This window comes from Hylobates moloch, unplaced genomic scaffold (genome assembly GCF_009828535.3).
Source record: "Hylobates moloch isolate HMO894 unplaced genomic scaffold, HMol_V3 SCAFFOLD_15, whole genome shotgun sequence".
Classification (NCBI taxonomy): Eukaryota; Metazoa; Chordata; class Mammalia; order Primates; family Hylobatidae; genus Hylobates; species Hylobates moloch.
In genome coordinates, this window is record NW_026652290.1 from 87206012 (window position 1) to 87350190 (window position 144179).

Genomic DNA, 144179 nt, shown 5'->3' on the forward strand with positions numbered 1-144179 from the left:
CTTACAGAAATGCTTGGGGTATCCTAATTTTGGGGGGATTGAGATCCTGTATTAGCAACTGAAGATAAGAAACCATCAAATAAGTACATTAACACAATGTTATTGCTACCCACAATTTAGGGAGTCTTGGTAAAATGTGGGTTACATATAAGCTAATATTTTGAGTCAACAGACCTTCTCCATTTCCCATATGGACTTTCTAGTTCTGCCAGAGTCTTAAAATTCAGATAGTAATGTGATGTGTTTTCCCTAGCCTATGGAGCTTGCTGCTTTCTAAGTTCAATAGTTAGAATACTTCTTATTCCACCTCTGAATTCTATATATGCAGAACATTTTATTGGTGAAAGTTACATGCTCACCTTTAGCAGTTGTAGATCTCTAGGCAAAGGATGATGATACTAGGATGAAGCATTTATGTAAGAGGAATTATATATCTAAGGTTGATGGTAGAGAACGTATTTGATAATTTTATGGGTTTATCTGGCCGTGTGCTCTAAATGTAAAGAGGCTTACAATTTTTGCCTGAAGGAGAAGTTACAAAAATATTGATGAATCAGTTAAGAACTCTTCCAACTACAAGTAACAACAGCAAGATAGTCTAACAGTAGTTTTTAAAAAGAGGCAAGTAGTTGCTGGCATTGATTCATCAATCAATGATGCCATCAAAAGCCAGACTCTGTCTTTCAGTTGTATTAGTCTCAGCTTTGGCTTTTTGTCCTAGTGCTTTTCTTGCTTAAGGCAGAAAGAAGGGAGAGAAAGACATGGTGCCAATTGTCAGGAAAGAAAAGCTAACTCAGAAACCCCCCATGAAACTTATCCTTTCAACTCATTGGCCAGAAATAGAACATATGGCCTTTCCCAGCTGCAAGAGAAGCTGGAAACCAGGTACCTGGCTTCTCACCTCAAGAGTAGGAGAATGAAAGAGAGAAGGAGGTTGGGAATGGTTTTGGGTTAATTTGCTAACAGAGTCTGCCACACAAACCAAGGGAGAGTTGGAGGGAATGTGTAGCCAAGACAAGATGTAGAACCCTGAAATACACAACAGTGGATGTAAAGCACATGGGGTATATATATGGGACAATATCTTCTTCAGTCTCTCTGTAATCTTTCTACATACTGTCTTTAGTGCTTCCTGCTATATATACTATAACACATTAACATAATTATATTAAGAGATACCTTGCGCTGAAGAATTTTAAAGCAATATTATTGTCTATTCAATCACAGTATCCTAATTTTTAGGTTCAAGTTAATACTCAATTTTCATATATTATGGAGTCTAAGAATATCTTAACAGTAACTGTCAATTGCTGGCATATTCAGGCAAGATTTTTTTAAAAATATAAATTCTCATGTATTCTGTGGTTTGTATAAAAGCCTGTGGTTTGAGGTGCCTTCAGCAGGGTTGGAGGAGTGGAAAGAGAAAGAGAACAGGAGAAAACAGCAACCAGGTGGGGAAGCTCTTTTGAAAGGAGAGAGCTCTCTAGAATATTGTCTTGAGGGTGTTAGAGAAGGTAGACACAATAAAACCGTAAGGAAAGAAAGTGGGCCTGGGAGAGTATGATTTAAAAAAAAAGGGAGGAAAAAATTTTAAATCTAGAGAGTCAAAGCATTGAGAGTGTAGTGCTTGTATATCCCCTATTTAACTTCATTTGTTGAAATCCTAACTCCCAATGTGATGGGGTTAGGAGGTGAGGCCTTTGGTAATTGATTAGATCATGAGGGTGGAGCCCTCATGAATGGTATTAGTGCCCTTATAAAAGAGAGCTGGAGAGCTCACCTCCCCTTCTGCCATATAAGGTTACAGCAAAAAGACAGCAGTCTGTGAACCAGGAAGTAGGCCCTTACCAGACATCAAATCTGCTGGTGATACAGAATGGCTGAGCTCCCAGCTAAACCCCACCGTCAAGCCTGGAACCTCAGCCCTAACTAAAAACAGCTGACCCCATTTTTCTGCCCAAATGTTGTTGTTTTGGCCTGCCATGACCCTATCATCTGCCCATAAAAAGACTTCAGCTGGCAGAGCAACACAAGCCTGCTGATGCAAACTGTTGGGGATGCAAGCAGCTGAGCGCTGGGGATACCAGCTGCTGAATGTCAGGGATACAAGTGGCTGAGTGTTGGAGACTATGTATAGATGCAGCTAATTTCAGACGGTGTGGATTCAGGGAAAGATCACCTTCTTCCCGCACCATCCCCTTTCTAACTCCCATCCCACTGAGAGCCATCACCCAATAAAATCCTCCACATACGCTACCCTTCAATCTGTTCATGTGACCTGATACGTCCTGGATGCCGAACAAGAACCCAGGTGCCCAGAGGGCAGGGTCTTGGATGCTGTTGTGGGGCCCACACGGAGCCTGCTCCCACCAGAGGAGTGACTGGCCAGTTCTAGTGTTCGTTCCCTCCTGTTACTGCACTCGCTTGCTCGCAGGCTCCCACGCTCCCTCTCTCATGAGGAGCGGCCAGTGATGGGCTGAGTGAAACAAGCCACTCCAGTTCCTGCCCACAAAGGGGGTCAAGGAAACTATCCCATCTCGCTGGCACCTTGATTTTGGACTTCCCAGCCTTCAGAACTGTGAGAGATAACTGTTTGTTGTTTAAGGCACCCAGCCATGATATTTTTGTTATGGCAGCCTGTATTAGTCCATTTTCACACTGCCAGTAAAGACATACCCAAGACTGAGCAATTTACTAAAGAAAGAGGTTTAATGGACTTACAGTTTCACATGGCTGGGGAGGCCTCACAATCATGGCAGAAGGCAAGGAGGAACAAGTCACATCTTACATGGATGACAGCAGGCAAAGAGAGAGCTTGTGCACGGACACTCTGCCTTATAAAGCCATCAGATCTCATGAGGCATATTCAGTATCACGAGAACAGTACAGGAAAGACCTGACCCCATGATTCAATTACCTCCCACCAGGCCCCTCTCACAACATGATGAGATTTGGGTGAGGACACAGCCAAACCATATCACAGCCTCAACAGATTAAGGCAGAGATTATTACAAGTAAACTAAAATTTGTTGAATAATTGTGATGAATGTCTAATCATACTATCTGAATTCTCATTTGCCAGATTCCTCCTGTCCAATATTTCTAAATCCAGTGGAAACACAGAAGGAAGATAAGAACCCAAATTAAAACATTTTTCTTCCAGCTGAGCGTAGTAGCTAGCATCTGTAATCCCAGCACTTTGGGAGGCTAAGGCAGGTGGATCACTTGAGGTCAGGCATTTGAGACCAGCTTAGCCAACATAGTGAAACCCTATCTCTACTAAAAATGCAAAAATTATCCAGGCGTACTGGTGCACACCTGTAACCCCAGCTACTTAGGAGGCTGAGGCAGGGGAATTGCTTGAACCCAGGAGGCAGAGGCTGCAGTAAGCCAAGACCATGCCAATGTACCCCAGCCTAGGCGATACAGCGAGACTCTGTCTCAAAAAAACAAACAACAACAACAACAAAATTTTCTTCCATTTTAACAAGTTTGGGGAATTAGTGATCCTTTACTGTGAGTTGTTAATGTATTGTTTAGATGCTTCTGTCTCCAAGTAACAGAAAATCAATTGGAAGTGGCTTAAACACTTATAGTGTTTATTATCTCAAATCACAAAAAGTCTAAAGGCTGGATTGATCCAGCATCACAACATTGTCATTAGGAACTCAGACTCTTTCTATATTCCATGTTCCTACCCACAGCTGGTTGGCTTTCGTCCTAGGCCTGTATCCTCATGTTTGCAAAGTGGCTACCAAAGCATCAGGAATCATGCCCTCACACTTTCTTCTAAAGGCAAAAGGGAAGAAGGAAACTCTTCTCATACATCTCTTTCTTTTTATTAATGAGGAAAGTTTGCTCCACACTTTCCTTATGTCTCAGTGGCTGTAACTGGTTATACCTGTGCTGTAGCTGAAAGGGAACAGTTTCAGGAAAGAAATAACTGTCATTTTCAACTCTGTTGTGGGAGACAACTTTTGTCAAACAGCCATAAAGGGAGAGAAATGACTATTGTGCAGGGAAACTTGTGGGCGAGAAAACAAAATTGCTCCATTAAGACTTGGTAGCTTGCCTTAGATATTTCAATAAAAGTGAGTCAGATTTCTAAACCCAATTTCATATCGGAATGGTGTAGGCCCAGATATTTCCTGTCTATCTCCTGAGAGTAATTCTAGCCTCATAAAGGATTCCAAGGCATAGGATACCGATCATGAGCCTGAGCTAGCTCTCCTGCTATCATGCTTTTCCACTTTAAGGAGGAATGTCTGTATTAAAAAGAAGAATGTGTTTCAGTAACATATTACGTCACTGGAAACTTCATTAACAGGGGCTTAAGTAATATAGGAGATTAAGAAAGGCAGTTGATGTATGCTGGCTCCAAGAATTTGTTGAATTAGCCAAAAAACACTCCTGAGATTCTTGTGATAGAGGAGAGGGTTTATGTGGTACATTGAGGAGGTGACTCCATCAGTACTTTGGCAGGAAAGAAATCAGTGGGTAGAAAGTTGGGATTGACAGAACGTATAGACTCACTGAATCGCCCTCTGCCTGGAGGACATGGCTGACTCCAGGTGTCAGGTGTCTTTGATGGGTTCCTCTCAGTCTCTAAATACTTCTGGGAATAAACCTCCAATACCCAACTAGACCAGCTCCATCTCTCATGAGATAGATTTGAAATGAATGCTTCTGGATTTAAACATGCCATAAGGACTATGCCAGATCTACTTTTATGGCTATTTTGGGTTATAGTTTAAGTTTTCTCCTTTTCAATCCACCCTTTCCCCCCAACCATCAGGAAATATTACTGGTACTTAAAATATCTTGACACAAGGTATTTCAATCCGTACCTATAAATAAATGGGTTAAACTGAATTTCCAAGAGAAATAATAAGTTAACATATTTATTCACACTAGGTTTTCTTTTACTAAATTATATAAACATAGCTCCAAAGCTGAGTTGCACCAAGCACACATTTTTATTCATTTTCCATTGAAAAATCTGTGACTGACCTCAGCAAGGGTGGGGTAGGTCTGATGATGGGATGAGACACAGCACAAATTTCCTTATATGGCAAAAGGGTAGGACCTTGAGTGGTGATGGGGCCCTCCTCCAGTTTAATAATAAAAAGCTAGTGACTCTGAACTTCTGACTCCTTGAACCTAGAGGGAAGTGTCCCTTAATTCATGCAGATTAAGCTACAGTGACCTTTGGACTTTGTATTTACTTTTTGTGCCTTAGGAAAATAAAGAAACACAGCACAGAAGCGTTGGGTGTTCGTTCCCAGGGCATGTAGTAGGATAAACATACTGAACAGACAAGAAACTGCACTGAAGTGTCAGTCATCCTTGGAATTGCAATTTACCTTCAGCAAAACAGCATCAAGTATCATTCAATTAATGCTGTTAACTTGAATTATATTGGCAGTGTTTATATTTAATTTATATTTTTGCATGTATAATTATAAAGGGACATTAAACATAAGAATTTTGTACCAAGTTTATGTTTGAGAAATATAATAGAAATAAGTCAACATAATGATTCTGTTTATTTTTCTTTAAAACGTCCTTTTCAGACTTAAATGTGAGAATCTCTGACCTCTAACTAGAGCATTACGTATTAGGAATATTGGTCCATTCTACTCTATGCTCTACTGTAGAGCAGGGCTCCCCAACCCTCGGGCCACAGACCCAGTAGTGGTCCATGGCCTATTAGGAATGGGGCCACAGCAAATGATCTATTACCACCTAAGCTCCGCCTTCTTTCAGATCAGCAGTGGCATTCAATTCTCTTAGAAGCACGAACCCTATTGTGAACTGTGCTTTTGAGGGATCTAGGTTGCCTGCTCCTTACCATAATCTAATCCTTGATGATCTGAGGTGGAACAATTTCATCCCGAAACCATTCCCCCCATCCCTGGTAGTAGAAAAATTGCCTTCCATGAAACTGATCCCTGGTGCCGAAAAGGTTGGGGACTGCTACTGTAGACGAAGAAAAATAATTTTTTCCTCAATTTTTGTAAGTTCTTAGAACAAACTCCTATAACAAAAGACAGATAAATAAGAGAAAAACAGAAGTTTATTAACGTGTGTTTCATATGTATATGGGAGATGCCTAGGGAATGAGTAATTCTCAAAGAGATGGCTCTGAATTTCAGCTTACATGGTAACTTCCACAAACAAAAATAAAATTTTAAAGTGACAAGACAAGAAAAAAAAAGGACTGTGAATCTCTAGAGGCAGCAAATTGGGAGAAAGCGAATAAATGGCAGAGAAAGGCGACTTAGTAAGGCTTGTTAATGCAGCTTCCTCTGGTGCCATCTCCAGGCCAGTAAGGGTCCAAAGTTGTCTTCAGTGGTTAACTCTTGTCCTCCCTGGTAGAAAGGGTGGGGCAGGCTACATCTATCTTTGTAAATCTATGTCCTGCTTTTAGGCAAATAGACGGAGGGCAGAGAGCTTTCTTGCATCTGCTTCTTTGTAATTGCCTTCAGCTCAAAACAATCTAGAGGCCAAAGAGGCATGTTTCTGGGTGGCGATTTCTGGTCTCTCGCAATACTAAGAAAAAAAATCCCTTGTTTTGTCAAAGCTAAATTATTCTAGTATGCTTCTGGATTAGATTTGCTGTAAGAGATGCTGACAACTGCCTTAGCTTTGTTGGTGGGGGGCAATAAATATTTTATAGACATTTACTAACATCCCTCAATAAAACAAAACATGGCTAGTATAGCAGGTAAGCCTTTCACAGTCACAAAATTAAAATACGCACAAATGTCACTTTTTCTTTATTCGTCCATAACTGTATTTAGTGGTAGAACCCTTAATTCTGGCCAGCAATACAGAGGAGGAAGTTAAAATGGCCAATTCAAAGTAACTCAGTTACTTGCAGTTTTTTTTTTTTTTTTTTTTTTTGAGACAGAGTCTTGCTCTGTCACCCAGGCTGGAGTGCAGTGGCGCCATTTTGGCTCACTGCAGCCTCCGCCTCATGGGTTCCAGGGATTCTTGTGCCTTAGCCTCCCTAGTAGCTGGGACTACAGGCACACACTACCACGCCCAGCTGATTTTTTGTAATTTTAGTAGAGATGGGGTTTCATGATGTTGGCCAGGCTGGTCTTGAACTCTTGGCCTCAAATGATCCATCTGCCTCTGCCTCCCAAAGTGCTGGGATTACAGGCATGAGCCACCACACCCGGCCTCCTTGCAGATTTTAAAATCTCTGTTGGGTAAGGGCTCAGTCAAATCTGGGACTCTTCCCCTGCCTGCTCACTTTCTCTGCTGTTCCTGGGGGTGTGCTAAGCTCTTAAGCTCTTGGGGAGGCTCATTCACCATGTGGCCATGCTCTATTCCCATTTACTTCCCATGATAGGAGTTTGTTTCTGCTTCCAGCCCTCACCTTCACCTCTGTCTTTGGGTTCATGCTCTGGCTTTTGCTACAGATGTCTGTGGTCATTTCCATGGCCTTTAGTTTCAAGGTCTAGCATTTTGTTCCTTTTTTGGCCCAACCACAAGCTTTCTCTGGTCTCTGGCCGTCTTAGCACTTCTGCTTCCCTAGCTCCCAACTCCATCCCGGAGGGTTTCAGGAGCTCTCGCTTGCTTTTCTACCTGGGTGAGTACTCAGAACCGTCTGAGACCAACAAGCCTATTTGTAAAAATAATGGTGACACAGTTAAGCATAAATATCTAACAAGAAACTACCTGCCCACAGGCTCTTGCAAAATCCCTAATTTACTTTGACAAAGTTGCGTGAAAGTTGTGATCTTGAGAGAAGAAAATAAGAAACAAGTATTGCTTCTAACAGTTCAAATACTGCACTGGGAAAGCAGGAAGAATTGGATTCTCTTTTCTTAGATAAGGGAACAGAACGTCAAAGATAAGATAGTGTTGCCTTGGGAAAAAGTGTTGGTTTTCAGGGTTTTTTCCTTCTGGGAGTCTGAGTGGCCTTTGAGGATTTGATACTACGGGCTGAGCCAGTGTTGATTCCTGTACCAGCGAGCTTTGTGTATAACACATGCAGCTTCTAAAATGAAGAGCTGCCAATTACTAACCACCCCACACTGAATCAGTGCCATCAGGGCCTGCTCCGTGTGTGGGCTGTGTATCTAAACTGCAGTTTCTAGTTTTTTTTTTTGTCTTGTTTTTCATTTTTTAAATGGGAATAAAAAGCTGACAGATACAGTTTCGTTACAATTTTCAAATGCTCTTTCGTACCAGTTAAAGGAGAGTTTTGAATGGTGATGGGCTACGTGTTTACATACACACAATTTTGAAAGTTAAAATGTCAGTTAAAAGGAGTTTTGCATGGATACAAACTTATCCAGTATGGGGGTGGCATTGAGGGTTGTTTTCTCCTTGGGCTGTCTTGATGGAAGAAAGCTGATTGGAAAAGCTGAGTTGCTGTTTTGGCCTCTGACATTGATTTACTTTGTGACCTCAAGTAAGTCATCCTCTGGTATCTGAGTTTTAGATAAGTCAAGAACCTACACTTGAAGTGGTACTGAGGGATAAAGCAGACTGTCTGAATGACTGGTCTGGAGCTTCTCAGAAGGGCAGTACAAATCTGAGTCTCTAGTGTGTGGGCGAACCTGATGATGAAACATCGGAGCTGGAAGGGTGCTCTTACCTCATCCAGCCCAGCTTTCGCATTTGGCAGATGAGGAACCCAGGGAGGGGAAAATGACTTACAAAGATCACATAGCCAATGAGTGTGGAGCTGGGGCCATAACCCAGGCCTTATGTGATTACTGCGAAGTTATCCTTTTCCCCCAACATCTACTTATGAATAAAGAGTTTATGAAGTGGTTAACTGCAAGACAAGATTGCTCACAGTACTCTCAATGACACTCCGGGCTCAATGGCCTAGAGGACACAGAACAGAAGGAGGATTTAAGGAAACTTCTCCAATAAATCAGGCAAAATTTGCTTTCAGTGTGAATTCTAATCAATGCTGTCATCTGTGGGAATGGGCCATGTCAGCAGCCCAGGGGTTGCTACCTTCAAGTAGGAGGTAGCCTTACACAGATACTTGACTTGGGAGGACAGGAGGAAGAAAGCATTGAATAAAAAAAAGCAGGATTGAGGGTAGGAGTAGAGGCCTTCTAGGGACGCTGAACTTGTGCATAGAGAACTTCCTAACAGAGCACCATCTGCCTCTTCCTCCTACCCACCCCTGGGTTGCTTTTATAGGGGAGGACAGCAAATCTTGTCCCTCTAGCCATATTAGGTTCTCCCACTGAGGCCCTGTATATTAGACTAACAAAAGCACCTTCACCAGAGAAACACAAACAGAAGTTTATTAGCATGTGTCACACATACACATGGAGGTACCCAGAGATGAGTAACTCAAAGGGATGGTTAGAACTTAGGCTTATATAACATCTTAACAAAAAACCCAATACTTTTGCAGAGAAGTGACAAGAGAAAAGCACTCTGGACTTCATGGGGTAGCAAGTTGTGGGAAGATAAATGGGAAACTCATGGATGATAAGGGCTGGTTGGTCAAGTTTGTTCCTCTGGTCTAGTGTGTGGGATCTAGGATCTACGGTTGTCTCAGGTGACTAAGAACTGTCCTGCCCTTCCTGGTAGAAAAAAGGAGAGCAGAGTTTTTCTTCTGTCCACTTCTTAATTATCATCGGCTCAGAATAATCCTTATGTCTGTTAAAGCAAACTAAATATGGCCTGAGAAGGACTCTGTACTTCTATATTTGAGTCCTTGTGGATGAACTGCAACCTAGCTTAATTGGTAGACGAGACTGAAAACCTAACTAGGAGTATGCACCTGTAACAGTCACTGAGTCTTGGCCAATCCCAGCAGCCATACTTCAACCACTCATACACTGCTGAGTGTTCAAATTGTGTTCAAATAAGGCAAATGCCAAGCTGTAACTAGTCAGGCTGTTTCTCACTTCCTATTTCTATATGTCACTTTACTTTTTTTTTGTCTATAAATTTGTTCTGACCACAAGGCACTCCTGGAGTCTCTCTGAATTGGCTGCCCAATTTGCGAATTGTTCATTGCTCAATTAAACTCCCTTAAATTTAATTCTGCTGAAGTTTTTTTTTTTTTTAACATGTCAAAGTGGCATATTTTGGGGTGGCACAATCTGCCACACCCTTCCTTCCTCCTGAAGAGTTTCTTTGAGGAATTCAACCACTACATTTGAAGCATGCAACTATGGGAAACCTAATTAGAAAAAGTTGTGCTGATTCAGGAAGCCCCAGTTCCCGACTGAGTGACAGTAGATAAATGTGGGTAAAACAGTATCTTATTCTTGGCAGCTGAAAGTAAGTGAGAGGAAAGGGGTGGTGGAGGAGAGGAAGCCAGCAAGAGAATAGAAGAGAAAGTGGGGTGCACGCTCCTGACTGAGCAGCTCCTCTAGCCGACTTGATTGACAGGGTGAGACTGAGGAGAAGCAGTGTGATCTCTGGGCGGGAGGTCAGAGCCTCTAGGCCAGAATCATGGTGGAGTTCGAAGAAGAATGAAGTTTGAATGAAGTCCAACTTCATTCCCTAGAGAATTCCCAGGAACCTGGCTGTTCAGAAAGGAGCCTTGGGCAACTGGTGCTGCCAGGGCTCCAGATGATTCCACCCCTGAGGTAGAGTCATTTGAGTCCTACAAAGTCTGGACGTCATAACGAATAATGACAGTGTCTGTTAAATGCTTCCTAGTTCTGAAATGTGATAAGCATTTTAAAAATGCAATGTCTCATTTGATAATCACAACAATCTGTGAGTTAAATATCATTAGCCCATTTTACAGATGAGGGAGTTGAGGTTTAGAGATGTAAAAATAAGTGGCCCAAGCCCACCCAAATATAAGCAGAGATTCCAATGAAATTATCATTCCAAATTCATATTTTTAATCATTATACTGCACCGCCTTCCCTTGGGTGGGTTATGACTTTCTGGGGAGGAGCCTTTCTGGAGGTCAGTAGCCACATGTTATAGCAGGGTCTAAATTTAGGATTCACACAGCGTCTGAGCTGGGGACAGAGGTAAGGCAAGTGAGTGGGGACTCTATATACTTGGAATCTGCCCCTGAGACCTGGTCTAGGCTCTTCTTTGAGTGATACCAATTTCCGTTTTTGTTTTTTTTTTCTGAGTAAACCTGACATTTCAAGCTCATTGTCAGGATTAGAAACCCTGACAGATGGAGGAAGAGAAAGCAAAATGGAATAGAAAGGAGAATGGGGGTAAGAAAGCAGTAGGTACTGAATGTGTCCAACTGGGTCCTGGTCTCAAGCGTTCATCTGTCTCACAACAGCCCTGGTCTTGTGGAATCGAAGGACAGAATAGGATAGTCCAGCAGAGACCAGGACCAGAGGTCTGGTTAGACCACAGATATTTGTTCAGGCAGAAATGAAGACCAGATAATGTAGGGAAGGTGTGTGTGCATGACAGGTGTGGGTGGGGAGGCGAACCCAGAGAAAGGGGATCCGTGTGGGTGGGGGGGACCAAGCACCATGAGGGTTTGGAGCAGCCAGGAGGGGTCTATGGATCCACAGGACTTCAACAAAAATAAGACAAGCTAGTGGGTTCTAGGTGTCATGTTTTGGCATCTAGCTCAACTATGCGAGTCCTCGGAGCCACCACAAAATCCAGACAGACCCCTGAGCCCAGAACACATTCTGTCTACTCCCTGGCGCTTTGCTGTCAAGACTCTGCCCAGTTTGGGTAGAAAAGCCGGCCACAAGAGGGCAGTAGGAAGCCACTGACGCTGGCGGATCTGCAGAGGGCTGGGTGCTGTGGGATGGACCAATAGGTTTACATAGAAAATGACCTGGGAAAAAATGACCACAGCACCCCTGAGTGCCCCTGGACTCTGCTGCCTCAGCCCCACCCTGGACGTTCTGATTCTGTAGCCGGGTAGGGGCTGGCAGTCTGAATTTTTAACACACAGCCCATGTGATATGGGAACTGCTCCCCCAAAGTATGCAGAATCTTCCATTCCACTTCCTTAAACCAAGATGACAAATAGGATTGTTAGGAGAATAATATCTGTTAAAATGTTTTATTGGGAAATAGATAATATGACAATGCATATATAAAATATATGCACATTTCAAAGAAGAATAAACACTGTGAATAGCTGTGCAAACACCTCTTAGGTTAAAAAATAGAATGGTGCCAGCACCCCTGTGCGCCCCTCCCATCTCATATCCCTTCCTCTCCCCATAGGTAACCTTGAGACTCTCCTGTGTGGATTCACGTGTGTGGAGGTTAGTGCCTTGTATGAACAACTTACATACTCTTATCTCTTATGTTGATGGACATTTAGTTTTTTGGGTTTTTTTGTTTGTTTTTTCTTGTTAGGGACAATGCTGCTATGGACAGTCTTGCAGCTGCAGAATTTTTCAAGAGATTTTCTAGGGTATATACCTAGGAGTAGAATTGCTGTGGTTTTGTGTATGCATGGTAAGCATTTGATCACACCAATATTAGGGAGATTTTGTTTATTTGTTTGTTTGTTTGTTTTTGAGACAAGGTCTCACTTTGTTGCCCAGGCTGGAGTGCAGTGGCATGATCATGGCTCACTGCAGCCTCCACCTCCCAGGCTCAATCAATCCTGTCACCTCAGCTTCCCGAATAGCTGGGACTACAGACATGTGCCACCACACCCGGCTAACTTTTGCATTTTTTTTTTTTTTTTTTTTTGTAGAGATGGGGTTTCCCTATGTTGCCTAGGCTGGTCTTGAACTCCTGGACTCAAGTGATCCTCCAGTCTCAGCCTCCCAAAATGCTGAAATTATAGGCATGAGCCACTGCACCTGGCTGGGACTTTTTAAAGAGAGTGAAAAGGCAAGCCACACACTGGGATAAGATCTTTGCAATATGTATAATTGATAAAGGACTAATATCCAGAGTATATAAAGAACTATAAACCAATTTTTTAAAAGACAGATAGCCCAGAAGGAAAATGGGCCAAAGTTGCAAGCGCTTCACAAACAAGAAAGTCCAGAAGGTCACTAAAAGTATTAAAAGATGCCCAACTTCACTGGTTATCAGGGAAATGCAAATTAAAGCCACAAGGAGATATCAACACATAACTTAGAGATTGGTCAAAATTAAGAATTAGTCAATATCAAGTATTGTTGAGGCTATGGAATAATAGAAACTCTCAGTCATTGCAAAATAAATTGATATAATCACTTTGAGAAACACTGATATCATCTAGCTAATCCTCTGTGGGAGCACAGGTTGGAGAATGCAATCGAATCTGGGAAGTCAAATGTTAAGCGCTGATGTGGCTCTGTGAAGGGAGTTTGCCCAGAGGTCTAAGGAAAGCTGTTCCCTTGGTGCGGACATGGCCTCTGTGGGTTCAGAGCGGAGCACCTGCAGGGAGGCCTGGGGTGCTGTGGGTCAGGAGGACCAGCAGCCTGGAAGCAGAGCTAGGCACAGAGGCAGACAGTGAAGTCAGTCTGGACCCTGTGGGGCATCTTCTCTCATCGGGAAGCGCTCCAGAGAGTAATGGCTCCTGCTTCACTCTCACTTCCCCAATCTCATCTAAATTCTTCTTCTGGCCAACTCTAACAGAACATACAAAAAAGAGGGTTCTGGGCGATATAGTTTCCATCTGTATAAGTTTTCTATTATTGCTGTAACAAAACACAGACTTAGTGGCTTAAAAATGCAAATGCATCACTTTGGGAGGCTGAGGCGGGCGGATCAAGAGGTCAGAAATTCGAGACCAGTCTGGCCAACATAGTGAAACCCTATCTCTACTAAAAATACGAAAATACAGAAAAAAAATAAAATTAGCCAGGCGTCGTGGTGTGCGCCTATAATCCCAGCTACTTGGGAGGCTGAGGCAGGAGAATCACGTGAACCCAGGAGGCGGAGGTTGCAGTGAGCCGAGATCACGCCATGGCACTCCAGCCCAGGAGAGACAGTGTGAGACTCTGTTTCAAAAAAAAAAAAAAAAAAAACCAAAAACCAAAACAGCAACAACAAAACAAACAAACAAAAAAAACCCTTTCTGAGGATTTCCTAGCCAGTCTCTTTCAAAACCATCCCCTAAAATATGACTCAGCATTAAACCTCAAAGCTGAGTAGTTGTTTATATTACTAGAAATAAAATTGGATATGAGGGTGATGTGACCAAGACATCCATCCATTATGGTCAGAAACAAAATTGCAAAGGTTTAGGGGCAAGATGTTTTCTCAGTTGAAGTATCAGTTATAAATACCTGTTTTAAAGATTCTCAAATAAAGTGGTTTGATTTCTTTTTGTTGTTGTTGTTTGTTTTTGAGATGGAGAGTCTCGTTCTGTCACCCAGGCTGGTGTGCAGTGGTACAATCTTGGCTCACTGTATCCTCTGCCTCCTGGGTTCCAGCAATTCTCCTGCCTCAGCCTCCTGAGCAGCTGGGATTACAGGCACATGCCACCACACCCTGCTAATTTTTGTATTTTTAGTAGAGATGGGGTTTCACCATGTTGACTAGGCTGATCTCGAACTCCTGACCGCAAGTGATCCACCTGCCTTGGCCTCCCACAGTGCTGGGATTACAGGTGTGAGCCACTGGGCCCGGCCTGCTTTAATTTCTTAATGGCCTTGTGAGAGTTTGGCTTAACTTTATCCTAAATGAGACTTCAGACTGTGAACCACGCTGAAGGAATCTCCTGGACCACCTACCTCAAAGCTTCTGCTTGCAATCACTGAACACACACACTCCACACCATTTGAAGTGTTTGTGTAGCATGTGACCATCTTTGTGGTTATAATTGTCAAATATCTATTTCTGTCCCCTTTTATGAGAGTTCAAATCTCTAGTAGAAAATCCTCTTCTAACAAAACCTTCCCATTGCATTTGAGCAACCCACAGACCACTTGGAGAGCTTTCAAAGACCAGAATTTGAGAACCTGTAATTTAGAGCATCAAAGGAATTATGATGTCTTGAGTTGAGGAGGACCAAAAAGGTACTTGGTACAATCTCCTCCAGAAATTTAAAAATGAGTAAAGCAAGCAAGTTATATTTATTTAGATAGGAAAACTAACTTAAAGTGATTAACTGTGGAACCTAGATGCCAGCTGAGACCTCCCCTGCCATTTGGGGATTTGGAAAACTTTCTATTGGGACTCTACTGGACTCCTGCATTCAGGAATATTGTTTCATGTCCCTTCAATCTGGAAACTTGGACTCCTCAGAAATTTCTGTAACTGGTCTTTCTCTTAATCATCTCACAAAGCTATTGATGTCGCAGAGAAGTCCCAGGGAGTTATATGACATCACATTCCACATTCTGCCACCTCCTGTGCTCTCCTTTCTCCTCTCTTCCCTCCCCCACTTCCTAACCTCACCTCCACTCCTTCACAAGGGAGCAAATGATTTTGTCTCCTTGCACTGTGTGCCCTTTCCAGAAGGTCTTAGCACCAGCTAAGATCCACCACCACCCTTCTCGCCCCCTCAGAGACTCACCTACTCTAGTGGCCCTATTGAGAATTTTTCCAACAAGTATGAGACTCCTATGAAGAGGGCATTATCTGCCAGCCACTGAAATAATAAAAATATCTTCATCTCTTTATGTATATGGCAGACAAAAAGATAATAAAATAATGAAACCACAGGAAAAGCTATTTAGTTTCTTCCTCCACAGAGGAAGATCCATGTAGAAAAGCCCAGAGCATGCCTAGGTGATGTCAAAAGGTTCCCCTCCATAATTCCTTCCCTTAGAGGGTTCAGCAAATGTTAATTACCTTAATCGTATGCCTCTCTCAATGCTATTTAAGCGGGAGTGACTTGCAAGGCAGCAGGGCTAGGAAGGGCCTGAAGTCCCCTGCCGGGGCAGGCATTAACCCTTCAGTTGTTGTATCATGGGATGATCCAGGGAGAATGGAGAAGGACAGAGAGAGTCTGAGCAGTGAAGGTAGGAAGGAGGAGGTTGGAGGGACCCTTTAGGGGAGTTGGAGGCTATTCAGTTGGTGCAAAAGTAATTATGGTGTTTGCCACTGAAAGTAACTGTGTATTTCTATGTAGAAAGAGCTGTGCTGGAGTCTACAGAAGGCGCACACAATGGAGAGCTCTGGCTTTAAAGATGCCACAGGCCGAAACTGACAAAGATGTTGCCAGAGGGATTCCAGGAATTCTGAGATGCCAAGGGGAGGGGAGGTTGCGGGTCAGGGAGCACCTAAGGCTGATGTGAAGGTAGACAAATAAAGGCTGGTAAAGACACACGCCCATCTGAGAAAAGACGTGTCTTTGTAGGTTTGCGAGTAATATTAGATGAAACCAGAGAGCTCAGCATTGAGAGCAGATGCAAATGGTGGCAGCAAAGCAAGGCACTAGTTTCCAACTGTTCTTAGAAGGAAATCTTATGCCAAAACCAAAAATGTAAAATGGACTAAAGCAGAACTATGCAGTGGGGATGGGATGGGATAAAAATACAGTCTGAGAACTGCTGGTTCAAAAGAAGACCGTCAGTGGCAGGTGCTTTGCTGAGGGGTTCCTGACCAAGATCCCCACAGGTAAGGCTTCAGACTCATCAGAGTCTGAGAGACCAACTCAGGCTAGAGACCAAGTGCAGGAGACGGAGGTCAACACCAAATGTCAACTACTCTTCTTAGTGAGAAAAAATGGACTGGACTCTTTACAATTTTCTGTACTTACCTATATGGCAAAGTAAGTCGTAATCAGAAACCTCTTTATTAATTTATCATGAGAAAGCATGATCATCAGTCTGGAACTGTGATCCAAAGTCTGTATCTTTAACATTCTCTTTTCATACAGACATACGGAAGAACATAATCAGAAGGACTCAATTCAGGGGAAATTAAAGAATGAAATCGAATTTTTAATCACATCAGCTAAAATATTCTGATATTTCTATCTTTTAAATCAACAGACTCCAAATTTTGATGATAACACACCCCAATCAGCAAAAACTACTGGGGCCCACATTACCAGTATATGCATATTTATTTATGAATTATGTGTACCTTCTACTGACATTTTGGATATTAAACATTAATCAAAATTAATTTAAAAATGGGCTGGGTGTGGTGGCTCACACCTGTAATCCCAGCACTTTGGGAGGCCAAGGCAGGTGGATCACCTGAGGTTAGGAGTTTGAGACCAGCCTGACCAACATAGTGAAACCCCGTCTCTACTAAAAAAAACAAAAAAATTAGCTGGGCGTGGTGGTGGGTGCCTGTAATCCCAGCTACTCGGGAGCCTGAGGCAGGAGAATCGCTTGACTGGGAGGCAGAGGTTGCAGTGAGCTGAGATAATGCCATTGCACTCCAGCCTAGGTGACAGACCCCATCTCAAAAAAAAAAAAAATAGTTCTAGTATTTTCTTTACTGTTACAGTGGAATATTTCAACTATCATTTAATAAAATAAATAGATTTTACATACATGAATTTCCTGTGTATGACTCTTTTGGATGGATATATTGAAAACATTCTATAAAATGCGTAAGATGTGTGACAATTACTTTCCTCAGGTGTGCTATAATGAGATTATTATAGTAACTGTATGGTAACTATTGTCATCCCAATATGTAGAAACTCTGATTCCAAGCTCCTAACTTTTGTGTTTGCCCTTTGATCTTGTCTACCCTTGAAGAGCATGCTGCTTCCCTTCCTTGCATGGAAATACCATGATCATTAAAAATATTGAAGACATCAAACAAGTAAGCGAGTCTGACTGTCCGTTTCATATCTGCAAAGGTTAGGACTAAACTGGTTTCTTATCTTGCAGAAACATAACTATGACTTCATTTCATAGTTCAAACATCCTTGACTTGATAGAACGTTCCCCTTCAATGACCATCCCCCCTCATCAAGAGACGATTGTTACTGTTTGGATCAGTATCCATATTAACACATAATAAAGAAAATGATTTGAATTGAACATATTGGCTGTGAGGTCATTCAGTTTTTACTATATCACTAAGCGTACTGTGTAGTTCAGCTGACTTGTAAAAAGTTTTTAACAGGCTTTTCTCAATGAAGAAAACTAGAAATTAATTAACAGTCACTGGCACAAGCTCCTTAAGCTGGGTAACCATTCCATAATGTTTTCCTGTCTTTGGAATTATACCACCAGACCATATTCATACAGGAAATTTAAACTCTTCATCATAGTTATTTATAATATAGTCCTTCCCAGTTGTATATGGTTCAGAGCTAGTTGTTTCCTAGTGATTAAATTGCTAAACACAATTTTTCCTTTACACCAAGTTGGCAATATGTGTGTATTCATCAAGTTGAAACAGACAGCACTTTGTTAGCATTATAGACCAGCTAGAAAGGTGGGAGCCTGTACCAGAGCAGTGAGAGTAGGATATAGAGAAACAAATACATCCAAGAAATATTCATGAGGCCAAGTTGAAGGAGTAGGATGAGGATATGGGGATGAAGGGGTAGAAAGAACATGTCAGAGACTGCTTTCAGGTTTCTGGCTTGGATACCTAGATGGATGGTGATATTAGTAAATACTATAGAGAATATAGGAGAAAGATGAGGTTTGAAACGAAGTTGATGAGTTTACTTCTGTGCCACATACTGAGATTGAGGTTCTTGAATAGATTGATCATTCATCATGGTTTGCCTGAACTGTGCAGATTTATGCCTGTTGTCCTAGTTTAATTAGTAATTGCACCCTGTTTCCTCTCAAAAAGAAAACCACTTGACTGGCTTCATTTGTTCTTGAGTTGGTCTCCTAGATCATTAGCCATTTCCTGAACATGTCAGCTTATGGAGTCATTAGACAGTGGTACTAGAGGCTAGGTGCGGTGACTCACACCTGTAATCCCAGCACTTTGGGAAGCCGAGGCGGGCAGATCACAAGGTCAGGAGTTTGAGACAAGCTTGACTCAAATGGTGAAACCCCATCTCTACTAAAAATACAAAAATTAGCTGGGCATGGTGGCGTGCACCTGTAATCCCAGCCACTCAGGAGGCTTAGACAGGAGGATCACTTGAACCCAGGGGTCAGAGGTTGCAGTGAGCTGAGATCATGCCACTGCACTCCAGCCTGGGTGACAGAGAAAGACTCTGTCTTAAAAAAAAAAAGAAAAAAAGAGAAGAAAGTGGTACTAGAGTTACCTTCTTGGCTACAGATTCATCTGAAATTTCCAAGCAAACATTTTTCATGCAAGTTTTCACTGCCTTCTTAGCAATTACGTATAGAGTTGTAGTGTGACTAACCTGATGTATTCGTTTATATGTAGCAGCAAAGCACTGATGTTTAAATGCGAAATTCTGAGCATTTGCTTCTGTTAGCTTGCTGACTCAATATTCTTTTTTCAAATAATTGCTTTGACTTTAAACTTCTAAAAAATTTCTCACCTGTAAATGCCGCTTGTTCAGATGGTTTTATTGCATTATCAGCCAGTACTTCTCTGCAACTAACACTATAGTTTTAGCACTTCATCTTCAATATGGTTACAAAATCTATAGAGATTATACTTCAGACTAAAACTATATGAGGACCTTTGATTTTTGTTTCTTTGGAATCACTTCCATTGTCATCATCTAGTTTATCACTACTGCCACATTCAGTAAAGTGTGCCTTTACAGGACATATATATCTATGTATAGAAAATAGCATTTGGCAAGTATATGGTTAGATTCTAGGAAATTGGCATTTTTTATATTTTCCAAATTTTCTGCCATAATCACGTATTTCTTGAATCAGAAATTATGATTGATTTCTTAAAAAAATAAAGCCCAGAAAAGCTTATTTCACTGCTTATCCATTAGGGTCAAAAATAGTACAAATTTAACTTCTTTAATTTAGTTAACAAGATTAGCTATAAATTAAATAATAGGCTTGATTAAAAAGTAAAACGATCATGAAAATAGCAAGTTAAGATGCCCAAATGCTGATTTTCTGAAAACTTTATGCATTTTTGGCTTCTTTTTGGCCTCTCGTTCTCCCTCCCACATCTAGCACACAGCTCGCGCCTGTTGTGACTCAGCGTGTGAGTGTGACAGCAGGTGAAGAGGCCTCCCCCCTGTTTCACGGGATGGCTCCGTAGACCACATGCTCGGATGTTGCAACGTCAAATTGCCGTATAAGTGTCTGACCAGTTACTCTCAGTTTCCAACTTATCAGACAGTGCAGGGGAAAAGGGTTCTGCAGGACATCCGTTGACAGCGCTGACCTGTATGGATTTACGCTCCCTCATCCCGGGACAAGCACACCATTACTAAATGATCTTTTACCCGGCTGAATGTTTCCGAAACACCCAGCCTCCTCCCGCTCCCATCATGCCCCAAGGTTGCAGGAGTCGGGGGTATGAAGGAGAAGCCTGTGGTCTCACCTGCTCCATCGGCTTCTTTCTCTTTCTTACACCTTCCTGGGACTAAATAGACTTTCCTCTCACCTCTTTTTATTTCCTATATAGACTTTTATGGTCCTGTCTGGATTTTCATACGTTAAAGCGGGAGATCAAAGCATTTGGAAGAACTTTTTCTCTCTGAATAATGCCTAGTTTTCAAGTTTAGTGTTTTGCGACATCTTATCCTGAATAAAGCTGTCATCCAAAATACAATTTTTTTCCACTTTGCATTTCTACTGTAACAATACAAGAGACAGACGATGAGGGGGAAGGACATGTACCCCCAAGAATGTAAAAAGAAAAGTACATTGGCATTTTTTCGGGTCCTTTCCTTAGAGAGCTCTATCAGTTGACTTCTGCAGAAGGTTGTGCAGGGCACTCCATGACTCGCAGTGTGCCTGCATGCTGTACCGGCACTGGCCGTGCAATGCGGTGGCTGGCGGCTCTCCCAGGACTCTGTCTGGGTTGTCCATCATGATCAGTGTTTCCCTCATTAAGGCTCCAGCTACAGTAGTTCTGGGCTTTGCTCTTTAATCTCTTCCTGCCCGTTGCCACCAGGGACACTCTCACCTACCACAGGAAGTCTCCAATTCATAAATGGTCTATGTTCTGAACGTCTGTAAGTGTAGCACTTGAAACCCAGAACTCATTTTTCTGCAAAGAGAATGTTGTAAGTGTGTGTTGGGTCTCCAGGTCAACCCACAAAGGCCCATTCAACTTCTATTGCAGGTAATGAATTTTCCCTTTGCTCCTTTTATAGATCATAGAATTGTGGAATGTCAGAGCTGGAATAGAATTTAGAACATCATGCTACACAGTGGTAACAGGGTTGTCTTCCACTGTATTCTATTACAAGTGCCCCATTTTCCATCTACGCGAGACATTAGGTAGGGTCCTGTGGTCTAGCCTGGAAACCCAGTCACCCTTTACAACATTGTAAATCAAATAGTCATGAACAGAAGTAGTCTTCCACAGAGAACTTCATCTTAGCTACTTTTCTTTATGCCTTTGAGGCACACTGCAAGGAGCAGGTTTCTGTCAATGAGGTCTCTCCATCTATTTGCAGGCATGGTCAATACTTACACACCTAAAATCAATATCATCACGGGAGCCACCATTAAGAAAACCAAAGGACTCAGGTGTGGGAGCAGAGGTGAGAAGGGACCCCTCTTGGCTTATATTGAGTCAAGCATACTTCCATCCCAGGGGATCTGTTTCCTGTCCTTTCTGTCTGAGATGCTTTTGTCCGGGCATCCCCACAGTACACTCTCAGCTCATCTGCTCTGTGCTCAAGAATAACTGCTCAGTGAGGCCCTTAATGACTGCTCTATCTAAACCAGCACCTCCTGGCACTCCTGCTCTCCTGCCCTTCCTTAACTTCTCCCTGTAGCACTGTTCATTTGCTTACTTGTTGGATTTCCTGCCTGCCATTTGGTGCCTCCCGCAACCCCCATGTAAGTTTCATGAGGGTAGGATTTTGTCTCGTTTGCTGTCACACCATTAGTGCCTAGAACATTGTCTATGTGGCACATGGCAGGAGCTCTGGAAACGTGTTTTTGAGTGAAAGAATGAGGTCAGTCAGCACTATGCTAGGTGTTCTATGTATGTTATTTAATACTCAAAACACTTCTGTGAGGTTGCCTTTTTTTTTTAATAGATGAGTGACAAAGCATTCTTAGGTTTTTTTGTTTTGTTGTGTTTTTAGAGATGGGGGGTCTCACTCTGTCACTCAGGCTGGAGTGCAGTGGCTTGATCATAGCTCAAACTCATAGCTCATCACTGCAGCCTCAGACTCTTGAGCTCAAGTGGTCCTCCTGCTCAACCTCTGGCCTCCCAAAGAGGTGGGATTACATGTGTGAGCCACCACATGCAGCCAGCACCCTTGATTTAAAAAGCAACTTTAGGCCAGGCAAAGTGGCTTGCACTTGTAATCCAGCACTTTGGGAAACTGAGGTGGGTGGATCTCTTGAAGTTCGAGACCAGCCTGGCCAACGTGGCAAATCCCCGTCTTTACTAAAAATAACAAAAATTAGCTGGGTGTGGTCGGGCAAGCCTGTAATTTCAGCTACTCAGGAGGCTGAGGTAGGATAATTGCTTGAACCCAGGAGATGGAAGTTGCAGTGAGCTGAGATCGTGCCACTGCATACCAGCCTTGGAGAAAGAGCGAGACTCCATCTCAAATAAAAATAAAAGCCACTTTAGCAATACAATTTTGTGACTTATATATGCTTTTTATCTGTTTATAACGATTACTATTGTTGAATCTCAAGAAAATCTTAAATTCTCTAGAGAAGAAATCTGAGTTTTAAGAATTCTCTTTGGATTTAGTTTAGGAGGAAAGACTGGCACTCTAAAGTGGATTGTCTTTAAAGAAGTATCTTGAGGGTAACTTTTAGCCAACTTGATTCAACTGAAATTAGTAAATCTCAGATGGATAATCACCATGTGCTGGTGTAGGGAGAATTTATGGTCCTTATCTTCAAAGGCCTTATGAAGGCCTCATCTCTTCATACTGGGAAAATAATATGTAATCACTTTTCATTCATCCATTCATTGATTTATCAAGCATGACTTGTGCCCTTGAGGAATTCTGTTCCAGAAAGAGAGACAGCTTTGTTAAAATAAAAAAAAAGAGAAAAAAAGAAAAGAAAAGAAAAAACAAAACTATGGATGACGTGGTAGGTAACAGTAAAAGAGAATTCTGTATAAAATGCTGTGAGGGTTGTAGATCATAACCCAAGATGATCTTGGGTTATGATCAGGGTTGCATATAAAATCCTTTGAGTCTTCCTGAAGTTACTTGCTTAACTATAGCGTGGTTAGGCAAACTTGGCACATCCCTACAACGAGCTACACACATCAGACCACAAAGGATGGAGCCCATATAAATATATGAAAAGCAGATCTTCCCTGGTGGGCCTAAAATGAACCTTCACAGATATGTATCAGAAGGGGATTCACAGCCATGCTCTGTGAGATAGCAGAAACGATAACAACTTTGAAATCAGATGGAAAATGGGACTTAAAAATGCTTCTCATTTAGTTGCATAATCTTGGACACAGTACTTGCTATCTCAGAGCCTCTCCAGCTCACAGGATTGCTGTGAAGCACGTCCCCAGCAGAGGCTGATATCTAGCGTGTGCTGCATAAATGTCATATAACAATAGCTGCCTTGATATGCTAGCTTTGGGGTAAATTTTACATATGTCGTTTAATTAACAAAACAACCTTCTAAGTATAATTGTTCATATTTTGCAGATGAAAAGACTGAGGGTAAGAGAAATCACGTAGCTATTAAGTGGTTTAGCTGAAATTCACCCCGTTTTAATCCTCTTCCAAAGTTAGTGCTCTTAAGAATTGCATAAATGATTATATATTAAGTTCATTTTATTCTCCATATAGGCTGCTTAAGAATACAATAATATAAGATAAAAATATGGGTACACGAACTTATATTTATCAGTAAGTACTGGGGTATAAAATTGTCTTTCCCTCATTAAGCCCTAATGTTCATTGACATGTTAACAATGCGTCATGATTTTATTTCTTGACAGTAGATGGCGCTGGTGATTGTCAAAAGAGACAGATTCTCCCACACCCCTCTCCTTTCCTTAGCCATTGAAAAACAAAACAAAGAGCTGGTGGAAAAAAAAAAAGCAAAAATGTTCATTGTAATGAAGGGTTGAAATTAAAAATTTGGAACTGTCATGTGATTAAGCAGAACGTGTATATGATCCACATACATTTTATTGGGAACTCTAGGGAAAATCTCCTGAGCTATTTGTAAAATTTCATTCTCAGGATTAAAACAAAATATAGTAAAATTTGACTATCCAGACAAAAGATGGATTTATATTTCTCCATTAGACAGATTTTATCTCTGAACCTTAATTTTAGCAAGAGATGAATATTAAGACAACTATGAATTTAGTTGACAAAAAACTCACATATATCTGATTTCCAGAGTCCTGAAGGTGATATAGAGGAGTATGGCAGTCAAGATAAAAACAAAACAAATTATTATATGACCTTTGAGCACATCACTTAACGTCTCAGAACACAAGTTTTCTCATTTGTAAAACTGAAAATATTTCTTGCCTAATTCACATGACAGTTGCAAGGATCAAATACAGTAAAGTAGTATAAACACCTTGAGAATTGTCATGTTCTTTCCAAATATGCTTTTTTTCATCTTTACCATACAATCAACCCAACCGCCTATAGGTGAAGTCACAACACAAGGAAAATTGGAATTCAGAATAAAATACTTGAGCATTAAATTTCCTCATTTGTCCAAAAGCACTTTAATAGGCTTTGGTGAATTAGATTCGTGCAAGAAAAGGGACTAATGTATTTTCAACTGTAAAAGGAGTGTTTAGCTTAATAATCAGCTACCCAAAAAATGAAACAGAAAAACACTTGAATCCAAAGCACCGAAGTGAACTGAAGCGGCCTCCACTGTCCTCCCCTAACTGTCCACACGGCCTGTCCTCTGTAGGAGTGTCCTTGTGTGTGTGTGGAGGTTGTGGACGCACATGCCTAGGGTTATAGATGCTCTACAGACTTAACTCAGTATAGTGAAGCAGCAGAGATGGTCATAGCCCTAAAGAAGCCTATCTGAGAGCTTTCCTTTCGGTTTTACAAGAGGCATAGATATTTATTCTGCTCTTCTTTTAACAAAAGACTCCCAAATATTTGCTGAAGATGTAGAGTATTGCCATTTCTGCTTCAAAAGCTCTGAGCCTCTCACGGCACCTGTTGCTCCTGCCCCAAGAGCGGAACACACCCTCCACACCAGCAGCCCCAGGACTAGATTCCACTTCTCAGTGACCCACTTCCATGCTCCACGATGTGCTCTGGGCTTTGGAGACCTAAAACATCGCAGCCACGGCATAACAGAGATGGGTCAGCTTCTAAAATCATAGTGGGCAGTTCTAGAACCCTGACCCTCTCTCCTGCTGTTTCAGATTCTATTGGCCTCTGGAGATTCAGAGAAGTCCTTCCTCAGGAACCTCTGCTTGGTCTTCAGCAGGGCCACCATCATGTGAGATATTCACTTAGAGCCTTATCACATTTGTGGCTGTAGAGGTGCTTGCGTGACTTGTGTAATTTATCCCACTAGACTAAGTTCAGGGCGGATGGGGGATAAGTCTGGTTTTTTTTTTTTTTTTTCCTAATACTGTGTCCCCGTGCTGGGCACAGACCTAGCACAGAGTAGGTGCTCGGCAGAGAGCTTTTGAATGAATGAATTATTGGCTGTAGTCTTTCTGGGAAAGGGCTGGCAGGCATGACAGTGTTAAACCAGCCACTAAGCGTCCAGGTTGACCAGCCTTCTCCCTACCTCCCAGGCCTTTCGAGCAGAGCCCGGAGCCCGGGGAGGACAGGCTGGCAGAGGAGGGAGGAGGGTTTCTGGCTGAGAGGGACTGCGGCTGTGGGCCTGCAGCCTATTCCTCTTCAAGCTCTCCAGAGCCGTTCCTGTGAAACCAGCCCCCACAAGTGAGTGTCTGCAGCCCCCTCCCTCCTCTTTCCCTTATTGCTCCCTGTGGGGTTGGGGCTGGCACTGAGCTTGATCCTAAGTAAAAGTCTGTTCTAACAGGAAGCAAATAATGTTCCTCCCTTGACGGAGGTGTTTCCTTCTCAAAGAAGTTACAAAGGGCTCTTTTCAGAGAGAAAGGGGCCGGGAATAGTGTGTGGCCTCACTGCTGTCTGCCTTGGGTGGAGCCAGCACCTTCTGGAATCCAGGGGCTTCCTCTTCTAAAGAGGCACCCAGCCATGCACTGAAACGGGGTGGCCCAGCCTCTGGGAGCCCCAGTCCCCTTACCTGCTTGATACAAGCATCCTCTGCAAGTCCCCAGGGTCATTGCCAAGGCCCCTGTTTTCTTTTCCTGGCTTCCAGGACGCCACAGTCTGTGTTCCTTCTCCCGCCTTGCAGTTCCCTAGCTGGATTCTCTTCCTCACTGTGATCTCTTCATCCCTGGTTCCCCAGCACTCTGTCCTGAGCCCCCTTCTCGAACCATACTCTCGTCTGAGTGAGCATATGGAGTTTCATGGCTGTACATTTCCTCCCTGTGCTGAGGAATCCCACACACTTAGTTCCAGTGCCCACCTCGCCCCCACCTCATCCAGGTCCTTACATCCCCCTGCAGACTGTCTCCACCCCACCTCATTGGTGTTTCCCACTCACTAGATCTAAAGCCAAACTCTTGATCCTGACTTCTCCACCCGCCAGCTTGCCTTTCTCTTCGATCTTCCCCATCTCAGAGAGCGGCTCAGTCCCGAACTGTCTCTTTCCTTCACACCCTACATCTAACCCACAGCAAGGCTTCTCAGCTCTACCTTCAAAATCTACTCCTCATCTTTCTTCTTCCCACCACCACTCAAACGCCCTTGGCCTAGAGGGATCAGAGCCATACTACCTGGCTCCTGAACCTCTGCAAGAGTCTCTGATCTTTCTGCTTCCGCTCCTGTCTTGCTACAGACGATTCTCCTGACAGCAGCCGTGGTGATCTTTTCAACTATCAGACCATGTCACCTTGCTTAAAATCAGCTGGGGCTTCCCTCACACACAGCATGACACTCAAACTCCACACGACAATCTAACCAGCCTCACCAGCTGTGGCCCTGGCTTGTCCTTCTGACTTAGCTTCTGCCTCAGCTCAGGCCACACTGGCCTTCTTGGTATTCCTCAGCCCCCCAGCTTGTCACTGCCCAGCCTTTGCACTGGGTCCTCTCTCTGGAGTACTTTCCCTCAGGTCTTCAGGTGGCCTTGCTCTTGGGCTTTCTGGAGAGACTTAAAAGCCACATCCACAGAGAGGCTGAGTTTTGCCACCTACCTAAGGTAGCCTCTCATCACTCTCCAGCCCTTCATCTGGCTTTGCTTTTGATTGAGCACTTGTTACTACATGTGTTCAGTTCTTAGATGAGAGCACAAGGAACTCTGGAGGGTTTAAATAGAAGAAGGATTTATTTGTAGACTTTGACAGCTCCAGGAATGCTTGGGAAGGCTTAGTGGTTTATAGCCAAGAACAGTGCATGCATTGCACCAACTGGTGGGATCTCTGCTGCCCCAGCTGCCACTGGTTATGTCACCAATGCTACTGTCCCAGATACTAACACTGCTGCAACCTGCTGTCACCAGCACCCTTGGAATCCCCATCTTTCTGAGGCTGCTGCCATCACCTACGAGGGCTTTCTCAGTCTCTTTGTCCTTGAGTCATTGGTTCCTAACTCAAATTGTGGGCCAATGGGTCGGGCTGGCGGAGCCTTGGCCACAGGCCTTGGCTCCTTCTACAAGGGAGGCTGGTAAAACCACTATCAGGCATTTTCGAATTCTATGTAATGGACCATGGGCTCTGCTTATCCACCAGATTCCATGAGGTAGGGAATCTCAGACATAGGATGGAGGTTCAGATTCTGGGCAACCACAAAACAACGATAAGCATGTCCTTGACTAGCTGGCTTTCTAGTATACATTTACATGTTTATGTGTCTATTGCCTAGCTACTCCATTAGAATGAAAGCTAGATGAGGTCAGGCACTTTGTCTTTTTCCCTTGGTATTCCCAGAGTCCAGAACAGTGGCTGCAGAAGTGACCCTTGATAACTACTGAATGATTATCAGATACTGTAATGAAGGTGTCGGCAATTAGAGAGATTAAACAGTCTCAATGTTGCTACCATTCCTTCTTTAGGTGGCTGATGCTCCTGTCCCTCTTCTGGTCTGATTGCTCCCTCTCCTGACCCCCAAGGTAAAAGCCAGCCAACTTGGCAGATACAGTTTGCCAGTAAAAGAGACAAGTAGACAGGGTCAGGTGCTCCATGCCAGGAAAGGAAGCCAGTTAGTGACAAAGGAGAATCCCAGGGGACTTCAGGGAGGGAAGACATGGCTACCGAAGGGCACAGGGCCAGGGCATGTGCAAATTATATTGCTGAGACAGTGAGAATGCCCTACCTTGCCTGCCACTTCTTTGAGGAGAAGAGAGTAGAGTCGCAGGAATGAAGGCTCCTTTTAACCACCCTGTGCCTTCAGACTCAGGGAGTCTGATGGAGGTAGTGGGGTTGGGGAAGGGAAACGGGGGAGGGAGTATAGTGGCTGGAGAGCTGGGGTCAGTAAACAGAGGGCATGGTGGAAAAAGTTCCCATTCTACCTCCTTAAGTTTTAGAAATCTGTTGTTTTCCAAGCCCAGTGACTCCCTCTGACATGTAGCCTGCAGGAGGGGAAGGTGTCTGAAGTGTCTGAATGTGTGTGTGTGTGTGTGTGTGTGTGTGTGTGTGTGTTTAGGGTTGGGAGGAGAGCAAGTGAAAAGAAGGAAAGCATGCCAGGCTAGGTAGGGAGGAGGAGACAACACTCTTTCACTGCCAGGGGGTCACAGTGCTGTCCCGTTACTGCTCCAGGCTCTACTTCAAATGCTCAGTAGCTTTATCCTCTCTCTTTTAACATTCAGCCTTTAAGTATTTTGTATTAAGTATTTTGAACATGCATGTAATTGGGGATGGGAATGGCTGTCATGACTGTCTTGCTGCAGGTCTGGAGGCATTATATGTAGCAGGTGCATTATAAGAGCTCAGGCCACTTGCCCAGCCATCCTTACTGTCCTGGATGAGGGATCAGGGCCATGGGGTTAATGCTCTGATGGGATCTCCTGACCAGCTTGTCCCTCCATCCATTCTCCACCCCTTGCCCAGCCTCACCCTTCCCCCGCTAGAGTATAGGAGTCATAGGAAAGGAACATCTGGTGTAGTTCCCAGCACCCTTCTCCCACCCCAGCTAGCCCTTGGCCACCTGGACTCCTGAGCCCAGCGGATCCCGGCAGGACTGGGGAGCAGGGACAGCTGGGATGTCCTATATGGAGTCTTTAAGAAAAAGGACCGGGGCATGTTGAACTCTAGCCATGGGGCTCGGGGAGAATCAGATGCAAAATTGTTGTCTTTTAATGGGAAAGAGAGAAAAATTGAGAGTGAAAAGCACTGTCTGGGCAGGACAGTCTGCAGGGGAGGGATGAGTGGAGGAAGGAGAAAAGGAGTGGGGAGTGAGGAAAGAAAAGCAAAGAGGACACACTGAGGGGAGACTCAGACTGAACACAATGTTGGGGAAATGCTGAACATTCTGTTTACAGATTCTAGAGAACTTCTAAGAAGAGGCACTGTGAGTTGGCTTAGCTGTGTTAAAAGATGACTAATTATAGTCATTTATGGAAACTGCTGCTTAGCATTTCTAGCTAATCATCACGCAGGCTGGATTACTCATGTCGTGAGTATCTGTCAGAACGTTTTTTGTTGAGAATTGTATTTGATTGCAACACCTGCTCATGAAGATCCACTTTATTCTCATGCAGCATAGTTACCTACTCGGGACTAAAACAAAACAATCCAGAAAGAATGCTTTCTAAGAATAAAGAAAAACAAAACAAACGCCTATAAGTATACCACATGGTTTTCAAAAATGTGGTGTGAAGGTTGGTAAAAGAAGGTTAACAAAACGCTAAGAATATTTTAAAAATTGTTGAAGCTTCCCATACCCCTACTCCCTATCCTCACCACCATCCCACACACGCACACACACACGTGTGCACACACCCACCCACATACTGTCCTTTGAACATGAGATCCATGGCAGTTTCAGAAATTGTATCATCTAATCTGAAAATCTATTCATTATGGTGCTTTGCAGAAGAACAGAAATTGCTTTTCCCTTTTTACAAAAAAAAAAGGATAAAAAGGCCAAAGTGTCTGTTATTAATGATATCTGGGTCACTCAGGAAGTCTGTATCATATCAAGCAACATGGAGTTTGGATTAAAACAAAAGAAGGTTAGGTTAAATCCAAGCAAAAACATCTTGACTTTTAACTTAAAAACGTGTGTCATTCTGTGCATTAGATTCACGGTGTTGAAAAGTAACCATCCCAAATGCATTCTGTGGGTGCATGTAAATGCATAACCCTTGGAGCAGTTTGGGAAGAAGCAGGTCAACATGGCCCCGATGTGTGGCCCTGATGCACAGCCCCTACGTCTGCCACACCCATCTCTGTGTGAAGGTGATAAACCGGGGCAGTGCACCAGGGCTTCTGTGCCAACAGTTGGAATGCAGACAGAGAATTGCATACATAGAAAAGGAAAGCAGATTTGAATCACTTAGTTCCTGTATAAATTCATGCACTTCTCTCCAGTAACATTTGGCGTAATCACTGGGGATCAGTCTTTACAGGCCTGTTGTTCAGATGAAGACATTACAGAACACAAAAGGCATGTCAAGTCCTCCAACACAGCAGCAGGCCCGAGAGAAAAACCAGACTCCGGAGTCAGAGTGGGAACAAACTACACTGTTTAAAATGTTACTTACTGTTTAAAAAAAAGAGGAAAGAATCAGGAATCAGAAAATAAAAGGCAAGATTTAAAAAAATGCATCAAACATTTTCTCCTTAAAAATGTTGCTTTTGGGCCGGGTGCGGTGGCTCACGCCTGTAATGCCAGCACTTTGGGAGGCCGAGGTGGGTGCGTCACCTGAGGTCAGGAGTTTGAGACCAGACCGGCCAACATAGTGAAACTCCGTCTCTACTAAAAATACAAAACATTAGCTGGGTGTGGTGGCAGATGCCTGTAATTCCAGCTACTCGGGAGGCTGAGGCAGCAGAATCTCTTGAACCCGGAAGCTGGAGGTTGCAGTGAGCCGAGATTGTGCCATTGCACTCCAGCCTGGGTGACAGAGTGAGACTCCATCTCAAAAAAAAAAAAAAAAAAAAAAAAGAGAGAAAAAAAAGTTACTTTCATGTGAAGTTGTGATTTGGCCCTTAGTACCTTCCCCACCAATAACGTGGTTACTGGATAAGAACAGAATAATAAACTTAGAAGCCATCTATTGCAATCTCCTCTGCTATTTGCCTCCCCTCTTTGTGCCCCAACATGTTGTCATCCTGCTTCTGCCTCAATACTTTAAATGGCAGCAAGCTTCTTGCCTGTTGGAGCAACCCATTGGTCTTTAGATCATGCAATTGAGAAACGAAGCACCCTGTTACCATGTCACCCTCTACAGAGTCCTAGTGTTGAACGCTGGAGACACAAAAGACGGGTCCAAGTTCTCTTCCATGTGCAAGTTCTCACTCATTAAGAAACCTCAATCATGTGTCTTTTAAAACTGCCCTTATGTCCTCCAGTCTATGAACACCCTGGACTCACAATGTCAGGTTCCAGCATCATCCTTGCTGCCATCTCTGTGCTGGCTTACATTCCTCTTAAGTGTGGAACTGGCAACAGAACTCATGGTATGACCTGAGATTTGGCTGGGTTTTGCAGCTATCCGTTATGCTTTGGGCCACCTATTAACTTTTGTTTTTTGTTTGTTTGTTGAGATGGAATCTCACTTTGTCACCCAGGCTGGAGTGCAGTATTGGGATCATAGGTTACTGGAGTCTCAACCTCCCAGGCTCAAGTGATCCTCCTGCCTCAGCCTCAGGAGTAAGCTGGGACTACAGGTGCGCCACCATGCTTGGCTAAGTTTTTAAAAATTTTTTGTAGAGCTGTGGTCTCAATCTGTTGCCCAGGCTAGTCTTGAACTCCTGGGCTCAAGTAACCCTCCTGCTTCAGCCTCCTAAAGTGTTGGAGTTACAAGCATAAGCCACTGTGCCTGGCCCCTATCAACTTATGAACACTCCCACCCCTCCCTTGGCATCATGAGCTTGCTTGCTCCTAAGGAAGAAGTCAAAACTTGTTCTCTGGGCCATTCTTGCAGCTGAGGTTCGGGCATACGTTCCAGACACCCTGATCGCATACAACTATGTAAGACTCTGATTTGGAATCTATGGACATGAAGCCGCAGGCCCGGGCTGCCGACATTCTGGTGAGGGTAGGTGCAGCAGTGACAGCCAGCATTTCAGAGACAAAGAGGGGTTATGTCCTTCAAGGAAGTCCCTGAGGCCAGAGTTTGAGAGATAAGCTACAGTACTGTGTGGAAGAATAATGAGCTCCCAAAGACGTCCACGTCCCAATCGTTGGAACCTGAATATGAATACATTAACTCACATGGCAGAGGGGATTTTGCAGATGGGATCAAGTTAAGGATTTTGAGATGGAGAGATGGTCTTGGATTATCTGGGTGAGCTCGAGGTAATCACAAGATTCCTTATAAGGGAAGATGTGGGAGGTTCAGAATCAGAGAAGGTGATGTGATGATGGAAGCAGAGAGAGAGGAAGACACATGGCAATGAAAGCAGAAGTAAGAGAGAAAGATTTGAAGCCACACTGCTGGCTATGAAGATGGTGGAGGGGGCCATGAGCCAAGGATGCAGGTGGCCTCTAGAAGCTGGAAAAGGCAAGGAAAATCACACTCCCCTAGAACCTCTAGAAAGGAAAGCAACTCTGCCACACCTTGATTTTAGCCCAGCAAGGCCCATTTTGAACTTCTGACCTCCAGAACTGTAACAGAATACAGGGTATTGTTTTAATCTCCTAAGTGTGTGTTAATTTGTTATAACTGCAGCAGGAAATGCATACCTGGGCACCAGTTCCAAAGCCCAGTGAAGGCAGCAGGAGGGTCTCCACTAAGAGTAGTTCCATGTAATTCTGGCCCTTCTTTTAACCCCGACACTTCCAAAACTGATTATCTGGCTCTCCCAAAGACTCTATAAATTCCCTCAGATCACTTAGCAAGTTCATTTTCTTCTAAAACTGACTTGAATACATAGGTTCTGTGGCTTGTAACAAAGAGCTCCAGTAATTCCTGCCCCAGGGCTCCTCTATCTTTTCCATTTTATTTCTGAATTGTCTCTCAAATCCATCTTCGCTGCTCTATCACCCCTTCCTTGTTTCAGGTCCTTGCTATTTCTTGCCTAGACTATTTTCATGCCTTCTTATTTTTCCTGTCCCTTATGTCTTCTTGTTCTAGCCCTTCCTTCACATTCCTGCCATATCGTTATATTTCAAAACTTAGCCAGAGTGCTTCATTGCCTTATTGGAAACATGTTGATGGTGTCCCATTGCCAACGGGATGAAGATCAAAGTGTCTACATGGCATAGAAGGACCCTAACCACCTTGCATGAACCTGCTTAGACAATCACCAAGAGCAAAGGATTTGATGCTAGTGACATGTGATGAGTTCTAGGGCCATGGGTAAATCCCTGAGTCACAGGGAGCATCATCTGTAAAGCAGTGACAATGATACTTTTTTTCATTTGTAAAGTGATGATTTAAAAAAAAATCCTACCTCATGGTATCTTCAAGAAAATGAAACAAGATAATGAATGAAAAACACACTCGTCTGTCCAGTGCTTGATATATAGTAGATATACATGTGCGTGAATGTGGGTGTGTGTTTATCATGAATTACCACTCCCCATCTTGCATCACCAAATATGTCTCATATCATCCCTGCATTTTTATGCCAGTAGTTCTTTAACCTCAAAACCCTTTCCTCCTTCTCTTTGGCTTGGCAAACTCTTACAAGTTTGAGCTCAAATACCATCTTTTCATGGAGACTTTTCTGACTCCCTCAATCAAGGGGGTCAGTGCTTTCTGGGTGCCTCTCTGGTGGCAATTATCTGACTCTATTGCAATGACTTGCTTACAAAGTCACCCCCTTCACTGAGGTTCTTTTTCATTTTGAAATCTGCAAGGTCTGGCATGGTGCTTACAAGCCAGGAGAACCTAAATAAATGTCAGACGAACAAATGAATGAAGTAATGGAGAAAAGGGAAGGGTGTAACTGCCACCCACTCCTTCTGGCAAGTGAGGCTTGGTTGAAAGTACCAAAGTTCAAACCTTAAGCTTCACATGATTGGAGAGCAAATCTATGTAAGTGTTCTAAGTAGGCTTTAAAGAAAATTACTTTAAGAAAGTTGAAGATTACGTAGTGGGTAAATAAGAGTAATTGTTTCACAAAATATTTTCTTTAAAGAGGAAGTTGACCACTTGCTATAAGCAATTAGTTATTTAATAAAGAGTTTCGGTTCTATCTAAAATTAAGACAAAGCACCTCATTCAGAGTGGGTGTCACCGGGGAAAAATCATTGAGTCTGCACGCAGCTGTTTCCCTTTTAGTACATAGTGAAGCACACCTGAGTGATATTTGTTTTTCTTTTCACAAAGGCCAACAAAAAAGTTTCAAATAATCTAATGTATCTACATTTTTAATATCAAATAACAACTTTGTACCTAAGATCTCCAAAAAAGGGTTTTTCTATGAGTTACCTTGACTTTCAAAGCAAATACACAAAAGTAAAGAGAGCCTTCCTATTGCTCCTTCAGGATCTTATGAACTTGGCTATACAAATGTCATTCACAATCCATTTGACCTCTCACTTATACCTCCCTAGAAACATTTTTCATAGTGGAAATTGCAACTAGAGCCAGTGGTCAGCTCTTCCACTCACCCCGCCAACATTAGCAGCAGAGCCACTTCCAGAAGTCCAGAGGCAATGTGAAACTTGGCTGGGGTCACTACGGTCATGGAACCTTGTCAAGAACAAAAAACAAAAGGTTATGACCTCAGTTGCATCTAAAGTAAAGACATTCCTGCTTTAGATTATAAACTGGTTTGGATGGAAACCAGCTGATGTGTGGACACTCTGATGGTTTCAATAGACTTTTCAACCCTTGTAATTATCTCTCTGCTAAAGTAAATGTTAGTGTAACCATTGACATTTGATAAGTCACTCTGTGCTACCCAAGGCAGAAGATAGATCAACTTTAATCATTGTTTGGGTAGTCAATATGCATTTCTTATCATAGAACACTATCCTATTTTTTTGACCTTATGAATAGAATATATTCACATAAATGTGCACTTAAGTCGACATAATTGCACATGTATGCAAGTTTTTCTGCTTTTTAGTATGTGCATAGTTTTAAAACATGACACTCCTAGAGAACAAATGGTGACTTTCCTTTGCAAGTTTGAAGATCAGGCAGTGGTAATGGAGAGGCAGGAATGAGAACCTACTGAGAAAACACAGCAAATTAAAGATGAAGTGGTTCTGCAGGGACCACAGGCCTCTGGGGATGTGTTTTTGCTAAGACTGATCACATGTTGTCCTTTTCCAGCGTCATGCATGGCACCCCTTCTCAGATTAGCGAGAATAATCTTTCTCAAAAGATAAGAAACATGCCGTTTCTCAATAAGGAGACAACCTGTCAAAATTATGCATAAATAAAACTGTAACTCGAGGGCCTTAGTCATTTATAGCCATTAATTTCTTCCATCTTCTTTGAAATAGCCCCAAGGGAAGAAGCAAGTGACAAGCAGTTCACACACAGAGACATGGCATACCAGGGACTCCTGCCAGCTCTACAGGATCCAAAATAGTTTTTTGGCATCTGAGCAAGAAATGGGTTCCAGGCTTGAGACAACTGTGCACATCAGAGGAATGGGTTCCCTCCCTCCAGCTGGGGCCCCAGCGAATCCTACAGTCCTCCCAAGCTGGCTGCTCTGTTTTGAGGGCAGCCAATGCTTGACAAAAGCCAGCTGGGAGCAGCTCAGACCAAGCCCATACCCACACACTGCTATACAAAATGTTTTAAAGACCCCATTACATCTTATTTACTCTCCTTAGCAAGAGAAAGTATCAATATCCTCCCCTCTACTTCCAAAATAGGCAATATTGACCTCCCTTTGGGGGTTCTTCAAAGACCCATTAATAAGAGCTCCTTCCCTGGGCATTACCAACTTGCACGTGAGTTGATGGAGATCAGTTTATTTCACATTCAACAAATGTTTCCCGAACATTCACTGTGTTCAGGGCACTGCACTATGTGTAAGGGAAAAGTTCATGGAGGAGTAATAATCATCATGAAAAAACTAACGGCTCAGGGAGAAGTAATAAAAATAATAAGAACAGTAAGAGTTCCAACATACTGTGCTTCCTACTATGTGTCAGGCCCCAGGGTATGCACATTACAGGATTGTCTCGCTTGATCCTTAAAAACAATACTATAAGATGGGTATTGTCGTTCCTATTTTACAGATAAGGAAGCTGGGATTCAGAGAAATTAAGGGACTTGGTGAAGCAGAGAACGTCAAGGGAATCGGTTCAGTAGTGGATGGGGAGTCCCTGAAGATTGTTGAGCCGTGAAGAGACCTGATCAAATACTAAAAAAGTACATGCAATGGCAAGAAGATCAACTAAGAGGTAGGAAAATTAGCCAGGAGATCAGGTAACATTCATTGAAAAATGTGATGAAGATTGACATGCAAATCTAAACAATATGCATATCTGCATATATGTTTTAAGAACACAGACAACTACAATAAAAACTATAAAGAAAAGCAAGGGAATTGTAAATGCAAAAATTCAGACCAGTAATCAGTTCTGGAAGGGTGGGCAGGTGCAGATGATGTAATTAGGGATGGAATATCAGAGAGCTTTCACGGTATTTAAGTGCTCTATTCCTGGGCTGCATTGCAGGAACACAGGTGGCCACTGTATTTTTAGAAACCTAGATACCTGAGTTTCACAAACTCTCTCAGATCATAACGCCCTTAGTGTCTCAACAAATTTTTCAGTGTTCCGAGACAAAACTAAATACCTGTGTAGGTTGTTAGGTCCCCAAATCTTAAAAGTCGTAGATTGTGTATTGTCCCTTGAAAATTAATATACGCTGTGAAGCCTCTGTGATTTCACTGTGGTGTACTGGGTGCCTCAGTACAGAGACTGGGAACCACGACAGTGTAACCTCATTTATGTTCATGTATGAAATGTTTCATGATATATTTATGTGTGTTAAATATATAATTTATATATTAAATATATGACACCGTTATATATAAATGTGTAAATTAATATTTAAATATAGAAATATGTCATATAATATTTATAAATAAAAGAAAATATATGAACATATAAAATTTAATGAATTATACATTATATAAATATATTATATTTAAATACAATAAATGTATTATACATTATATAGAAAATATATTATATCTGAACATAATAAGGGCTTGTTCAATGGTGAGGCCAGTGGAAACAGGAGGGGGTCTGTCTTCTTGGATTTTCTTGGCTCGGTGACTGACTAGAGGTGGGCATGGAAGAGTCAAAGGCCACATAAACTGTTGAGGCAGAACACGAGGAAAAGTGTGAAGTCAGTGGTAGGATCTGGTTGAGGGATTATGGGAAGGAATAAGTGTCGTTTGGGGTACAGAGGTTTGTGGCAGCAGAAGGCATCGGATTTCCCGCTGGTTGAATATTTGGGACCAGCTTGTTGTCCCCAAGGCTTGGAGCAGGGGACGGATCCAGAGAATGCTACACAGAGATGGGGCAGGAGAGGAGAGACGACAGAAAGGCTAAGTGCAGGGATTACATGGTGAGGGCTGAGGGCAGAGAGTAGGGAGACCCCTATGTGTTTGCACAGGAGGAGAGAGAGGAGCCAGGAAGAAGCCATGGAGGAGCTTTTGGAGAGAATGCAGGGCAGAGAGCAACGGAGCACAACCTCACAGAAATCGAGGGAGACATTTCCAGAAAGAGGGTGGAGTGGGAGAGGTTGTTAATGGTGTCCAAAGCTGGGACAGTCACAGATAAGAAAGGTGGATCAAAGTCACTGGAATGGGCAATCATGAAGCCATGAAAAACAGGTGGTGGGTTACTCTTGCTCTTTGAATACATTTGAAGGTAAAGAGAGGGGGTCAAAGAGGTCAAGGGACTTTTTCTTGTTGCCTTGTGAGCAATGGAGCACCTGTGCTCACTTCTAGGTAGACAGAACAAAGCCACGGGAGAGGGAAGCTTTAAAACAAAAAAGCAGAAGGGATGATGATTGCAGCAAAGTTACAGAGGGGGCCCAGGACAAGAAAGATGGGTGTGTCATCCTCAGAGACAGGAGGAAAAAATGAACGACTGAAGCTTCAAAAGGAGAGACATGGAGAAAGGTTATGTTTATGGCTCGGTGTCTCAGGAGAGTGAGAGGACAACCTGAGGGAATGAGGCTTGGGTGCGGACTTGAGGAGAATGGGAAAGACTTGGGGAGCCAATCTGAGAGACGCCTGAAAATTCATGAATCTTGTCCAAAGGATTGTCCAGCAGCCGTGAGTGTCATCTGCAGGCTCGATAGCCCATGTCAGTGGCTTCAGTCAGCACAGCCCTGCAACTGTTCTCCTCAGTGTTTGGCAGCTCAAGAGAGAGGCCAGAGAGGGTTGGGGCAGCAAGGACAGTGCTGAGGCAGTGGAGGTCAAGGTCAGGAGGGAATGGTAGAGATGTCTGACGGTCATCTGGGAGGGCCAGAGGCCTGCCAGGAAGAAGAGGAGGGAGGTGTGGGCATGGAGGCAGCTGTGTAGGAGGAGGATGTGCTGCCTGCCTGCCTGCCAGTGCCCCCAGATTCATTCCTGTTCTTTCCAGTGCCCCTCTCCTTCCAGTCTTCAGGCAGTGTACACCAACGGGGGGCCCTGAGGGAGCACTGGAGGCGCAGAGGCGGAGAATCTTGCTCATTTCTCGCCTTCTTCCGCCTTCCTGTGGCATCACTGGCAGTGTCTGTGTTTCCTCCTTGGCTGCGGATCCTGCAGGGAAACCTTTTCCTCCATGATCCCAGCTGCCACTAAGCAGCCACTGCCCCATGGCCCTGATGACCAGTCTCTGGTCACACTACTTCCTCCCCATGTTCCTCCAGTCTCAGCAGTGGTCCTGGGTTACTAAAGATGCTAATCTCTCTATAATCTGTGAAGCGATTCCCTGGTTGAAATATCTAGAGTGGTTTCTGTCTTGCTCAGAGGACTTTAACTGAAATACTGGAATAGAATTAAAAACAAATATATCTCTCTTGATCTGCTCCCATCTCCTTTTTATACCTTTGCCTCCAAACAAGTGGGGAACAATATATAGTTTAAAAGTTATCCAAGGCAGCAAAATAAAGGAATGTGCAAATGTGGATACAAATGTCTTCTGATTGGAGAAAAGATGGGGCATGATGGCCTTGGGTTAACTGGAACAGCCAGCACAAGCTTCTTTGCCACTTTCCAGAGATGAAAGCGGTGTGAACACAGAGCCAGGTTTGAGTATGCCATCATCTACATGGCCCTCTGGCTTCTAAGTAGCTCCTCTACCATAGGTTTGGTACCTGAAATTCCTCTATTCCTGATATATATATTTTTTCTATTTGAGTCCAGTTACTTTTCAGCTCCAGGAAGTTTCTGTTGAAATAGAATAAGCAATATAAGAAAGCCACTCTATTAGACCAGGATGGGCTGGCTCTCCAGTTGGAGAGGCTTTAGGGGATAAACCATAATAGAGCCTGGGTTTGAATAGACAGAGAGAAACGGGGGGAAGATTTGTAGGGACAAGCCAGGTGGAGGGTGGCCATGAGGACCAACGGACAGAGAGGGCAGGTTTGCTGGGAATAGACAGTGACCACCTCCACCTGGCTGGCACTTTAAGCAATGGAGGAAGAGGAGGTTGGGCAGGTGGGCTGGAACCCGAGGACCTAGACTGCTGGACTGAGGATCTGCACTTGTCCCAGAAGGCAGTGGGAAGCAGAGCTCCACACAGAGCTAGAGCATGTCAGAAGTGGCATGTTAGGACAAAGACAAAGCCCTGAGTCCAGTGGCATTGTGGAGAACGGATCGAAGGCAAAGGGAAACTAGAGACAGGAAGACTGATGAGGAGGTCGTTGCAATAATCCAGGCACAGTGTGATGAGGACCTGGACTAGAATAGTGCCAGGAGACCAGGGAAATAAAGGATGTGAGAGATATTAGGGAGGGACAATTCCACAGGATTAGGCTGGTTGGATAGGAGAGTTCTAGCAGACGGATGAGATTCAAGCAAGGTTGATTTGTTGGATGTGCTTCCAAAATATGCACTTTATTACTTATTCTCAGATACTCATGACTTCTCCAATGTCATTACCTAACTCACTTACAATCTGGCAACTCAAATCCACTTAATTCATCACATGGAAGTCACTCTTATTCTGTGTTTTCACAAATAGATTAGCTTGACCCTTTAAAAAAGTCTTTTATAACATAACATGTAATTAATTTTTTTAAACCAAGACTTGCAGAATCCCAGAACCCCCAAGTCCAGGCTTGATCAAGAATGATTAGAAAAGCTTGGAAGTGGTAATTAAACATTAACTTAGTTTGCCCAAATGGGGGACAGACTGTACCTCTCCTATGGCCAACTCAGGTCACGTGACAGCTCAAAGCCCAACTGCCTTATCCAGGAATCACTCCAGTGCAGTCCAGGTTGCCCCTGTTACGGAGGAGGGTCATGTCCACCAGAAAATAAGACATCCTGTCACTAGAGAAATGGTTTATTTTGAGTTTAATTTGGCAGTAAATAGAGTCCTTTCTAGAATTTTCCTTTGAGGTTCAATAGATAATTCAAGGCATTTAGATTCTAAGTTTGAGTTAAATAGATCATACTGGGTATATAAATATAAGGATATTTTGGGAAATAGACAATATAAATGATAATGGAAGAGAACCTTAGTTGGATCCAATCCATGCAAGAAATGGAAATTCTATTGGCTTTGATAAAAGGTTTTCTTCTATGAGCTATATAAGGTAAGGATGCTATGGTCACATGGTCACTGCTACTTTTGCCTGGAGAATAATTTCCCCGCTAGTAACTATGACTGTCCTCAAAAGCAAAATTTCAAGCCACCACACTTATTCCCCACAGTAGATGCTGGCCCCACTTCTGTGAAACCCCCTGGAAGACCCTCTTAATTCACTGACCTAGTTCTTAACCGCCTGCCTCAACCCACTATTTTCCCTTCTCCCTGGACTGCTTCTGAGTGTTCAGGTCGTCAACTTCATTCTCTCATTTCTGTCCTTCCTCCCACAGGACTCAGTGTACAACATTCCATTCCAGCTTTGAATTTGGGGTCAATGGATGACATTCAGATGTTCTACTCTTGCCGTGCTTTCTACTTTCATGAGAATTTTGATTTATTCTATGTTAAAATTAACTAAGTTAATTTTAATCAATCCCTACCCTTGATGTAAATGTACACTTCCGGCAAGGTCCTGGTTTGGGGAGTTTGTTCATTTAACAAATGTTTAGTGAGCACCTCCTAGTTTCAAGCACAGTGCTAAATGCTGAGATACCAAAGTAAAAATTGTCTTCCCTCCAGGATCTCTTAGGCTGGAGGGGGCAGAAAAGTATTACATACAAGCACAGACGACTCGTAAGAATCTTTGCTGATTTGGATAGAAATTTTCTGCCCTTGGAACTTGGTATCTAATCCCCAAATAAAACACTTTAAAGAATGCCAATCCGAAGGTATAGGCAAGACTAAAGTCAGTTGTTGTGTTTGTGGATTAGGGATGATTTATATTCTAATTTAAAATTTCCTTTAATGATACAATAATATTTAGGCAATCAACTCAAATGTAAATTTTGGATAATGTCACTGTGACTCATAAACTCACTATCCACCTGCCACATCTGGTGGAGACATCTGACCAATGAGGTTAGAACAAGGGGCTGCCTCAGAATCCCACACAGGAGCTGTGGACAATGTCTGCCGCCCCTCTGTGGACACTGAACTGCATGGTTTTGGGTGTTTTCACATCCAAAAGTTGTCTTTTGGCCCACTGCACTCCCCTATCCTGTACCCATATAAACCTCAAACCCCTGGCTTCACAAGGGGATGAACAGAAGGACAGAAGAGCAGCAGAACAGCACAGCAGAGAGAAGAGAAGGAGTATCTAAACACCAAGAGTAGTTCTGCTGGAGGTGGTCAGAGAGATCAGTTGCTGGACAGGCAAACCCCACAGGAAGATAATCTTCCCACTCCATCCCCTTTCTAGCTCCCCATCCATCCTGCTGAGAGCCACCTCCACTACTCAAGTCCCACATTCACCTTCCTCATGTTCATGTGCAACCTCATTCTTCCTGGATGCTTGACAAGGATCTGGGTATCAAGAGGGCACTGAGCTGTTTAACACTTAAGTCGTCTGTGGACAGCAAGGCTAAAAGAGTGCACTGTAACACATGCCCATTTGGGCTTTGGGAGTCGCAAGCTCCCACCCCTGAACACTGCCACGGGGCTGGAGCCCACGGGCACTCACCCTGGCTCCTGCACATGCCTGTCTGCATGCTCCCCCTCCCATAAGAGGTTTGAGCATGGACAGTGGCCAAACATATGAGCCACACCCCTGTCACAGGTCCTTTGGGGTGGGGGGGTGGCGGTGGTCAGGGAACTCTCCTGTTTCGCTTGTCTACCTTGAGCCCAGCAGTATATTGGTATCATGACAGTTGCAAAGAAAATGAAGTCCCCACCTTCCTGGACTGCCCCAGTGTGAGATTTCAGGCACTGCCACTGCTGTGAGAGTGTGGGGGAAGGTGGAAAAAACTGGCAGAGGATAGAACTAATGGAGGATGTCTATGTGGTATAAAGCCTGCCAGTGTCACCGAGAGGCTCAGGAGATGGATGATCAAGAAACTTCATCGTTTTCTAGAACAGTGCCAGTCAGAGGAGGAGTCACAATCTGCATGTTTCCCAGACCAGAGCAGTTATCAAATCCCAGGTCTGCTGGTTGCCAGCACCTCCCAGAGGACACCCCGTCCAGGGAGGCTGCTTGAAAACATTAGCACCAGGTCGGATCCCTGAATAGGCACAGCTTCAGTGAGCAGGGAGTAGGCTGGGCCCAGAGCCTCATTCTTTGCTCAATTCAGGAGCCTTGGGAGGCTGGTGGAGGGGTGAACTGAGGTGCCTGCTGTGTAACCAGGGCTAGGGCTGTCTCTCAGGGAGTTCATAGCAGGACACTCCTTTGCTTACTGTCGAGGTTCGCTCTCTGGTGACTTCCAAATTAGGAATCCAAGCTAGCCTGGAAACCCAGGAATGCAAGAGGGGAAAAAGGCATGTCCCAAAGAGGGGACTGAGCTGATCTTGGCCCACCGCCTGAAAGGAAAGGCCACAAGTTCTCTATCCACCCGGCACTCTGGTCACCCCCTCCTCAATGGCACTTTTATTCCCTAAAACTCATTTGGTTGAACTTCTGACAATAGGTATATTTATTTTTATTAAAAGCATCAGGAAAGAACATTTGCAGCCTTATGATTTCTACTTCCATCCGTAGTCTGTGATAGAAGATGATGCTCTTTGGCTTGTTACCAATGCCAACAAACAAATAATGTGTTTGACTTTCATTTGGTGCCAGGGACCCAGGCTTGGGCAATACTGGCCAATGATGATTATTTATGGTAGAATATAAAATGGAACTTTGATTTATGAATCAATTATTTGCTATGTGGTCTTAAAATGTGCACCTTCATATTTTTACACGGAGGCTCAAAGACGAACAGGTGCTGGTCTCTTGGTTTACGCTTTACGGTGATTAGCAGGTCAGGAGGGGTGAGGAGCAGGCAGGCAGGCCAGCACCCAATGCATCCTGAGGCCAGGTGGGAAAAGAGGCAGCTTTGTGGATCACAGGCCCTGGGGGGAAATATTTCGGCATTCTCAGCTCATCCCTCCCGCCATCCCCCTGTTTCGCTTTGTGTCCTAAGTAACTGTCTCAGGCCCCAAGCACTGTGGGGGCAGAGTTACTGTTCTCTATACTGGTGGGTCCCTGAGAAATGGATAATTGCACCCCTGAGGTAAGAAAAAGTACAACACTTCCAGGAAACCTCCTTTGTTCCCTGGCCCTACCCCTGGGGGTGACCATGGCCAGGCTGTTTTCTAGACCATATTTTCTTCCTTGACTGACCTGCTGCACACCCACCAGACTCAGACCTCCACCCCATGTAACAGCTGCTCAGACCAGGATGCAAGACCACAGGCAGAGGCGAGGGGCAGAGCCCCAGAGCATCACCCCACTACCCACTAATGGTTGGAGGAAACCTTCGAGGTCAGCCTGGGGCAATTGTCCAAATTGCTTTTTGGGGCCTTTTGTTAATTATTATTATTATTATTTATTTATTTATTTATTGAGGCAGAGTCTTACGCTGTTGGCCAGGCTGGAATGCAACCTCCACCTTCCAGGTTCAGGGTTCAAACGATTCTCCTGCCTCAGCCTCCTGAGTAGCTGGGATTACAGGTGTGCCCCACCACACCCAGCTAATTTTTGTATTTTTAGTAGAGATGGGGTTTCATCACGTTGGTCAGACTGGTCTCGAACTCCCGACCTCAGATGATCTGCCCACTTCCGCCTCCCAAAGTGCTGGGATTACGAGCATGAGCCACCATGCTCAGCCTGTTAGTTAATTAATTTTTAATTTATTTTGTCTAACACGTATTTGTTGAGCATTTGTTCTGTGCCAGCCCAATGGTGAAATAACTGACATTGTGCCTTGTGGTGCTTACTGTCTAGCTGGGAACAGAGCTGAGCACCAGGCAATTGCTTTGCACTGTGGCGAGGGGGCTGATTAGGGGAGCTCTGGGCACTCTCAGAGGGGCGCCTTGCCTTCGCTTGGCTTAGGGGCTGGGGTGGAGGAGGACAGACAGGGAAGAATGAGTGAAAGTCAGGCAGGCAGTCTGAGTTTGGGAGTGGGAGTGAGGAAAAGATGCTGGTGAGGATGCTCCCAGAAGAGGGGACAAAGCTCAAAACAGCTGCATGCAGACAGGAGGAAGCATGGTGGATTCTGAGAGCTGGCAGAGGCCGGATAAGCCTGGAGCCCTGGGCGCCAGGTGGCAGGCATGGAGAGGTGCCTGAGAGAGAACCAGGGGACTGATCGTGGGGACTTCAAAGCCATGTTGGAGATTCGGGCTGAGAGTCTCATGGCCAGGCCATCACTCTCACTGCCAGGATCGTGGTCAAATATTCTCTGACCCCCTCCAAGCCTGGCCGGTGCTGTGGGCTAGGACCAGAGGAAGGGAAGAGAGAGAACAGGACATCGTGATGGAGGGAAGCAGAGCAGCTTCCCCAAGGGCTCTGTTCTTGTCCTGCTCCCTTGGGTCTCCCAGCTTTGGCAGACAGCCCTGTGGGCCAGGGTGGGGAGGCTCTTGCCACTTATTTTTAATTTCCAGGATGCCTTAATAAATGTCATTCTTATCTCAGGAAATGAGTTTGAAATTTTGCAGACACACCATGCCCAGCATGGCAGAAAAGCTCTCGCTGCCTCTGCAAGGGCTGCTCTAAAATCCTGATGACCAAGGTTGCTGCCGGGTTCTCTTGGTAGACTCAGGCTCTCCCTGGCCATGGCACCTTAGCCAAGTCATTGAACCTGGACACTTTTTGTCCAACAGATTTGTTTTCCTGTTTCAGACTCTGAAGGAGGAATTGCTTTTGCTCCTCCTGGCTCTGTCATCTGCCCTCCCTGGACCTAAGCCCTTTCTTTTCTCTCCTGTGGCTCCTGGCCTCAGACAGGCTGCCCGCCATCCCACCCTGACTTCTGGCTGTGTAGCAGGAATGGTGTGCACTGGAAATGGCAGGTCAGAGCGGAAATGCCTTGGCAGAGAGGCGGGAGGCAGCTTTCCTGGCCCTCAGTTCTGCTGCACCAGCTTTGGGCCAACATTTCTTTTCCTTCCTTTTATAAATAGTCTGTTCACCCACAAGACTGGACTAGAAGATAACCCATTTACACAGTGAAGATTTGGGTGACAGAGGTGAGAAGCCAGTCTTGGGAGCTCCTGCTACCGTGTGTGGCTTCTGACATGAACCTTGGGAATGCCTTCACTGGTCCGGCCCATGAGCAGCCAACCTAGCAGCTCCAACAATAGGCTTCACTCCTGCCAAGGGAAGCTGGCTAAGCCCGTGGAGGGCAACACCCGGCTGCTTTCACTTCCCTGGCAGGAGCTACAGGAAAGACGAGAGCCCTGGAACCCACAACAGGCCCACTGAGCATTCATTGACTTCCTAGGAGTTTGCCCTACCCTGGGCTCACGTCTTACATGCTGGCTTAAGCAGGATAAGACACTCTGCAATCCAGTTCTGAACTGTGTATACAAGCCGTAGTGCTCAGAAGAATGCTGAGAAAGGGAAGGTGACATGGGCTGGAAGGTGGTGGGTCATGTAGGAGTGCTGAGCTCTTGGCAACTGTGTGTGGAGAGTTTTAGGTCTGTACCAAAATGCAATTCTTTTGCCTCTTTCGCACCACTAGTTAGCGGGCTCTAAGGCAGGTGGTATTCATGGCATGTTCACTGCCTATCTACCCTGTCACTGAACAGACACTTATAGGACATTAACTTTATTCCCTTCCCTGGTCAGATGGTGAGGAAGTACAAGGGTGAACGGTAGGGTGCTGTCCCCAAGGAGCTCACAGTGGGGCTCAAGGCTTTGAGGCTTAGGGTCATGGGTGCTTGTTGAGCTGTACCGCAATACAAAGCTCAAAGGTAACCGATCTGATGACCAAGGTTACGCCCACTAAAATGTTCTAATAACCCCTTGCATAGAAAACAAGGACTTACAATAGAACAGGATGACACTGGGTGCATTTTTTTTCATAATCTGTTGACAGCAAGCTTTATCTGAAATCTTTTCCATTATGAAAGGCTAAGGAAGCCCCATTCATCCCAGTTACCACTGCCTAGGAACCATATCATGTGACACAGGCTAATTAGAGGGCCTGGGTTTGAGTTCTGACTCTTACCTCTTCCTATCCTGGGCAGGTCACTACTGCTCTGTGCCTCAGTTCCACGAAAGAGAAATAAAATATAACAACAAAAAACACCAAACTAGTAAAAACAAAATTATCTACCATAATAGTAAGGTATTAAGTTCTAGTAGTATCATCATATGGGAGAATCTGGTATAAACTTAATAAAGCTACAGGAAAATTCAGTTGTAGTATTCAGTTTCCAGCCATATGATAAATACCTGAAGAATATTCATTTCTGATTTTCCTCAACCCAGAAGCTGTTCAGTAAATTCCCACAAAACCACCTTAGATCTTAGGTGAGGACCAGCTTTCCTTTCATAAGTGCTGTGGCTGTGCTCCCCGTGAAGCAGCCTCTGAGATGAAGTTTAGCATCCAGGATGTTTTGGGGAGAGGTTTTATTTTATTTTATGTTTTGATCAACACCTGTTGAAGGGAGGGAAAGCAAGCGGGAGTGGCCAGAGGAGGAAGTTGAGCTGCATGCAAACCCACGATGGCCTCAACAGACCACCTAGGCTCAGCTCTGGAGCTCTTCACAATTATCCCACCCTGGGCCAGGATGGCTAGCCCATCATAGCCCTGCACCAATCTAATGTCTGATTTTGTTTTTGTTATATTTTACCTCCAGCTGGGGAAACTGAGGTGTAGAGCAAGGGTGGCCTGCCCAATATTGGAAGAAGTAGAACCAGGACTCAAAACCCGGGCCTTGGATATCCTGTGTCACAGGACACGGGGAGTTGGAGGTGGTAGATGAGATGAATGGCTGAAAGGGGCTCTGCGTGGCCCAGGTCAGTGTCCACCACAAAATGCAGTAATCCCTCACTTTATCCACTCATTTGTTCAACTCATATTTCATATGCTTAGTTTTCTACAGGCACTGGTGGTTAAAAAATGAGTAAAGTGGCCGGGCGCGGTGGCTCACGCCTGTAATCCCAGCACTTTGGGAGGCCGAGGCGGGCTGATCATGAGGTCAGGAGATCGAGACCATCCTGGTTAACATGGTGAAACCCTGTCTCTACTAAAAATGGAAAAAATTAGCCAGGCATGGTGGCGGGCACCTGTAGTCCCAGCTACTCCAGAGGCTGAGGCAAGAGAATGGCGTGAACCCGGGAGGCGGAGCTTGCAGTGAGCCGAGATTGCGCCACTGCACTCCAGCCTGGGCAACAGAGGGAGACTCTGTCTCAAAAAAAAAAAAAAAAATGAGTGAAGCACCATTCCTTTCCTCCATGAGCTCATATTTGCCAGGCCTATTTTTCTACAAAGTTTATTTTGAGCATCTACAAAATCAGCAAGTGTGCCTCATCCTTCACTAGGCTTGTGAGTCTTGTGGGCTTTTGTGAACAAGCCGTTTCTGAGTCGGCAGTTCTGGCATGGGCCTGTGGCTTTGCATCAGGAATGTAATGCTGTGGGTCCTCGCCCACTTTGAGGAGCAAAGGTCTGCTCTTCAGATGCAGGTTTGGGTTTTTTGTTTGTCTGTTTTTTAGAGATGGAGGTCTCGCTCTGTCACCCAGGCTGGAGGACAGTGGCATGGTCTCAGATCACTGTAGCCTCGACCTCCTGGGCTCAAGTGATCCTCCTGTCTCAGCCTCCTGAGTAGCTGGGGTCACAGACATGTGCCACCACACCTGGCTAACTTTTTAAAAAATTTTTTGTTGAGACAAGTTCACAACACTATGTTGCCCAGTCTGGTCTTGAACTCCTGGGCCTAAGCGATCCTCCCACCTTGGCCTCCCAAAGTGTTGGGATTACAGGCTGGAGCCACTGGACCCCGCCCAGAGGCAGTTTCTACTTGGGTCTCTCTAAGTCGGTCCCATCATGTCCTCTCCCATTGGACATACCTGGAGGATGCTTCTAAAGGGACCAACGTCATGAGAGATGGCTTTGCTTACTGAATGACCTTCTGGATTCAGTGCTTCTGAGAAACCATCTTGGACTAGATGGGGCCTCTCGGGAGCCCAGCCCCGGGTGCATAGGGGGCTTTCTAAACCCTTTATCTAGATTCCACAACGGTTCCACATGTCACTGCCTTCACTTCACTGTCAGAGAAGTGGCTTTATGGTGCTTTGTCTGTGGAAAGTACTTAGCTCTGGAAAACCATACTTGTTCATGTGAAAGCTGACTAATGACAGGAACTGGACATGAGCTGCCCATTGAATTTGCTCAGGATTGTAGGATTTTCACCAGGGAGCATCCCAATGGAATCCATTCATTTTGCTGGGCCAAAGTCAACAGGAAAATGAGAAAAATTTCCCAAATTAGGGCACAGCTCTTTCCCGATGCTGTTGAGGTGCCTGCCCACCACTATGTTTAAATGCAACTTCTTTTTTGTTTTTTCAGTTTGTAGTTACTACTGATACTGCTAAATTATAGTTTGTGTACATGCACGTTTTATTCCACATGTGTAGGTGTCAAACATTTCACTAACCCAACATTTGGTGTATCTCCTGGCACATTGAGACTAAGAACTGGGAGGATACACAGTACAGGGGAATGGTTGACATTACTTCATAGGTTGCTTTGTTTTTGTCTCAGTAAGGAAACAGGCTGCTATAGTAACACATTTTTGGGGTTTTATCTCATGGGGAAAGCAGAAAATTGCTGTGTGAATAGCTCCACCCAGTAATTATTCACAGAACTTCAGGTATTGAAACTCACCATTTCTGTGGTTTATATTAATGGCTTCTGTAAAGTTAAAAAAAATTAAAATACATTTCACTTTCATGCTGCCAAAGCAAGCAAACAGCCACAGGAAGGACCAAACTAAGTAGATAATTTATTTCAGATTCTTTAAATAAGAGAAAAGAACATGCATATTCAAGGCCCTGGAACCTTCAGGAACAAGATTTAACACATTTAAGTGGTACAAATTTAAAGGCACTGGAAATACAAGAGGGAGAAAACAGAGAGGGGCCCGACCTCGCGTAACGTAACAGGGGCAGCATAGAGATAAGAAACAACCTGACAAGTAAGTTAATTACTAAGCTCACGTCCTGATTAGGACTGCGGAGGAAATAACAGGAAATGTGCTAAAGAATAAAACAGGACACCACCTTCTTTGGGTAGGGTGGCCAAGACAGACCGCCCTGAGACCAGAAGGAGGAAAAAGAACAAGAGGGCATGTTGTCTTTCTCTAGTAATGTAGTTAATGTCTACAAAAGGTAGAAAAGTAATTTATATTCTCTGGCTAACCATTTCCACCTACCTCGGTCCAGGAATAAATTTAAGGTTTTGTGCAGAGTTTAAGTCTTGCTCTGTCGCCCAGGCTGGAGTGCAGTGGCGCAATCTCGGCTCACTGAAAGCTCCGCCCCCCGGGTTCACGCCGTTCTCCTGCCTCAGCCTCTCCGAGTAGCTGGGACCACTTTCTTAACCTGCAGTGCTAGGAGATGGGTTGATCTTCAGAATAGGAGGCAGTTCAGGAGGTTAAAGAATTTGGCCAGGGATGGCCAGGCGCAGTGGCTCACGCCTGTAATCCCAGCACTTTGGGAGGCCGAGGCGGGTGGATCACAAGGTCAGGAGATCGAGACCATCCTGGCTAACACAGTGAAACCCCGTATCTACTAAAAAACACAAAAAATTAGCCGGGCGTGGTGGCGGGTGCCTGTAGTCCCAGCTACTTGGGAGGCTGAGGCAGGAGAATGGCGTGAACTCGGGAGGCGGAGCTTGCAGTAAGCCGAGATCGTTCCACTGCACTCCAGCCTGGGTAACAGAGCGAGACTCCATCTCAAAAAAAAAAAAAAAAAAAAAAAGAATTTGGCCAGGGTTGTACAGAGAGTATAACAGGCTTGGTTGAGAAATGTACCACATCAGGAAAAGACAAGAACTGGCTGCTTTTATATTTCCAAATAATGAATATCAACGTTTTTGACCAGTGTCTACCTTAGACACACTAGCTGGAGGGGAAAATGTAAAACAGTTTTAACGGTATCTCAGGCGCAGTGGCTCATGCCTGTAATCCCAGCACTTTGGGAGGCTGAGGCAGGTGGATCACCTTAGGTCAGGAGTTGAAGACAAACAAGCCTGGTCAACATGGTGGAACCCCATCTCTACTAAAAATACAAAAATTAGCCGGATGTGGCGGCAGTTGCCTGTAACCCAGCTACTTGGGATGCTGAGGCAGGAGAATTGCTTGAACCCAGGAGGCGGCGGTTGCAGTGAGCTGAGATTGCGCCACTGCACTCCAGCCTGGGCAACAGAGCAAGACTCTGTCTCAAAAATTAAATAAATAAAAAATAAAATAAAATAAAAGTATCTCAGTGCGTCAAATACATTTAGCGTGACTCAGTGATTTGTAGTCTTGTCTGATTGTTACCGTTTTGGTCTCATCTTTCTCCATCCTATCTATGTCTTAGGCCTAGCAGCACTGATGTTGGTGCCTGGGGTGGGTGATAGAGGAAGGAGTTACCTGTGTGTTTGCCTGTTTGTCAGTCGGGGGCAGATTGTCTTGGCTCAGTCTCCTCTTCTGTTGTTTGACCCACAGAAAATGTGCTACCTCTTGGTTGCATAGGTGGGCTTTCTTCTGGGTTCGTGGATTGGTTCTTTGGCTGGTAGTGGTGAAGGAGGGAACTCACTGAAGCACCTCTCCACCCTCACTGCACATGTGAAGTCCACCCCTCAGTCCATTCCACCACCGTCTCTTTTCACCATCCTTGATGGATGGGTTTTGGAGTGACCATATCATGATGGCCTAGGTCTCAGCTACTTTCTACACTATCTTCTTGATTGATCTACATGGAGAAAGTTTCTTTGTTCCTCCATTGAGTGGTAAGAAGCCAGGCTTGTCTTCCCTGACCCCTCAACCTCCCATTCACCCTTTCTGCCATACCCTTGCATCATCAGGCTATCTGTCAGTTCAGTGGTTTAGTGCTAAGCTGAGCCAGTACCTGACTAAGATGGGAGGGTGAGGGAAGTGTGGTGGTGGTGGGGTGGGGTGAGGTGGGGCAAGTCAGGAGTCACTGATTGCACAAGAAGGGAACATTCTATTCTTTTCTCTCATCTCCTTAATGAAGATGAGAGAGAAGTCATCATAAAGGTGTTGTTGGTTCACTCCCTCTTAGAAACTCTGTGGCGGGGTGTGGCACCTTCTGTTCTTAGCTATGAGCAATCTTTCCAGCCTTGCATTGGGCTGGATTGGTGAGGGGAAGGGGGGTCCCCAATCTGTACCTCACATTCTTATGTTCTAGAAAGTAGGTGGCAAAGCCAGGATTTAAATCCAGGCTATGTGGTCCCAAAGCCCATGTCCTTTTCTCTACGTAGTGCCACCTCCACTGTGTACCATATTTTAGATTGGAGCATGCTTTGAAAAAAAATTAAATTCCCAAGCCAAGAAAAAGAGTACAAGGGAGTGTGGGGATAGGGGTAAGGTGGGTGGATATTTTTTAAGTCTTTGCACAAAATTTAGGTAGAAGAAACCAAAAAGGGTGGGTATGAAGTATCTGAAGTTAAAATATCTAAATTTCTGAAACAAATACCATGAGTTTTGCCTGGGAAACCTGTACTAATCACTTCCTCAAGTGAATGAAAGCTTGGCCACATCCTACTTCTACTCATGGTAGATGGCTCCAGTGGGTATATTATTTTCATATGCCTATAAAGTGTGGGCTTGCAGTAAGAGCAGAGATCTGTACAAGACTGCAGAAGGAGTGAAGCTGCCAGGACTTGAAGCTATGTTGACCTGACTGTATCCAACACATAGAACTCAAACACCACACTGTTCATAAAGCAGAGCCAAGGATAAGGTTTGGATTCTGAGAGCAGACATGGGGAGGAGCCATGTTAGAAGTGGGAGAAGAAGGAGAAGGGGCTGCCACCAACAAAAGTGAGTGTCTTGTCCTCTTTCCACTCAGAAGATTATCCTTCTCACCCTTGTCATTCAATATTTCCCCATCCAGAACACCCTCTTCCCTATTAACCACATCCAACTGACATATTCAGATTCCTTACAACTACTTTTTACAGCCTGTTTAAGCCCTGGGTGACTGCCTCTGACTAAACCAGTCAACTGTTGGGCCGTTGGGCGTAAGTTGTGTTATCGTAGAAAGGGTATCTTGAATCAGCTGTGACTTGAGGTTGGACTCACTCAATCATTTTGTATTTTAAGGCATTCTTTGAGGAAGTTCAGAGGCTCACTCCACCCTATTTGAATTAGATTGGGTCTTTAATTTATGGCCATTTAACTCAACAAGTGAAAAGAGTCATTTCTACGTATTTCGTTTTATAATAAGTGGGAAATGAATTGAAATAAAACAGATAAAATAAATAGCATTTTCCACACTATTCACCATTACCTTTCCTCTGGCAATCAAAAAGTACCTGGCTAATGGTAGTGTGTAGCCAGGTACTTTTCTATTGCCAAAGGGGAAGATAATCTTATGTGACTCACTCCCTGCCCTCAAAGGCAAGGAAATAAGATTGTATGTCTGCAACACAAGCAAGACCATAAGTGACTTTAAAAATTAAGAGATGTGAGAATTGAACTAATCTTTGCAGCATAATGACGATGATAATGATGAAGATGACCGACACTATTTAGTGTTTGTTATGTGCAGGGTACTATGCTGTTTTACATACTGAGTAGCATTTACACATGCAAGGTAGGGCACTTTTATTGCAAGCAGATGGAGCAGCAAGAGCACAAGCATGGAGAGGGAAGGCTCAGGGCCCATGTGCAAACAGAGCAATGTTGTTAGAAGGTGGGGTACATGAAGGCACTGGGGGTAATAAAGCAGAACGGGTAGCTAGGGGCATGTTATGGAAGATCTTAACTCTGTAGATGATGAGGAGCCATAGATAAATTTTGAGTGATTTCTAAAATTGCTCCCACCCTCCCTGGTAGAATTTATCATTTTTTTTGTCCTGTGCCCATTGTATTCTGTTAAGTTTTATAGAAACATCTGTATCCTGTAGATATTTCCAAGTGTTTTTTTTTTTTTTTTTCTTGATTACAAGCCTCCTTGAGAGCAAGGTGTGGTGCAGAATAGGCTCTTACATGTTGTTCAAAGGAGTCATCATCGCTGTTACTGACAATCTGGCTGCAGTAAACAGAATGGACAGACAGGGAGGCAGCCCAAAGGCCAAGAGACAGGCAATGAGACACAACAGAGGAGAGGAAGTGTGGACTGGGATGGGAGTAACATGAATTGAGAGTGGGAAGCCTGTGAGAGACAATTTGGAAGTTAACGTTGGTGAAACAGAGCAACTGCGATTTGATCTGTGTTGGCAGGTAAGATGCGGTGGAATTGGGGTCCAGGCATTATGAAAGGCTCCCAGGAGACATATTGCTAGGGTAGGCAGAAAGAGTCCTACTCCAGGGGAAGGCAGAGCTAACTGTGAAGATGTGGGTCTTGCTCAGTTGCTCCTTCTGCCTGGTATTCCCACTCACCCCCACTGTAAGTAATCCAATCATACACAACCTTCAGGAACATCTCAGAAGCCTGTGCCTTCTAGATTCCCATCAGAATCTCTATTTCTACGCATTAGCTCTCCCGCCTTCCAACCCATATAGCATTTTAAGCTTCCCACGTTGCATGTTCAGTCTCATGTCACACTTATTTATTCTCTTACCCCTTCCTAACAGAACATAGGCTCCCTTTGTTCTGTGTTCATACCATTTTATTCATTTGAGTGGAACAACTGCCCTGATTCCAGAGCTTTATTTTCAGATCCAAGGGGAGGGGAAGAAGTCAACAGTGACTCCAAGGTTTTTGCCTGAACTATCAGAAGGATGGAGCTGCCATTAACTAAGATGGGGAAGAGCATGATTGATAAGAAATAGCAGGAGGTCATTTTTGGACAAGATATATTTGAAAAGTCTACTACACAGCCCACTGGAGATGTTGAGTGGACAGTTTGATATATAAATTTGAATCTTAGGAGTGAGATACAAGCTACAGGTATACATTTGGGAGTTGTTAACCTACAAAGGGCATTTAAACGCTTCAGACTGGATGGGATCATCAGTAAACTGAATAAGGCTAGAAAAGAGAAGACGTCCAAGGACTGAACTCTGAGGTACTCTAGAGTTTGGGGAGAAAAGGAATAAATAGCAAATGAGACTGAGAAGTGATTGATGTGAAAGAAGGAAAACAAACAAAATGCAGAGTCCTAAACATAGCAAGATTAAAGAATTTCCAGGGGAAGGGAATCATCTATTACTTCACATTATGCTACTAGGTCAAGTAAGATAATGACCGAGAATTGAATTAGCAATGTGGAGGTCACTGGTGACCTTGAAAGAGTACTTTTGGTGGAATGGTGAGGACAAAGGTTTGACTGGAATGGGTGTAAAAGAGGAATGAAGGAGAGGAATTAGAGGCAAAAACTTTGAGAAATTTTCTGTAACAAGAGAAGTGGGGCAGTAGATGGGTGGAAAGATAAACTGAGGTTTCTTTCTTTTTTTTTTTTCCAGAAAAAAAATAATAGAAATACCAGCATGCTGATAGGAGTAATCCAAGAACAAGAGGAAAATTAGTGCAGGAGAGAGAGAGAGAGAGAGAGACAGGGAGAGGAGAAAGAGAGAGACAGACAGACAGAGGAGAAAGAGAGAGACAGAGAGGGGGACAGAGACAGAGAGAGGAGAAAGAGAGAGAGAGAGAAGGAGAGAGAGGAGAATTACAAGAGTGGTGACCTCGAACACGTGAGAGGTGATGGGAGCTGGTGTACCACTAGAGGGAATGGCCCTACAGGCACAGATGGTTCATCCATAGTAATGAGAGGAAAGGTAGAGCACAGTTGTGGCAGGTGAGTAGATATGAAATGGAACATTGTGGAAGTTCTTTTATTTCTGCTTCAGTTTTCAGGAAAGAATGGGAAATACCTGGGTGCCAAAGGAAAAAAGAAAATTCAAACTAGGAAAGCAAGCTTCTGTGTTGATATTTCAGCCAGTGTGGGGAGGCGTCAGGAGTTGGTCAGATACTTTCCTGGCTTGGATTTTAATGGCTATGGAGGGACAGAGACAAGATTGCGGGTCTACAAAAGGTGCCGAGATGGCTATGTAAAGCCTGGACTCTCAAAGGACACCACTGAAAGGTTAGACTAGAAAACATTGTACCTGCTGGGCGTGGTGGCTCATGCCTGTAATCCCAGCACTTTGGGAGGCCGAGGCGTGGATTGCCTGAGGTCAGAAGTTCGAGACCAGTCTGACCAACATGGTGAAGCACCGTCTCTACTAAAAATACCAAAAAATTATCTGGGCTTGGTGGCATGTACCTGTAATCCCAGCTACTCAGGAGGCTGAGGCAGGGGAATTGTTTGAATCAGGGAGGTGGAGGTTGCAGTGAGTCAAAATCGCGCCACTGCACTCCAGCCTGGGTGACAGAGTGAGACTCCATCTCAAAACAAACAAAACAAAACAAAACAAAAAAATAGAAAACATTTTGCCAGTGGCCCAGATGATCATAGGGAAACTCATCTAGCTATGAGTGAATAAAAGCATCCTGCAAAGTGCAAATCCCAGGCCTAACCTTCTCTCAGATTAGTGGTTCAAATATATGTTACCCCAGGAACCTCAAAACCAGAGCCAGTGATGCCCATGGGACGCCTGTAAAACACATGAAAAATCCGTGGATGGACGCTCCCATAGCTGCAGGGGATTCTTGCATGAAAACAAGCCCCACTAAGGATGAACTGATGGTCAAAAATTATAAAACAGAGGAAGTTTAAAAAAATCCAACATGAGAAAAAATAAACAGACCCAGCTAATGGGAGGATTGGAGGTGCAAATACTTGAGATAATAGAACAATTGACTAGAGACTTTAAAATATGTGTATGTAAATAATTAAGGGTATAATCAGAAGCGTAAGAAAGTAACAACAAAATGAAAATAGAATTTCTAGAAGTACAATAAAAAATCATTTAGTATTAAGAACTCAATGACTCAATAAAATGGTAGAGAAGATAAAGATGAAGAAAAAATCAGGAAATTAGAAGATCTATCTAAAGAGTTGTCCAGAATTATCATAGAGATAGAGACTAAAACTAATAAATAGACATTAAAAGCATGGTGGAAAAAATAAGATGGCTAACCTATACCTAATAAGAGTTTCAGAATACGAAAAGGAAAGGGAATAGGGGAGAGTTAAGATTTAAAAGACTAATGAAGCCAGGCGTGGTGGGTCATGCCTGTAATCCCAGCACTTTGGGAGGCCGAGGCGGGCGGATCACGAGGTCAGGAGATCGAGACCACGGTGAAACCCCGTCTCTACTAAAAACACAAAAAATTAGCCGGGTGTGGTGGCGGGCGCCTGTAGTCCCAGCTACTCGGAGAGGCTGAGGCAGGAGAATGGCGTGAACCCGGGAGGCGGAGCTTGCAGTGAGCCGAGATTGCGCCACTGCACTCCAGCCTGGGCGACAGAGCGAGACTCCGTCTCAAAAAAAAAAAAAAAAAAAAAAAAGGGCCTGAGATGCGTTCTTAAAAAGAAAAAAAAAAAAATGAAAAGGAAAATGAGAAGCAGAACCTGGCATTAGCTCTCTAGAGAATTATTCTCTGGTCAAAGTTTGTGAGTCTCAAAAATTTGAAAGATATCCTTCCATAGGCCACTTCTGGCTGAAAACCAAGGACTGTTACCAAAAAATTATTGAAATTCTCCACAAGCAAGTGAATCATCTATTTAAAAGGCAGCTAAAGGCTCAGGAGACCTTGCAAATGTAAATGAATGAGCAGAAAAGAATGCTGAGCCTTTAGTTCACATATTTTATTTCCCTGACTAGATACTTCTCTGGGGGTAGAGGGAAGGACCTTTGTGGGACAGTAAAAAGTTTGTAAACACATGAAATTAATGAGATATTCCTAGGGGACACGTAAGGAAGAATTTTTGTGTGGAAAAAGACAAGAGGGGCTGTTAAAATGATGGATGCTGGGAAACATGTTTAAAAACCTATAAGGAATAAAAAAGGTACAAATAGAGAGAACAGTACTATACTGGGAGATTAAACACAGCAACAAAAAAACCTCTATTTAAGAAGGGAGCTTTCCAAGGAGAAAGTCTGTAATTCTATCATTTGGCAAAGTTTGGAGCCCCTCTTTGGGGTTGCCAGGAAAGATGCTTAAATTACAATTTTTATAGTTTCCTTCAATGGAACTTCAGGAAATTGGCCAAATATGTATGACTGAATATGGATCCAAATCTGACAGGCTGAGTTGTGCACTATATTAAGATTTGAATCCTCAATTTGGCTCCTTCCTTAGGCTCTTGGGCCATTGTTCATCCAGGGAAGATTTATTGAGCCTGACTCTGAGCCAGGTAGTGTGCAAGGTGTCCAGAGGTCCTAATTCATTTCTCTAGGCCATCATTCTCCTTGGCAATTAGTTCACAACTCTTCTCTGTCCTCAACCTCCGGATCTTTCATTCATCCTCCTCTCTCTCAGCTGATGACCTTTCTCTTCAATTCACTGAGAAACAGAAGTTAACAGAAGAACACTTTTACAGGTTCTACCAACTATATCTAATTGGCCTGCCCCCTAGTTAAAATGAATTGACTGGGCTTTTGCCTGGGGCCAACCTCTCCACAGGGTCACTGGATCCCTTCTCTCATTAACTCAGCTATGTCTCCAGCCAGTTCTCTCTCTCTCTTTAAACACCATCTCTCCACTAAGAATTTTCCAATTCATGAATCCAAACTGATCTTTCTCTTGAACTCCAGACTTCATTCAGTTGCCCACTTGACTTCTCCACTTGAATGTCTAACATAAATGTCAAACCTTACATTTCCAACCCAGTGTGGTGGCTTACACCTGTAATCCCAGCACTTCGGGAAGCTGAGGCAGGAGATTTGCTTGAGCCCTGGCGTTTGAGACCAGCCTGGGCAACATGGCAAAACCATATCTCTACAAAAAAAAAAAATTATTCAGGTGTGGTGGCACATACCTGTAGTCCCAGGTATTTGGGAGGCTGAGTTAGAAGGAATTACCTGAGCCTGGGAGGCAGAGGTTGCAGTGAGCAGTGTTCACACCACTACACACCAGCCTGGGCAACAGAGTGAAACCCTGTCTCAAGCAAACAAAGAAATAACCCCAAAAAACAAAAACAAAACTTATATTTCCAAATCCCAACTCTCGTCTCATTCCTACCCCCACACTCAGTCTGCCTCTCCTTCTTCCCTCCCCACCTCATTTAGCAGAGGCTCCTTTCTATTCATTGTTCAGGTAAAAAATCTTGGAGTCATCTTGGGTTTCCTCCCAGCTTTCAATCCACTTCCAGTTTGTTGGCAAATTCTGTTGGTTTTCCCTTCTAAATATATCCTAAATATGATCGCTTCTTACCACTTCTGGTATATTCACCCAGTCAAAATTGCCATTATCCTTTGCCTGAATTTCTAACTGGTCTGCCCTGCACACTCACTCCCCTACCATTTATTCTCCATAGAAGCCATCCTTTTAAAATGTAAATCAGATCACTTGCCTCTTTTGCTCTTACCTGCCATGACTTGCATCTCATTTATGGAAAATATTAAGTCTTTACGAAGGTTCTGCATTTCCTGGCATATAATGGGGATGTTGAGTCTTTGACCTCCTCGCCTCGCACTCTTCCCTCACTCCAGCCCAGCCATGATGGCCTGAGTACACTGTGCCTTTGCCTTTGCCTACTATGTTCTCACTACCTGAATATTCTTTCCAAGATACCTGCGTTGCTGACTCTCCTCCTTCTTTAAGTCTTTACTTAAATGTCACTCCCTCCAAGACACCATCACAGACCACCCCATATAAGATGTACCCACTCCCTATGACCATCACTCACCTTCCTGCATTCTCATACCCTGAGGACACAAAGGTTTCTATGAATTTCAAGATAGTGTTTATGCTCAATTATTTGAAAATGTAAAAACAATTCAAGAGTCATTGATTTGGGACTCTGATAATTCCAGGTGTGGTTAAAATGATGTACATTTTTCACATCATTTACTTTTCTGCCCCCTAAGTAAGCGCAAACAAGATGCAAGGGGCTATTGCATGTGGTGAAAAAAAAATTGGACTGAGATATAAATGAGCCAGATTCTAGTCTAGGTCCACCGCCCAAGACTGTGCCCACGGGCCTGTGGGCTTACCTCCCTGGGGTGAGCTCATCCTCCTTCCCAGTTCCTACCTCGTAAAATGGGACTGTTCAATGGGTCTGCCATTGGGAAATCAACCTAATGAGGAATTGTAAGTGGTTACAATTAACTCTGTTCCATTCCATCCAATAAATATACGTCAAACATTTACCACGTCCAAGGCACTATGTTAACGGTGATATGAAATAAAAGGTACTTCTTGCCCATGGTTCAAAGATAGTAGAGGAGAAAAGACCTTACATCATAGAACTAAAATAACTACATTTTAAAAAATGATGCAATATAGTTTTACACCCTACCCTCATCTTTAGATGAAGAAGCTGAGCTGAGGTTCAGAGAAGTGAAGTGACTGATTAAAGAATAAACAATTAATAATAGCAGTGGAGTCAGGGCTCTCCAAAGAGGCTAATGAGTTTGATTGCTCTAAAGATAGAATTCAATTCATTCCCTAACATTTGCGACTTAAAAAAAAAATCAGAGTATAGATTCTAATCAGTATAGAAACTGGATTCTTTTTTATTTTGTTAACCTTTTAGAAGCTGTATGAGAGGGCTCATTGGGAGATGATCCTTGTATTTTTGCAGCTTGATCATCTGTCTATACCAATATGCAAAAGGAGTCAGGATTTAAACGCCTAAAGATGAATAGCCTGTTCACCTGTGTACACAACCCAGTGTTTGGACAGGATGATCTGTTATTAATTTAAATCAATAACTGAAAAACAATGCCCATCACCACTCCACCCATCCCATAAGAAAGAAAGAGCTGGGATCATAAAACTCACAAAGCATACCTGAAACACTCCATAGAAAACAGTCATAGTTAATGCCTGGGTCAACACAATCCACCTTTGGTTTAATTTACTAAAACACTATGAGAGAGAAGGTCACGGGGGCCTTGACACACCCATCATAACTATGAACTAATGTCTCCCAGATGATCAGGGAATCCTTTCCTGAGGAATTCAGTTCTCTGAACTTGACCTTGTTCAATAACTTTAGAGTGAAGAAGAAAATGACTGCCAGATTAAAAGAGAAATATTTTATTCTTTGGCCAGATTCTGATCAGCTGAGAAATAAGATAATGATGCCTGTTAAATGAGCAACCCTCAGCCTTCCCTCCATCTACAGCTACAGGGAATGGGAAGTAGCCATGAGAAGCCCTGGGGCTGCTGGATTCTCTGCAAGGCCATCCTCCTATAACTAAGGTCACTGTATTTCACTGTCAAATCCAAATACATCTTAGCTGGAAAGACCTGCCCGTCACCTATCAACCCCTTCACTTCATAAACGTGTCTTCACGGTTCACAAAGACTGGCCCCAGCATCATCGCACGGACACTCGTGACACTCTGGAAGGTAAGGCAGGCGTCAGTATTTCCATTTCAGGTGAGACAGTGAACTCAGACCCTATTCAGTGATTCACCCAAGGTCACAGACAGCTTGTCTGTCAGGGAGAAGGAGCCTGAACTCTGGTTGTATCCTCTGAGTTTGGTAACTGACCACTGCCAATCTTACAAAGCAGGACATGAAACTCATCAAGGCGAGGTAGCTTCTCGTGGTTACCTAGGGGATGAGTGCCAGGGTTGAGACTTGAGAGTGCCAAACACTGATTCTTCCTTCCTGTCTCTGAACGTCCTAGGGATTTAACCATCTCCTTTTTCCCATTGCTCCCACCTATTTTCCAACTTCGATTCAACTGAAGGAGATGCCACAAAACCTTCTTTCTCCTCACTTTCATCCTGGGAATCAAGAACAGCCTTTCAGTTTTGGTGTGTTTTTTTGTTTTTTTTTTTTTGAGGCGGAGTCTCGCTCCGTCCCCAAGGCTGGAGTGCAGTGGCGCAATCTCAGCTCACTGCAGGCTCCACCTCCCGGGTTCATGCCATTCTCCTGCCTCAGCCTCCTGAGTAGCTGGGACCACAGGCGCCCGCCACCACGCCCGGCTAATTTTTTTTGTATTTTTAGTAGAGACGGGGTTTCACCATGTTAGCCAGGATGGTCTCGATCTCCTGACCTCGTGATCCGCCCGTCTCGGCCTCCCAAAGTTCTGGGATTACAGGCGTGAGCCACTGCGCGCAGCCAGACTTTCAGTTTTATGGGTTTATTACTGTTGTTTCGTTTTCAATTTAATAACCATGGGGGAAAAAAAAGTTAATGAGGTACCAATGCTTCCAGTTACTAGATAATTTAGAAATTATGATAATCATTTTCTAATATGGTAACTCTTACTTAACTGCTTAGCAGAGGACCTTAGCTACTAATTGCTGATTTGGTGGTAGATATCCTTATCATTATTATAAATACTCTTGGCCACCCAGCTAATTAGAAGCAGAACCAATACTTGAACCTAGGCCTTCAGATTCCTTGCCCAGTGCTGTAGTAGAGCTGCCTCACAGGGTTGGGATGCTTGAATTAAGCAGCATAGATAAGGGAGGCTATGAACTTAGGGAAGGGGGCTGTGGGGCTAATTACAGCTTATCAGTTATTCAGGCAGGGTCATCTAGGGCCAGTTCCTGCCAGGGTGCTGGGAAACACAGGTCTAAGAGTCAAAGTATAGCTTGCTTGGCTCGTTGACAGGACTAGGAAAGCTAAAGGATTTATCAGCTGGAGAAGAAGATTGATGAGAGATGGGGACAGAAACCAGTTGTGCTGCCTGCTTTGCCAGTAGGGTTAAAACTTTATTCCTTTGGGTGCAGAGCAAAATAAGGAGATGATGAGAGAGGAAGATTTTGGGAACCCAGAAAGAATTGGAGGCCTTAGCTTTGGACTGCTTCTAGACTAACTGTATCCATCTTCTAGACTGGCCAAAAAATCGCTTGACTCCGCCTCCTCCCCCAGCTATCCTCTCGTCCCTGGCACCCAAGCACTACCTCACGCCCATGTGTTTATTCCTGTCTCTGTCCTAGACCACTGCAAAGCCTAGTGAATGTGTGTCTCCTCAGCGCCTCCCCAACAAGCCTTTTCCAAGACTCCCCTCTCCAGGGGAACACCCGCCCTCCCCCAGGCTGGCCATGTGGAGTCTGTCTTGTTCCCCCCATCTCGTTACACTTGTGTATTTGGTTGTTGACACGGGCTGACCCCACATGTTACATCACTCCGTGCAGAGCACATTCAGCAGGCGAATGGCTTACAGCACATGCTCTGTCTTCTGTTCTTTCTATTAGGGGCGTGATTTAGAAGATGAATGTTTATAACATGACCTAAGGAATTTCATCCTTCTCTGGAAAACTGTGTAGGAGAGAATCCTGATGGACAAAGAATAATATGTTCTGGGCTCCAGCCAAATATTTGGACTTGTTTGAAAAAGCCTTGGTGCTCACCTTCTGCTGTTTATTGCAAACTCGTCACCTCGTGATCGTCCCTAGCTGGCTCAGAAGGGAATGGTGACAAATGAGCATCTCCTTTGTTTTCACGCAGAAACCACTTTGCAGTGATGATGTGTTAATTCTTTATTAAGGGACTTCCTGACCAAACACCTTAAAAGGCCATGTAACTCTCCTCTCCTGCATTGCATTTGTGGGGGAAAGGAGAGGGTATGGAGCATGAAAGGCAAATCAGATCTATGTACTGGGGGTACCCAGGCAGAAAAGCAGTTCCTTGTGAATGGAAAACAGCTCAGCAGTGTCTGTCCCCTGCCAGGTCCTTGGGAGGTGGTTTGCCATAGTGGAACACCAGATTTGTTGTTGATCTTGGTTAAATCACATAGGGAAGTGATATAACCTCTTTGAACCTCAGTGTCTTCTGCAAAAAGAACCCTGCAAAGCTATCACAGAGATTAAATTAGTTAAATTATCTGTAAAAAGGATAATTTTAAAATACTTCCTGCTGTGTTTTTCTTTGATGATTTCTTGCTACCATTATGACCTTAGAGCAGGAAAAAAGTAAATGCTGCCTCAGGAAGGAAAAGGGAGTTATGTAGACAGGAAGAAGAATTGAAACTCCAGAAAGGATTCTAAGAAGTAAAATACCATTAAAGGAATCTAAAGCAGAGAGGTTTCCCTGAGAAGAGACAGTAAAAATGTTAAGACTCTTTGAAGAATTCCTGCACTGACATCTCTTAGGTAGTGATTGGCAAAGGCAAGATGGTAGCATAATGATCTGGGATAGGGCATAGATTTTCTTCAAAAATGAGATTAATGTGGCAATTCCTAGGTTTCCTGGGGCCTAGACAAGATTCTACCAGCCCCAGGGACAGCTGCTCCATGGAGATAAAGAGCCCCCCGACGACAGCTATGAAGTAGACCCTATCTAGGTATTGGGGATGGAGAAGGTCACGCCTCTGTAGTACCAGGAAGCTCTGCGGTGGCTGTCTAGCTATTTGTCCAAAGACCAGTGAACATTCTGCATGATAGAGCCAGCAATTAGATGCCACCAACACCCAGACCAGACCATTTGAAGTGATCGGCAGCTGGAGCCAGCAAAGAACAGACCATGAGTTTTATTGGCCATGAACTTTGGCCACGTATTTCAGACAGGTGCCCAGGGTACAGACCTTGCTGACCATATTGGGTCAGAAACCCAGCTGGTAAACTCTGTTCCCTGTCACTGTGAGGATACGAGAGTTTCTCTCTTCAGCCAGTTGCCATCTTGCTTGGGAGGAGAGTCTAAATGATTAAACATTTTCCCAAAGATACTTAGGTTAACCTAAAGAATCAGTTTAAACTTCCAGACACTGTTTTGAATCCAAAGACCTTTGTAAATGAAAGATTTCCCTTCCCCAATCCTCCCACAATCATCTGGCCCAGTAGGATGGTTACTTACGAGAATTAGTTGCAGGGATCAGTTGCAGAGAAATAAAAAGGCCCAACTAACTTGTAAGTCATTGTATTTTAACTCAACTCTGTATTTAATAGCACCACAGGCTGGGCGCGGTGGCTCATGCCTGTAATTCCAGCACTTTGGGAGGCCGAGATGGGCAGATCACGAGGTCCGGAGATCGAGACCATCCTAGCTAACACAGTGAAACCCTGTCTCTACTAAAAATACAAAAAATTAGCTGGGCGTGTGGCAAGTGTCTGTAGTCCTAGCTACTCAGGAGGTTGAGGCAGGAGAATGGCATGAACCTGGGAGGTGGAGCTTGCAGTGAGCTGAGATTGTGCCACTGCACTCCAGCCTGGGCGACAGGGCAAGACTCCGTCTCAAAAAAAAAATTGCACCACAGATAGGAGACAATGCATGTGAGTTCTCTTAAATGTAATTGAAAATATCAAATTGGATAGAATCCTCCAATATGAAAAGCTTCTCACTTTTGGTATACTAAATACTGCTAACACAGAGTAGGAAGAAAGTTTGTACATACTTACTGGCCACAAGTTGATTTTATTTACAGCACTGAAATAAAGAAAAATGGAAATAATCCATTATGTTTTAGTTAATTTCTTATGTTGAACATAGTTAAGATTTTTTTTCTGGGACTCCACAGTGTGAGGGGAGAGATAACATCCTAACAGTATTCCTTTTTCTAGATCAGTGACATTTGCATCGATTGTGGTGGTCTCCATCCTTCTCCTTCCTAATGCTCTAGGGTTTGGGTCACCATCTTAGCCAACTGCCAACAGATTTTCACTACTATCTCTTTCCCACTTTATTCCAGGTTTCTCCGAATTATTTTGTCATTCTTCTTCATTTAATTACCACAAATGCCCACTATGAGAGATATTATTAACTTCATTTTGCAGATAAAGAAACAATGGATCCACACAGTTAAGAGAAGATATTTCTAAATATTTATTGCACATAAAAATGAAGAGAAGCGGCCGGGTGCAATGGCTCATACCTGTAATCCTAACACTTTGGGAGGCCGAGGTCGGCAGATTGCCTGAGCTCAGGAGTTCGAGACCAGCCTGGGCAACATGGTGAAACCCCATCTCTACTAAAAATACAAAAATTAGCCGGGCATAGTGGTGCATGCCTATAATCCCAGCTACTCAGGAGGCTGAGGCAGGAGAATCCCTTGAACCTGGGAGTCGGAGGTTGCGGTGAGCCAAAATTGCGCTACTGCACTCCAGTCTGGCTGACAGACCCCATCTCAAAAGGCATGGCGGTGTGCGCCTGTAGTCCTGGTTACTAGGGAGGCTGAGTCAGGAGTATTGCTTGAACCTGGGAAGCGGAGGTTGCAGTGAGCCGAGATCGTGGTGACAGAGAGAGACTCTGTCTCTTAAAAAAACAAAAAAAGATGACAAGTTTGGTTTTAGCCATAACCTTATGAAAAGTGTTATTCTTAAAGGAGGTCTGTCCAGTACAACTACAATGTACCGGTCAAGGAGGATGCCAGAGTGCCCCGCCCTGGCCTCTCCAATCACATGGAACTCTGAGAATCAAGCTGAGAGGTGGAGAAAGGAAACAGTCAACATAATCTCCAAATTATGTTGCTGGTAGTTGGTGGTGGGGCCTTTGGGGGAGGTGATTAGGGTTAGATGAGGTCATGTGAGTGGGGGCCCATGATGGGATTAGTGGCTTTATGAGAAGAGGAAGAGAGACTTGGGCTGGCATGCTCCCTCTCTCTCGCCATATGATGCCCTCTGTCAGATTATGACACCACGAGAAGGCCTTTGCCAGGTGCTGGCACCTTGATGTTGGACTTCCCAGCCTCTGAAACTGTGAGAAATAAATTTTCTTTATAAATTACCCAGACTCTGGTATTCTGCTATAGCAACACAAAACAAAGACAGACAATGCCCTTTTTCCTGCCATCAAAACAGAAGATGGGGATGAGGGTAGGAGTTCTCAAGGGACTCTCCCCAAATCTGAAGGAAATCACAAACTTGCAGTGCTGCTTGGAAGGTGTCCGTCAAGACCCTGGGTTTACTCTAGCTCTGAATTCCATTTCCGCTGTGTGTGTTTGGGGCTTGACAGGGATAGAGAGGGTGATGGTGATGATGGTGTGGTCGCTTTCTCTTTAATCCACAGCTGTTGAAGTTTTGACCACGTTAGGGCCAAATGTAGAAATTAACCTAATTTTTTTTTTTTTTTTTTGAGACAGAGTCTTGCTTTGTCACCCAGGCTGGAGTGCAACGGCATGATCTCGGCTCACTGCAACCTCCGCCTCCTGGGTTCAAGCAATTCTGGTGCCTCAGCCTCCTGAGTAGCTGGGATTACAGACACGCGCCACCACGCCAGCTAATTTTTGTATTTTTAGTAGAGGTGGGGTTTCACCATGTTGAGCAGGCTGGTCTCAAACTCCTGACCTCAGATGATCCGCCTGCCTCGGCCTCCGAAAGTGCTGGAATTACAGGCGTGAGCCACTGTGCCTGGTGACCTTCTTTTTAAATATACTTCACCTAGAAATCCATTCTGTGAGACGAAACCTGAAAGTGATCATACTCCCTGCCAGTCTGAGGTGACCAGGGCGTGGCTTAACTTATGGTTTCTAAACATTTTATTCCCAAAGGAAATATTACAGGGAGGGCCAATACATACAACAGGGAAAGGCTGACAGCTCTAGGGGAAACTGAGGGCTGACAGGAGCCCCGCCCTCCACTCTTGCTCTTCCTGCCCCTCCCACACATCCTGGGAGCATCCCTTCGGAACCCCACAGGCTCCACAGAGTGTAGTTGGAAATCACTGCATACATAGAAAATATGAGCAAGAAAACCACACATGAAGAATTATTACTAAGGGCTGCCATAAGCATCATGCTTGTCTTTTGGGGAATTATGATTCATTAACCAACTAAGAACGTACCACCATTTCTTCTAGCGTGCTTTATCCCAGGAACACTGTGTGCACAGAATAGCTTGACTCCATTGCCACAGTGGCCATTTTAAATTTTAATAAATGCTGTCCCTTTGCTTTGGTTCTCCCTAAATATTCGAATTAGATCCATTTTTATGGTCCCAGAAACGTGCTAGATTTAACAGGAATCATTAAAATGTCTAAAAACATATATTTCAGGGAACTCCCAACATAGACAGTATGAAGAAACACACACACACACACACACACACACACACACACACACACACATATATAGTTCACTTATATAAAGTGAAATGGGTAACAATTCATGACAAGTGAAGTGATATTAGAGGACAATGTATGATTAAAAACCAAGCCTGTTGCTCAGAAAATAATTGCTCTAGGAATTCAGTACTAAGATTGCCTTGTATCACAGTGGCATCCTAATTATGGTATACAGAAAAATGAAGGAGGTTGAATTCTGCTCTCCTGGGCCCTGGTCATGTCTCACCTGGAATGTTGACTTAGCTCTGAGCACCTCACTTTAAGAAAAACGTGGTCAAAGCACAATGGGCTCTGATATGAGATCATGTCTTATGAAGAAGTGTTGGTAGAGTTGTAGCTGCTTTGTTTGGGGAAGGTAGTACACTGGTGTGACCCTTACTTCACCAGGGATTTTCATGGAAAAGAGTATGTCTAGCCTCTCTACAACCCTTCTTCCCCTCTATCCTCCCTATTTACCTCTCCAGTGGGGTGGACACCAGGGGGTGCCATTGATACAGATTACAGTGTGAACTGTGTCCCTTTGAGCTGTGCAAAACAGTGGCCCAGTCACTGCCTTTACAAAAAGGGATTTGAGTTTTTCCATGTGGTTTCAAAAAGTAGGTACAAATTAAAAGGTCAGAAAACAAGGGTAGTGAGATTTTGGCTTAAGATAAGGACATTGTAACAGTGGGAGAAGATAGAATGAGTGGCTCTAGATGTGCATGTTTGGAAAGGAGTCATTCAGAAGGAAGTCTGTGCCTCTAAAATTGATAATAATGATAGTAACCAGTGAATTGCATTTATGTGACGTGAGTGGCCTTGTAGTATTTTACGTTTTTCGCAAGTGGTCTCCTTCTTCATAACTACACCAATACTTCTAGGTAGGAATTATAATTATCTTTATTTTATAGATGAAGAAACTGAAGTTTGGACAAATTGCATTACCTTCCTAAGGTCACAAAGAGAACAAATTTGTAATTCAGTCTGTCTAATTTCAGAATGCAAACTCTTAACCATTATGCCACAATGCCTTTCAACAATGAGTTACAAAATCCCATCTTTCTTAGCATGTTCAATTGCTCAATTATTGTGAAACTTGATCTACAAATAAAATTAGATCTTGACCTTCTACCTCAAGGGGTAAAATCATTTCTATGGAACAAGGGTAGGTGAGATGGACTTGTCTTGCTCTCACTACTCACTGCTACCTATGTCTGGGACTCAGGGGTGAACCTGCACACCTGGGCTCCAGACGGGGAAAGCTGTTCTACGCATAGCATATGCCTCCAGTTCCAATTCTATAATCTCATTCACCCAATGAATGAAAGATGCGCAAAGGCTCATGCTGGATATTTTGATTTTGTCATTTCCCAAATGCCCTCTCCAAAAATCACCTTAAGGAGGCAACATGTGGTCTTACATGATACTTCGGAGCTGCTGGTGGGAGCAGAAAGGAGCAGAGCCCATTGGAGAACACTCAGTGCTCAATGTCATGTTGGAAACACTGAGATAAAAAGGAGAGGCAAAGCCTTTAACTATGTGTGCATCCGACAGCTGCAGCTCTTATTGCTTGTGCTATGTCTGTGAAGTGAAGACCATGGTGAGACCCTCACTGAGGCTCTGTTAGTGTTAAAAACAGATGTTCCTTCAACACTCACATCTTAGGTGGCCACTTTCACGGGGTGGAAAAGGATAATCTAAACCTTCCTGTTCTTGCCAAAATAACCATGTGTAGGTCTTTGTTCTGCATGTCTCTGGAACACACAGATAGATTTCCAAGCAGTGGGAACCTCCTGTCCTGTTCAGTTGTTGGACAAACTCTTGTTCTGCCCATTTCACCCTAGTTTCCTGAAATCCTGGCAGTAGGGCTCCCATGACTGGAGCCTGTGAGAGCCTCCTTTGTCAGGAGAGTTTTCACAGCTAAAGCCATCAAGGCTGACAGTGAAGGGCACTGGGCTTCAAGCCCATTACAGTGATGACAGGTATTGCCTTGGCTGCCCGAGCTGAGTGGTCGCCCCTCTGCAGGTCTGTCTGGCTCCATCCCAGGGAAGAAGGCGGTGGAAGGTACCCACGCGCTGCAGTTGGCTCTGCCTGGCCATGGGGGAGGATGGCAGAGGACTGACCTCTTGCTGCTTCAAAAGGGTGGAAGTTGTTTTGCCCTTTAAACTGATAGAGAAACAAGCTGGAACAATAAAACTAATCCGCCGAAGCAATCCAAGCATGGAATCCAGAAATGTATACTCAAATCTTTTCTCCATTTTCTTTCTTCATAAATTTGGAACATTTGTGGCAGAAAGAGAAATCAGAAAAAAAAAGGATTTAGAAAAGAGAGAGAAGTAGTTTAGAGGGTTGCATAGGGAGGCAACACGATAAAGTTGGAAGAAAAATGGACTTGGAGAGAGAACAGTCAAATCTGGGCCTGCCTCTGAGTGCCTGTGTGGCCCTCGGCAAGTTTCCCTTCAACTTGAAGACCTGGGTCTCTATGATCCCTCTCAGTTGCAAGATTAAGACCTAAGAGTTCTTGCTTATATAAACAGAATTCTTCCAAGGCCATAATTATTCCCATAATCAAGAACTATTTATTAACTAAGCACCAGTGTGTGATTTTCTCAAGATAAGAGCAAGAAGAAATGGTCCTTACAGGCTAGATAGCTGCGACATGGACCAACAACTAAGCATATCTAAAAATTCAACTAATTCATAATATGAATTCAAAATATGAATTGAATAAGCAAAAAAAAAAATATTATACCATGGGAGTTGAATGTTTTGACAGGGGAAATCCAGGCACTGACTTTAGGATGGTACTTTCTGTTTTGATTGAGCCTGAGCCACACTGGACTCTCTGGCACGGGCATAACCCAAGCATCTGCATGGCAGAGTTGTGGCTCATTGCTATTTGCAACAGACAGGAAGGGTGGGATCAAACAAAAGGAACCTTCTCGGTTGACCATCGTAAATGCTGAAGACCAAGGCTTCAACTCACTTACTGCAGTGGATTTCCTTTAAAGGATGGCCTTGGTCACCCTGGGGAGATTTAAGAAGGTTTAAGTAACTTAACGAACACTCAGTAAGGATTGGGATCAGGATTCTTCTCCAGGGCTAACAGTTTTAACTGCCATTCTACATTGCCTGCCTGAGACAGCTGCCAACCTGGGCTTCTGTGACTACCACTCCATGCTTCTCAAGCCAGGGCACACGTTAGACTCATCTGGAGAGCTCTGTGAAGCCATCCATGTCCAGGCTCACCCACAGAGTCCTCAGTTTTCTCGGTTTGAGGAGGGGCCTGTGCACCAATACTTTTTAAAAGCTCCCTCTGGGTGATTCTAAGTACAATCAGGGTGTGAATCACTGATGTCCATAATGAAAAGTGTCAGACTCCAAAGCAAACTCAGGAGAAGGACTGCCTTCATGGTATGGATCCCTGGCAGATTTGAGCCTTATAGGATTGGGCTAGCAGCTTGTGGAAGCGGATGCAAATCTTCCAATCCTCTAAGGGCAGATGAGCCTCTGGACTCATGAGAACGCTGGCTTGGTAAAAATCCCCTGCATACCACAGGCCTCCCTTGGAGAAATCACCTAAAGAAACACCATGAAGAATTCATTCTGGCCTCAAATAGTTACATGGATGTTTGTTACAAGAAGATACATTTAACCACTGAAGTTCCTACTCATTGAGTGAACCCTGCCTCCCTCCTCTCTGGTTTCCAGAAACAAGGATTTTTTCCATACTCCTCTTACTTCTTGCCTCATGGCTAATGCCCATGGAGGTGGGGTGAGTGACCTGCTGGTGACCAAGGGAAATGAATCTGCACAGGAAACCCAAGCCCTCCCTCCCTCCCTTCTCATTAGAAGCCAGCTTCCCCTGGAAAACAGCCACATTCTGCTCTGCTTTATCATGTCTGTGTGGCCCTCCCTGAGTGGGAAACCTTAAGTTTTGTAAGATTGACCATAAGTGTGGTGATATTTCCTAATTCCAGGGAATGGAGCTAGTCATGCCACACATCTTTGCTGTTCTCACGAACTGAGGTAATTTTTATTTTTATTTTTTTGAGGAAGGGTCTTACTCTGTCACCCAGGCTGGAGTGTAGTGGTGTGATCATAGCTCACTGCAGCCTTGGCCTCCTGGGCTTAGGTGATCCTCCCACCCTAGCTTCCCATGTAGCTGGGACTACAGGTATGTGCCACCTCACCTCCTTTTCTTTTCTTTTTCTTTTTTGGAGAGACAGAGTCTTCTTATGTTGCCATTTTGAACTCCTGAGCTCAAGTGATCCTCCTGCCTTGGCCTCCCAAAGTGCTGGGATTATAGGTGTGAGCCACTGCACCCTGCCCAAGGTAATATTTTGACCTTCCTTTACCTTATTCTTTGTCCATCTCTTAATTAGTTTATAACTTAGATGGGAAAAAAGAAGTGTGTAAATAAATAAATCTTAAATAAATCCCTTCAGTTCCCCATAGAATGCCATTTTCCCCTAGCTGTCTATTCATGTAACAAAACGAACAAGAAAACGCTACAAATTCTCTCCCTATTTATACTATCCCACCATTATGTTATAACTCTCATTATAATGTTTTAGTTTTTCCTTGAAATAATAATCATCAACCCATTTGTAAACCATATGTTTCTACCCACAAGTGACAACCAGAATTTCAGGATTAATTGCAAGAGCCATAAAGAGCTTTCTGGTCATTTCCCTAAGAGCCTCCATGAATAGTAACAAGGGCGAATAGTAACCCCCGGCTCCAGCTGTCCCCACTGCCGTGGCAGGTTATGATACTTTCTTTCCTTAAGTAAAGGCCGAGAGAGATGGCTTTTCAGGACTTCCAGGGTCTGTATGACATAAAAAGCTTATTCCAGTAAAGGGAACAAGACCCTTGTCATCTGACACCAATGAGATGCTCTTCCCTTGGCTGGCAGGGATCTGGAGGAGGAGGAGCAGATAACCTTCAGCCTAAATAAGCAATACCATCATTATTCTGGAATCTCTCTGAAGTATGGCTGGTTACAGTGCGGAATTCCACGGGGCACGGGACTCTATCCAAGGCAGTAAGTTATCATAAGGACCTCATTATAACAAAGGCTCCAGAGACAGTGTCAGTCAGCAGGCTTCAAGGTAGCTGGTAAAATTCTGGTGCTGGTCTGTTTAATCACTGCATGCTTATTAATACAGTTAAGCCTCAGTTACAACAGAATCAACAGCCCAATTTGTCACTCATCCATTCCTTGTTCCGTCATCGCCTGGTTGAGTTTCTGGCTTGTTTATTGGGCAACTCTGGGTGTCGGGCAAAATGAATGCCTCTTGTTTGAAATGCCTAATCCAGAGGCTTTTCACCTATGTGTTGTTTTCTCTCACCAGCACCTCTGCTCTGTGCCATGCTCTTGGCTAATTGAAGTTGTGAAAGGCGTGAGGATTCTGGTCATGGACTCAGCTCTCCCATAGGGGTCTGACACCAAAGCAATGGTCACAACAGTGAAAGGAAGAATCCATCTGGCCAGGCTCAGGTGGTTCAAGGCCTTCAGAATCTGCCTTGAGACTCTCGCTGGCTTTAGACTGAAAACCATCTTGGCCCCGTCCATCCATGTAAGCAATTTAACGACAGCTTGCAAAGCACCGAGCTTTAACAGAAAGAAGAGAGGAGCACGGCACAAGAACTTGGACTCCAGAAGAGCTGCCTAACAGATTATTTTTCTGTGGTATTTCATGAGAACAAACGAAGTACGAATTTTCCTTTTGTTCGTCTGGCCTTTGGCGTTGTTTACCTTCTTTTTATTCTTCTGAACTGTACTTTGAGCCCTGGCAGCATTTCTGTCCTAAAATCTTATTGTCAGAGGTTTATTTGTCAGCTTTTCAAATCATATCTGATAGAGTGAGTGTGCTGCCTTGACTCATCACTTTACTTCAGAAGAAATACAGCTCACCCTTTAAATGACAATGGTGATTGTCCACAGCTTTATGTTTTCTACACTGAAGTGGCAGGCTTCATTTAAAAATAATGTTTTCCCTCATCAAAAGAGAACAAGGGTAGAACCCTCAACTCTGCTGATGTCTGGGTAGTGACCTAACACCCATGTTTTGGACAATCACTCACTGTCTTAGATCAGGTTTTCATTGCATGTAGGATAATTCTTTGTCAATGGTAGTTTTGTCAACTGTGATCTGAGGTAATGAGGTTTTCTACTTTTGCTTGAAATTTTGAAAATATGCAAGCTTTAAACATTTGCAAAGTTGGATTCTGTTTTCTTTACAAAGCAATCTGATTTGCCGATATTCTTTCCATCTGTCAGGGGATGCGTGATGTGGTGTAGACTTAACGTGCTGCCTTTCTGGAACATGGACAGAGTAGCAGCACAGAAAAATGAGCATTTCAGCTCTGTGATGATTTGTGAAAAAAATCTCAGATCATTGAGCAGGCATTTTGCTGACACCTGTGAAAAGTAACCACATGAGAGAGCGTGGCGTGATGGTCAGAGGCCACATGCTGGAGCTGGACTGATTGAGTCAAATCCCAGTGGCTCAGCTGTAATGAACTGAATGGTGGTCCCCAAACAATAAATGTATCTCCTAATCCCTGGAACCTGTGAATGTGACCTTATTAGGCAAAAGGGTCTTTGCAGATGTAATTACATTGAGGCTCTCAGAGATGAAAATATCCTGGATTATCAGGGTGGGTCCTATATCCAATGACAAGTGTTTCCTTATAGGAGACAGAAGAAGATGCAGACCCAGAAGAGACGAAGTAAAGATGGAGGCACAGACTGGAGTGAGGCTGCCACAGGCCAAAAATGCCTGGTGCCAGCAAAAGCTGGAAGAGGCAAGGAAGGACCCTTCCCTGGGGCTTTTGGAGGGAGTGCAGCCCTGCTGATGACTTAGTGTTGGACATCTGGGCTATGGAACCATAAGAGAGAAACTTCTGTTGTTTTAAGCCACCCAGTTTGTGGTACTCTGTTATGGCAGCCACAGGAAACTAATACACCCTTTACCACCTGAGTGACCTTGGCCAACTTACTTAACCTCCATGAATCAGTCCCTTCAAAGGACCACCCTCCCCGCAGGGTCACTGTGATGATAAAGTGCTTTAGCATAGGTGACTGGTTTAGACCAGGGCCTGGTACCTAGCACATGCTATGCCAGTGTTTCTATCATGGCAGCAGCAGATGCAGCAGAGCTTAGATTTCAAATGTGTCCATGCTGGTTAGAAAAGTCACAGTCTGGGACACAGGCCACTTCTGGAAGAATCTCCCTCAGTGGATCCCAGTGTTCCAGCAATGTTTTCCAAGCAGCTGAAGAACAGGAAGCAGGAACAGGGTTCCCTACAAGAGCCATTATTCAGATGCCTCTACATCTGACTGGTTTTGGAGAAGTGTGACTTCCGGAGGTTTATGTGCTGGGACTTTAACAGCATACATACTAAAAGCCACATTTATGTTTCCTCAGATGCTGGGCTGTCTATGAGCCTTGACCTGCCTGAGAAGATTAGAGGCAGGCGCCTAATCTGATCAGTCAACTCAGTGAAACAATGGCATTGATTAAAGCCATAAGATGTTAGGATTCTCTTTTCTTGGTGGCCTAAAAGGTCCCATTCCTTTCCCAAAGTGCTTAGCTTGATCCCATCCCAGGAAACAATTTAGGGTGGAGGAGAGCCTGGCCACAGATCATGCGATCATGTATGACTAAGTCTACTTGCCTTCATGGAAAGATACATGGAGTTTTGGGCAATTTCTTTGAAGCCCCTCTAGAGGCTTCTAAAGATTGTTTAGCGCCATCTGGTTTTCAATCCTGGATGTCAAACTTGTTGATTTTTGCCCTGGACGATCTGTTTTTCAACTTCCCGTGGAACCTTTCCTTTGGGCCAAGTAGGGAAAGAAATACTATATTTTTAATCCTTTTTGTTTTGCCTTCTCATCCCAGTCACAGCATTAGAAAGGGAAAATCGACTGTCTGACAAAGCTCTGAAAGATTGGACATGAAGTGCTGGCCTTGCTAACTGCAGGGCACCTCCCTATAGATTGGATACCTTTTCCTTCGCTCTCTGATAAAAAGTGAGACAGACTGAGCATAGTCTTGTGACCATTTAATGCCTGTGCCCAGAACATGGGTCTGTACCACTTGCAGCAGTCACAGTGGGGAGGAGCAGGGACCCTGGGGTCTGCCTGCCTGTATCTGAATTCCAGCTGAGCCCATTCCGAGGCCAGTGCCTGAGAAAGTTATCTGAGCTCTGAGATCCAGTCTACTAGCCTCACAAATGAGATTGTGACAACACTTACCTCAGTGAGGCATTGGACATCATCTCATTTAATCCTCAGCATGCCTCAGTGTCTAGCACTTAACAAGCTCCCATAAACATTAGGTATTATTATTCCTTAATATGAATAGCATTTAAAATAATAAAGTGGGAGAGAGCAATGCTGCATGCCCTACCACTGGCCAGAGAGCTTGCAGCAAGGAGAATGCTTAGGTGGAACACACAGGCCTTTTCTGTGTTCATCCCATTCCAAAGGATTTGGTGTTGCCATATATGGAACATGAAGATTAGAAATGGCCATTTCCAAACTGGTGAATCCCTTGGTGCCTTTTTCTCCATTGTGATTCATCTGGGATACCCTCAGTTTTCAGTGGTCATGGTCATTCCAAACCAGCCATGAGCTGGGAGAACATTGTACTATGGTAAACCCAGGGCCACCTGACCAGAGCTTCTCCAATTTTATAAACCCAGGTTGTAGATGGGATGATGGATGCAGGCTTCCCTGGCAAATATTTCCTGGGCATTGTAGACACTGTCACTTCTGGGGGGGGCTGCAGTTGCCTCATTGTATAATTCTGGTCATCAGAAAGGAGGCAGTAATAGATGAGCTGCCCTTCTGGACAAAATGACATCTCTCTAACTGGAAAAGGTTAAGAAGCTATTTTCTTTTCCCCCTCTGCAACCACTATTTATTACATGAGATTTCAGAATGATGATGATGATAAAAAAGCAAGTTTATAGAGACATCATGAGGTTGTATAAATAAAATAAAGTAATATCTGGGACAGATATACCAAAGAAAATTGAACCCCAAATGTCTAACTTTGCAGTCCATACTCAGCCAGAACTCCCAATGAATTAAAACACAGACTGCATAATTATGTACACAAAATGCCTTTAAAGTTGCTCCATAAATTTGGAGAAAAAAGGATAGTCTGTTTAAAGCTACTAGGGCAAAATTCCTTACTGTGGGTTTATAGGCACTAGTACAAGTGGTTCCCAAATCCCCTTTTGTATTTTTTAATTATAAATAAGAAAGAACAGAGTCTCCCCTTGCAACTTCCACTTCACCGCAGCCTCCAGGCACAAAGGACAGAGTTCTTGGAAAAAAGGAAGGCTTAATTCCAGGTCTCTAATAGCAAAGTTATAGTCAGACTGAACATTGATTATATTTAAATCCACCATATTTTTCCTTTGAAAACCACATATTATTTAACATCTTGAATGCTTTACATTGAATTTGTTGAAAAACTCTCCCTGTGTTTTCAGGCCTTTATCATAATTTTGTTTTTATTTTTTAATTTTTCTTTTCAAATAAGTGAGAGAATCAAGTTAAATATGCAATGATATGTAAGTCATTCGGTTAATATGGAAATTTTGGGCCAGCCATGGAGGCTTTTGGCTGTAATCTCAGCATTTTGGGAGGCTGAGGCAGGCAGATCACTTGAGCCCGGGAGTTTGAGACCAGCCTGGGTAACATGGAGAAACCCTGTCTTTCCCCAAAAATACAAAAATTAGCCGGGCATGGTGGCATGTGCCTCTAGTTCCAGCTGCTCGGGAGGCTGAGGCACAAGAATAGCTTGAGCCTGGGAGGTAGAGGTTGCAGTGAGCCAAGATCACACCACTGCACTCCAGCCTGGGTGACAGTGCAAGACCCTGTCTCAAAAAAAAAAGAAAGAGAAAAAGAAAAAAAGAAGAAAGGAAGAAGAAAGAAAGAAAGAAAGAGAGAGAAAAAAAGAAAGAGAAAGAAGAAGAAAGAAAGAATGGGAAGAAAAAGAGAAAGAAAGAAAAAAGAAAGAAAGAGAAATTCTGGGAATTCTAGCTTTCTCTTGGTGCATGCTCTCATTCCATTGAAATCAAGCAGTTTCTACATGAGGCAGACAAGTTCCTAGGGTATGCAGAAAGGGGCAATATCTTGGTTCTTGCTTCAGGAGAGCTAACTGCTGCTGGGACCTACAGTTGAGCAATGACTCAGGGACCTGGCTGGTAAAGAGGAAGGAAGTGGCTATGGGAAGTTGCTGTTAAGTAACTGGAGCCCCAAAGTAACATAAAATTGACCAAGTCATCCCACCCCCAACACCTACCATTACTGAGAGTAACGGTGTGGAGATAGCCATGCAGGCTGCTGGGTCCATTTGTCACTTACTTGAGTTCCCTTCATTACAGCTCTTAATGCTACTGAACTCTAATTACATGACATGGAAATGCATGGGATGAAGGAGCTGGAGGGGATTTGCCCTCAACTCCACAGTCCCATGAGAGATTGATTCGTCTTTATATAAATAGCTATCAACTAAATTGAGATCATAAGAGTTATATCTTTGAAGATACCATATAATTGCATTCATAAGAAGTATTCAAGATCACCATTTCATAAATTTTTCCAATATCCCTATGAGTAGGGATTGTTATTCTCATTTTACCAATGAGGAGTCTCAGTAGTAAATGTAGGAAAAGTACTTGATCTGAGTAGCATGATAAAAAGTACACATTAAAACAAGAAGACATATTTTGACCATCAAACTAGCAAGGATATATAAACCATAAAATTAACAACGTTTAAAAAATAATGCTTTATGCTGGCAAGGTTATGCTGACATTGAAATGAAAATTCTCTTTCTGCTGATAAAAGTACATGTTGGTTAAGCCTCTCTGAAGAGCAATTTGCAATGTGTCTCAGGAAAATTATTCATACATTTAGATGCAGTAATTTTATTTCTGAGATTTCCTTCTAAGGAAGTAATAAGAAATGTAGACAAATTTTGCATGCAAATATGTTTCTCACAATGTTTTTTTATAATGGTAAGAACTTGGATATAACAAATATTTAACCACAGGAAGTGGTTATGATACACCTACATAATGGAATATTATGGAGCCCCTAAAATTATATTTTTGAAAACTTTTAATGACATGAGAAAACATTCAGAATATATCGTTAAGTGAAAAAGCAGGATAAAACGTTACATAATAATATGATCACAGTAATACCAGAACATATGTGTAACTCCGTTCAAACTAGACTGGAAGAAATAGAACTTAGCTAACTTATTCAAGGTCAAATACCTGCCAAGCAGAGGAGCCAGCACCTAAACACAGTTCTTCTGACACTAATCCCAATGTCTCCTTCCCCATACCATGATGTCTCAAAAAATATTCCATTTGAGTAATACATTGTTGTTTGTTTTATTAGAAAACAAACCATTCATGGAATTAAGCTAAAATCCATTACTACTTTGATTAGATTCAGGAATTCAAGTAAATTTTGGGGTATTGCTCAATTTCCCCAGTTCTCCAAGTTGCTGAAGCTACACCCACGTTTACAACACCCAAGTATGATAAGCCCACGGCTAGGACTCAGTTTCCAGAATGTGTTACCTGCACTATATTTGTAACCCCCTTTAACACAGAAAGAATCATAAAATTCAATATAGAAGATGACTTGGAGAGGTTATTTTTTTCTAGTAGTTTCCAAATTGAACTAAACAGCAACATTACCAGGATGATTTTCTCAAAATACAGATCCAGGTCCTACCCCAACAGATTCTATTTTAGCAAGTCAGGGTGGAGCCCTGCCATCTGTATTTTAAATAGTACCCTAGGCAGGACCATCTTTAAACCATTCCAACCGGTGGTAGAGATGTGTCTGATGAGGTCCCTACACACACGGAGTTACATGTGGTGATTTCGCTACTTCAGGTTAGCAAAACACCTCTTCAAAACCCGGATTCATTTATAATGTGAGTATACTGGCCACTGAGTCCTGTAACTATTTGGCTCATTCTTTCAGTGGTTACTGGGGAAATCACTTTATCTTCCACTGATGCCTGCACTGGTTATTTACTGTTGCTTAACAAAGGATTCTCAAACTTGGTGGCATCAGGAAACAAGCATTTATTATCTCGTGATTTCTATGGATCAAAATGCTAGGCACAGTTTAATTGGGTGCTCCTGGGTCAATGTCTCTACTGAAGTTGCAGGCAAACTATTGGCCAGGGCTGTGGTCTCATCTGAAGGCCAGAGAGAGTGAGAAAAAGGGGAGGGAATCTGTTTCCAATTTCACTTATGCAATTATTGGCAGGTCCTTCTTCGCTGGGCTAAATCACAACATGGTAGCTGATTTCCCACAGAAAGAGAGAACAAAGAAAGCAGGAGTGAGAAAGTGAGAGTAAGAGACAGAGAGAACAAGAGAGAATGAGCAAGAAAATATGCACCCATATGCACCCAAATGTGCACCGAAGACAGAAGTCAAAATCTTTCTGTGATCTAATCTTGAAGTGACATCTCATCATTTTTTTGTATTTGTTAGAAGCAAGTCAACTTCAGCACAAAACCAGGGAGAGAAAATTACACAAGGGTGTGAAATACCAGAACCATGGCTCATTGTGGTCCATCCTAGGGAGTATTTGATGCACTGTCCTGGGCAAATGGCAGAAATAAATTCCATACCAAACCACCTTCACCTCTATCCTTCAATTTCTACTTGGTAAGTAGGCAGAGGTGAGGCTGGAGTGAACTCTGCATATTTGTGATAGTTAAACCAAGAGCGCCAAGGCAGAAGGAAAATCTGCAAGTTTAGTGTGGGCCAATGCTGGCATTTTCAAACATACAGCATGAGCTGTGAGGGTCATCTTCAGTATCAATGGTGAGACTTGGTTAACAGTGTCACTCATTCTTTTTGTTCTTTAGAGAAGTGCACATTTCAAACAGCCTTGAGGACTACTGTTCTCAACTTCTATTTTTGCTGGCTCTAACTTGTGAAGCCATATTCATTTATTCTAGAAAAGATACTTGAACTTCATTGTCTGACCTCAACAGCAACTTGCTCAGGGGGCTAACGCAACTATATCTTCCATTTTCTTTGAGAGGGAGACAGCAAATATTGGGTAAAAAGTAAATGCATTTATATATTTTTATATGTATATAAGTATACAGTTAACTGTTGAACTACACACACGGGTTTGAGCTGTGCAAGTCCACTTACAGGTGGATTTTTTCAAGCAAATGCAGATTGAGGGAGGCAAAACCTGGGTATAGGGAGGGCTGACTTTTCATATACACAGTTCTGTAGGGCCTACTGTGGGACTTGAGGATGTGGGGATTTTGGTATACACTAGTGTCTGGAACCAATACCCCTCGTATACAGGGGACGCCTGTGAGTGTACTTGTATATATGTGTGTGTGTATGTGTGTGTATATATTTATATGTGTGTCTATACATGTGCACACACATCACACTTCCTTGGGACCATCTGGAGTGCCTCAGCTTACCCCACATGTCCAGCTTAGCCTTGGTAGCAGAGCCTTCAAGTAGTGTGAACAAAGTTAGGTTTCCAGACTCAACTAGTTTATCCACTAGATCTACCATGTAGAGTTAAATTCAACTTACCATCTGGTTGCCAGATGATGAGTGCTACAAGCATTTTCCAGCATCTCAACTTGCTATTGAGTCACAGCCACAAACAAAAGCAGCAGATACAGCTGCCCGATGGCCGCAGCAGATACAACTGCCTGATGGCTGCTTTTAGGATGCAATATTTTCTGTCTCTCCCCATGAAATCACTGGTGAAGAGGGAGTCCCCTTTGTCATTTCAGCTGCCAAGACATTTCATGCTAATGAACTGTGAAGGGGAAGTCGCTAATGATGTGAAATCCCTTTTTATGGCCAGGGCTGGGCCAAGGCCACCAGAGGGGTGGTGGAGAGGTTCTTAACAACAGAGGCTGATTCTTCTGTTGGTGGAAGGTGAGAGGACAGGCCAATCCATAAACAATGCCCAAGGACTCTGGGGGCATCGGCCTGCTTCCATAAGCCTCTATGCCCTTCCTCTCTGACACCTCAAAATTTTATATGGGAGCTTAAGTTAGCTAGGTTCAGAGGGAAATAGAAAGAGAAATACTTTTGGCAGATCACCTAGAAAAACTAATAGTAATTCCCAAGGTACCTGTTTGAATTAAGGAAAGTCTCATAAAAAATTGCTATTCCATTGGAGTCCACGTCCACCCTAATTCAAGCCAGCTGATGGCCCAGAGACGTGAACGAAGGGGTGGCCAAGGGAAGCATGTGTGGTACAGTGGAAAGACCCCTGCTTGGGAGTCAGAGAATCTGGTCCGTGTCTTGTGTGACCTTGTGTAAAACACCAGAATTTTCTGAGTTTTATATCCTTATCTATGTGATATCATTAGCTACTTCAGGTGATTGTTATGAAATTAAGTGAGATTACATCCGTAGAAAGGGATATTAAAATGCTGTCACTATTTTTAAAATGTATATATTTTTACCATTTTCTCCCTGTGGCAGAAATTCTGCTACCAGAGAGGTATGACTCTTTGGGATAAGGTGCTGTTCTCTTGGTGACCTTAAAAAGCAAATGTCTTTGAAAAAAAGTAACATGGGATTTGTGAGTGATCAATCAATAGATTTCCCCAGTAAATGGAGATTTTTTTTGTTTCTTTTAGAGGCATTTTATTTAGACAACTAAAAACAATTAAATGTTCAGAAGCAGTGTACAATGAAAGAGAAATCAAACCAGTTACTTTATCATGTATTCCCTCTTCTTTACAACTAAAGCAAACAAAAAAACAAAGGCATTCTGCTTTAAGGAAAAAAGTCAGAAAAATAAGCCAATATATTTTTCTTCTCCATAATAACATAAACAGCTACAAGAACCCTAATTGCAATAAGAGAAATTGGATGTTGGCTTGTATATATTCATCAAAAAGATAACAGGCCACTGTACTACAAGAGGATAACTCCACCTCTCTTCATCTGATACTCTTGAGTTTTCACTTACAGGTAACACCAAGTTAGTTGTTCCAGCATTGGAGCTAATTCATTGTCCCCATTATTTACTGCTCTTTCTGCCTTAAGCAGAGAGTAACTCTGGAAGGCTGATGCTTTTCTCTGCTTGCTCGTTTTAGTCCATAATTTGGATACTAACTGCGGCATATGATTGTCCCTCAGGCCTTAACATCAGGAGTTGAAGAATAGATGCAATCTGAATTCTCTGAAACAATTTCTTCTAGCTCCTCTTCTGTTGTCTCTGGAAAGCCAATCTTTGGCTTTGCCAGCTCACCACTCTCTTCTTCAGGAAGCACACATTTCCAAAGGCCGTATGTGTTTCCCACCACAGTTTGCCCTAGTCTCAATGTTCCATCTTCAGAACCACTGGCATAGAGTTCTCCATCACGACTAAATCTCACACAGTGAATAGGACCAAAGTATCCCTTGTAGGATTCGAATTCTTCTCCACGGTTAAAATCATACTTATAAAGTTTAAAATCTTCACCACCTGCAACAAGAAATTCTTTCTCAGGATGAAGAGATGCAGGATGGACGGTTGCAGGCATTTCAAAGGATGTAATTGGGTCCAAACTTACTGCACTATGAAAAGCAATAAATCATCCATAAGTTATAATCAAAATCTCTCCCTCAGGAATGTATTTTGTACTACTAACAGACATATTAAAATTTAGAGATTTCACTTCTGTCATAGTAACATGATCCCAAAGTCGAGCAGTTTTGTCATCAGCAGAAAGAATCTGTTTATTCTCACTGCACCATAGGAGGCTTTTTTTATACCAGAGCGTGACCACTAATTTCTTTAGGTCTTGCTTCGGGTTTGTTCAAGTCATACATGCGTAACTGTTTACCCTGTCCCTTAGTTAACAAATAATTACTATCCTGCGTGAAATACACAGTCTTGACAACGTATTTATGAGCCAGGGTCATCAATTCATCTCCTGAGACAGCATCCCACACTTTGGCTGTGACATCTGCAGCTGCTGTAGCTGCTTTGGTGGCATTCAGTGTTGCACCCCAAACAGCACCTTTATGAACCCAAAATGTTCCAATCCAGTCTCCTGTATCTCCCTGGCATAGCATAGGTTTACCATCTTTGCCAGTGCTGATTAAGAAATACCCATAAGGCGTGATGCCACTGAAGGCCAAATCAACCACGGGTCACGTGTGGCCAGAGCAGGTGAGTGGCGTCTGTCTCATTGCCATAGCGGCAGTGAACCCAGCGACCAGACTGGCAAGCTGAGTGCTGTCCTTGTCTTTTCTCTCTTCTGCTGCAGCGCCTTGGGCTCCTCCAGGCCCCTGCCCTGACACTGGGGCTGGGCTGCAAAACAGGGAAAGGAGGACAATCCGGTGGCACTGAGGTTAGGAAGGGGTGAGGGAGGGCTCAGGGAGTCTGAGACGGGCAAGTAACAGTCAACCAGGGAGGGAAAGGGAGAAACTGAGTATTTTAAAGTACTGAAGGAATAGGGATGCCAGAGAAAAAAGGATTTGGGAGAAACAGGACACTGTCCTTAAAGAACAAAAATGTGCTCAGAAGTCTGATCACAGGGAGAAGGGGGGCGCTCATGGCAGGGAGACCCATTGCTTAGAGTCTGATATTTGAGTTAAGTCTCTATCTCCCACTGAACAGTATGTTCTTGTTTCCTGTTCGCCAATATTTTCCCATAGATTATTATAGCGCTTGGTGTACAATAGTTGCTCGATGAATGTTTGTAGAATAAAAGTTGCATATACCAATGAAACCATCACCACAATCAAAAATGAACAAATCAATCACTCCAAAGGTTTTCTGATGCCCCTTTTTGATCCTTCCCTCTCACCTCTCCCTGACCCATACCCTCAACCTCAGACAACCACTCACGTGCCTTCTGTCACTATAGGCTGTATTTTCTAAATTTTTATATGAATGGAATCATGCAGTATGGCCCCTTTTTCATCTGACTTCTTCACTCAGCATTATTTTGAGATTTATTTGTGCTATTACATATAATAAAAATAGTTCATTCCTTTATATTGGTAAGTATTTCATTGTATGGATTTCCCACAGTTTGTTTATCCAATCACCAACTGACAAACATTTGAATCATTTCCAGATTTAGAGCACATTAATTAAGCAGGTTTTAAAACTGAAGTAGTTTGTCTCCTTCAATCCCTAGAATGAAGTTCCAGAAAACACACTTTCTGAAAATAGCCAGGAGTCCAGAAGTCAAACTGAACCTTCTTCAAAAGACCAACTTCTTTCTATTAGCAGTCCAGGGATCCAGATGCTTGCAAATGTCCAGTGCAGGCTGATCTCAGAACACTTCTCACAACAGAGGGGTACTGATGGCTGAGTAGACGGTGCCCTGGGGAAGGCTGAGCCCAAGGCACAGAAGCAGGCAGAGTTCAGTTCCCTGTTTCTCTAGCATCCTTAGGTACAAGTGCACCATCTTGCCCCAGTGTTGGAATTCTTCAGAACCAGAGTTGCATCCAGGTCTCTTCTCATTAAAGCACTTCTAATTCCCTCACTCAGCCCCGGCACAGGATGGCGGGAGTAGAGGAGGTTCTGGACTAAGTCGCCTAGTAGGCATGGGCAATAGAGGGATGATGCCAGTGGGAGGTAGGGGGAATGGGTGGCAAAGCTCCATGCTGGAACTGCTGCCGAAGAGCATGGGGGCAGAGGCCTCTTCTCTGGCAGTGATCCCAGGTGCTGGTGGTGCAGGATGCTTTCACAGCAGTATTCAGGGCACCATGACACTCCATAGGTTCAGCTTAGCAGACATAACACCCTCCATGGCCTGACCTACAATGATTGGCTCATGGCTTTTAGTTTTCACACAGTCACACCTCGGGGTGAGCCAGCTCTGCACTAGGATGCACTGCTTTGTCTGCAGCCTCACAGACCTGAACTGCAGTCTCACGTCCTGTGCCTCAGTGCTGGCTGGGCCTTGGTCCTATTACATCTTGAACTCAAGGTAATATGTCAGTGGCCAGGATTCACACTCAGAACCACCTTGAAAGTCTGTGCTGTTACCACCATGTCACAGAGCTAGAAGTAGATGTCTGTATTAACAACCTTTGGGTAGCAGGTGGTCAGTTAGGCAGGAAAAATAGTTCTGCTACATTATATGTATCAGGAGTATATTGACAGGAACATGTGTGTTGGGAATATATATGTCAGGAACAGCATGAAGAAAGAAAGGCTTTGACAGTTCTGAGCAGGCTACATCACACATCTTGCTAAAGTTTTTGCTGTATGGATTTGGTCATTCTAGAGATGTCAGTTACCTAGCACAAGAATTGCAAAGAACAAGGTTGGCCATGGAAACTCTTCCTAAGGCAGAGAACTATGCGTTTAAGAACAGGGGCTCAGGAGCAGATGCCTAAGCTACATAGGCTAGGGCAAGCCACTGCCCTCTTGCGTCTGTTTTCTCATCTACAAAATATGAAAAATAATGGAATTTTCTCCAACACTTGTGAAGATGCAATGTGATGATAAATGTTGAGAGTTTAACACTGTGCCTATTGTGGTAAGAGCTCTGCTCTTACTCTGGTATGGGTATTCTCCTGCCTTCACACTTCAGACAGAAAAGCCACCCTCAGCAGCTTTCCGGGGACCGCAGAGGGTCAAAATGACGCCCTCTGTGGATTCCTAGAGTTTTCCAAAGAGGAGGACAACCAGAAGTCAGCTCTGCTCAGAACTGCTCCGGTGAGATATTGGCATGTGGATGAAGGCTTATTTGCTTAAATCTACAGGGACAGATATGAAGGATTAATCTGAGCTCCTGGAAATTCTCTTTATAAGAATATTTATACTGTACCCAGAACAAGGTTTTTCTTTGCCCATGTGAATAGAGATTACTCTATTAACATTGAGAAATCCACAAGGCAAATTGGATATAAAGTGAGGATCTCCTTGTGCTTGTTTTCCAAGAGTGAAATATTCCTCAATTGCAGGCTTAACTCCCTGGGATATTCACAGTAAACATCCACACACCCTGCCCCACATGCACTTGCACACATACCACCTAGATTATCTAGATTTGCTAGAAGACTTCTGAGATATTCTCCCGAGAAAGAACCCAGATTTGAGTCCTTAGGACAGGGTTCTCCTTTCACCGATAACAGGTTAAAATTTTAATGCTCCTTTCTTACCCTCTCCCTTGTGCTACCCTGTTTGGTGAAAATGTAAATTAGTACAACTTCCATGGAAAACAGTATGGATATTTCTCAAAGAACCATTCAATCTAGCAGTCCCAGTACTGGGTATCTACCCAGATGAAAAGAAATCATTATATCCAAAAAATACCTGCACTTGCATGTTTACCACAGCACTATTCACAATAACAAAGACATGGAATCAATCTAAGTGTCCATCAATGGATGATTGGATGTAGAAAATGTGAGACATATAGATATGTATATATATATAGATGCACTATGGAATACTACTCAGCCATAAAAAAGAATGAAATCATGTCTTTTGCAGCAACATGGATGGAACTGGAGGCCATTATCCTAAGTGAAACAATTAAGACACAGAAAGACAAATACCACATGTTCTCATTTATAAGTGGGATCCAAATAATGTGTACACATGGACATAGAGAGTAGAATAACAGATACTGGAGATTTGGAAGGGTAGGAGTGTGGGAGGGAGGTGAGGGATGAAAAATTAATGGGTAAATACACACTTTTCAGATGCTGGTTATGCTAAAAGTCCAGACTTCACCACCATGCAACATATCCATGTAACAAAATGGCACTTGTATCCCCGAAGTCTAAAATATATATATATACATATTTTTTTTTTGAGATGGTGTCTCGCTCTATCGCCCAGGCTGGAGTGCAGTGGCGTGATCTCAGCTCACTGCAAGCTCCAGCCTCCCGGGTTCACACCATTCTCCTGCCTCAGCCTCCCAAGTACCTGGGACTACAGGTGCCCGCCACCATGCCCAGATAATTTTTTGCATTTTTTAGTAGAGATGGGGTTTCACCGTGTTAGCCAGGATGGTCTCGATCTTCTGACCTCGTGATCCTCCCGTCTCGGCCTCCCAAGGTGCTGGGATTACAGGCGTGAGCCACTGTGCCCAGCAGATATATATTTTGTACTACTAACGGACATATTATGAGCCAGGGTCATCGATTCATCTCCTGAGACAGCATCCCACACTTTGGCTGTGAAATCTATATATATTTGAATGACCTACCAAGTCACTCAGACCTCAGCTAAAGATAGAAATTGCTGCCCTTAGTGATACAATCCGATCTCATTCACATTAATGTTGCTAGTCTTTCTTCATATTTTTGGGCAGGGGAGAGAGGGCCTTATTGTTTTTTCTGACAACTAATCACTTTCTGTGCCCTCTGCCAGCTTGGTTACAATCAGCTTCCTCTGGCAGCCCATCTGGAAGTGAGTTCAATCGCCTGTGTGTGGGTGAGTGTATGTATATGTACTCTATTTCCTTTTATTAACATAGGGACCATTTCTCACCTTGTTTTCTAGCTTTGCAGCCAAACTGAGTACAGGGCTCTTATTGATTTTTGTGGCTTGGAGTTGGGTTTCTTTCAATGAAAATTAAACTTACTCAGATCAGTCCCATGGAGCATGGAGCAAGCAGAGAAATGAGCCATAAATTCAGGTGTACCCAAGTACGGGCTGCAGTTGGATTTTGTTCTTTCTTTGAGTGTAGGCCAAATGTTGCAGTTGGGCTTACACTGGCTGTACAGGGCAGATTTGTGGAGATTTTACTATGAAACATACTTTCCATTATTCACCCTACTCACATGAGTTCTGCTAGAAAAAAGAATTCTCACTGTGGATGTGAGTTTACTAGTTCTGAGGCCAGTAAATTTGAAGTGGAGAGTCATGAAAAGGGGGAGGTTTTCTACTCTATCCGCATGTGTTTATCATTGCTGAGCACTTACGTGTTAGGGAAGGAAGAAATGTTCTTATACTGGATTAAACTTTGCAAATAGCATTATTGTTCTGTAGACCAATACGGTTTTATTTTTTAAAGTCAATGAAATTGACAACTTTTGGAAAGGATTTGAACTGTATTTCTGCTATTTCTGTTAGACAAACACAGCTGAATGACTTCTTAACTCTTTTGTTGGAGCGTTGGACTTGGTACCTTTATTAAAGGCCACTGGATTGAATTGTTATATTCCAGGAATGGGGTTTGACCTAATGGAATATCCATATCTCTGCAGGGTGAGTGGATTTCTTATCTAGAATGAAACAACCAGCCAGCTAACTCCTGAAGTTGAGAACATGACTTTGGCCCTTCTCTTAATTTCCAAAGGGATTAAATTCCATAAAATTTTTAACCTCAGAGTTTCACATGTTGAAAAGAGCAGAGCCTGCAGGGGTCGCTTATTCCGAGTGTCTTTCTTTTAGTTATTTTTCTGATGATATGAAAAGACTGCTGACTGATTGTTTGCTGTTTTTAAATAAAACTTCTGTGAAGAGAGTCAAGGTAGAATTTCCTCTTTGTATTTTGTTTGCTTCCTTTCTTTCTACTTCTCTTTGCTCATCTTGCCAAAACTAACGTTTCTTTATGGCTTCGGTATGCTTTATCCTCTAGCAGGACTTTTGATCTCTAAAGATTTAAAGTTTGGAATAAGCATTGGTGGCCTTGAGTTTGCAAAAATCTTTCTTAAACTCCTTAATGTCTTGCTTTTTTGAACATGCCATTGCCCAGTAATGTGGCTTCCCTTATGTAAGTCCAATTAATCAGTTCAACACAGTATTGGAAAAATATCCAGTAAATTTGGAACAGTATAGCTAGGCTGAAATAAGCTTTTAAGAAATCATGAATTCACTGTAAGTGACTCTCAGAACTTTGCCTATAGAACTGGCTTAGGAATCCAGATGGGGCCCTGAATCAAGGAGAGAGTATCTCTCATTCTTAATTCTAGTTGCTATTGATTCAGCAACTCTTAAGGAAGCATGGTAATCTTTCCTTTTCCCCAATTTGTTGTTCATTCTCCTTCAGAGGAAAGGTCGTTCTCATTTGTTGGTTATTGTGGAGCAACTTAAGCACAAAACCAGTAAGACCAATGCTCATAGCTAATCTCCATGTGGCCAGCACCTGTGTTCTGTTTCAGCACCTGGGCTCATCTGCACAACCACGTGCAAATTCTGACCACTGATCATGAAGTGAGTTAAGTGTGTTGATAAACCAAGCAGATTCACTTCACTCCTGGAAACCTACTGTATTAGTCCGTTTTCATGCTGCTGATAGAGACATACCTGAGACTGGGCAATTTACAAAAGAGGTTTAATTGGACTCACAGTTCCACGTGGCTGGGGAGGCCTCACAATCATGGCAGAAGGCAAAGAAGAGCAAGTCACATCTTACATAGATGCCAGCAGAGAAAAAGAGAGAGAGCTTGTGCAGGGAAACTCTTCCTTATATAATCATCAGAGCTCATGAGACTTATTCACTATCAGGAGAATAGCACAGGAAAGACCTGCCCTCTGTGATTCAACTGCCTCCCATCGGGTCCCTCCCACAACACCTGGGAATTCAAGATGAGATTTGGGTGGGGACACAGCCAAACCATATCACCTACCATCAAGGAAAACTACGCTGTTTGAAAGTCTTTGCCAGGTTATTTTGAATTTATATTAAGGATTATATTTTTCTTAAGTATCTTGTGAAAAGTTTTTAAAAGTACAATTGTAGGAAAACAGGGCCTACTTGACAACATATAAGGGTTAGGTCACTTTTTAAAAGACATAAAGCAGTTTACTTTTGCTGAAGTAGCAAGGTCTATAGTTCCTGAAATCCTAGAATTCCCTTATTCTGATAAGACTGGGTATTTAATGGTCAAGGTTCTGAATTGCCAACAACAGAATCCATTCTGATTAGTTTAATCAGGAAGGGGGTTTATTCAAGAATATTAGGTAGATCACAGAAAATCAAGGAGGGGCCGACAGTAGGCTCTGAGCCACTCAGGAACAATCCTGGACACACAATAGGAGCTTCTTGAGCAAATTTTCCTTTGCCACTATTGCTTTGTATCAATGAGGAAACCAGAATGGATACCAGCAGCTTCTCCCTATTCTGATCTTGAAGATCTAGAGGCCTCCATCATCATATCAATTTCTCTCCATGCAGCCAATTACTCGGGTTGCTAATTTCCAAAATCTAAGACTATCATGGGTAGATCTGATTGGTGGAATCTAGGTTACCCTAGCTACAAAGGAGTTTTGGTATGGAAGATTTCTAGCTTCTACCTTGGGAAGGTGCAACTTATCATATGGGATATTACTAAAAGGTAGAGAAGATAATATTAAAATTAAAACCATTTATGCTTCGAAGAGCACCATCAAGAAAATGAAAAGACAACTCACAGAATGGAGAAAAGCTTGGAAAATCATATATATGATAAGAGACTTGCATTTCTTGCTTGTAAAGGAATTTTACAACTCAATAACGAAAACAAAAATAACTGAATTAAAAATAAGCAAAAGATCAGAATATACATTTCTCCAAAAAACATATACAAATGGTCAATAACACATGAAAGATGCTTAACATCATTAGCCATTAGGGAAATACAAATCAAAACTGCATTGAGATACCATTATGAATCCACTAGGATGGCTATAATAAAAAAGACAGATAACAGCAAGTGTTGGTGAAGATATGGAAAAAGTGGAACCCTCATGAATTGCTGGAAATGTAATATGGTGCAGCCACTTAGGACAACAATCTGGCAGTTCTGCAAAAGGTGAAGCATAGAGTTACCCAGCAATTGCACTCCTAGGTATATAGTTAAGAGAATTGAAAATGTAAGTCCACACAAAACCTTTTACATCAATATTCATAGCAACATTATTCAAAATAGCTAAAAGTGTAAACAGTCCAAATGTCCCCCAGCTAACTAATGGATCAACAAAATGTGTATAGCTATACAATGGAAGATTATTTGGTCATAAAAGGAATGAAGTACCGATGTATGCTACAATATAGGTGAACCTGGAAAACATTATGGTGGGTAAAAGAAGCCCATCACAATGGCTCAGATATTGTATGATTTCATTTCTATGAAATGTATTCGTCTTCTCCACGAACAACAAACACTACAAAAAAGTACCACAACAAAGTACCACAGACTTGATGGCTTAAACAACAGACACAGATTTTCTCATAGTTCTGGAGGCTAGAAATCTGAGATCAAGATATCAGCAGGGGTGGTTTCATTCTGAAGCTGCCCTTCATGGCTTGGGGATGGCCATCTCCTCCCTGTGTCTTCACATGGTCTTATCTCTGTGCCTTGACCTAATCTCTTCTTTTAAGGAACCAATTGTATTGGATTAGAGCCCACTTTGGTGACCTCATTATTACTTAGTTACCTCTTTCAAGACCCTGTCTTCAAATACAAATAGAACCACAACATATGATTATCAGGGGGACACAATTCAGCCTTTAACAGTCTATAATAGGAAAATATAGAGAGACAGAAGATTAATTAACAGATGGCTGTTGTATTGGTCCATTTTCACACTGCTGACAAAGACATATCTGACACTGGGCAATTTACAAAAGAAAGAGGTTTAATTGGACTCAGTTCCACGTGGCTGGGGAGGCCTCACAATCGTGGTGCAAGGCAAGGAGGAGCAAGTCACATCTTATGTGGATGACAGCAGGCAAAAAGAGAGAGCTTGCGCAGAGAAACTCCCATTTTTAAAACCATCAGTTCTCATGAGACTTATTCACTATCATGAGAACAGCATGGGAAACACCTGCCCCCATGATTCAATCACCTCCCACCCGGTCCCTCCCACAACATGTTGGAATTCAAGATGGGATTTGGGTGGGGACACAGCCAAACCACATCAGTTGCCTAGGGCTGGACAGTGGTGGGAGGTTTGGGAGATGATGGTTAATGGGTCCAAGATTTCCTTTTGGGATAATGAAAATATTGATTGACGTAATGGTTGCAAAATTTTGTGAATATACTAAAGGCCATTGCATTGTACACTTTATATGGGTAAATTGTATGGTATGTGAATTACATTTCAATAAAGCTGTTACACAAAAGAAAAAGATGAGGGAGTTCAGAGATATTAGGTGGCCACAAATAATCAGTGTCTATTACACTAACTTCAGCTGAGAAATTAAGAACAAGCCAGGAAATAACACCCCATGGTCTCCTGGACTAGGCCGAAGTGCCCCCTTTCCTCAGCCTAATTCTAAATCAACTTGACATGCCCAGTGGGAACACTGGCATTGCTGCTCTTTTGCCACAATGCCAATGTCCTTCTGGAATCTTTGGGAACAAGGAAACTGGCTGTGACCAATGTCATCCCTTTGATGTCCAGGATGCATGTGGCTGCCCTGGTAAGCACCCCTTTCCTTAGCCAAAGCTCTGAGTGCATCCCTGAGTATCTATATACAGTAGAGGAGATAGAGAGGTTCTCAGAGACACAGTTTTTTCAGTCCTGGAATATTTGTATTTTCCAGTTAAGTGGGCATTCATTAGCCACATAACACCATTTTGGTCAACAATAGACTGCATATTGGAAGGTTGTCCCAGTAAAAAATACTGTATTTTTACTGTACTTTTCCATGTTTAGATACATAGATGCTTATCATTGCATTACAACTGCCTACAGTATTCAGTACATTCAGTACATGCATGTTCCCTCTATGGTGTTTACACAATGATCAAATCATCTAACAATGCATTTCTCAGAACATATCCTCCTTGTTAAGCATTGCATGTCTGTACTTCAAAAATGTTTAACCTAGAAGGGCATCTCTGTAAGATTCAACAGAGCCTGCCCCGGTTATTTATTTTGCTTTTTTACAGCATTATCCCTTAATCCCTGTTTCGCTCTTCTGCATTACAAGGCCTCTTACTCATCTCCACTGTGGACTTCCCTCAGACTCTAGTCATTTGCTAAGTGGCTTGAGATTTTTTTTTCCTTCTGGTGAATTTATTTGCAGTTTTATCATTGCTCTAATAGAAGTATGTATAGGAGAAAGTACTTGGCAATGGGTGGAGGTGGAGGAAAAGTGTCAACAAAAGCTTTTTTAGAGTAGAATATTTTGGATTTGCGAGTCTTCAAAGATTGATGGGGAAAGAGAAGGGAACATGGGGAGATATGGAGGAAGAGGAAAGAACCCTCCAGCAACTTGAGCAAAGTCAAAGGTACTTGACATAGTCCGGAGCACAGGGGCAGCTGTGAATAGTTTGATTTGGCTTCAGTGTAGGCTGCAAAGTGGGAATGGGGCAAGAAGTGAACCTGGACAGGTGGGCTGGGCCAGAGGAAAACCCATAGAGCCAGGGGAGCAGGAGAGAGGCTGTCTAGGCCAGTTGTGTTACAACATACCCTTAAGGCGTAAGTGGTGATTAAACTAAAAGGTTGACGGACATTTTTCAGGGACTGGCTTCTTTTGATTCATCCTGAAGTCTGCTAAATTATTCCAGAATATGGAATCCAGGAACTCTTTTATGGAGCAATGCAGTGAAATTGGCCCTCACGAGCATTCACAATGAATATCCAGATAAGCTTAAAATCCATGTAGATAGGTAGAGAAGGAAGCAAAGAGGCAACTTGAGAGCTCCTGGGTTAAAGGGAAGAAAAAGCCACATTCCATTGCCTGGAGCATAAGTCACAGATGGCGCTGCCCCAAAGGGCTTCAGGAAAACTAAATCCAGCCAGCAGAGATAAACCAAAAGTGACTGTAAATGTTTTTTGCAAAAGTTTTAAAGGATACCCTCCTAACCCCAGTGAACCCGCTTCTTCCTCTGGATTCAAAGTCAGACATCTTAGAGCTAGAGGCACCAGTCATGACAGATGATCCATGCTTCTTCCATCCATCCGTCATTAATCTATCCATGTAACTATCCATTCATAATTAGGCCTTCGAATCTCTGGGTTCTATATAATATAGTCCGCACTCCTGACTTTTGGTTGGAAATACACTTGCACGCATACACACGTACACACACGCTTTTATTTTACAATGAATAAGTGAATGTCTAACAATGAAAATCAGCCTTCTTCATAAGTACCAAGGGAGTATTTTTATATCAGAAAACATTTAACGACAAGGACATCACCACCTCCACTGAACATCCTACTTATAAACACTCTTACTTCTTAATTAACCTCCCCGTTTTCCAGTAAATGAAGCCTTTTTTCCTAATAGAACTCCCCCATTTCAATTTTTGGGTGTCTGGAATAATTTTTAATGACTAGTTATTGTATTTTAAACTCCTCCCCCAAATCTAAGTGATAAATGCCTCACCATTTTCCTCAGATACACACCCCAGCTCTCATTCAAATGACAGTCCTTCACTCACAGTCAGGAACCCGCACGCCTGGGAGTTTGTCGAAGAAACACCACTTTGTGTCTCTGCCTATCTCAACTCTTGTCATCTCTGAGCAAAGCAATCTTACTCCCATCTATGACTCCAGTTCTACATCATTGCACTCCCTTGTTTGGGGGAAGTGAACTAGTGGGACAATTTTCCAAGTTCTATTTTGAGAAAGGGGCAAGTTCATTAACTTTGATCAGGATGGGTTGGGGAACGCTGAGTGATGTATTTGGCAAATCTTTACACTCATATCTCTCTTGGAATCCTAAGATGATAGGCAGATTAGAGAGTAGGGGGAGAGGAAAACTTTTTTATGATTAAGAGAGGCTTCATTGAGAGCCTTTTTATGTGTTTGACCTTCTCTCCCCTGGTCCAGTTGCCCCTTGTGGAGACTCCACAGACCTCTGTTTGTATCATTCACAGGATGTGCTCCCTGAAATAAGCTGAGTAATATCCCCCAAGATGTCCATGTTCTTATCCCCAGAACCAGTAAATGTTACCTGATGTGGCAAAGGGGGCTGTGTAGATGCAACCAAGTTAAGGACATTGATTGACCTGGGAAGATTCTTCTGGATTATCCTGGTGGGCCCAATGTCATTATAGTGGTCCTTATAAGAGGAACACAGGAGAAGCCCATGTCACACAGAAGTAGAAGATGTGATGATGGAAACAGAAGGTTGGAGTGATGCAGGGAAAAGGTCACAGGCCAAGGAAGGCAGGCAACCTTCAGAAGCTAGAAAAGGCAAGGAAATGGATTATCCTCTAGAACCTCCAGAGTAAATCAGCCCTGCTAACACTTTGACTTTAGCTTAGTGAAACTGCTCTGAGATTTCTGACCTCCAGAACTGCAAGAGAATAAATTTGCACTGGTTTAGTCACCAAGTTTGTGGTACTTTGCTACAGCAGCCACAGAAAATTAAAACATTCTACTTAATGACATTTCCACTCATAAATCCGTCTCTTTGAATAGAGACCACAAGTTCTTCTATATCTCCTAGCACTGGGCACCCTGTCAGTTAGTTCCTTCGGAATACAAGAAACAGAAACATTCCAATCAACTCCAGTAAAGGATGTTCAACATAATAACACATGAGAAAGACAGGAATTGGCAAAACTGTCCCAGCAGCTGCCCTGCTAAGCCTTGTGGCCACTGGAACATCCTTTAGCAAACAGTGTTAGTTTTGGTCATTGGGCAGAAAGGTCAGTAACTCAGCAACATTAGCGGCTATCCCCTCAGACATGTCTGTTTTTCTCTTTCCCCTGCTGCCACCAATTACCCAAGGGAGTGTTTTTAATATCAGAAAACACTTCATGACAAGATCCTATATCTATTGTTTAAACTCTCTTTAAGAAACAAGCTGATGTTTTGATCCATCACCACCCAGGGTGGGGACAAAGCTGTCTCATGAAACCAAATTTTCTTTGATGCTGGCCAACCTATAGATGGCTGTTTGGGGGTTGGGTGCTAATCCCTGGTTCAAGCAGCTATGGTCAGGGTAACAGAGCTCAGAGACACCTCTCCAATCCACTGGTGCAGAATCCGCTCTCAAAAAATACTTTTTTGAAGGGAAGTGGCCCATGAAAGTACCAAAGAAATGTAAGATGTGGTCCCTGCCCATAAGAACTTTGTCATCTAGGAGTAGAAGGAAAATATATATAGAACAATTTTATATGGAGATACACACAGACACAGACACACACACACACACACACACACACACACACACACACACACACACAACACACACACACACACACACACACACACACACACACACACACACACAGATATTTGGGAAATATATATGGAATAGGACAGCATTATATTCAATAGCCAAGTATCCCAATACAGTAAAGTATTCTTCGTTAGATAAATAAGAGACCAGGAGCAGTGACTCACACCTGTAATCCCAGCACTTTGGGAGGCCAAAGCAGGTGGATCACCTGAGATCAGGAGTTGGAGACTAGCCTGGCCAATGTGGCGAAACCCCGTCTCTACTAAAAATACAAAAATTAGCCGGGCATAGTAGCAGGTGCTTGTAATCCCAGCTACTTGGGAGGCTGAGGCAGGAGAATCACTTGAACTCAGGAGGTGGAGGTTGCAGTGAGCCAAGATTGCACATTGCACTCCAGCCTAGATGACAAGAGCACAGCTCCATCTCCAAAAAAAAAAAAAAAAAATAGAGATTATTACATTATCAATAGCCTTTTTTCTTCCCTAATGAGATATCTTGGCCTATATGAATTTACTTTCATTTCCATGTTTCTTTTGAGCAGTTCCAAGATTTAGCTTCTAATAGGGAATGTAGTAGTTAGGTTTGTTAGAGTTGTAAGCATAGCAGGGTAAACTGAGGCTTTCTTCCCCCTTGCCACCTTTCCGTACCTCTATAGTTATAGAAAAAAAAATAGAGGATATAGAAAACATATTTTAAAAAACCTAGTGTTTAGGGAGAAGCAATCTAAGCATGGCACCTTGTATGTTCACCTTTTAAAAGAAACCTTTATAATGGCACAATGTCAGGGCCATAAGTTCTCATGAGAAGGAGCTATGTTATGTTACTAGAAGTACAATAAATTGAGCCCAATTGGGAGTCTTTGAAGAGAAACAAATCCCTAAGGTGAGGTGTGTTTAATTTCAGGAATTTGGGAGAAGAAATCTCAGTTAAGAGAAGAAGTTCCCTCACCTTTTCCACATTGAGAAGCCTAGACCCCTCTTCTCCCTCCCCTCCCAGGAGTCTGCAGTCACTGGGGAGGAAAGCCAGAGGCATCCTGAGAATGCCCAACACAGCCAAAGCTGCCCAATCACTAGAAGAATCTTAGGGCCTGGAGTCAAATTATTTTTGTAGGAAGGAAAATGTTCCCTGGAAAAAAATGGGGAAAGTAGAGGCATTAAAATGGCAAAGGGGGACATGGGGGAAAAGGCAGAGGGTGGAAGGAGGGTAAGAGAAGGAAGGGTGGGTGAAGAAGAAAGGGCATGTCCACAAGGAACACCCTCAGAAGGCCTGGGCAGTGAGGTCTCACCTTTTGTGCATAGTAAAGGAAAGAGGAGCTAGAGTGGGCCCACAATGCTTGATTTCCTCTCCTTGGTTGGGTAAGCTTTGAGAACAAGACAGAAGCCCTTCAGTGAAAACTGGCTTCACTCTTCCTCCAAACACGGGGTGCTCTTTGTTTGAGGAAGCAGGGAAAAGAAAGATGGAAGGGAGGAAGGATAATTCTGGTCCCCCATGGTCAATAGGCAGGCATGGATCAGTTTCTTCAAGGGTGCTGAGATGGTGTAAAACAGACTGGGGGAAGAATAATCGGAAGGCATACCTAAAATCAATAGCTCCAAGTCATCAAGTCAAAAATGCATGAAATATTCGGGTGGAGAAACAGGCACAGACAGGGTGCCTTTTCAAGTAGGCATTATCTGTTACAGAACAAACTGAATATACAGGCATCATTTTGACACTGCATAGCCAAAGAGTCCCAGAAAAGTTTCTGGTAAGCAAGAAACAGTGAATGGAAATCAATCATCACTAACTCAATATGCATAAAATATCACTATAGTCTCATTGTTTAATATTCTGCCTTTACTGACTGACTTTAATGAATATAATCTGATTTACCATGAATTTTATAGATTTATGCATGACCTCAGCTTTTCTAATCCAATTTTTCTCATAAGGTTTACATATTCCTCAATGATAAATTCTTCCAAGATAAAAGTTTTCACAAAATCTCCACAGTTGGTCATGAACAAAATATTGTATGGTCAAGTGGTGGAGCACTGCCATTAGCTGACAAGTAAGTTAGAGGTGTGGCAGATATTTTGAGAGGATAATAATAATGGCCCTTATTTATTGATTACTACTTACAGCCTCTGTGCTCTACAGTCTCTCATTTAATCTTTCCAACAACACAGTGAGGTGTTGTTATCCCCACTTTGCAGATGTGAAATCTGAGACAAGGAAAGTGTGAGTGAGTTGCTCAAAGTTTCATTAACTAATAAGTAGCAGAGAGGGGATTTGAACCTAAAACCCTCTGAATCTGAAGCGTGTATGTGCCGCCGGAAGGTGGGGCAGTGGAGAGAGCTTGTGATGGGCCTGGAGGGATGGGTGGGAATTGTATGTGGAAAGTCAAAGAGGAGAAATTCAAACTGGGGCTGAGAGGGAGGAGTAAGGGCAGGGAGGGAGAGCCGGGGAGGCCAACCTCCTTGGGACGAGGTTCACTCCAGAACCCAGCTAAATCTGAAGATGGAAACTGAGTGAGGGCCAAATGCGGGAGCCCTGGAACCACAGGCTGAGGAGTTTCCACATGATTCATCACCGCAAAGGGTGTTCTTGGGATTTCTAGTCTTCGTTTGAATGATGCAACCAGTTCATCTCATTTAAGAATCCTTTAGGCCATTTTAAACGTGATTGTTTTTAGCAACAATGATTTTGGCAGGAAGTGAAGAGGCTGAAGCGCAGAGGGAGGGAGGATAGGGATAGAGTATAGTGGTTCAGTAGGCTAAAGGAAAATATTTTGATAAAAGTAATCACTCATGTAAACTGATTTTTCTAATTTAATTTCCCTGGGACAATGTCAGGCCCTGCAAACACAGGGAAAGGAGCAAGGAAAGAACAAATGGATTCTTTCACTTCTGCAGAAGCCTTCAGCTTGGATTCAATTGAGAGGTACGTGGTGGCTGATTTTTGCAATCAAGCTGAGGAGTTTTCATCTTAAGCTTGGACCTTCATAGCTGATCATGGCAGCTGATTTCTGTTTTCAATTCAACTATCCTCGCTTTGGGGAGGTGAGCTCTTGGAGGGGACTGCTGGTTGTGAGTCCTGTTTCAGGAGACCATTTAGTCAGGGCAGTGGAAACTGGTGGATTTTATTCAGGGCCTCTGTGCCAGACACCTATTTTTGTTATGTCATTTGGTTCCCCCAATAATCTTGTAAAATTACGATTCCTCTGCAACAGCTGTAGAAACAGGCTCAGACAAGCACCAAAGAGTACAGAGCTAGAAAGCAGAGGAAAAAGGATTTGAACCTGCCTCTTTCTAACTCCAAGGTCAGTGCTCTTTCTCCCCTATCACTGTGGACTGCAGGTTAAAACAACCAACCAAACAAATTAAGCACAGGAGACAGGGAGACGGAGAAGGAGGAAATACCATGATTAGATTCTAAGGAGAACAAAAGAACAAAAATTCGAAGAAGTTTGCCTGGTTTAGATGCAAGGTTAGGTTAACACCTTAACTTACGGCCCCCAGTGGAGTGGTCAACATTGAGCTGGGGGCTGACAAATGTTCTGCTGTCCTCCAGAATTTGACTTTTCTAAAAGAAATCTCTCTGCACCCCATCTTTCTCTTTCTCTCTCTCTCTCTCTCTCTCTCCTTCCCAGAAAGAAATGAACCTGAAGCACCCCTCATGATGATGTGAGCATGCTGGATTGCTGCAAGGGCCTTAATCCCTGGGAGATTTATGTCTGTGACTTCACTATGAAAACAAAACTATCTTCCCCGCCCTGTCAGGGTGCAACAATTAGAAAAGAATGTGAGGTTTACTTTTGACAAAGCATGTGGTTCATAATAGAGCCTCTTTTACCAATGGGATGATTTGTAGCTAAAATATAAAAACCATGGGCTGAAAAGGAAAAGAATAAAGAAAACATAACAGAATTCCTATTACCCCTCTTCAGAACAGGGAAACAAAGGGTAAGCTTTGACAATGAACTATAATACATTTTTGAATATTCTGTTCTGCATTAAGATGCAGTATTTTTTTCCGCATTAAGACTCTAAGTCATTGTGCACTTGGAAGTTGGTTTTGTATTAATTTACATAGGATGGACCTACTTTCCCTGTAATTATAAAAACATCTCAAGACATGCATGACAGGTCTTCAGAGAATGCCACTGATTTCTGAGCCACTGCAGATAATTACACATTAATATGGATGGTATGAGGACTCGATCTGATCCCATTCTACACCTGTGAGGATAATGGGAAGTCCACCCTTAGGTCACGTGGGCATAATGGCTTCAGGTAATCTTAAGGCAATACAGTCTTAAGCCAATGAGGGTCATAGCAGCAACAAACTAGAAACTGAACAGTTAGGTAGTCTGGAGGCAGTAGGGCTCAGGGTAATAGTCAAAGCCCAGGCAAGATGCAGACTCAAACGGTCTGAAGTTGTCATGATCAGAGATATCAGAAAAGACTGAAGACAGTCATAGAACCAAGGAGAGCTCCATGGGAGCTAGCAGAATTTTCAAAACCTGCTACTATCTGCTCCTTAACATGGTAGGGGCCATGTTTTGCACCCCACTCCATTCCCCAATACCTGCCATAGATCCTTACCCTAGAGCCATGCACGTCAGGGGTTGGTTGAACACCTGAACTCTTTGATCATCATTTACACTCTGTGACATCAAGTCTATGCTACCAAAAGAAATCCCAATGGGAAAAAGCCATCTCCTAGCCTTTTGAGTAGCAAAATTATCTAGGAGCTCATAACCTTTCCATTTCCATAGCTGAAATCTGCCTGACATTCTCCACCTGGAGTTGAAGTCCAGTTTGATTGAGGTGGGGTAGGTGCTTCATTTTCTAAAAATGGACTGGTTTGAATCCCAGTGTGGTCTAAATTTAGAAACTGAGACCTTGACCTCCTTTTCAACTTTCTGCTCCAGAGAAAGTTACTAATAATCAGCTGCCTAACTATACCAAACCACTTTGGAAGCTCATTTGAGCAACACACATACTAGAGTTGGTGTTATATGAAGTAGATTGACAGGGTCCTTATTCAAGGGTAAAACAAATGCTTAAATCATTTCATATTTTTCTCCTTCCTTCCCCGAGCTTCTGCAATAATTCACATGCATTTCTGTTAGTTCTTATCATGTATTGCTTTAATTACTTGATTTTTAAACTGTGAACTCTTTGTGGATATAGATCAAGCTTAGAGCCTGATACATAATAGAACATTATATAACAGTTGCTGATGATCGCTTGAGCCCAGGAGTTTGAGACCAGCCTGGGCAACATACTGAGACATCATTTCTATATTTAAAAAAAAAAAGAATTTGATGCTCAGCTGTACAAAGTGCAGTTAGTGGACAGCCTCCATTAGCAGTGCCTTCAGATTGTATCCTGGGCATTAGAACTGATTCCATGCTCTTCTGCAGCTCCAAGGCAATGCTGAGCTCGGTGGGGGCACTAGGGTGTGTCCATTTCTGCCCAATGTGGAACTCTTCTAGTGACCATCTGTGTTCCAGAGTTTCCATTGGGTTGAGCTGAGGTTTTCCTGGCCCCATTTTATTTCCTCTTCCCTTGTATTTCAGGTATCAGATATTCATCACAGTCTGAAGACTTTCTATGCCCCACGCTATTCTCTCCCCTTTTATCTTTCACAGACTTCACTTCCCAATAAATCTCTATCTTCCCAAGAAATCCTATCTCCACCCCGAGTCTGTTTCCCAGAGAATCTGTACTAACACACCTATACAGTACCTCGGGCAGATATATTATCTTCCTTAAGGCATGATGGAGAGACTTCATTAACTTGAATGCACAGTGTCTCCTACCACAACTGTAGCCTTGTTGAAATGCCCCCCAAAGAAAGCCATTGGATCCACATGTTGTTCATGCAAAAATGCCATCTCATGGGGGTGGCTAGACCAGAGAATGGAGTATGCTAAGTCAGCACCCCCGACACTGGCTCTTTGCAAGCTTAGATCACAGCCTGAAAGAAACCTGAGCACTCCTCCATGGATAGGGAGGAACACTGAACACATTCGGAGTTGATAAGAGAAACAACTGCATTTGAAGGAGGTTTAAGAGGGCTCTTGGATGAGACCCTTAAGAAGTCTAGTGCTTTTCTTTCACTTTGGCATTTTACATTTTTTGGCACAAGATATGTTAATGCTTGGAATGAAGTTATCACAAGATATTTGTTTTGCCAAAGAACCAACTACTGCTTCAAGACTTACATCCCCTTCATCTCTTGTTTGCTTCTGCCTTGCCACAAATGCTGTACTCCTGTGATTTCTGGTAGTCCCACTGGTAGCCAACAGTGAGACAGGTGGAAGTCGAATTAAAGATATAGCCAAGAAAATCAAAAAGCCTGAGTCCTATTACTTATCCACTTGCTACTTGCAATTTGGCATCTTTGATGACTGTTGGAACCCCTCTCCTTACTACGAGGCATTTCAGCCGGACAGCAGACACAGACTTCTTTTATTATATAACGCCTGATATGGTTTGGATGTTTGTCCCCTTCAAATCTCAGGTTGAAATGTGATTTTCAATGTTGGAGGTGGAGGCTGGTGGGAGGTGTTTGTATCATGGGGGTGGATCTCTCAAGAATGGCTTAGAAGCTATCCCCTTGGTGATGAGTGAGTTCTCACTCTGATAGTTCACACAAGACCTGGTTGTTTAAAAGAGTGTGGAACCTCCCCTCTCTTGCTCCCACTCTCGCCATGTGACATGCTGGCTTCCCTTCCCTTCCACCGTGATTGTAAGTTTCCTGAGGCCATCGACAGAGGAGGATGCTAGAGCTGTGTTTGTACAGCCTGCAGAACTGTGAGCCAATTAAACCTTTTTTCTTTATAAGTTACCCAGCCTCAGATATTTCTTTATAGCAACACAAGAACAGCCTAATACAATGCCTCAATACTGGATGCTGAAAACATAATTTCTTCAGCTGTGACTTTGTGTGCTCAACTACATGGAAAAAAAGGAAAAGTTTAACAAAGCCTCAATTCAGACATGCTTTAAGTTAATACAACAATAGGATGGCTGGTGCAGTTTTTTAATACTAGCTTTTCTTTTTCTTTTTTTTAAGTCCAGGGGTACATATGCAGGTTTGTTACACAGGTAAACTTGTGTCATGGGGGTTTGTTGTACAGATTATTTCATCACTCAGATATTAAGCCTAGTACCTATTAGTTATTTTTCCTGATCCTTTCCCTCCTCCCACTCTGGTGCACAGTTTTAAGAAGCAGAATATGTTGACAGAGCTGACAGCTTCCTCCATGGTGCCTTCCGTGACCTCTCCTTGGCTCCAGCCACACCAGTCATTCATCAACCCCATAGGCCCTTGGGCAGGAGTCTGTATAACTCCAGTTGGTTTTGCATATTTTTATGCCCTGTCTGAGAGTTGGAAGGAACTAGAGAGGTTGTTATAGAATAACCTCTATTTGAAGGCAGGAAGCCCCTCTCATACAGAGCAGGCATCTCTTAATCAGGCATTAGGTTCTAAAGTCAGCATGTAGGGCAAAATCAGGTGTTGTCAACATCACCTTTGACAATCCTGACATTAGAGACTTGTAGGAGCTGAAGCAATGAAGATGGGGGTTGGGTGGTAAGCAGAGCTGTTTCCCTGGTCTCACTCTTACCCTTGGGCATAAACAGCCTTATAAGTGGAATGGCAGGGAGGATCATCTACACTATTTAAAATTTTTTAAATGTTTATGTCACAGTTACTCATGTGTATTTTATTAAATTAAACTATTTCACCAGGTTTGTTACAAAAATTATCAGCTTCCCCTTCCCCTTCATTTTCCCTTTCCCGGAAGCAATGATTTTCAGCTGAAATGACTGACCATCCATACATGCTTGTATTGCCACTTTTGGGGTTTTCATTTTTAGGCATTATTTATTGATTTCCTACCATGATGGAAGACAGAGAATTTAGTTCTCTTTCATTCCTCCTCCCCACCAACCACCACACACTTTTTCAGTTTCCCCATCCTTCCATTGCAGTTATATTATAATTTTGGTTGAATCAATATTCAGCGGGTTACATTTTTATAACTATGTTAATGGTTTCCACAGCTGAGCCATGTTGTAAACATTTTTCCTTTCCTGAACAACCTTTTATTTTCCCTAGAGTTAATAATTATTTTTGGTCTTTTTGCTTGCTTCATTTTCTATATACTTACATTAAAGTAACTTCAAACTCTTCACCAATTGTCCAAATCTCCTGCCTGTATGTTCAAACGTATTGATGGTCAGTCAATTTCATCTTAGAGAATCTCCTGGAGCCTTCTGGCCTGTTTCTATATGGTCTGGTATTATAACTGCTCTCCTGGCTCACCCTTCCATATCATCCTGGGCATATCTTTGGCCTTTATACTGTGTTGGATCTTCTCTTTCCTGTACCCCATGTCCTTTTCTTTTTGGCTTAATCCCCTGTTATGATGGAGCACACCTTACAGAAACTTCTTAAGAAAGGATGGATAGAAAGTACATTTTTTGAAATCATGCATGTCTGAGAATGTTCTTATTCTATCCCATTTTACTGATGATTTGTCTGGGTATAGAATTTCAGGTTGTAGATTGTTTTTGCTTAGAATTTTGAAGGCATTGCTCCGTTGTTCTAACTTCCAACATTGCAACTGCAAAGTATGATAAAATTCTAACTCCTGTTTCTTTGTAAGTGTATTTTCTCTCTGAAACCCTGTTGTATCTTATCTTTGTCCCCAGCATTCTAAAATTTCATAATAATTTACATTGATATGGGTATGTTTGTATTCATTGGGTTGGGCACTTCGTGGTTCTTTCAGTGTGGTAACTCATGTCTTTCAATTCTGGAAAGTTTTCTTAAATAATTTCTGTGTTGATTTTCTTCCCTGATTTTGTCTATTCCCTTTATCTGTGTCACCTATTGCGTGCATATTTGACTTCTTAAACTAATCTATTTTTTCTTTTTTTCTTCTATTTTCCATCTCCTTATCTTTTTGCTCTATTTGCTGAAAGATTTCTTCAATTTTATCTTTCAATCCCTCTGTAGAGTTTTTTAGTTTGATTCTCATATTTTTAATTTCTAAGAGCTCTTTTTTCTCTATGACTATTTCTTTTTTAATAAAACATCCTGATGTTGTTTCATGATTGCAATATCTTCTCCCTAAAGATATTGACATAGGACTGGAATGTACATATATAGTCATGTGTCACTTAACAACAGGGATATATCTGAGAAATGTATGGGTAGGTGATTTCATTGTTGTGAAAACATCATAGAGTGTACTTACACAAACCTGGATAGTGTAGATTACTATACACTTAGGCTATATGGTACAGCCTATTGCACCTAGGCTACAAATCTGTACAGCATATTATTGTACTGAGTACTGTAGACAATTGTAACATAATGGTAACATAATGGTATTTGTGTATTTAAACGTATTTATACATAGAAAAGTTACAGTAAAAAAAATACACAGGCATTATAATCCTATGGGACCATCATGATATATGCAGCCTGTTACTGACCCAAATGTAGTTATACATCACATGATTGTACATATGCTCTTTTCTCTTACAAAATCTTCACCTCCTCTAAATTGATTTATTTTTTTGTTTGTTTCCATCCAACAGAAGCAGAATACACATTCTTCTCAAGTGCACGTGAAACATTCTCCAGGATAGATCATATGTTAGGCCACAAAACAAGTCTCAACAAATTTAAGAAGATTGAAATAATATCAAGTATCTTTTCTAACCACAATGGTATGTTAGAAATTAATAACAGGAGGAATTCTGGACAATTCACAAATATGTGGAAATTAAATGACATGCTCCTGAACAATCAACCAATGGGTCAAAGAAGAAACGAAAAGGAAAATTTAAAAATATCTTGAGACAAATGAAGATGGAAACACAACATACTGAGACTTATAGGATGCAGCAAAAGCAGTTTCTAAGAGGAAAATTTACAGCAATACATGCCTACATTAAAAAAGAAGGATCTCAAATAAACAACTTAAAGTCATACCTCAATAAACAAGAAAAAAGTAAAAATTAAACCCAAAATTAGAAGAACAAAGGAAATAACAAAGATCAGAGCAGAAATAAATGAAATAGAGACTAGAAAACAATAGATAAAGTGAATAATTGGCTTTCGAAAACATAAACAAAATTAATAAAACTTTAGCTAGATTAACAAAGAAAAATAAGTAAAATTAGAAGTGAAAGAGGGAACATTACAACTGATACCACAGAAATACAAAGAATCATAAGGGACTACTGTGAATAATTACACAGCAGCAAATTAGATAACCTAGAAGAAATGGGTAAATTCCTGGAAATATATAACATACTAAGACTGAATCATGAAGAAATAGAAAATCTGAACAGATCAATAATGAGTAAGGAGATTGAACCAGAAATGAAAATATTCCATCAAAGAAAAACTCAGGGATTGCTTCAAGGCTAAATTCTATCAAACATTTAAAGAAGATTTAATACCAGTTTTCTCAAGCTCTTCCAAAAAAATTGAAGAGGAGGGAATTCTTCTAAACTCATTTTACAAGCCAACATTACCCTGACACCAAAGCCAGATGACGACACAGCAAGAAAAGACAATTACTGGCCTATATGCCTAATGAACAAAGATGCAAAAATCTTCCACAAAATATGAGCAAACCAAATTCAATAGCACATTAAAAAGACCATTCAACATAATCAAGTGGGATTTATCTTTGGGATGCAAAGATAGATTGACATATGCAAATCAGTAATTGTAATATACTGCATTAACAGAATGAAGGAAAAAAACATATGATTATCTCAGTAGATGCACAAAAAACATTTGACAAAGTCCAACATCTTTTCATAATACAAACTCAACAAACTAGGTAATGTACTTCAACACAATAAATGCCATATATAACAAGCCCACAGCTAACATCATACTAGGGCAAAGTTAAAAACTTTTCCTCTAAGATCTAGAACAAGACAAGGATGCCCACTCTCACCATTTCTATTCAACATAATACTGGAAATCCTAGCCAAAGCAATTAGGCAAGAAAAATAAAAGGCATCCAAATTAGGAAGAAGTTAAATTGTCTCTCTCTGCTCACAGATGACATGATTTTCCTTCTAGGAAACCCTAAAACCGTCACCAAAAACAAAACAAAACAAAACAAAAACCAAAAAAAACCTGTTAGAATAAATGAATTCAGTAAAGTCCAAGAAACAAATCAAAATACAAAAATCAGTAGTATTTTTATTGCTCACATTAGAAGCTTTCCTCATATGTCTGATGGTCTTTGGTTATGTTTCCATGTTTGAGGCACTAAAAAACTGATTAAAGGCTTCAAAACATGGATGGGTCTTGTGGAATATAGTTTCTTTATAGGGTATTCTGGCTGGAACTCCCAATGTCAATATCTTAAGATGTTTCCTCTTGAGCTAGTCAGGTCTTCCAGAGAAGTTATGTTCAATCTTCTGCCTGTAATGTGAACTCCTGGATTCCAGTGTTGTGGCAGCTGATTGTTTTGGAAATTTTGTAGTATAAATCCAGTTCCCTCTCTGCTTTCCCAAAACTGCCCAAGGATGTAGTTTTCTCTGGTTTGTGATTATTTACCACGTGCTTCCAATACATTGCTATAATTGTCTCTTTTCTCATTCCTCTCACCCTTGATTTAAAATATCCAGGAGTTTGGGATGGAGTGAAAATAGAAGAATGCATTCAATCCACCATCTGAACCAGAATTCATGATTTTTGTTCTCTTTTCATTTTTGGCTTAACACAAAAAATTGGATTCATATAATTTATACAGTCATACACATTTTCTTTCAAGGGGTTATAGCGATATTTGTTGAGTATCCTACAGTTTATAATTTTTTTCCACTCTAGATCCCATTTGGTTTTTACTATGTCCTAGTGTTATAGAAACTATTATTCCTCATTTTTAAGTATGAGAAAACTCAGGTTTAGAGAAGCTGTACCCTATTCAATTTTCAACACTTGGTAAGGAGTTAAGACTCTAAAACCAGATTTCCTGACTCCAAATTTGACTCTTCTTTTGTCACCTGCATTAGGCATTTTTTGTGAACAATTTCTGTGAGTTGAACTAGCCAATCTGCAAGGCAGCCTTTTTCACCAGTGGATGGATGGTGTTCAGCTGTCGCGGATGAAGCATAATGGGGTTGTAAAAGTTGAGGAATTCTGAGTCCAGGATGTTCGATGTGTGTTGAAGTTGTCCTTGGTGATGGCAGGTAGGCTATGAGTGAGATGCCAGAACTCCCAAAGAAGGATGGTAGTGACTGATGGGAGGTCAACAGATGACAGCAACAAGGCAGGCAAAAAGAACATGGTGTATCTGAGCAGCCTAACCTCAAAGGAGGAAGAGATCTTAGTTTGGGTAGATGGTAGATGTGCAAAGAGAAGACTGGTGAAGGCTGACTTTACAAAAGGCTGGCCCTCCCTCCTGGTGCTTGTAAGAATGAGGTCTGTCACAGAATTAGGTCTTACAGAATCCAAATAAGACAAGGAGGGGGAGGAAACACTGGGTATATAGATTGAAGATGTAGATGGGATAATGATGAGAGAATGAGGTTTGGAAAGAATTGGGATGAGATTTAGTGAAAAGAAGAGTTGGGAGAAAGTAGGTTCAGAGCAATTCAAGGTTGTGTATGTGACCTTGAGTGAAACAATAAAAATCCTTGCAACCAGGGTAGTTGAGGATAGCAGCAAGGCACTTAGAGCTTTGTTTCAGTCTCTTCCTTTTTCCAATGGAAGCGTGTCTGTCTTCACCTGTAGCATGCCCTGGCTTGCCAGCCTGGCCCACAGGGCTCTTTCTTGTCTGTGACCGCCAAAGGCATTGCGTGAAGGATTTGGTCTGAAGCCAAAGTAAATAGCAGCTGAGAGACACACAACAGTTGGTGTCTGGCTCAGATGACTCTGGCGCCTTCCTAGACAACCCTCCTCCCCTCAAAATATCTGCTTGGCTCAATGAAAATGAAAATTAACATTTGTACACTGCTTTGGGGTTTACCAGCCACTTCCACACACAGCACTTAATTTCATCCCCCCAGCTATGCTGGTGGTAAGTATTATGATTCCCATTTTACAGGTGAAGAAATCCTCAACTCCTTCCATTACAGCTGAGTTACATTCAGTAATTCATTAACTCACCCTGAATATCAGCTTTCTTAGTAATAAAATGGAGATAAGACCTATCATGAAGTTGTTTTGAGAATTAAATAGGATTATATGTGTACAATGCTTACACACAGTTGACATTCCATAAATGTTCATTCTATAGCCCCACTTAAATGAGTCATCCCAATTGGAGTCTCCATCTGCCCTTGCCAATAAGGAACAAGCCATTTCTAAAAGGGGAAAGGAATAATTTATAAATATGCAGCTTTAGTGACTGTGATATATTATGAGGATGGCCCCAGAAATTTCTTCCATTCCTAGATACATGCTTCTTTGCAATGTTAATTTGTCATCCAATAAAAGGCAGAGTCTATTTCCTCTGCCCCTTGAATTTGGGCTGGCACTATGATGTGCTTTGATCAATGGAACGTGGCAGAAGTGACATTGAACCCTGACTGTCTGCTTTCACCTTCTTGATGCCCTGTGACTCCCAGGCTTAAGAAAACCCAGACTGGTCTCCTTGAGGATGAGTCATCACATGGGGAGAGTGTCCTAGTCATCCCAGTAGTTCCAGTCATCTCCACTGAGGCCTGAGACATGTGATTGAGGCTGGCTGGGACCAGTGAGTCTTTCTCCAACTCCCCACACCTTCACCTGCCAACTGGCTGCAGTGTACATGACCTCAGGTGAGACTGGCAGAGGAACTGCCCAGATGAACCTGGTCCAAATTACAGAAGCATAAGCAAATACATGGTTTACATGGTTGCTATTGTAGGCAACTAAATTTTGAAGTAGACTATTGTGAGGAAATAGATAATCAATACACGATCAAGGTGAGACAGAGGGAATATGTTTAGAGGGTAAGATAATGCAGATACTGAACAGGGGTATGAAGGGAGCTCACAGCATCTTTCTCCTGTAACTATGGTTGATTATTATGAACCTAATGAATTTGTGAAGACCTACTGCTCTGACACATGTAATTCTTTGGATAAACAGATATGCTATAATCTTACATCCAGGGAGTTCCAAGCTGACAGTCTCATTAACTTCCACTTCATCCTTATGACCAACAAAGGGTCAGACCATCTGTGTCTGATAGAGGGTCTTGGGAATATCCCTGACATCATCCTCAGTCAAGCTTGGGGCCAAACCTCTCAGTCCTTGATCTCTATCAATCCTTGTGGTCATGTGGTGGGAGCGTGCTCACCTCATCATCATCTAATCAGCTCCTCAGAGATCTCTAAATTGTTCTGGAGGAAATAATGCTCAGAAAAGTGGATATGGAAGCAGGCAGGATGGAAATAATGTATTTCAACATAAGCTGAACTGATTATTCTAGACCTGATCCTGTCTGGGCCCATTTAAGCATTTCAGAGGAATTTTGGTCTGAAGAGGCTGAGATAATCCCTGAAGTCCTTTACAACCAAAGTGAAACGTCAGAAGCAGATTGTTCTTCTCTGAGCAGGGAAGTCCATGGTGTAGTTCTCAGAGTACCTGGTAGTTTCTACCCTGAACTTGCCCACAGACAGGGAAGAAGGCCGAAGTGACTTCATGCAGTGAAAACAAACCACATTCTCTCTGAAAATCAAAAAAAGAAGCTAGTTTCTGAGAAGTTAGTCCATGGGCCAATGGGAAAACACTAGTAAAATCCACATGCCTTGGGATGCAGGTTGCTGTGTGGATTCTAAGAGTCCTCCCTTCTTTCTTAGGTTCAGTCCCAGTGCCACCATCCCTAATGCACTAGGATCCATTTTATTAGGTTGGTGCAAAAGTAATCACGGGTTTTGCCATGACTTTTAACGTAACCCATGATTACTTCTGCACCAACATCATAGTTAAATCTCTCTCACTGCCCCTCTTGTTCTCTTTGTCAACAGCAGAGATGAGGTGAAGGAGTCAGGGAGAGCAGAAATGGCTCTGGTTTCTGAGCTCTGCTTTCTCTGCACAACTTCAATGTCCATGAGTGTGGGGAGAAGAGAGGGTGAGGCTGCCAGCTGGAGCCACCACTGCTCAATGCTAAGTGCTTGGAGCGTGGTACGCAGCCCACCTATGTGCCCCGTCAGCCAGCCAGCAGCATTTATGGAGGCTCCGAGGGGACTCAGCCTGCTGGAAAGGACATGAGGGATAAGGAAATCTGGCTCCAGCACGGACCTGTTGCATGGATTTAAGCAGGTTAATTAAATTAACATTTCTGAGGCATGCCACAGTTTACATTATGCTTTCAAAAGTACTTTTGAATGAATTCTCTCAAACCCCCCAACACATATGTGACACGTGATGTATTTTTTTCATATTTAAAAGATGAAGAATCTGAGGTCCAGAGAGGCAAAGTGGTTTTCCAAAGTCACCACATGTCAGATACCATCAGAATCTGTTGCCTCCAAGCCCTTTGCTTTTCATACCACACTGAGCCACCTCTTGTATATTTACTTCTCTGAGCCTGAGTTCCGTCATCATTAAAACAACAACAATTTTATTGTGTGAGGTAAGCATGTTACCTGTGTTATCTCATTTAATCCTTAAAATAACCTATGGGCAGAAACTATTTTTATCCCTGTTTTACAGATGAGAGAATTGGGGCTTAGAGAGATTAGAAACCTGCCCAAGCCAAAGCCCATACTCCTAGCCATCTTGCTATATAAGTTCCTAACTGTCATATGGAATCCCTACCCACCTCACTAGGTGATACTGAAGATAAAATTAGGTGGTGCATGAGAAAATGTTTTTTGGAAGTTAAACATGTGTAGCATAAATATAAAGAAAAATAAAAATCTGGTAATACAGAATACCAGTTATAACAGTTATAACAACCAGTTATAAAATCCCGAAGATCTTATATGATAACAAAGCTCAAAAGAACTCCCCCAAAAAACTGACACAACCACAAATCTTCACTGACATTAAGTAGCAGAGACAGCTATATATAAACAACCTGCAACAGGAGGGTCCTAGAGCCCAGAAGCATTAGTCCTGGAGGGCTTCCTGAAAGAGGCGAGTTTTGGCTAAGTTCCTGGCAATGATGCTGGCATAGAATATAAGAGAGGAGGCTGGACACAGTGGCTCACGCCTGTAATCCCAGCATTTTGAGAGGCCAAGGCAGGCGGATCACCTGAGGTCAGGAGTTTGAGACCAGCCTGGCCAACATGAGGAAACCCTATCTCTACTAAAAATAAAAAATTAGCCGGGCGTGGTGGTGCACGCTTATAATCCCAGCTACTCAGGAGGCTGAGGTAGGAGAATCGCTTGAACCTGGGAGGTGGAGGTTGCAGTGAGTCAAGATCATGCTACTGCACTCCGGCCTGGGCAAAAGAGTGGTGAGACTCCGTCTCAAAAAAAAAAAAAAAGAAAGAAAGATAAGAGAGGTGAGGCATTCCAAGCAGAAGCTCTGGCCAGCAGGGCCACACTGCTTCATCGAGCAGGTGTCCAGGCAGGAATGGAGATTCTGCTAAGAGTGGGTGGAAGTAGACCAGGCTCTAAGGCCATAGAAATATGTGTGTGACAGATAGGGCCACTCATCCCCCACCCTCTGCAGTGTTGTACACAATAGCTTCCACATTATCCTAAACACAGACCACAACTCATCCACTGAGCAGTTTTTGCTGCTACAATCCTCAATCTCCTGAAAAATCAAAATACACTCTCTGATCTTGGCACGAACGCTTCCTCTCACTTGTGGGCCTTTTCCATGGACTTTTATGTCTCTGTTTATTTTGTGTTTCATGAGTGGCTCATGCCTTTAAAGGAAATGCACTAACCTTGGCCTGTCATTATGGTCCTGTGCTCGCCCCGCTCCTGGGATGGGTGAGCCTGGGCTTTTAATTTGCTGTGATGGGAGATAATTGTTGCTTGAGTTTCCACCTCTGAAAATAAACCGGGGTGGTGCTTCCCGGCTGGAAATCCACAGAAGCAAGCTCACCCCTGGGGCCTGTGCCAGGGGAGGCTTAAGCCAGGGCTGGAGTGACTGATCTTAACAACCCTCACTCCTTTCCTTTTCTGGATTCCAAAACATACGATTAGTGTTTTCTTTAAGAGCCCAAGATGGCAAAGTTACGAAAGTTCAGGGAGACTTTTTGATATTGTATGCAAGAATTCTAGAGGTGGGACTCCGGGTGACCGGTAACACATTTGATGGTGGAAGCTCTGTTATTCCAGGTGACTGTGTGAGGCAAGGTGGAGTGGAGCCCCCAGCCAACCGGCACTGAACATTTAATGAGATTGAGAAGTAAGCTCATTGTTAGCTACTAAGATTTGGGAGTTGTTTGTTGCCACAGCATAAACTAGCCTACCCTGACTATAAAAATACATGAAGCACTTAGCATAGTCCCTAGAGCATCACAGCCTCATAATAAGTGATAGCTCTTATTTTGATAGAGCTGTCTTGAAGCAATCACACAGAGTCTAGCACAGTTCTGAGCAAACGCTTGTACACTTTTTTACAATGACAGAGGATGAGTTCAAAGTCAGCAGAGGCTATCAGAACCCAGGAAAATACTGTGCCCAAGAAAAATGAAACCCTTTCCAGAAATGGGAGAGAGAGGACTGCTATTTGCCCAATGTGTAGAGTCAAGTCATTGTATGCTCCAGTTTTCACTAACTAGAAACTTGTTCCCATTTCTACTCTCAGTGAAGTTATTTCTGAGGCTGAGTCTGATGCATTCTCAGCTCAGAATATCAGGTAACAGAAGCTAGATACCTGATCCCCAAATTTGTCATTGATTACTTAGTGCAGAAACCAAGGTGTCATAAGGGTATTTTTTTTTATTTCACTCAGTAAGTTATAAAACTCTAAGAACCTCATTTACATTAGAGTAAAGGCAGCCACAGTTTAAGAAGCTGACCGTTTTTTCCAGGGCAGTATTTAGTGCCCAAAGGAGTTTATTACATTTATCACAAATAAGAGGCAGTGCAGGTAGAAGTTAAGAGTGTGGTCTTGGATGCCCACCCACAAGATGTAGGTTTACATTCTAATTCCTCAACTACAAGGTGGTATGTGTTTGAGAACTTAGAACTATTCTTTATGCATAGGGATCACTCAGTAAATAATAAGCCTCATTATACACACTAATTTGGTTGATGATTTTTAACATTCATATTATTGTTTAAGTGATTTATTTATTCAAAAAATATTTGCTTCAAACTTTCTCAGTGCCACTACCTCATTTAATCTTCTCAGTGACTCTATAAGATCAGGAGAATTGCTCTCACTTTATAAGTAATTAAATAGAGGCACAGAGACAGTAATCTTAAGACCACATAGCCAGTTAAATGGAAGAGCTGGGTTTAAACCCAGATCTTAAACAGGAAAATCCTACAAAGTCTTAGTTCATTCGGAAGTGGATCTTGTGAGTAAATTCAAAAATCTTCACAGCTTCTAAAAAGGGGGAAGAGATTGTTCTAATACCACCCAGCCCACTCTGAGGTCCAGTTTGTACGTGATAGGGATATTTGATATAGAAAGGTATGTTGACAAAGGTGTGAGTCATCTCCTGAAGATAAATACCATCTGTGCATGGAACATGCGGTTAAATAAGGGAAATGCATGTCAATAAAGAGTGGCCACCTCCCCTGAAAGCCGTGCAGACCCAACACGGTAGCCAAGGGCCACTATTCATTGCTCTGTCACCCAAGAGGTCTCTTGAAGAAGGATGCAGTGTTGGACCTCGAAATCAGTCATTCAACACACGTCTAAATCTTTTCCAGCAAGTTAAACACCCTCTCAGGCATTTTACCTTCATATAGCTTCACTGCATGATAAAGTGATTCTACCTCAGGAAAAATAAATCATGGATAAAAAGATTCTTGCACGTTTAGACTCTAGTCATTAACAATGCACACAAAGTGATCACCAGTGTTTCTTGGACCAGAAAGGGGCAAAGAGGGCTGAAGTGTTTCATGAGTTAGCCCATTCCTTGATAATTTCAGCTTTTAAGTTTTGCCAGCTGCTGCCAAGCTGGAGAATTAGATGCATTGTATTTCGTTATGTTTCATTCATTAATTCAACCAATATTGCTTGGGCACCCTCTAATGAACTTAATGAGTGTGGCCAGGTTCTGTGAGTAAGGCAAAGATGAATTCCCTGCCCTGGGGGAGCTTGCAGTCTGGTAGGAGACAGAAGTACCCCAAAGGAAGGCTCTAGAAAAGCAGGGCCAAACACAAAGTACTAGCTGCTGTCCAGGAGTGGAGTGGAGTCTGAACTAGAAGATGATGACAGTATTTGAGTCAGGTCTTACCAAAATACTTGTATTACCGGTAAGTTCAGTGTGCATTCTCTGGCTAAGCCCTGAGAGGGAGGGAACTGGAGTCCTGTGACAGAACCTGCTTCCCTGCCACTGGGGCCCTGCACCTCCCTGGTCTCTAGCAGATGCTGCCTCTCTGTTCAGCACAGAAATGGGAAGCCTGCCCCTCTCCACCAGATCTCACAAGATCCCTCATCAGTGGGGCCCCTTCAACTTCTGACTCACCCATTCCAGGGCTCAGTCTGAGGTGCCTGTGAGAAGAAAAGACCCAAGGCTGGGTGGGCGGCTTTCCTATCTCTCTAGACTCAACCCCACCTGCCTAAGCACAGACTCTTCCTTGTTCTAAAACAAAAAGCCCCCATGTACATCCATTCTTTGAAACAATGCCTGGGGCTGGGGAAATGATCTCCCTTAGAGTGACTGTAATTCATCATTCCAAACTGAGAAACTGTAGAGAGTGGCAAATGCAAGCCGGAAGGGACTCTAGAACCATAGTCCTAAGCCAGGACCGTCCCAGGAAAACAGATCTGCAGCCATTCTTGTTCCCAATTACATCCAGTTTCTGCTGGCCCTGCCACAGGCTCTGGGGACTCAGTGCTTTATGGGTGCTGTATTTACATTTGCTGGCCAAAAGATGCAAAATAAAACCAAGGTCAAATTTCAATTGTCTGCCTAGAAATATAAGACCAGTACCCAGGAATTTGAATGAAGGAGCTGGTTAAGGGGTTTGAACTTCCACCAAATTGACTCAACCACCATGTAACCGGAGGCCCCAGTTTTTCGGAGATAGCTGTATATAGTCTGATCGGTGGCATTTTTCAGGCAGAATAAGGAAATTCTCTCAGTCAAGAATGCATTTGTCCTAATTTGTACTGATTTGCTGCTGCCCGTTCAAAGGATCTTATTTAAGACCAGAGTAATTTGTTTTCTGTGCTGCCTTGAACAAAACTTCTCCCTGCACTTGAGTGTACAATATTTGTAGACATTTGTCTTCAGGCTAGTGTAGTAATCTTCCTCGTATGCAACTGGGTTTTCTCTGAAAAGACAGTTGTTTAAAGTTCAGCCCAACGTTTATTGACTTTTTTTGTGCTTGTATCTACAGAGAAATCATAGTCACTGGTTTGAATGGACTAATCAAGACCTATGAACTGCTGTCTGCACTAATATCCACTTTCCCAGAGATCAAAGCCACGTGGCTGGGGAGACAGATTTTCAGCTGCTTTTCTTGCATCCTTTTCTGATCAGAGTGATTTATCACTTGAATGCCATCATCGGGTCACAGGCTTTTTACTTCAGATATTTGGTATCAGACTGTTGAGTATCAGATGATTTAGCATTTGAATTTATGCTTAATCTGTCTTATAAACAACCCTGTGATTTAAAAGAAAAAGAAAGCAAGCCTCTTCTATGAGAAAAGCCTTGTCTACGGGACTCTAAGAAATGGGAGGAGGCAATACTTAGGAAATCCAATAGGCCTCATTTAATCTCTTCTTCCTTTAACCCAGGGATAGACCAGCATGTTGTGATGAGCCAGGATGAAATGGTGCAGGGTGAGGGCATAGTTCCTCACTGTGCAGGAAGGAAGAACAGGGATCATTTGCCTCCATTTTTCAGAGATTCCTGGCTCCTCTTGACCCTGAACTCACCACTGTAGTTTTGGGAAGAATACCCACAGTACTTCCACAGACAAAAAAACCTCGAGGGCAAGGCCCAAATGTTATGGTTGCTATGATCTCTCTACTAACCTCAAAGAATAAACTACAACATTGTAAGCATATGGATCTCTATGTGGTTCCTGCCAGGAAAATTGTCTGTTCTGAGTCTGGTACCAGCACTTCAAATCCAGAAGAGCTGGGCCCTAAGGTGGTGGTGAGCATGTAGAAGAGGGGTTGCAAACCAGCTTTCCTAGTTGCAATGACCACAGCTCCTAGGGACCTCTTGAGGGTTAAGTTTCTCCCCAGACCCCACTGCTGCCCTGGGGGTTTGCTGGGTATCACTTCTTGCACCGAGGGCTTTCTTCTCTCACCTTTGCCCTGCCATTTGATGTCCCAAGTCTTGACCAGGCCTGCCTGGCCTCACCTTGATAGCACCTTCACCGTAGTAAGTATTCAGTATCTGGATTGGCAGACCACCAGGTGGGCCCAGTGAGATTGACTGGTACCCCGTAGCAGTTCAATCCATACTCCATGAATGAATGAATGAATGAATGAGGATTGAAGGAAGTATGAAATTCCAGCCATGCTTCCCAGGGGAGGGTCTGCAGCCCTGACTCAGACAGAGACGGTAACAGGAGCGGTTTGAACCATGCATCACCACTCCAGCCTGGAGGCTCTGTGGGAAGAGACCAGGAGCAAGGCAGAAAGAGTAGGTCCTTGCTCTGGATGGATCCTCTAGTGCTGCTGCTGTAGGGCCAGAGTAAGGACCCCTTGTGAGGATGAGAAAGGAAGAAGTGTCTCCTCCACAGCCCGGGCTAAGTCCAAGCAACCTCAGCATTTCTTCATTCAGAACCTTTGCTCAGCCTAGGATGTGTTGAGGACATAAAGAACGAAGTGATGAGTGCTCCCCTGACTCTCAGGGGTCCCAAAGGGGTCATCTGTGATCTGATGATCCTCCTGGCTAAATGGTTCCTACAGCTGTTGCTTAGGTTCAGAAGAAAAGCGGCTTCCACATACGCATACCTCATCTGCTAGAATTAACAACATTAAAAGATAAGGCTAGTGATGTCGCAGCCTCCGGACAGATCATCCTGGTCAGTCCACCTTAAAGATGGAACTTCATGGAAACGAAGGGGTGGAGAGGAGTTGTATGAAAACAGACATCTTCTGAATTCTGCAGAAAATGCTATGGCCAGATTCACTGTACAGAGTCTGGTAAATGCCAGAGGTGAGAGGTGGGCTTGTGGTCACAGTCAGTCATAGGGCTGCAATACAGCCCATATGTCTCTGGCTTTTTTAAAGGTTAATTCACAAAACAAAAAGTCCAGAAGTGTGCCTGGTAATGACAGGAGTTCAGTAAATAGTTGTTGATAGACTGACCCAGCATGTCCCTAGCTGCCCGTGTACTGGCTGTGTAGAGCCATTTTCCCGGAGGCTGAGGCAGATCTGAACCATGACTCGAATCCATGCAGGTGGTGATGTACACGTGGCAGCCTTTCCATTCCACTCATCCACAGCCTGTGTTGGCTAGAAGAGAAGCTCTGAATAGTAACTTCTCTATATTTTTGCTGTTAAAAATAACAAACTCTGGGCACTAGATCAGGAGCTATTTCTTTCCTTGTAGACAAGTAGGTCCTGCATGGAGAAGCAAGTCTCTTTTGCCCAGAGGATCCATAGTCAAATGCTTGCAGGGGAGATTATATTCTAGAAGCTCTGAAATAGTCAGAAATGCCCCCAGCCTCTCTGAGGGAGGGATTCATTCCAACCCAAAAGGATGTCTCTATACAGGCTCGTGTGAGCACGGAGTAGCTAAAGGAGCCTTGGGCAGCAAGCACCTGCACACCTGACAAGGGCCATGGTGACAGGTGAGATGGGTCTGAAGTGAGAGCAAAAGGACATGGCTTTATGGAACCTCGGGCTGACTTCACAAACACTCACCTCCTGCCCCTGCCAGCTGCTCAGCCTGGCCCCCAGGGCACCTCCCAAAAAGCTTACCAGTCATTCTCCAGCGATGGTATTTGTCACACACTGGCATTTCCTACACTCCTTCTACTGACCACATCTCCAGGGACTGCTGGGAGCCCACTGACCAAGCTCCCAAGGATGTGAGTCAGCAGGCTGGCATGCTTAAGAAAGGGGTGTTTGGCCCTGGCTTGAGAGCTTCCCAGACCCAGCATTCCTGCTCCCCTGCTGTACCAGAGCCCCCAGATCACCATTTCTTAGCAAGATAAGAAGGGCATTCCATCCAGTCTTGGGCCTCTTTGATGTTCCCGCCCCATAGGTAGCCCCAGAGGGACAGCATCACCATTATTCCTTTCCAATGGCACTGGATGAAAACAGAAGAATCACTGAGAAGTTGTCAAACATTTAGATTCCTGGCTGCCACTCAAGACATTCGCTGGGGTGGAGGGTTGGAAGTAGAAGGCAGCAATCTGCATTCAAATACATCCTCCAGGAGCTTTCAAGACCCTGCCAGGACCGGGAATCACTAAACATTAAAGAGTATAACGACTTCAAAAGTGCATTAAAAATTTCCTTTTTTTTTTTTTTTTTGGCTAAGCCCTTTGGAAGGGGAATTTGATTCAGAGATAATTTTGCTTCCTGATAACTGCAGAAGTAGCTCTCTCTTTCCTTAAAACAGGAAGACCCTCTGGGATCTCTGTATATCTGAGGCCAGCAAGAATCTGAGATTGTCTCCAACTCAGTGTAGGCTGCAACTCGCCTTCCTAGGCATTCCAGACTCCCACAGACGATGCAGCTCCCAGCACGTTCCTGACTGCCAGAGGCAAGTGAGGCTGTGAGTTTCTGCCCAGGGCTTATCAGATCCGGAAAACTTCTAGAAGGGATTTTCCAGGGCTATCAAGCACTGACACCTAGAAAGAGGTAAAACTTGATGTATCTTGCAGGGCCGATCCCCAGAAACCACTAAACTCCCTATATTATATGAAGGGCAGAGATGTGTCTTACAAAAAAAAAAATCAGAGTGAAGCCAGAACACATGTTGCCAACAAGACTGAATTAGGTAATGAGAAAGACAATGTTTGTTGCCAGGACTGAGGCAGGAAATAAATCATTTTTCTTTAACGAATCTCTCTGTTTACATTGTTCTCTTTCCTCACGGGACTGGCTCAGAAAAGACCTGTTTTTGTTTCTGTTATTGTTATTTTGACTCCTTGGCCGTAGGATAAGGTCCCATTGAGCCTCAGCCCGGCGGCGGGTGGGTGGGTGGGAGCCACAGCTGAAGCCACTGTTGTGACTCACAGGGATGAAGGGTGAAGGCAGCTTCCCTGCTGGGGTGGCACCTGCCTGCTGCTGGCGGGGCCCAGGTGGGGCTGGCCTAGGTGCTTGGGGGTCGGAGGGGGTCATGTCTGACTTTCTCACATTTGTATCCTCAGCTCTCAGCACAGCGCTTAACCAACACCCAACACAACAATGACAGAATGAGTAAACAATTGATGGCTTTGAAGGTGGGCAAGACAAATCTCTCTATCTTAATCTCTCCACACACGTATACATATATACACACTGGGGAGAAGGAAGGAGGTGGAGGAGGATAGGGAGAATGACAGATGCATAAGGTATTTCACAGGTCAGAATCATAGATGACTGCCTGGGGGCAAGAGGGAGGACCCATTCCTGTCACCATAGCTCAGAGGTTCCAGGCCCATCAACAGCCCATTTCATCTGTTCCTGGAATGCCGCATGAAGAGGTAGGAACAGGCCATGATCAGAAGGCTCCAGAGCAGAAAGCCCATCTGGACCCACTTTGCTCCTCACACATGGTCTCTGGCCCACAGAATACCCCCTGCAGAGTCACATGAAGTCCTGCCCTTGTCCTGGTTGTTTCTCTTTCTCTATCTCAAGAACCCACTGGTTTCATCTCTGGTTTCGCCACATCATGACGTTATGCACAAGGGGGCTCTACTTCTTCACAGCATTATCAGCCAGGGATGAGGAGAGAAGCCCTACTGTCCACAAGAAAATGAGGGTGGTGCCACCACATTTAACTCCTTCCTTGCCCATCTGCTCTTTCCCTGGGAAAGGAGTGTCATGACAATATCAAGCCTTATTCTATCTGAATAGTCACGGTTCTGTGGCATCAAGGACAGACGCCCTTGATGACAAAAGTGGCTGGTTGGGTGTGCAATGGAGAGATTGTACTTCACATACATTTTTCTACCTTAAAATAACCAGAAGAAAATCGCTGTTCTTTTGGCTCAAGCAAAAATAAAACTGTTTTTTTGAAAGCCTTAAAGGATTCATTATCTTGCAGGCTGCTAACTATATACTCTGCGCCACACTCAATAAAAGCTTCATATAACTGTCTTTGAAATTAACAGCCACCTCTTGTGCTTTTCAAGTTATTAAAGACGTTGGCATGGTGGAGAGATTGTAAACTTTCTATACTGGTGATTAGTCAGCGGGACCACATCCCACCAAATCCCCCAGAGCGTTTCTAACAAAAAGTTCCTTGTGACCCAAGCGCCAATTTTTCTTTCTTGTCTGTTCATTCTAATTCCACTCAATTACTCCTGAGCAAGCTGTTTTATTCCTGTCAACTCATGTTATTTACTGGAGCCTGTCAAGAAGACCGAAGTGGAGGCTGATATTATGTAGGATGTTTTGAGACTCATTAAAACACTTTAAAACAATCACCTATTGTGATATTCACAGTCCTATGTGGGGTCGCCTTGCCTGGACCATTTGGAGCCTGGATCACTTTATTTATTTGCTATTAAAAGCTTCAAGTTAGAATGGCTTTTTTTGCTGCAAAATTTTTGGACTTGGGGATGCAAGGCCTGGTCAGGGTTCCTGGAGATTTCTGGGCAAGGATCTGAAAATAAATGGATTAAGTGTATGTGTGGTGGGGAGGCCGGGGGAGGACTTCTGGACCAGCTCTGTATCTCTGATGAGCTGATGAGAAATGGGGGTCAGCCCCAACTCGCCAGAGAGCTCTTCCTCCTAGAACAGAGGCAGATTTCCTTAGGAAAGTGGGTAAGAGCAGTTTTCCTCTGAAGATGAAGTTCCCTGCTGTGTCATTTTTAGTCCGTCATTATTCATACAATAATGAACAATCTGTCTGAACAAGGCACCAGGCTAGATTTCCTGAGAGTGTAAAGCAGATAACTGTATAGTCCTTAGATCGTTAGCTGAAGAGTCCATTTAATTGATGCCATATGGAGTGTCAGGTGCCAGGTGGGCCACGTGCAGCCTGAACTCTGGGCAGGGAGGGGCCAAGGCAGTCTCATTCTGTCCACACCCCTCCTAGCCTCCTCTTGCTCCCCACTCTTGTCTCCCACGTGCCGGCTGCCCATCCTCCCTCCTGCTACCAGCATCTACCCCTGGCTAAGCCTTGCTAGGAACTCAGCCTTGAAAGCCCCTGGAGTTGGAGGTTGATTCCTGTTCTAAGCTCCCTCAGAATGCAACAAAGAACCTGTGTTCAAGCTAGGGCAGAAGTCGAGGATTCTTGATTTCCAAGTCCCAAGATCTAGAATTTCTTATTTCTTAAAAAAATCCTTGAAAAAAAGGCCTCCTTTCTTCAGTGATTCTAGATACTTTTTGATGGCATGGTCTCAAAGCAATACTGAGAAAAAGGCCAAGTCACCCGGGCCACTGCATGCATCATTTCACACACTTCTAGAACATGGTTTTCCCACCAGCGTCTCATGTGTTTGCAGGTGTCATCTCTACCCCAAGCCGGGGGTGTAGGGTCAGTCAGAAGCAGCACAGGCAGAGGGGAATGAAGCAGGAGGTCCAGAGTCTGTATCGTCATATGGGGGTGAGCTAGGCCAGCACTTCCCACCTGTGTCCCTCCAGCAGTGGGATGCTAATCTCTAAGTGCAGATGGTTCCAAGTCATAGAAGCCTGGGAAGGACTGCCCACTATATCCCCGGCTCCTATGCTGGTTCTCACACCATGAGTTTAGAAAGTGCTAGTCTAGTTGATCTCCAAGATCCTTCCTAATGCTTGAAATTCTAGGACGCAATGAATAGAGAATATGAATGCAAAAAAAAATGTATAAGGCATTTGCCCAAGGCAGGGGTTTTCTACCCTGGCTGTGTATAATAATCACCTGGGGAGATATATAAAAAATAAAAGCCCACAGGCCTATGTTCCCAGCCTGAGGATAAGGATTCATCAGGTCTGGGGTGGACCACAGCCTCTGCATTTCTAGCAACGCTCCAGTCAGTTTTGATGAACAGCAGGCGTCTGAGCTGAGAAGTTGGGGCTGGGGGTAAAACCAGACACTTTCCCAGGCAGTGAGATGAGGGAAGAGCTGACGCAGGATTCTAACATGCCCACTTGTGTTCATGGAGTTTGGCCCACGGGTGATTGTGCCTAGCACATCTTTAGAAGATGCTTTCCCAGAAGTCAACAATGAAAGATGCAGTGAAACCGAATTTGTTTTGTTTTGTTTTAAACCTCAGACTGACACTCAAACCACATCCCAAGGGCAAACATCTTACAGCTTAATGGATAGGTAGCCACCAGCCTTAGCCATTGCTTGGAATCAGATGGAAAGCAGTGCTGGCTGCTCACCCTAGGAGCACTGGGGACCTGAGAGGACAAGGGCCCCTGTTAGTGGTGGCCTTCTCAGTGTCCTCTGGCTGCAAGCAGAGCTGACCCAGCCTTCTGTTCAGAAGGTCTCAGCTTCAGGACAGAGAGGCTGGCCCAGGTGGCGGGATAGAACAGAGACAGCAGGAGTTCAGGAAGTGGATCAGACCAGCTGCCCAGGCCAACGAGGTTTGGTCTCATAAACCGGGCTGAGTTTCTGGGTGAGGAGGACACTGTGGCCCCTGCTTCATGGGTCCTCACATGCACACACACTGGAGAGCAGTTCAGCAGTCTGACTGCTGGGCAAGTGCTGCCTGTTGCCTGGGGGTGTCTGCTCCTGCTCAGGAGGATGAGCCAAAAGAGATGCATCTTACAGATGACTGGAGTTTAGGGTGAAGTGCAAGCCCAGAAAATAGGTCTCATTCCTGCTACTCCCTCTCATATATTCTACAATTCAGACAAACTGCATGAGTCATTGCTGTTTAGACAAATCCTCTGCTTCTCCTCTTTTGTGCATTTGCTCCTGTTTTTCCCTCCCTACCCCTGTCTGCTGGACTCCTACACATACTCCTAGGCCTACGTCAAATGTCTCCTCTGCTCAGCTGCCCATAGGGTGCAGTGATATCACTCCCCTTGGGAACTGCCAGAGTATATTGCATGTATCTATCATCTGGCATCTCTCTTACACAGCCATGTTTCTTATCCCCTTCTATTGCAAGCACTCAGAAGGCAGAGACTGGGTCTTTGTCTCCCTTTGGCCCCAGCCTGTTTCAATATTGTGCTTTTTATGTATTATAGCAGGCACTCATGAATGTCTGTGGAATGGAAGTTAATTCTGGGCTGACAGTAATTGTAAAGCATCACAGCCCTTGCTAGCTGTCATGGGGAGGCAATCTTGGGCACTGTCTCCATCAGTGCTGTCACCAAGTATGTAGCATGACGTATGAGTCCATTCTCATGCTGCTAATAAAGACATACGTGAGACTAGGTAATTTATACAGGAAAGAGGTTTAACAGACTTACAGTTCCACATGGCTGGGGAGGCCTCACAATCATGGTGGAAGGTGAAGGAGGAGCAAAGGCACATCTTACAAGGCAGCAGGCAAGAGAGCATATGGAGGGAACTGCCCTTTATAAAACCATCAGATCTCATGAGACTTATTCACTTTCACAAGAATAGCATGGGAAAAGCCCGCCCCCATGATTCGATTACTTGCTACCAGGTCAATTCAAGATGATATTTGGGTGGGGACACAGCCAAACCATATCACTTGGCATCAGCAGATAGCTAGACTTCCTGAGCAGAGCCAGGGACTTGCCTGAAAGGTCCAGACCCCTGAGTTCCAGCCTCCCTGTGGAGTTGAAAGACACTCCAGTGTGTGTTACACTTGGTATCCTACTCAAGAAATAGTGAAAAAAGGACATTTACGCCACTGGGAATAAAACCTGGGTGTACCCATGGTTCACACTTTACAGCAGATGGGTCAATTATCTGATTAATATGATTGATCATTTATCATAAAGTAACACATTATGTCACATATCTTTTTTTTTTTTTTTTCTGAGATGAAGTCTCGCTCTTGTTGCCCAGGCTGGAGTGCAATGTCACGATCTTGGCTCACTGCAACCTCCACCTCCCGGGTACAAGTCATTCTCCTGCCTTAGCCTCCCGAGTAGCTGGGATTACAGGCCTCTGCTACCACGCCCGGCTTGTTTTTGTATTTTTAGTAGAGATGAGGTTTCTCCATGTTGGCCAGGAGGGTTTCAAACTCCTGACCTCAGGTGGTCTGCCCATCTCGGCCTCCCAAAGTGCTGGGATTACAGATGCGAGCCACCACGCCCGGCCTCACATACCTTTCTTATGTAGAGTTTTTATGTTTATAAATCTTACCTCCTTAAGAACAATTAAGTTTCCTGAGAACAAAATCGGTCACTACAGTGGTAGAAAGGATACAGGTTTTCGAGTCAGACAGAGCTAGATTTGAAGCTCGGTTTTATCATTTCATGGCCAGGTGCTGCCATGATTATTTTTTATGGGTCCACTTGCCTGAGTCACATGGTGCCCAAATATTTTGTCAAACATTATACTGGATGTTTATGTGAGGATATTTTTGGATGATATTTAACATTTGAATCAGTAGACTGAGTAAAGCAGATTGCCCACCATATGTAGGTGGACCCCATCCAATCAGACAAAGGTCCAAATAGAGCAAAAAGGCTAACCCTCCTCTAAACAAGATAGAAAATGTTCTGCCTGATGACCTTTGAACTAGAAGGAAAAATTAGTTGTTTGCTGTCTTTGGACTTGAAGTATACCTGTACCTCAAGCCTGCCAGCCTTCCTACTGTAACTATACCACCGGCTCTCCTGGGTCTCCAGCTTGTCAACTCACCCTACAATCTTGGGCTTTGCCAGCCTCCATAATTGTGTGAGCCAATTCCTTATAATCTCTCTCTCTCCCAGTAGTTCCTTTTCTCTGGAGAACACTGACTAATATAGGTACTTCTGTATTAAGAGCATTCTGAACAGCATTACGTTGCTAGGGCCCTGCAATGGGAGGCACCTTCTCACTTTCATCACCTGGAACCTGCTCATCCACATGACACAGAGGAGGTATATGTGACGTTTGTCCACCTGCTGACCGCTGTGTCACGGTGTCTCATTTTCCATGGGTACTTCTGTCCACATCCTCTCCTAGGGTGTTTGCCTCAGAAGTGCTTGAGGGGATTAGCATCCAGCAACAAGTAGGCTCTGCAATTAAGTCCCAAATTAAGAAAAACAAATGAGTTTACACTGGCCTTGGGTATTTCCAGTAGCTGGAAAATCCCACTGCTGGAAACCTAGTGAAGTCATCCCAATATAGTATTTTATAGATCCTGCAGCAGGATATGAATTAACCCGAGAGGACCATAGTGGCAGGGCAGAGAGAAAGCCTGTCAATGACCAGATCTTTTTAAAACAAAATGGCTGTTTCTGTTTTGGTGTATGTGTGGTTGCCTTTATTTTGGATGCTAAGGTGCTTTTCTTTTCCCCTCTGCCGAGAGTTTTAAGAAAAGAGAGCCCCATCTTCAATTCACTCTCCAGGCAAACAACAGTGAGCATGGCTCCTCTTCCAAGATCCCACTCCAAAAAGCTGACACCAGGTTTTTGACACAGACCGCCTGTGGGCACACTGTAAAGAAGTGGACTTTGTTTTGACGGGGGCCTGTGGAAGTGGACTTTTAGTGCTCAATCCCTTAAACACATAGTGTTATGAATATGGCTTTGATGATTGTTAGCAAAAGTGGATTTGTCACACAGCCACAAAACCAGCAGCTGTGTCTTTGCCACAGAGTTTGACCCCGTCCTGCATATAGACAGGCATCGTGTGTAATTACTCAGCATTTGCCACACAGCACAATAAACTCAGGGTCTGCCCACTGGGGACATTTATGTGTCATAGTGGACTGGATTAGGCCCGAAAAAGAATAGTTGTGGTGTACGCTCCATCCCAACTGCTCATTCCCTCTCCTTGACCTACCCTTTGTGGGAAGCCAGGAATGCTAAATATTTCTTGTAGCTCTGCCCAGGCCTCTACTTTATTTACACTCCCCCCAACTCCCCAGCCCTAGCCCTGTCTCCTCCTGTGGCAAGCTCAGGCCTTCTTCCCTGAGCTGTTGAACGACTACATTTTTTGTCTGAGATGATACATCAAAGGTATTTCAAATACAGAAAGACAAAAACATAAAGTGATGTCTGCTGGACAGCCAGCCGTGCTCTGGCAAGGATAATATGCAATCCCACTTAATGGACTTCCTGATATTGACAAACTGTACCAAAGTTTCTAGGCCAGAGATAAAACAACTTTTTTCAAAAAGTGAAATAAGATAGAGGGAGTTGAAGGAACAGGAGGTGGAAGATTGATGGGGAACATTTTTAAAGAACCCACGGGCCACTCTGTATGTTTGTTTCCTGAAGGGCAAAATTAAGCCCTTAGAGCAGGTCTTTCATTTTTTGGTTTCTTTTCTAATTCTAGAATCTCCTCTAACCACAATGGGCAAGACAAGTGGGAATGTGACTTCCCCTAGAGTTACTGGTACACATTTGTGAGGACATTTTCTTCAACAAGTTTGTTTTGACCCAAAATACATTTCCAGGCAGTATAACCCTGGAGGTGGAGCCTCAGGGAAGCTACACATGCTTCAAGTGTGCAGTAATTGCAAATTGCTAAACAGAAAAATATAGGTATGGCCGTGTGTCCAAATCTTTCTGGGGCATGCTCCACTCATGCCTGTTGACCTGGCATGATTATTGATAGTGTTCTCTTTCAAAAATGTCCAGTTTGCATAATAAATTCTATGAACATCCTGACTTTCACCAAATGTACCATTTCTGAGGTCCATTTCAAACATGGTGTACAAATAACTGGTTCTGCAGCCGGTCTGGTGGTCAGCCTGGCCCTGCTGAGGGGAGGGATGACATCTGAACACACAGCCAGGTGGCATGGTGGTCTCAGAGGCTACAGTGCTGTTAACCCCTTGGGGTAGGTCCTGAGCTTTGCACCTCGCTGCTGACTGCATGTTGCAAATGAGATTTTTGTTTTAAAGCCCTAGACTTGAAAAATCAGACACTTGGCTTTTGAATAGAAGGCAAAGCAGACATCTGGGTCTCTTCTTCCCCACCTCAAGTCCTCACTGTCATGGAGAATCCTTAACATCTGTGAGTGGATATGACCCCACCAGCTGAGGCAGGCTTCTCTTAGCCCCATTTTCCCTCCATGATGGGTGGAACATCCTTAGGTAGAAAGAAAAACAACACCCAACATACTTTTATCAGCAAGTGTCAAAAATGTATCAAAGAGTTTTCTCTGATGTTCATGCTTATCCAATCAAGCTATTTGCAATTCCATGTGAGTCTGGGGTTGGAGGTAGGAGGTAGATTTTGGAGACTGGGGAAGAGGAGCAGAGAAGGGGTTGATTTGTGGTGTATCCTCAAGGCATGCACTAAATATTTGACTAATGAGTATGTGAATAATTGCATCTGTGGAGGAGATTTTTGTCCAGTCTATAAATTTTAGCATATTAGAGAGTTTTGCTTGTCTTTAACAAAAATTCATAGTAACATATGCACTCATTCCCAGACATTTTTTCCTAAAAATACTACATTTGGGTGTGTTTCATTTTACTCCTCAGGCAAAGCTGATTTATAATTCTGACAGTGCACCTACACAATTAATATAAAAAATGCCCTGTTTGATTTGTGTTTTTTATTTTAACTGGGATTAATTTTAAATGAGTTGAGAAGTGACCTGTGACGTTGCAAAATGCCTCTTTAACTTCCAAGTTAACCATGATATCGATGGACACAAGATAGATGCAAGGTCTATAATTAAAACTTGTCTGCCAAGTCCCACTCTGTCGAATTTGGGGTGATGTTGCATGGAAGCGATGGTGTTGGTTAAACTCTAGGTCTAAAAGAAAAATAAAATAATAACTTAATTGTCAAACCTATCCACATCTATTTGCATATACCATGTGATTTCTAAATAGGGTAAGACACAGGAGCATTGAGGAAATAAAAAACCTGTTGGTTTTTAATGCGGGTGTATCTTTCTTCCCTGTTTTATGCCTGGGCTAATGGGCCGATGGTTAAACAGTAGAATATTTAGAATTGGAGAACTTATCAATGGACTTAAAAAATATCTCTGAATCTTGTAATCTACTTTGGAGAGATCCTCTGAACGGAGGGCATGAACTAATTCAAACAAAGAATGACCTCAATGAGAAGAACTGAAATAAAACTCAAATAGTGAATACACACACTCACACGCTGGTGAGCTAAACAAACTGAAACTCAGTTTTAGGCAGTTTACAATCAGAGTATATTTGTTTGATAAACAGTGTTTGGACAGCAGCTTTTCATATCTTTTTTGCTAGATACTTCATCATCTATTATCTCCTCTTTTCAAAGAATGCCTCCATACCATTGCTGTGGAATTCAAGACACAGCTCTGTTTACAGAGTGAGCTGGTGCTGACGGCCTGCCTCCCGTCAACTCCTCCCCTTCCTTTCACTAATTAACATTCTTGACATTTGACTTGACAGTCGTATTTTAGAGGGTTCAGACACAACTCTTGTAAACAAAAATAATATTCTTGCTGTGAATTCTTGCTCTTTTAGAAGAAAGAAACTGGTGCTGTTTCCAAACTAAAACAAATGCGGTTGATATTTGTCAGTTACAAGTTTCTAAGATTTTTGTTGTTTTCTTTCTATTTGCTTCAGAATGCACCAGAGAACTTCTCTGCCATGAACCTAGTCTGCTCTTTTAAAAGATAGCTCCTTTATGAAACAATCAGAATGTATTAGAGGTTTTTAAAAATGTATTATAGAATGTTTTGATACATGGTGTGGCGTGGATGTCATTTAGTCCTGGAACCAAAATGGATATGAAGAATAATATAACTGATAAAAAGTAGAGTACTCCTCATCTAAGAAAACTAGTTCAACCTAGACCCAATGGGCTTTCCTTTGATGCATCACACATACCAGGCTTAAATCACTTCCAATACAGATTATGTATCTGTCACATTTTGCTAACTTGGAGATGTAAACTACTGTCTGATTCCTAAATTATTCCTCTGGTCAAAGTAAATAACAATCTTTAAATTAAACTGAAAATATATTAATAATTACTTTAGAAGTGTAAAATGTGTACAAACTGCTTGTATAGAATACAGAATTGCTTTGGTCCTTGATAGACCAAACATTATCAAAATATTAATAACAGCAGTGACAGTATATTGCTGACATTATACATTCACATCAGCAAATTTCTTTCCCAGAATATCCTGGAACTCTAAAACTATGAATCAAAGTCAGCTTATACTTAATAGCAATTTTTATTTACTATGTGCATTAGTTACTGGCTATCTTTTAACTGTTCCCCCTTTCTTTAACAAAGAATGATAGGTTTTCCATTTCAAAAGTAAGATAGATCAAAGTGGGACTTTTTATTTATACAATTAAGTACAGTCTTATCCCTTTTCAACTATATTTTGAAATAATTTTAGACTTAGTTGCCAAAGTAGTATAGAGAGTTCCCTTTCACTCTTCACTCAACTTCTATTATGAGCATCTTTCATGACCCATCACAGTACAATGATCAAATCTGCTTTAACATTAACCCAATACTAACAATCAAAGACCTTATTCAAATTTTGCAAGTTTTTCCACTAATGTCCATTTTCTGACACAGGAGCCAATCCAGGATCCCATGTTGCTCTTATATCCTTTCAACATGCTCCCAGCCTTTTCTGAGCACTTCCTTTCTGCCTGTCGAGATCTTTTAAAAGAATGACTCAACTGTTTTTACAAAGTTGATACATACCCATTACAATAAATTCAAGCCATACAGAAAACTACAAAGAGCAACAGAAAAATTATACAAACTCTTGCTGCCAATGAAAGAGCAACTATTAACATTAGATAAAAATTGTCCTGCACATCTCTTTACACATCCATACAGTTTAAAAAATAAAAAGGTAGAATTTTGATGAAATAGAATCCATTTTTATAATAAAAGCATCAATTAGACATATGAAATGTGATTTTAAATAAAAGGTATTAAATGTAAGTTTCCTTTAATAGAAGAAAAAGAAACTAAAATATAATTGGATTCGCTGGATTTCAGGTAAACATTTCTTCACAAAAGTCATTATTTTCTAACTTCTCTCTCTAAAGCCAAGAAAAAGATTATGAAAAACATTTACACATTCATCATACTTAGCTTGTGTTGACTTATAAATCACCCCCAAAACACTGTGGCTGAAAACAAACACCATTAATCATTGCTGCAGACCTGCAGGTCTGTAGGGGTGGTCCTGCTGATATGGTTTGGCTGATCTTGGGTGAATGAGTTAGGACATGGGTCAACTGGAGCCTGCTTGGCCTAGAATCACCTCACTCATGTGGTAGTTGATCATCTCTTGGCAGGGACAGTGGGGTTGACTTGGCCCTGTGATCTCTCATACTCCAGCAGGATGGCCAGGCTTGTTCACATAATGGTAGCAGGGCTGTGAGAAAGGGAGTGAAAGTATGCAAGGCCTCTTCAGGCTGTAAGCTTAGGGCTGCCACAAAGTAATTTTCACCACATGCTATGGGTCAAAGCAAGCCATGAGACCAGCCTAGATTCAGGGCTGGTTATCCATATTATTTTTATGTACTGGTGTTGATCATTCAAATAAGTTTTCATTAGAGCATTATTCTCTCAATCTGCAGATTTAAGCATTTGTTCTAGAATTGTTTTTCCTATTTTTTGAACATATTTTCTGGTTTTTTTGTTTATTTCTTCTTTGCAAACACCAATTATGTATTTGTTGAATATTCCTTACCTATCATTCATGTCTTTTTCCTTATAATCTTTTTTTTATGATAATATGTGCGTAGAATGTCTCTCCAGATATTTGCAGGCCTGAATCATTCATGATGTTATACAGGTTTCAGATAAAATACCCTACAGTGAGAGAGACTTTCATGGTCACCCAATACCTTTCATACTCTATTATTTTGTTCTGTTTTACTTTTTTTAATAGCACTATCAAAATTTATTCTTTACTTTTTACTATTCCCCATCCACCCTAGGTTATAAGCTCCATGAAGACAGAGATGTTGCCCATCTTAGACACTGCTAAGTTCCCAGCATCTAGAAGCACTCCAGGCATGGAAGGGGTATTCACTAATTAGTTAAATGAATGAATGAATGAATTACTAAAAGTCCTGTCTAAGTCAGGTTTATTCTAATTTTGGTTGCTTGTAGTATACCTTTTTTTTTTTTTTTGACGGAGTCTTGCTCTGTTGCCAGGCTGGAGTGCAGTGGCATAATCTGGGCTCACTGCAACCTCTGCCTCCTGGGTTCAAGTAGTTCACCTGCCTCAGCCTCTCGAGTAGCTGAGACTACAGGCACATGCCACCACGCCCAGCTCATTTTTTTGTATTTCTAGTAGAGACGGGGTTTCATCATGTTAGCCAGGATGGTCTCGAACTCCAGACCTTGTGATCCACCCGCCTTGGCCTCCCAAAGTGCTGGGATTACAGGCATGAGCCACTACGCCTGGCTGTAGTATGGCTTTTTTTCTGTAACATTTTTTATTTACACTTATCTCCTATAATTTCTTTGAGATTATAGAGAACTCTGCCTGAACTCTTTGTTTTCTTAGATGATTTCTTCTATAGTTCTTTATCTTCATCCTACATTCCTTTCTTCTTTATTTTTTCTCTCATTTCAAAGCATGTTTGTGGGATGGTTCTTTTTTTTTTTTTTATTTTTTTTATTTTTTATTTTATTTTTTTTTTTTATTTTATTTTTTTATTATACTTTAGGGTTTTAGGGTACATGTGCACAATGTGCAGGTTTGTTACATATGTATCCATGTGCCATGTTGATTTCCTGCACCCATTAACTCGTCATTTAGCATTAGGTGTATCTCCTAATGCTGTCCCTCCCCCCTCCCCTGTGGGATGGTTCTTTCAGATTGTCATTCATCTTGTATACTTGCTGAAAAATCATCCATGGAGGAAGGGGAATAGTGGGGGATGTTAGTAAACTTGAATACAGTATATTGCCTCCTATAGCCTCTCATCAAATCTATTCTTTTCCTTATTCTGGAACTGTATATCACACCTCAATTTTTGTCATTGAAAAGATTGGTAATTTGGAAAATGCGATTTTCCTCTACCTTCTCTGCCCTGGTCATTCCCACAGCAAGGAGAATGAATATTGGATAAAAATTGGGTACCACTCTGGTTCCTCTGCTTTTCTGCCTGCCATGTTCTGTGGTATCAAGTTGAGTCTAAAGGAAGAGTCCTCTTCTGCCATGGCCCCAGTGCCCCTGGATCTTACCTCCTTTGAAGAATCACTGGATGGCATTTCAGGGTAATCTCACTTTCTTTTGGGGAAATGTCCCTCTTGCCCAAGGTCTGAGGATATGTTGTTAGTTTTTACTGTTCTTCCTCATTTTGGTCCAGATTTCACAGCATTTGGCAGGTTTGCTACATAGTTTGTGGTTTAAGATTGCAGTCATATCCTTATTTCATTGGCAACTAAAATATTTTTCTGTTTTTAGTTCTTCTTGAGATTTTTGAAGAAGGGGAGGGTAAGAATCAATGCCTATACACCATGATCCTTAACCAGAAGTCATTTTGTGCTCTTTCAACTGCATTCTGCAAATTTATATTCCACAGTGTAGGAGAGGTCGTAAGTGCTATTCACCCACCAGGTTTCAGACTTAGGTCTGAATTCTTATAAAGCTTATTTAAATTTTTGTTTCATAGCTTTGCATCTATCCCTTTTCTTCTCCGTTCTCTTTGACCTACCTCCAGTCTCTAGAATTTTGTGTTTGTTTTGTTTCATTTTGCCTTTCAGTGTACCCGCAATATTGTTTCCCTCCTTGTGGCAAGAACTTTCCTAGTTCTTCGTCCCTTTAGCTCCTCTAAGTTAAGCTCCAAAATTGTCTGGCCTCAAACAAGTAGTGGGTTGATAAGAACCACTACCACCACAGTCACCACACTTATCCTCGCCTCTGTTAATCAAATATTTACTGTATGCCAGTAATGCCACTAAAGCTTGCCCATCTCCTGTCTCTATCTCCTTACCACATTTTATTTTTCTGGAGTATAGTATTTACTACTATCAAATATAATATTATGCATTTATTTTTAGTCTAGCTCTTCTAGTAGGATGTAGCTTCACAAGGACAGGGATTTTGTCCGTCTTATTCACTACTGTATCCATGGTGCCCAGTACAGAGTTTACAACATTTAGATGGTACTCAATAAAGATTTGATAACTATCCTCAATAAAAATGTATCGCCCTTTTATGATACAGGGTACAGTCTCTTGACTTTGTAATTTCAACATTCAAATACAACCCAGTCCACTCATTTCTAAGCTAGTCACGTAAACCACCTATTTTCTTCAGAACTGACACAATTATGCATTATACCTGTTCTCACCAACAGCTGTGTCTGCTTATTGGCTTACTTTGAAGACAAGTTCAAGGAGATCTTGTTAAGAACCACTGCTACTTCAGTCAGATACTAGTTATCTCAGAAATGGTCTTTTCTCCTGTAGAGAGCTCAGAGCCACTAAGCAGGCCTTCTAAAGTTTCCTTCATCAGGGCTAAGGAAGCAGTGATTCTGAGAACACAGCAGTGTAGGGAAGTGCTTGGAGGGTCTCTGCATCCAGCTGGGTCAAATCCCAGCCCCATGACCTAGGCAGTCACAGGATTTTCCTCAAAGGTCAGTTATGAAGAAAAACTTGTCAAGATCATGTGCAAACAGCATAGCAAGGGCAGAGAATCCAAGTAGAACACCTGGTGAGCTGACCGGCTAAGAAGGGACTCCTGACCGGAGTTTTAATGAAAAACCAAAGCATGCATTGAGGGAACAGATGGCAGTCTTGATGGACAAGGAAAGGAATTCAGATTGGACACTGAAAGCAATGGTGGACTACAGAAAGCATTCATTCCACAGGCGGAGTAACCTAGGCTGAGCCAGGTCCCTGTCCACACTTGTTAGGTGGGTAAACTCAAGTCAGCTTCATCGTATCTGAACCCATGTTCTCATCTGTTCATTGTGATGCTGGCAATCAAAACCTATAGATTCATGGAAAAGCTAAACAATGACAAGTAATGTTTGTGAAATGATTCTACATTATAAAGAACTTTCCTAATGCATATTGCTGGTGTCTAGGCCAGTAACCTGGTGGTGCAATAAAGAGCTCCAGGCAGGATTAGAAAGACCAGGGCTTGAATGCCTGCCCTGCCGCCTATTAACTTTATGGCCTTGGGCTGATTATTCCCTCTGAGACTTGCTCTTTCAGCTGTAAAAGGGAAATGGATACTTGTGAGGATTGGCTTATATCTAAAGAGACTAGTCAAGCACCTAGCACATCATCTCCACCACCACCACCATTGTCATCATGGCCAAGGTTAGTTTAAGCACTCACCGTCTGCTGCATTGTTCTAAGAGATTCAGGTGCACGTAGGTTGATACTGTTATTCTGAGGCCTAGGGAGGTTAAGTAATTTACCTGAAGTTACAGATAGGAGTGGTAGAGCTTGGATTAGGACCCAAGCAGTTAAGCACAGCACATGGGGGTAGTTTTTGACAATAGTGCAAATCTGCTACCAATGTAGGCCAATTTTTAGAAAGCCTCTTTGTGAAATAACAGACTGTCGGAAGAATTCATGGTTTCTAAAGAATTTGATCATGGAAAAGAGAAATCCCTTAGAATGGTCCCTAGATCCTTATCACCTGCTATTTAAAAAAAGAGAGTTGATTCTGCTAGAGAATATGTAATTGATTCCACTTTCAGGAAGAAAGGATGTTGAATTAACAATGGAAACTGAAATCCCTACCTCTGAGCTCTTCTCCCCTATTTGTAAAATCCCTGAAAACAATCCTGGTCAGCTTTGGGGTTGTCTGCATCAGTGAAGGAATTCCTCTAAGCCCACCAAGGAGGCAATGGGATGGAGTGAAAACACAATTACACAAGGGAGTAACCTGATTTGCATCCTTGAGAGGGTAAGTAGTTGCAGCCCACAGCAGAGGTTGCTGGTTCACCCAGTGGTGATCTGCTGTTGCATTTCTCCCATCCACATGTGAGGCCATAAATCCACAGGGCAGGAAAAAGTTTAGCCCCATGGCTTAAGCTTTAAGCAACTTTCTCTGAGAAATCATAAGCCTATTTCTACATTTTTAATCCTTGCTTTCTGGGTCACAGGTCAGCGCCATCAGTGGGTGGAAGCTACCAGTCTGCCCTTACAAAAGACTTCTCCATTCTTTGGCCAAAGTAGAAAGGCATCTAAAGGGAAAGAAGCACTCCACTTCATGCCAGGATTTTCCCCTTAGATATTTCTCACTTGTGTAAAATACCAGCAGTAATGTTAGATACACAGATCTAGCTACAGACCCTTTATCTATGAGCTCCATCCACATCACTTCTGAGGAGCTGCAATAGCAATGCTTGAGTCTTTGCCAACTTTGAGACCATGAGGTATTCCTTAAACTTTCATTTTATTATCTTATCAAGATCATCTCTCAGTCTGTGAAACGGGTCTTTAAATCAGCAAGATTTTGAAACACCATGTGCCCAGAGAATTCCTAGGAAGAATATGGTCATAAAAATAAAATCACGCTATTTACCAAAAAAAGGCAACAACAACAGAAACAAAATCATAAATTAAGGCAATAAACTACATCTATTGGGAATGACTGGGCAAGACAGAGGGTCCTTTCTACATGCCTAACTGAAATGTTCTATTAAGTTTTAAGCAATCCTGTTTACAGCAGATATAAATTAAAGTAACAGTGAGGTGATAAAATAGAGCAGCTGTTCTCCATCTCCACTGATGATAGAACAAGAGAAAAAGGCTGGTCAGATGTAAGAAAGACTTCTTGGCAGAGACCTATAACGCAAATGGAGACAGTGAGAAAAGATGGAAGTGTTGAGAAGTCATCTCCTTTGATACACACTTAAAGGGCACAGATTAAGTGAATTTTACATGCACCTTGAAGTCCTTCACACTTGACCAAGGTACTATAACAGCCCACCATTTCTCTGTACATTTAGCTATTCTACTCCAAATAAATGGAACTCCTTACCAAAAATGCCATAAGAATACAATTGCACATCTAAGACAATTGTGGAAACTAATTAGCAACTGGTAATCCAAAGTGAAAATGAGCAATGATTTCTGTGCTGAAGTAGCTGGGTTTAAGGCCAAAAATTGAGTGATTTAAGGGATTTCTGAGCCCACAGCCTACGAGCCCGCGTAATTAACAGCTGAGTTAACCAGACACACATAATGCCTGGCTCACTCTTGCCTCTACTTGCTGGACTTTTACCTTCCCTAAAATGCTGCATTTTTAGGGTAATCCAGAGTATATTCCATGCCCACCAAGTCTGCCCTATCCCTAATAGCCCCTACCCCACAGGGATTTGGAGGCAGCAAATGGAAGTGCAGGTAATGGGGAAAAGAATATAATATTTGAAATTATGGCAGAAGTTCAAAGATGTTCTATAAGCCATATTGAATCCTGCTTGTCTAATAAAGTTTGATTCATCAGAATGACCTAGTCATTTTTGGTCAATTCAGATGTACTGTATCTGACAACATTCCAAACATAATAATTTCTAAAAATTACAAAAACATCTTCAATTTACAAAGTTATCTGAGGGACTTTATTTTTGTTTCTTTTTTATTTGGTTGGTTTATTGCTAAATGCTTTTAATACAGTGGTTTTTAGGGTGTGTGTATGTTTCTAGCAAATATAAAAAGAATTATATACCATGACCAAGTGGAATTTATCCCAGGAACTCAAGAGTGGTTCAACTTATAAAAATCAACCTCTCTTATACACTAAGTCAGTAAAATGAGGACAAAAACCACATGACTATTTCAATAGATGTGGAAAGGGCATTTGACAAAACCCAATACCCTTTCATTATAAAAACATTAAAAAAAATTAGGAATAGTATGGAAATTCCTCAACCTGATGAAGAGAATTTACAAAAAGAAACACAGCTAAATCACATGTAATGGTAAAAGATTCAAAGCTTTTTCTCTAAGATCAGGAACAAGACAGGCATGTTCACTCTTGCCACTTATATTTGACATTGTATGGGAAGTTCTGGTCAGGGCAATTAGGCAAGAAAAGAAAGAAAAGGCATGCAAAGTAGGCAAAAGTTGATATTGCAGTTTTGAGTGTCAAAATTGTAGGGCAGGCCAGCAGGCAAAATACAGACAGAATTTCTGCGTAACTGTCTTGAGGCAAAATTCCTTCTCAGGAAAACCTCCATTTTTGCTCTGAAGGCCTTCACTGATTGGATGAGGATGACTCATATTATGCAGGGTAATCTCTTTTTCTTCAAGTCAATCAACTGTAGATGTTAATCACATCTACAAAATACCTTCACAAATGACTGGGTACCATAGCCTAGCCAAGTGACACATAATATTTAACCACCATAACAAGGGTACCAAGACAATTCAACATGGAAAGAATAGTCTTCTCAACAAATGGGCTGGGACAACTGGTAATCCAAGTGCAAAAATGTTAAGTTGGGCACCCATCTCACCGCATATACAAAACTTAACTCAAAGTGAATCATAGGCCTAAAAGTGGGAGCTAAAACTATAAAATTCTTAGGAGAAAATATAAGAGTAAGTTGTGACCTTGGATTAGGGAATAGTTGATCAGACATACCTGTACTTTTTAAAAAATAAAAATAGGCATGAGCCACCGTGCCCAGCCTGTTTTATGAGTTTGCCTATTGTTGATATTTCATATAGATGGAATCATACAATATGTGGCCTATTGTATCTGGCTTCTTTCACATGGCATAATGTTTTCAATGTTCATATATGTTGTAGCATGTATCAGTACTTCATTCTCTTATGGCTAATTTTCCACTGTAAGGATATATCACTTCTGTTTATCCATTTATCAGTTGATGGACATTTGAGTTGTTTCCATCTTTTGGCAATTGCAATATAGATATTAGGAATATTCATGTATAAGGTTTTGTGTGAACATGTTTTCAATTCTCTTGGGTGTATATCTACAAGTGGAATTGCTGGATCATATGGCAATTCTGTGTTTAACTTACTAAGGAACGTCCAATCTGTTTTCCACAGTGGCTGCACCATTTTATATCTCCCCAGCAATGTATGAGAGTTCCGGTTTCTCCACATCCTCACCAACACTTGTTTTATTTTCTTTTATTATAGCCATCCTAGTGGGTGTGAAGTAGTATCTCACTGCAGCTTTGATCTGCATTTCCCTGATGGCTAGTGATATTGAGCATCTTTTCATGTGCTGAAACACTCAATGTTAGATTGTTTAAATACATACATACAAACAACCCCTACACACACACATCACTAATGAGCATGTTACTGACAGCCATTTAACACAGAACCAGCAAATTTAGAATATTTGCTTTTTGTATGTGCAAAAGAAAAATGCATACAACTCATCTTTAAATCTGATAACCTGAGAACATGATAGAAATGCAAGATCTCTAGTCCCTCCCCAGATCTACTAAATAAGGCTCTGCATTTTTCAACAAGATCCCCAGGGGACTCATATGTACAATGAAGTTTGAGAAGCCCAAGTGTATAGGAATTTAAAAGCCAACTTAAAATTTGTGTATCTAATTCAACAGCCATATGAGGGCTAATGACAGTACCTACTTCATAGAGTTGTTTTGAGGATCAAATGAACCCATGCATATGAAATTCTTAGAATGGCACCTAGCAGAGTAAGGACCATGTAAGTGTTCACTATCAGCATTGATTTGTATTGACTGCTGTATTGATTTTGGTTGCTTATAGTTTTCTAAGTGCTTTATTATATCTCTTCCTCCTCATAAGAGTTCAGTGAGATAGAAGAGAAATATATATTATTTTCCCAATTTTATGGTATACGAAACTGAGACTCAGAGAGGGTAAATGATGTGCTTACCATCAAATATTACTTTTAATTATCTGTTTTTGCCCCAATTTCCATTACTTTTAATGCCAAAAACCACAATTACTTTTGCACAAACCAAATAGCTAATAAATGGCAAGATTCAAGCCCAGGAATTTCAATACACTGTCTATGCTTCATTTTCGCGTATATATTACAAAGAGTTATTCTGTTGCTGGAGAGAAGTCTTAGCTTAGATTAGCATCTCTCAAAGGTGGAGAGTAAAACCTCAGAGTTGGTGTTGGTGTTTCAGTGTGCCTATACCATTAAAGGTGGATCTGAAGATCTGTTTCCACTTTTACTTTTTAAAAATTGGCAATATAACTTTTAAAGTACTTTCTCTTTTATTGGAATGGGTCAGAGTGTCTACACAGAGGTTGAGAATCCCTGGAGGGTGCAGGCTGGTGAGCATCGGGGAAGGATGGCTACGGCTTCACCTTCACCCACACTCAGCTCACTGTCCACTTCCAGGGTGGTTCTGACCATCATACAGTTTACAGTTGTTTATTCTCAGTCTCACACAATTTAAGTAGACCTTAGTAAATTATTTGCTAAAACCAGGAAGTATAAGGAACACTCACGTTAAAAACAAGCCAATAACGAGCATAAAAAAGACAAGCACCCTGCAAGTTTCCCTCACAATATGCCAGTTACCAGATTTAATGATGTTCATCTCTTCAAATTCTCATTAAAAAGTCTGCAGGATTTCAAAAACCAGTGCTAAAGAAATAAACTCTACATACGATCTGGGGCAATGATATTAACAGCATTAGGAGATATACCTAATGCTAAATGACGAGTTAATGGGTGCAGGAAATCAACGTGGCACATGGATACATATGTAACAAACCTGCACATTGTGCACATGTACCCTAAAACCTAAAGTATAATAAAAAAAAAATAGTGTTAAGGGCTGAATTGTGTCCCCTAAAAGTAATGTGCTGAAGTCCTAACCCCTAGTACCTCATGATGTGACTACATTTGAAGACAGGGTTTTTAAAGGGGTAATTAAACTAAAGTGAAGTTATTAGGTGGGTCCTAATCTAGTGGGACTGGTGTCCTTATAAGAAGAAATGCAAGCTGGGCACAGTGACTCACACCTATAGTCCCAGCAGTTTGGGAGGCCAAGGCAGGGGGATCACTTAAGCCCAGGAGTTCAAGACTAGCCAGGGCAACATGACAAAACTTGTCTCTAATGAAAAAAAAAAATTAGCCAGGCATGGTGATGCATGCCTGCAGTCACAACTACTTGAGAGGCTGAGGTGGGAGGATCACTTGAGCCTGGGAGGTAGAGGCTGCAGTGAGCCGTGATTGCATCACTGCACTCCAGCCTGGGCAACAGAGTGAGGCCGTGTCTCAAAAAAAAAAAAAAAAAGAGGAAATTTAGGCACAACAAGTACAGAGGGAAGGAAGGGAGGACCACGTGAGGACACAGAGAGCAGACAGCTATCTACAAGCCAAGGAGAGAGGCCTCAGGAGAAACCAAGCCTGTCAGCACCTTGATCGAGTCCTTCTGGCCTTCAAACTGTGAGAAAATTAGATTCAGTTGTTCAAGCCTCCAATCTGTAGTACTTCATTAAGGCAGCTCTAGGAAACTCATACAATATCTAAAATTAGGCGGTGTTCACTATATCCCAGGTACTTTGACACATGTTTACAGTGCATTTTCTCATTGAACATTACAACAACTCTCCAACGGATGTTACTACTATCCCGATAGTACCGCTGAGGAAATTAAGGCACAAATAAGGCACACACTTTGCTCTTTGCTACACAGAGAGGAAATGACTATTAGAAACTGGATATGAATCCAGATTTTCTTTTTTTTCTTTATTTTAATTTTTTGAGATAGAGTCTCGCTCTGTTGCCCAGGCTGGAGTGCAGTGGCGTGATCTCGGCTCACTGCAACCTCCGCCTCCCGGGTTCATGCCATTCTCCTACCTCAGCCTCCCGAGTAGCTGGGACTACAGGTGCCCACCACCATGCCCGGCTAATTTTTTGTATTTTTAGTAGAGATGGGGTTTCACCGTGTTGGCCAGGATGGTCTCGATCTCCTGACCCTGTGATCTGCCCGTCTCAGCCTCCTGAAGTGCTGGGATTGCAGGCCTCAGCCACCGTGCCCGGCCTGAATCCAGGTTTTCTAATTCCACAGACCATGCTGTTACCCAGGAATAAGTTTATTTACAACACCCATGTGTCATTTCCAAAGAAATAGTTTCTTTGGAATTTGTATTCCAATCTGAAAAAGTCTTTCTGATCTTTCCATTTAGAAACAGAAATATTAAGGGAATCTAGTTTTTGTAAGAATTATATGAAAAATAATATTTCATGGTCAGAAAGTATTTTATAAGAGTATTATAAAAAAAGGATATTTCAAGGTCAGGAAAGTATTTTGATGCCATAAAGTTAAATTTCAATCTACATTTTAATATGCATTCATGACTCAAATTATGTTTTCTGACATAAGCATCAATTGAAAAGTGAGACAGTAAAAATAAGTGAGCTTAAAAGTATATGTTATATGTGATTTCTAAACAGTAGCTTAAAATAAACATTGTAATAGAAATTTCCATATTATACTTCTATCAAGTGAAAAATTTCATATACTGCATCGTATCATATCCAAATAAAATTCATTCACCATTCATTTCACAAATATTTACTGAGCTCTAACTATGTCCCAGGCAGTAGGCTAGGCGCTAGGAATGAAAAATAACAAAAAAGATACGGGTCCTGTCTTAGTGGAGTCTGTTGTCCGAAACCAAATAACTACAGGTAAGCAAGCCAACTCAATCATTGCAAGTTGTAAAAGTGTTAAGAAGGGAATAGGTCAGGATTGAGAGCAACAGCAGGGTAATTTCTTCTAGACACGGTGGTCAGAAAAATTTTCATGACACTTAAGCTAAGACCTGAAGGATGAAATAGAGCTTGAACTGAAGGCAAGAACATTTTGGGTGAGAATGAGTGGTTTTGAGCCACTGGAAGAAGAGGGAAGAGTGGTGAGAGAAGTTGGAGAGGTGGCCAGGAGCCAGGTCATGCAGCGAAGGGGAGGCCTGCCCCTCCATACCTGTGGGTATTTCTCATCAGGTGGGACGAGAGACTGAGAAAAGAAATAAGACACAGAGACAAAATAGAGAGAAAGAACAGTGGGCCCAGGAGACCGGCGCTCAGCATATGGAGGACCTGCACCAGCCCCGGTCTCTGAGTTCCCTCAGTTATTATTATTTTCACTATCTCAGCAATGGGAATGCGGCAGGAGAACAGGGTGATAGTGGGGAGAAGGTCA

General features: G+C 42.8%; 1 long non-coding RNA gene and 1 pseudogene across 1 annotated transcript; one reads left to right on the forward strand and one right to left on the reverse strand.

Annotated features, from left to right (window-relative positions):
- The first annotated feature begins 25645 nt into the window (after positions 1–25645).
- LOC116483991 (uncharacterized) lies at positions 25646–74706 on the forward strand. The gene is made up of 4 exons (XR_004252415.2): positions 25646–25774; positions 36230–36394; positions 71948–72053; positions 73076–74706. It is a non-coding gene; the product is annotated as an uncharacterized LOC116483991 (long non-coding RNA).
- Positions 74707–82875: 8169 nt separating this feature from the next.
- LOC116483298 (serine-threonine kinase receptor-associated protein-like) lies at positions 82876–83967 on the reverse strand (annotated as a pseudogene).
- Between the last annotated feature and the right edge of the window lie 60212 nt (positions 83968–144179).